The sequence below is a fragment of the Equus caballus genome, chromosome 6 (genome assembly GCF_041296265.1).
Source record: "Equus caballus isolate H_3958 breed thoroughbred chromosome 6, TB-T2T, whole genome shotgun sequence".
NCBI lineage: Eukaryota > Metazoa > Chordata > Mammalia > Perissodactyla > Equidae > Equus > Equus caballus.
Genome location: NC_091689.1, coordinates 44,955,157 through 45,099,335, shown reverse-complemented (window position 1 = coordinate 45,099,335; position 144,179 = coordinate 44,955,157). Strand labels below are relative to the sequence as shown.

Here is a 144,179-nt window from a genome sequence, read left to right as displayed (position 1 = left end):
AGTTACATCCTTGGCATAAACAAATGAATTTTTAATGTTTATATCTAAGAAGGCCATTGGAGAAAGTGTACAGCTTCAGCAACCGCGGGTTCAGAAGTGTGGGGATTGCCTTAGGGATTAAAAGATCATGGCTCTTTTTGGCCAAGATTAGGGTTTCTCTGGCGATATAGTTCCCTTAACATTTAGCAGACTTCCATCAACTTGCTTCTCATCAGTTCCACGGCTTATTAACCATGAGTCAAAGACCCCATCTCAATGTAGTCTTTGAGTCTCCTGATCAACGGCTTTTGTGCTCTGCCCATCCCTCTGATCCCAGTTTAAAGACCTCTGACCAGAGGCAATCCAAATAATATTCACAGGCAGGGAGTTCTCACCACAAAGCTGATCCTGCCCACAGCCTGTCCAGAGTGTCAGGTGGAGAAGCTCAAAGGAAGGTGTTTGGGAGAGGTCTGCCCGGTAAGGCTTTTCTGGGCCTCAGTATCTCCTGGAGATGAGACTCCTGCCTCCTCTGCTTTCGGATGGGTATAAACTTATCTCTTTCTTGTGAGATTTTACTAAAGGTCACAAAAAATAGCCAATACACCAATATTCTGAATTTTCCATCATTTCCCCTAATAACATGCCCTCAATGGCACTTACTTAGTTCTATCCCAAGGTTCTACTAAAAATAGTCGGATTGGTTAATCACAGCCACACAGCAGTGTCTCCAGCTTTCCAGCCGAGAACAGCAGGAATCCTGGTTGTCACTGCCTGCTGCCACAGCTCCTCAGCTCACCCATTCCTCCTTTGAGGACACCTCCACTGCCTCAGCCCGAATTCTGTGAACATGCCTTCTCCAACTCAGCGTTGATCTCCCACAAGGAGGGCAGACTCCGCACGTGGCCCATGAGACACCAGCTTTGCCTGCATGCCATCCCTTGGCTGTGCCCTCCTACATGTGCTGGCTTCATCCTCAGGCTAGTAGAAAAATAGTTGTAGCATTTCCTAACGCCATGTGCAGACATGATCACATTTTTCCTATGTTTTTCTTCGGGAGTAAGAATTTTCCCTGAAACCCACCGGCAGCCTCTCCTAACACCTCATGGGTCAAACTGGGCAATGCCCCCACTCCTGGACCAGTCACTCGCAAGGCAATGTGATCACCATGGCAGTTTGAGGCCAAAACCATTTTCATAACAGTATTGCCTTTTTCCCTCTCATTTGCTCACAGTGGAGATTTACAGAGACCACCTGTTGTGTGATGACACAGCAGACCAATGCAGAAGCAGATATGAAAATCCAGCTGTCCTCTGTTAAGCCAGACAGTAAAAAGAGAGTTGCAAAAATGTAAAACAATGGTGCTCTACTTATGAAATTTTTTTTGGTTTTGGAAAATATACCTGTTTTCATAAAGATAAGCTAATTAAGTTAACATATAGTGGACTTGTCTTTAAATTAATTCAAAATGGTTTTTAAATTTCTCAGTTTGGGTGTCAAATTACTAGTTTTGTTAGTATAGTAGTTAACAGTTATTTGGTCAGTATATTACTATACTAACATCGATAGTTATGACCTATTTAAACAAAAGCTTTTCGGATTCCTCAATAATTTTTGAGAGTGTAAAGGGGTCCTAAGACCAAAAAGTTTGAAGACCACTGCTTAGATTAATCAGCATCCACCCACCGAGGCTGGGACAGGGTCCACGCCCCCTGAAGCTCCAGGCTACACAGAGTAGGGGTGCTGTCTGAACAAATCAGGATTCTGTTAGAAAGGAGGAAAAGGGAAATAATTACTGGGCAGGTAATCAACAGTGTCCACGACAGTAGACAATATATTTTAACTCAACTGAGAAGTGCAGTGACTTGCCCAAGGTTACACACAAGTGCTGGTGGAGTCAGGACTTCTGACTACTAGTCAGAACTAGTTGGACCTCTGATTGCTGAGCTTTCTGCTAAGCCACATTGCTTTCTCACAAAAGGGCTGAAAGAGGTTCAGAAACCCTGTAGAGGCTGGAGTCCGCTGAGCATGCTCATAAAATGCTGGTCAGAGTATAAAAGGTACAGTCTTTCCAGGAAGCAACTTGGCAATATGCATTAGGAGCTTTGAAAATGTTCATACCCTTTAACCCAGTTATTCCACTTCTAGGAATCTACACAAAGGAAATAATCAGAAATGTGAATAGAATTTATGTACAAGGATATTCATCAGAATGTTATCTTTAATAATGGAAACAACCTAAATGTCCAGCAACATGGGAAAAGTTAAATAAATTCTGATAAAGCTGCTGGCTGCTGACAGTGATCTTCTGTCGAGGTGAGAATATAGGGAATATTCATAAATATGAATGTTTTACAAGGAGCATGTGTTACTTTGGTGATCAGAAAAATAATAAAGATAAAAAATAATTATGATTATGACTGAAAAAATTCAATGGCGTGGGGAAATACAATATACTACTCAGTAAAAAAGCATAGCATAATACTAAATATATACTATGATATCATTTATACATTTGTGGAAAATTTTGGAAGGAATGTTCACATTTGTCGTTAACTCTGGGGTATGAGATTATTGATGATTTTGCTCTTTATTTTTTCCTGAATTTTCCAAGGCTCTAGAATGAGCATTTTCTTCTTTTGTAATCATGGCAGAAATTAAGTTTAATATACAAATGGATTGGTGTAGAAAGAGGAAATATGAAGGCAGCAAAGCTAAATATCACTGCTTAGCAGACAAGGGCAATGGAAGGAGCAGACGGTGGCCCATCTATGGCAGACACTGCTGGTTGGCTTGCTAATGGAACCCAGTTTTGCTTGGGCCAGCAATAAAAATCGCATAAAGAAAGTGACTTTTCCAAAAGAAGTGCCTGGATTCCTGAATCTCTGGGAAAACGGGGAGGAACTCAACTGTCCAAAGCCCGTGGTCCTGAGGTGATTTCTGCCCTGTGGTGCCCCGCGCCCTGAAGTAACTGGGCTCAGCGTCACTCCCCTCCCAGCTTCTTGGCCCGCGCACAACACTTTTAAAGGGACTTCTGTTTGGTTCTCAGAACCCGGTGACCCTTTCCTCTCAGATGGCCTGGATGCTGAGAGGAAAGGCCTTCAAGCTCCCAGTTTCACTTCACCGCCCAGCAGCTGATCGCAAGGCAGCGGAGATTGACACCAGCAAGACCAATGAGCGACTGAGCCCAGCTGCTCAGCCCCGCCCACCTCTAAAGGGTCTGGGGTGTGGCAACCGAGCCTGCTTTTGGGGCAGGTGATGGCGTTCCAAAGTGAGCTTCTGTGGAACACGTCGCAGAGTCAAAGTGGCCCTTCAAAATCCCTGCGGAAGGTACCATGTTGGAGATCAACGTCTCTCACGAAGTCCACTTCTGCCAGTTCTTCTGGAAGTTTCTTGAAGGATTGGGTGTCAGATGAAGTTTGACTGGTGTTCAGGGGTCGTGTTACCTGTCAAGAATGCATTTTTAATAACAGAAGGTGAACTAAGACTGATGGAGTGTTCTGCACATTCTTATTTTCTATCTTTTGCTGACTCAGGATTATTCATTGTAGAAAAAAGTGAATAATTCTGTTCTGCTAAGTTGAGTATCCTCTCCTGATGTACACAGTAGGGGCCTTAATGATCTAGTGACCAAAACATAAGCACAAAGAATTACAATAGGGACATTATTTAACAGAAACTTTCGAAAGAAAGCTGCCAGATAAACTCAAGGCGTTAGGAGTTATGTACTTTATTACTTCAGGCATCTGCTTCATACATTGATAGCCAGCTCTCCTACGTTCCATCACCAAGATTGTCACTGCCCTGGTTACTGCTAGGAAAGGTCCTGGTGCGGCGTGAAATCCAGACATATCTATGCTTGAATCCCTGCTCTGCATTTCCTAGCTGGATTTGACCTTGAGATACTCATCTTCCTCTCTGAGCCTCAGTTTTCTCATCTGGAAGGTGGGTATAACAATTAGAATGATTAAATGAGGTGATGCAGTTAAGAATATAAAACTCTTGCCTGCTTACTAGCCCAGAGTACAAAACTCTCTCCCTCTCACAAAAAGATGTTAGTTCTCTTCTCTTCCCTTCGGACAGTACTTGCAAATTGTGATCACGCATCAGAATCCCTTGGATGCTTATTTAAAATGCAGATTTGTAGACACCTTCCCAGAAGCAGACTCTCTGGTGGTAGAGCTTGAGAATTTGCATTTGTAAGAAGTTCGCCCGTTGAGTCTTCTGCCCACTAAAGACTGAGAACAACATAGAATGCCGCAAAATCCAATAAGATTGTTCTTCTGTATCATGCACCATCTCAACATAATAGCAATCTGAAACACCTTTGTTTTCACCAGTTTTTTTAACTAGAGACCTGTGCTAACAAAGTCAAGGTCACATGTTAGACATCCTTGTGAACACATTTTCCTTCCTCTTGTTTCAAGGCAACTGGCTGCAGCCTTAAATATGCCACCAAAATTACTGCCTCAGCGCAAGCCCATCCCCGCTGCCGAGTGAATCCAGATTTGAACTCTATGCAACGTGTTTCAGGACCTTTAAGAATGATCACAAAACTCCATTTCCAAAGAATTACATGCAAAGATATTCATCAAAACCTTATTTATAATCCAAAAAATGAAACATTGTGCAGCCATCAAAAAATTACATTTTCATGAATATTTACTCACTTGGAAGAAGTGGTCAGGATTTATCATTAAGTAGTTAAAAAAAACAGAATGCAAAACTATTTATAGAGTTGTTTTGGTTGTCTATTTATATTAAAAACCACTCTAAAAGTTAGTAGTTTAAAACAACAATCATTTATTATTCTCACAATCCAGTATATCAAGGATTTGAGTAGGAATTAACTGCGTGGTTCTTCTGTTCCACGTGACATCAAATGGGGTCATTTACTTAGTTGCCTTTAGCAGGTGGCTGTGCTGGACTAGAAGGTCCAAGAAGGTTTTACTCACATGTCTGACACCGTGGTGTTCCTCCAAATTGTTTCTCTCTCTTTCTCTCTTGCCATGTGGCTATCTTAGACTTCCTAACAGCATGGTGGTCTCATGGCATTCAGACCCTTTATATGACAGCTGGCTTCCAAGAGGGAGCATCCCAAACATGTAAAAGCATAGGCTAATATCTTTTGAGGCTAAGCTTGGAAGTTATACAATGTCACTTCAGCCATAACCTGTCGATCAGAACAAGTTATAGGTCCGACCCAGATTCAAGGGGAGAGGATATAGGCTTTATCTCTCAGTAGGAGGAATGGTAAAGAATTTGAGCCATATTTAATCCACCACAACAGTGTTATCTCAATTTTTAAAATATGTTTATGTGCATTGAGAAAAGACCAGAAGATAGAATAACCCTGGTACAAAACATTTAACCAAATCTCACAAGAGAAAGGAGAGTTAAATAATCCAACAAAAATCTATATAGACTTTTCAGAGCTATCCTCAGCCTCATCCCCAAACCAACAGCAAACAGAAGGTCTAAATAGAGTTGCCCAGTGTGAGCAAGATCAAAAGAAATGGCATGGGGGCTGGCCCCGTGGCCGAGTGGTTGAGTTCGCATGCTCCGCTGCAGGCAGCCCAGTGTTTCGTTGGTTCAGATCTTGGGCGCTGACATGGCACTGCTCATCAAACCATGCTGGGGTGGCGTCCCACATGCCACAACTGGAAGGACCCACAACGAAGACTATACAACTGTGTACCGGGGGGCTTTGGGGAGAAAAAGGAAAAAATAAAATCTTTGAAAAAAAAAAGAAAAAAGAAATGGCATGGAAATTATGCAAACATACTACAGAAGTACAGTTAGGAAGAAAATATAACCCAAGGAAAAGAAGGAAATTCTTCACGTGTTTCACACTAAAAAACAACCTAAACAGAACATGAATTCAATAAAAACAAGAACTCAAAGATGAGATGATAAAATAATAGAATAAGACAAAAAAAGGAGAGGGAGCTTGTAGAGCTAAGGAAACAATGAAGGGAGAAGCAAAGCAAGATCATGAGAGGTAATAACTAGATACGAAGCAGAGTGGATATGCTGCATGTGAGAATATGTGTCAGTGGAAAGGCTGAGCCAGCGCCCATGAACAGAAGCCATTAGAGAGAAAATAACAGAAATGAAGGAAGGTGAAAGACAACTCAACAAAAGATATTTTGTTTCCCTGAAGTCGAGAAGCCGAAAATGGAACAGAAGTATTAAAGATATAATACAAGAATTTTCCCTGAAAGGCAGGAAGGATCAACTCTGCAGGTTAGAAGAGCACGCTGGTTCCACGAGACACTGACACAGAACCTTCAACAGCAAGATCTGTCCTGTTAACTTGTGGAGCTGGAAGCACTCTACAGGCATCCTGAAGATGTATGAAGTGCTAATTAATATAACTCAAATATTAAAAATAGTTAAACAGTGCCTGACACTTAGGAAGTCCTTCCAAATAAAAAATCTAGCCATAAAAAGCAATTCACCCACCAAGGGGAAAGTCAAGCTGATCTCAGACTTCCAAGAGTAATATTTAATGCCAGAAAATAATGGAGCAATATTTACAAAGCTTTGAGGAAAGAAAATGGCACCCAAAATTATAAGCTCCAAGAATTTTTTCAACATAAAGTCCAAAGAGCAGAATTTCTCAAACCTGGAAGAACTTAGGAGGACAGCACCCAGGAGCCCTGGTTAGGGGAGGAGAGAACTATTTGAATAAAATTTTACATATCAAAATATGAATCCAAATGAAAATTCAGGAAAGGAGAAACAGTTGAAAAAGTACTGGTGGTAAGCACTGAAACCATTAGATACTGAATAAAGACTAGACATTTGTAGAAATTATAATTACAGAACAAATTTTGACAATGTAAAATTAATAATATAATTAACAAAATTAGTGAGTTGTGAGGATAGAGAGAGGACACATGAGAGGTGCTAGTTACCTAATTTTTCATAGCATTTACCCAATCTGAACTGCCTCATTTAAATCAGCAGCCTATATATATATACACACATATGTGCATATGTATATATATGCAATGATTCTAACTTCTTAATATTTTTCATTACATTTTCATAATCCATTTTCTTAAATGTGAAAGTATTTTATAGAAACATCTCTTGTGCAAATGTCACATTTAACTGAAGTTCACAAATTCCTTCACCAGTTTCACTTCCATTTCCTTTTCTTCTGTTAAACCTGAGTAATATCTAAGCAAAATATTTTTGCTTAAAAAATAGAATATGTGGTATGACTCCATTTTTATAAAAGTACTTCTGTTAATGTTTCTGTCTGTTCTTCTAGCTATAAAAATACACATAGTTATGTCTACAATAATGTTTATTCAAAGGTGGATATTTATGGGTGGTGGGTTTTGTTTTTACTTTGTTCTTTTTACTTTATTTTCTTAAACTATTTATGAGCAGCTTATTTTCACAAAACAAAAAAATATTATTCAAGAAAGAAAGATCAGAAGAAAACACACTAAGTTGTTATCACATAATTATTGATGTTCAGAGAGATTATGGATATTTTTCACCTCTCTACTTTTCTGCAGTTTCCAAACTTGCCCATCTTTCAGATCTCAGTTTAGCCATCACCATTTCCTCCTGGTTATTCACTGACCTCTGTGCCTTGATGGGACCCATTATCACACCTTCCCATGGAAGGCTTCCTCTGTGTTCTACCTCCATTGTAACATTCATCACATTTTAATGTTACTTATAAAATTGTCTCTCTTCCTCACTAGACACTAACCACGTTGAGAACCGAGGCCATGTCTATCATTTTTCACTGCTGAAGTATCACATAAGAACTCTACTCGATAAATATTTATTAGATAAATACATGTGCTGAAGTTGTATTGCAGAGCAAATGTTACAGCAGCACACAGAAACTGCTTTTCATTTTCCAAATTGAATCCTCTGGTTTTGCCAAACTTATAAAGCTATAAGATCACACGGACATTTTAAGGAGGAAATCATTTTTTAAGACTTTATGTTTCTTAGAGCAGTTTTAGGTTCACAACAAAATGAGAGGAAAGTATAGAGATTCCCCGTATACTCCCTGCCCCTACACATGCACAGCCTCCCCCATGATCAACCTCCCCCACCAGAGTGGTACATCTGTTCCAACTGATGAACCTGTATCGACACATCATTATCACCCAAAGCCCATCGTTTACATCAGGGTTCATTCTTGGTGTTGCTGTAGATTCTATGGGTTTGGACAAATGTATCAAGTTATAGTACCATACAGAGGATTTTCACTGCCCTAAAAATCCGCTATACTCTGCCAGTTCACCCCTTTCTGTCCCTCAGTCCTTGGCAACCACTTATCTTTGTACTGTCTCCATAGTTTTGCCTTTTCCAGAATGTTGTGTAGTTGGAATCACACAGTATATAGCCTTTTCAGACTGGATTCTTACACTTAGTAGTGTACATTTAAGGTAACTCCAGGTCTTTTCATGGCTCAATAGCTCATTTATTTTCAGTGCTGGATGTCTCGTTGTCTAGGTATACCACAGTGTGTTTATGTACTCACCTACCAAAGGACATCTTTGTTGCTTCCATGTTTTGGCAATTATGAATAAAGCTGCTATAAACGTCAACGTGCAGGTTTTTGTGTGGACATAAGTTTTCCCCTCCTTTGGATAAATATTAAGGAGCACGACTGCTGGATCAAATGGTAAGAGTATGCTTAGTTTTGTAAGAAACTGCCAAACTGTCTTCCAAAGTGGCTGTACCATTTTGCATTCCCACCAGCAGTGAATGAGAATTCCTCTTGCACCATATCCTCACCAGCATTTGGTGTTGTCTGTTCTGAATGTTGGCCATTCTAATAGGTGTGTAGTGATATCTCATTGTTGTTTTAATTTGCATTTCCCTGATGACAAATGATGTGGAGCATCTTTTTTTTAATTGAGGTATAATTGACGTATAACATTATATAAGTTTCAAGTGTACAACGTAATGATTTGATATTTCTATGTATTGTGAAATGATCACCACAATAAGTCTAGTTAATATCCCCCACCATACATAGCTACAAATTTTTTTTCTTGTGAACAGAATTTTTATGGAGCATCTTTTTGAATGCTTATTTGCCATCTGGATATCATCTTTGGTGATGTGTCTATTCAGGTCTTGTGCCCATATTTTAATCAAGTTTTTTGTTTTCTTATTGATAAGTTTTAAGAGTTCTTTGGATGTTTTGGATGGCAGTCCTTTATCAGATGTGTCTTTTGCAAATATTTTCTCCTAGTTTATGACTTGTCTTCTCATTCTCTTGACTTTGTCTTTCTCAGAGCAGAAGTTTTAATGCTAATGAAGTCCAGCTTATCAATTATTTCTTTCATGGATCATGCCTCTGGTGCTGTATCTAAAATGTCATTGTCATACCCACCGTCATCTAGGTTTTCTCCTATATTATCTTCCAGGAATTTTCTAGTTTTCCAGAGGAAATAATTTTTAAATGCAAAATGCAGTCCCTGATTTCCCATTTCCGTGATTGGAGAAGACAGTCGGTCACGCATTAGCCCTGTAAGCCCTCCCAAAGCTGAAAGCTTTATGATCGAAACAAATGAGACAAATGAGGATTGGCAGTAATATTTCTTGAAAAATTTTCCTTTTGTGATCTGATAAACACATCATTTTCCTTTTGAGTTTCTTAGCTAATTAGCTTGTAACATCACCATACATCCCTTCCTATTATCGTCTCTCCGTACTTTATAAGAGTGTCCATCTTCTCTATTTGCATTTCGTAATTCCTCATTCTGTCCTCACTCACACAAGCCGGTCTCCAATTCTGCCCTGTTAAAATGGCTGCTCGCAAAATCATGAATGAAAACTTGCACATTCTGGTTCGTCAGCTTATGTCTCCTCCTGCAGCATTTGACATGGTTAATCATGTCCTCTTTCAGGAAATCTTGCTTCCTTTGGCTTCCCTGAAACCCCACTCTCCCATTTTTCTTTCCCCATTGCTGGTAATTAAGAAGCCACTCTGATCTTGACAGGGACTTTAAGACTTCCTCCTTACTCCACCCCTGGGAAGGGAATCTCAGATGTGAGTCAATAACAAAATAGGCTTCCTCCTCAGAGGGATATACACTGGGGTCCTGATACTAGCAGCTGGAGCTTTTCAGTACAAGGAATCAGTAGACTATGCGTGGAAGTGGCATGGGGTAAATTGCACCATGCCCTCTTCTCAGCCACTAAGATCCCTTTTAATACTTCCCTTCTCTCTCTGCCTCCCTAGAAGAGGCATCAGGGCAGGGTTGGAGGGAAAAGAGACTAGATCAGCTCTGCTCCAGCCTTTTGGAAAGAAACCTTCAATTCTTCCCTTTATTTAAATGTTTTTGTTCATTTCCTCCTTTGCGAATTGGAGAGGTAAGACCCCAAGGATCAAGAGCAGGATGGAAGCTTAGAGGAAAGAGGCCAAGAAGAAGCTGCCTTTGCCTTTAGTCAAGATCACAAGTTAAAGTTACAGATGCCCTCAGGACTCACACACTGCTTCGCACAGCTCAGCAGGGTAGAAGTTTCAGCTCGTAATAAAGAAGGTGCATTTGCACGTAGTATCTTCTGTACATCTTCTGTCAGGAATCCACTGTGACCAAAGGTAGTTAATACAGAATCAGGTCCGCAGGTTTCTCAGCCAAAACTCTGTGGGAAACATTTCTCCATCTCCTTTGTGGGCTCCCCTTCCTCCACTTTTTTCTTAACTGTCAATATTCCCCCAGAAATCTAGGGCCCTCCTTTGTTAGTCCATAAACTCTCCCTGGATGATCTATCCTTGAGGTTTCTTCAACTATCACCTGTGTAAAATCAACTCCCTTTTCTCTATCACCTGGCCTCATCTCTCTCCTAATGACCCCAAACCCAACAAAACTGAACTCATCTCCCCTACCAAACCTATTCCTTTCTGGTGTTTCTAGCCTGAGGATGGTCCCATCGGCCCCTGGCAGCTCTCAACTCAGAAACCCGGGCATCAGCCTTGACTTCTCCTTCTCTCTGACACTCGTGTACAATCAATCATTTTTTCCTGTGAGTTCTTCAGTCTAAAGATGTCTCATAACCCTACTTTTTTCTAGCGCAAACGGCCCCTGCTTTAGCTCAGCCTATTACCATCTCTCATCTAGAAAATTTTGAAAATTTTCTGACTGGTATTCCTACATATAGTCTTGTTCCCTCTCAGATTTATTCACCACACTGCCACCAGAGTGATCATCCTGAAACACAAGTTTAATCATGTTGATTCCGTGCTCAATATGTCCATGGTGTCACCAGAGGCTGAAGTTATAATCTAAATTCCTTAATATGTCATACAAGTCCATTGGTACCAGGAAAGTGCAACTCTGCCCACTTTTCCCCTCATTTCCCAGGACTTCATGCCTCTTTTAATACTGTGGTTATATTGAAATTCTTAGAGCTCTCCAAAAATGTCGTGTTCTTTTGTGTCCCTGCATTTCTACATGTGATCTCCCATTTTAAAATAACCTCCGCTATATCACACCTTATCCGCTTGGATATCTCTGACTCCAAAACTCCGCTCAGCTGTCAACTCTTCTGTGAAGCCCAGCTTGACTTCCCCTGGCCAGTTAGAGGCTCTTGCTGCTGGTCCAGAGCCCTGTGAACACGCCTCCTTCAGGGCACAAAGCACAGCCAGAGTAGCTTTCTCTTCAGCGGGTGCTTTTCCTCACACCGCTGTAAGCTTCCTGAAGACAAGGATAATGTCTTTTCACACGTTTATCTCTGAGTCTAGCACAATGTCTGGTATATATTAGGCACTCAATATATATTCACTGAATGATTAAATCAATATTCATTCATCCCACCTTGGAAGACCTTTATGGGTGTAGGAATGGAAATATAATATAATGTGCACACACTTATGCAAGGCCGTTGGGCACTTTGAGGAAACACAGGAATGGAAGGGAATGCTGGGTTGCAGATGAGATAGATATTATATCCCCATTTTACACACATGTTAACTAAGCACAGAGAGACCACATAACTTGTCCAAGATGACAGCCAATAAGAGGCAAGCAGAGATTGGGAACCCCAGATCTATCAGACAGAAGCTGGAGCTTCCAAGCCATGCAACCCATCAGAAGAACCCTGGTATCCACCGCCTCACCTTCAGGATTCCCAGCTGTAATGCAGAGAAGACTGGGTACAAGTCATTGGCTATGAGACCTTGAGTCAGTCAACAACCTTTTTTAGGTCTCAGTTTTCTTATCTATAAAATGAGGGTAATAATCCATCTCACCTCCCTCACAGAGCTGAAAGCTGAGGTGAAGTTCAAGTGAGGCCATGAGGTCTTGCTTTGAAAGGCACGGAGGGCGTGAGAGGTGCCTACGCAGTCGCCATGAAACCATGGTGATGGATGAATTCCTCAACAACATGAGGACAAGCCCAAAGAGGAAGACAGTGTTCTTTCGGGGTACAGGGAGTGTTGGAGTGGTGGGTCGACTGGAGCCCTCGGGTCCGGGTGAGGCTGGTGGCGATGGCTTCCTTCACGAGGTGAGTTTGCTCAGCTCTGAAGGAAAGGAGCCCCGTATTTTGAGGGAGAGGAGAGAAAAGGAAGGAAGAGGCTGTGGAGAGCTCAGGCTGACCTCAGCGCGGGTTGAGAACATGGGAATGTGAAGTGGGCTAAATAGAATAGATCTACCTTCCTGGGGTGGGAAATCGGAAATCGTTGGACGTAAAGAATAATCTGCATAGAAATGCACAGCCCCTCACAGCTTCCAAAGCAGTGTCACACCCCTTGGCCATCTGTCCCCAGATGAAGAAACTGAGGCTCAAAGAGGTGAAGTAGTTTGACAAAGATGGCACACCTGCTGTGGAGCATAGCTCAGTTTCCGGCCCAGACTGTCTAACTCAGGGCCTGAATTCACCCACAGGACCATGTTAACTCTAAGCTACACTAAAGAAAAATGATTCATGCCAGGGAGAGGGCAGCAGTGGGTGAGAGTACAGGGAGCTGCTGGAGGTGTGAGCAGGCTGAGTGCTTGCCTCTCCCCGTGGACACCCAGCTCCCCCCAGTCATGCTGCAGGAGCATCCTGTCTGCCCCCACCCCCATGTCTCACGTCTCAGCAACCATGACCTCCAGCAGGCTGAGGGGATGCCTGCCTCCGGAAGCCCCAACATCCTGCACTCTGCTGAACCCACACGTGTCAGGCGGCCCGTTCCAGCTGCGGCGCTCAGACGACCTGACCTGACAGGCTGGGGCTGAATTACCGGCCCCTCAGCCAGAAATAACCCTCCGAGAAGTGTGTGGTGGCTACGTGTCCACAGGAAGGGGAGGAGGCAGGGCAGGGGAGCCAAGGAGTCCCAGGATCCCGAGATAACCCGGGTCCGGATGTGCATAGTCCCAAACATGGTGGGCTGGCCTGGGTCAGAGGCTGCAAGGAGGTGAGTGGGAACCAGGATGTCTGCTCCCTGACGTGGGCTGCGTGACAAGCCCCAAGCATCCTGAGAGGGTGGGCTGGGTTCCCACAGGCAGCCTTTGAGCACCAATCAGATCAGGTGGACTGTGTGTGCGTACACGTACAAACACACACACACACACACGGCTCCTCTGCAGTCCTGAGTTTCTATTGTTCCTTCCCTGGGCAGAATCCAGCTTTCGAAGCATTACTGTCTTCCCTCGTTCTGGGCAAAGGCATGAGTCGCCGCAGAGTCGGGTAATAGAAGACAGCAGCCTGGCAAAGGCCTGCAGGCAGAGTCGCTGAGGGCTCTCGACATTGCTCCTTCTCCCCTCACCTAGAAAGGAACAAACATCTTCTAGCTGAATCCCTTTCTTCAACAAAAAACAGACTGAGAATCATAAAGATGAAGATGAGCTTGCCAAAGGCAGACTCCTGCCTCTAAGATCTGCTCTTCCCATTATAGGACATGAGTTGGTAAGGGCAAGATCAGAGACAGAGACAAAATAATCATGCAAGGAGTGATTCCAATGAAGAATTCCTTCTTCATACTGTAGGCATGAAGAGGAGTCACTGGCCCTGAGGTGGGGGAAAGTGAAACTATGGGAAGTCAACCTTCCCAGCCCTGGGCCAGCGCTGGGACTAGGGAGGCAAGGATGGATCTGTTTGCGAAGGCCTCATTCAATGCCCAAATGCAGTTTCCTTTATCTCCATAGCATCCCCTTTCCAAGGGTACACGGAGCCACCACGCTTTCTCCGTAGTGCCCTGTATTCCAAGTGGCACAAGAGAGTCCTGAGCTACTTGTGCAAAGCAGATCGAAAGAATCACCCACTAGTCACAAAGTAGGCTCAGAATCCAGGCGGCCTGATTCCTCCCAATGAATTCGTTCCAGTGAATAAATGTAAGTGTGGTGTGATGGAAGGGACTCTTGCCGAGGGTCAGAAGGCCGATTCTAATCCTAGGCTCTGCCACTAATGTGGCTGTGTGACCTTGGGCAAGTCACCCCTGGGCCTCAGTTTTCCTCATTGTAAAAACAGGCTGTAATGAGGATCCCCAAGGTTCCCAACCTCCAACTATGAGATTCTATGCTTTTATGACCATATCCAGAGGAAAATGGGGGGAAGAAGAGACCCCTTGATCGCCCTGGTTGGGAGGAATTAGCAGAGGGAGTAAAAGGAAAGAAAATGATGGGGAAAGGGAATGGATTCCGAATTCGCAAATCCCCCAGGCTCAGAAAGCTCCAGGTGGGGTTCCGATTCAGAAAGGCACAAAGAGGAGACGTGCGCACGGGGCGAGAAGGCTGGGGAACTCCCACCTCAGCAAGGACTTCGCTCCACGAAGGCTGGCAGCCAAGGGAGCCTGGTCCATGCTGGCTTGTAGCAGTAACGGCCTCTCCAGGTAGACCACTTCCGTGAGGCACAAGTGAGATAACCGTTACAACAGGATTTTGAAAAGTTAAAAAGCCCTATGTAAGTATAACATAAAAATATATTTTTTTCTTGGAGGGTAGAGAGTGAACAGAAAGAAAGAGGAGTCAAGGGGCCCCCTGGAAGTGACCCTGGAATATGTGTAGGGTTTGGGGGAGGGAGCACAAATTGACCAACTTTACACTGCGAATTCTTAATTCCAAAGCTGCGTCGCCCATGCTCCCCGACCCCAAGTCTGACCTAACTCTGGCTTGGCTCTGCGTGGAACAAACACAACCCTGCTCTTGTCACCCAAAGTGAAGCTTCTGGGGAATCACGCCACAGGCCTGGCCTCCCCAACCTGGGCCACATGTCTGTAGAGGCAGAGGCCAGGAGAGGGCTTCCGGGAAGAAGACGGTGTCAGCGGGAAAGAGGAGGGGTGAGGAATTAAGAGGGAAGGAAGGGAACTCATGGCAGCAGCCATTGACCGGTCACTTGGACTTCTGCGTCCTCTGCTCTCAGGCTCCTCGAGGACCTTCAGTTTACCAGGGTCCCCAGAGCAGCATCCGCAGGGCTTGAACCCCTCTGTCCTGCAAAGTAAGCTTCTAGTAACGGCAGCAAAGGTGAAGCAGACGCGGCACGGATTCTGCAGTATGAAGAGGGTATTTGTATTCGTTTTGGAATGTATAACGAGGGCTCTATTTATATATTTAGATTTACCTTTGAGCAAATCTGTTGGGCTGAGACTGATATTGGAGTGGCCTATAATATTACACTATAAAATATACATCATCATATATACGACAGTAAGTACTCGAGGAAAGGACTCTGCCTTCCTTGAGTTTGTCTCTAATCCAGTGTGGATGTTATAAGCCACGCAGGAGGAGAGAAGCAAGTCCACCAGCAGAGAACTGAAACCCTTCCACTCCCCATCCACAGGTGGGTACCTCCCAGGCTACCAGGTCTAGTGTAGCAGACGATAAAGCAGACAACCTGAGGGGGTTGGAAGACAGGACAGTGTCCTACCCCCCGAGAAACTCCCAGACAGGGATGTCTGGAAGACACTTTAGGGGGTATTTCCTCCACACATCTCCCCTCCCCAATTTACAGCTGGGACACTTAGGTGCAGAGAGTAGAAGTGACGTGTCTAAGGTTACACACATAGATTTTCTACAAAATGACTTCCACTTTTGACAGGGAAGCGGATTCATGTGATGGGGGTCGGTGAGAGATGTGCTCATGTCTTATTTTAAAGGAATGAAAGGTGACTAGCTGTACACAGGGAAATATATGCTGGTTTCGTGCATTTCACTTTTCTGATCCTGGAATGAGCTGTTCCAGGTAGTGATTAAATTTTGACACGTTGAGGCAGACACTGTTGCTGAGTTTTGCTTTTTTTTTAATAGATTTTATTCTTTAGAGCAGTTATAAGTTAACAAAAGAGTTAAACAGAAATTACAGAGAGTTCCCATACACCCGCTCTCCCCGCCATGCACACAACTTCCCCATCATCAACATTTTGCATTAGGGTGGAATATTTGTTACAACTGATGCGCCGATGTTGACACGTGATTATTAACTGAAGTCCGCAGTTTACATTAGGGTTTGCCCTTTGTGTGTATAGTTCTGTGGGGTTTGACAAATGCTTGACGGCATGTATCCACCTTTACAGTATCGTACAGAATCGTTTCACTGCCCTAAAGACCCCCTGCGCCCCAGTTCTTTGCTTTGTGCCCCCCCAGCACCCAGCTCTCCTCACTGTGCGGCGTCTCGCCTACCCACAATGCACCAGTGACACCTACCCACGAAGGCCAGCACAGAGTGACACAGCCCATCAACTGTGCGTGTTCAGCTCTGGCCTGACAGCTGGCCGAGCCGTGCTCAACGTGCAAAGCATTTGCTCCTGAGCGATGCTCTGGGTCATAACAAGTCCTGAGGCTCTCCTGCTTCTTCTCATTTCCAGCCAGTTTTTGTTCACTGTTCTGGCATCAGCTCCTTTTCAGTCACTGTCTCTCAGATCTCCCTTCTGATGTCACTCAGAATTCTTATACTCAGTGTGGCTGTTTTATACTCTGGAAAAACTTTAAACCTCTAAGCAAATGAACATTTGGACATGTATAGTTTTAATAACTAAGTACTCTCAAACATTTGCTACCCTTATAAAAAAAACCTTTTATGCTCTGTATTAAGTTCAAAATAGGTGGCAAAGTTTAATGTTACACATTTGAAAATGGAAGCTTATATTCAAAAGGGCTAGGTAAACAGCTCTTGGATGCCTAGCCTTCTCATCAAGTCGTGAGCGACCCATCCGTGTCAACATTTACAAACTTGCCAGATCGCTGGAAGCTGGGGTTTCACCAGAAGGAGGGGTGGGGGGAACTTGGAGAAGCACCTCGACATTTCACGTGGGTTTGAACTCCTCTCCAGGCCTTGATGTCCACTCCACCTGAGCTCCAGGTGCCCTCGCCCAGAGTGTTGCAGAAGCGCCTCCCCTGGAGACTAGCCCTTCCATGAGCTTCTATTTTGGAGAGGCTACCACACTAGAACAAGCTGGAAACTTTGTCTTGGGGAGGAGAAATGGAAGCATCTCAATTGGAGGGAAAGAGGGAAAAGGAGGAGATTGCCCTGTGGGGGGTCGGTTCTAGACTTCCTAGCCCACCCCCCAGGACTGTTGGGAGCACCAAACGAGACAGCAGGTGTGAATGTGCCCTGTGGGCTGTGAGGGGCTGGACAAATCCACAGTACGCTCTGTGCTTGTGCTGCCTTGTTGAAGAGCAAAACTGTACTTTTTCATTCCTAGGCTTCTCTCAGGATTTTCTACAGAGCGCTAGCCATAAAAATAGGCTTTCTCTAAATAGTTATATGTTGGTTGAGTGGATATATCAGAACAAGCAAGAATCTGATTACATGTAAGGAAGCACATTTTAACTGTCAGGAGAACCAGATATGGCAACGGCATTTTCAGGAAGACAACTCTGGGAAGAGAGAAACCACCATTTGTCCCTGGATGGCTTAGACACCCAGCTGCCCAAACCTAGGGATTGGATGAGCCGGATGACAGTGAAACCGTTACTGAAACAATGGAGACAAATCGTGAAGTGGTAGGAATAGGGAGCAGAGGCCTACCAGGTCCTACCATGGGCAGCTGGAGCCTTTCGACAGAGTCTCAAAAAGAAAGGAAAACTGCGAGCCGCCCAAGACTGCCTCCCTGTCTCCAGCTTTTCCTTTCACCTCGATGCCTCCAGCATTTTTTCATCATAGCCTAATAACAGTCAAGACAATCTTATCTCCCAAAATTGTTGAAAAGTCTTCACATTGAGAGAACACGATGTGGGGAACATAGTCCTCCTTAGCACCTTCTTCGAGAGGACTGAGAAAAAGAAGTCAGGGGATGAGGGAAAGGAATGGGATTGTGGGAATATAGATTCCTGTAGCCCCTAGTCCATATTTAGAGCCTTGATTCCCCGTTTGTAAATGCAGGGACTGGACCAGAGGCCTCCACGCAGCCCCCAGGGCAAATTCTCCTAAAGCCGGAGCAGGGGCTGGGGGGCAGGCTGGAGAAGAGTGGGTGCCCCCACCTGCCGCCTACCAAGCAGCCACCAGGGCACTAGGGACAGTGATATTTGAAAACCACAAACCACTGGGCTCCTCCCTGGGCTTCCTGCTCCCATCAGTGTTTCACATTTGGCTCCAAGGTCACACTAGCTCCCAGATCCTCCGCCCTGAACTATGACAGATGAGTGCCCCCTACACACAAAGAATAGAAACCGACTTGCCCTGGGCCCTCCCTTCCTTCACCCTCTGAAGCTTCTGAGAGACGCCACACCCACCAGGCTCAAGGAAAAGGCTGCTCAAAGGCACAGTGTACTGATTTGGTGTTCATCACTAAATTTCCTAGAAAGGCCCATTGACACCTTCACTGCCCAATTAGTCTGGAAATCCAGGATTGGAATGGCAGGTGGAGAAGGGGCCTTGGTCTCCACATACTAGTTCCAGGACATGGTTGGGATGCAAACTCAGTTTCTTGATAAGTACTTTAGTGTCATTAACATCTAGTGTGGGAGATTAGACTCTCCAAGGTAGCTTTGGAAAAAGTGCAAATAGCTGGGCTTTTCCCCTACGTGTTCAGCAGGTCTCAGATTAGACCTGGGGTCCTTATAGTGATTCCAATGGGCAGCCGGCGTTGGAGCCCACTGGTAGGGATTTCAACCACGAGCTGGAAGTTCTGCTGTCTGTGTGCTAACGGGCAAATCCTCGTCTCCACTCTGTTTTTCGATATCTCAGGTGGGAAGAATTATTCTGAGAGTGTTGTACCTTCCTTTGTTCTTGTCAAGCGCGGAATGCTTCTCTCCTCATTCCCTTCAGAAATAAACCTACTCGCCTGGCTGTCCTCTGGCTTCAGATCCAGCTGCTAGGCTTTCCGGGCTTCTTCTTGGAGGGAAGTCTTTGGAAGCGAGTAAGCTGGCACATCAATTCTCCTTCCTAATAAGACAAGCTGAAGTGGCCAGAGAGGGACCCCCTCAGTCACTCCAGGAATGGAGCAATGACCGTGTCCTCCTCCGCACCGTGCCGCGGTGGGTACTGGGAAACGCTCTCCCCCATCTGACAAGGCTCCCTCAAGCCTCTCTTCCCTCCCAGTCCTCCTTGACCACAGCGTCCACCCTCTGAGATCGCCCCCTTTTCTGAACACCCTTAGCATTTCTCACACATCTAGTAATTTAGCTCCTCTCAGACACGCCTTGTATTGAACAAAGTTTTTCTCTGCTCAGTTGTGTTACAAGCCCCTTGAGGGTAAGTTTCTTCTGCTTTTTATTCCTCTAAGTCCCTCCTCCCTTCTCTCCTGCCCAGAGAAGTTTCTCAATACCTGCTGATTGTTTCCCAAGTACTTCCCACCCCTACCACTCGAAACCAAAGAGGAAATGTAGGGGCATCAATTGGCAAATTTTCCTGAATAATTCGCATTTCAATTCTGAAAGCTAGCTATTTCTTCATTAGCTAAGATGTGGTACTACATTTATGAACCATCCTGTGATCATTATTAAAGAAGATTGTCTTATACGTAAGCATTTAAACGTCCTAAATCTTCTGTCTAACCAGGGGAGACAATACTGTACCTTAGAGACACATCCCGGATTTACTAGAGAAAAGGCAAAGAGCGGTATCGGTTTGTAACCGCCTCACTGCTCCCTGCACTTTCTTACCAAGCTCCCCGCTCTCACGGCGTCAGCCCTGACGCTTCGTGGGGTTTGTACGCCTAGCAGTGCTGAGGAGGTCTGCAGGCAGACTACTCAGGCTCAGATGCAACCTCTTCCACGTGCTAGCTGCACATCCTGGGGCACGTTACCTAAACCATGGGCATCAGTTTCCTCACCTCTTAACGGAAACAGAAGCACCTCCTCACAGGGTCATTGTGAAGACAAAATGGGTTACTGCGAGGAAAGCACTTAGTAGGCTCTCAATAAGCATTAGCTGTCACCATGATCATTATGCAGAAGCAGCCTCAGGAGCCAGAGACCTTGTCCTAGCTCTCTCATTTATTTGCTTTGTGACTTTGGACATACAAACCCCAAGGTCTCCATTTCTTCAGGTATAACGTTAAAATATTGATAATGCCTGGTGTACCTGCCTCACAGAGCTGCAGTGAGATTCAAATGAGCTAATACATGGGAAAATGCAGGAGAGCAAATGGCCCCTCTTTTCACCTGCACCTGTATGATCGCACAGCCCAGCGCGCTTTGTAGGATGGTTACTTATTTTTATCCGCCTCCTCAATCAGCTTGTGGGCTCCTTGAAGCAAGGATCCCATCTTACTCTCTCTTCTGTCAACCATGATGCCTGATTATGCACGTGATATGTACTCAGGAAATGGGGAACTGGAAGGGCAGCAGTCTCCTTGTGTGTATATTTTCCCAGGATGTGTTCCAGTAGCGTGCTTCCCATTGGACTGCATGTGCTAGGGCTAGCCCCTCACATCAGATGTAGCTCCCAGAAGGCACATCTGTGAGCAGCATCTGTAAGAAGGCATCTAGTCCCAGGAGCCAGGCACCCAGTAGGCATAATGTGGGGACACCCTGGCCTGCTGCTCTGCCCCTGGGACCTTCCTGGGCTCTGATCCCCTGCGCTCAGCCAGCAGTCTTTCAATCTTCATGAGGGTCTCTGAATTCATCTCCATACTATTGGAGAGACCATAAAAGCAGTTTAGTTGCCATAGACAGTCCAAATGAGGGACACTGAGAAATCCAATCTCAGCATTTTATACAGCAGCAGTGACTTGAAGACCTTGTTTTCTTTCTTCCCATTTTGAAGTCTTCCCAAGGAGGCAACTTTGGTTTTTGTGCCTCTGCTCACAGCTCCCATATCTTTATTAAGAGGTAGTCTTGGGGCATGCCATTTGCCTGATGGTGTCCTGTATTATTTCAGTATCCTTCAAAACACTCACCTAGTGCTGTGTACAGAGAAAGCACTGGATACACAGTTCCCAATTGGAATGAAAAGGACTGAGAAAACCAAAATGAGTGGACTCAATGGGAGATTAATTGCATAGGAGTCTGCTGACGGCGTGGCTGAAGCCAGATTTTTTTCGGAACCGCTGACTGCCTTCACATTTCCTGGTGGAAGTGGGACAGGTCAACAGACAACACAGAGTCCTAGATAACTTTTGCCCACACATCATTCACTTTGTGGAGCGTTGGCTTGAAATTGAGGGGTGTGTGTGTGTCTGGAACCGACGTGCCTTCCGTGAGACTCAGAGGTCTCTGCACTCTCTTCAAATGGGCTGATTACAACACAGAGGATGTGGACAGTGGAGTTTTTCCTGTTTGATGTCACACTGCTACCCTTTAAAAGTCCAAGGGAAAAAAGGAGGGAATTCAGCCTAGGATCCTCAGGCCAGATAGCCACAAGGAAGAAGAGGAGAAAAAGGCCAGTGAGGCACAGCTGCGGAGTCCAGGAGGCAGTGTCAGGTTTCAAACTCCGTGCCAGCCATTCAGAGAGCAGCGATGTCAGGGCCCTGCCTTGGGCTCCTGGTCTACGTCCTGTGCTCCGCAGTGAAAGCCTATCCCAACGCCTCCCCGCTGCTAGACTCCAGCTGGGGCAGCCTGACCCACCTGTACACGGCCACAGCCAGGAACAGCTACCACCTGCAGATCCACAAGGATGGCCACGTGGATGGCACACCCCATCAGACCATCTACAGTGAGTAGGGGCTTCATTCAGGCTGGGAATAAGGGGGAGCTCCTCTGTCCATTCATCTGCAATGGACGTGGAGAGGCCTGGGGCTGGACCAGAAGGCTAACCCAGCCTCCTAGTTTCTTGCCCAGGATCCACTTATTTGTGTGTGCGTGTGTGTGGTGTTCAAACCTTGGGAGAAGACTCTGCCACCTCCCTAATTAGTGTTTACTGGTTTCTCCCAGAATGAATAATTTCTAACTTAACAAAAATCCCTCTTCCCACAATACAGCCACTTTCTCTTGATCCTGTCCAAAGAGTCAAAAAATGTGCTGAAAGAAAGGCAAGGAGGCTGAGAGGCGAAGAAACCAGGTAGCTCATTAGACACTGGGTTTTACCTCATGAACTTTGGACTGGGTTAACAATGGAGGTTGTAAAGAAGATTCCGGTATCAGACCAAGGACTGAAACAGACGAACTCAGGGGCTCTTTCCAACTCTGAGCTTCTAGTATTCTAGCCTTATAAAAATTCTCGGGAAAAATGTGCTAAAGACAGACTGTTCAGGTATGTTGTCTTGGTGAGTCTGACCAACTGCATGAACCATCCATGCATTCACCTGTCCATGCATCCACGCATCCTTCCATCCAACAGGTTTACTGGGGGCTTCAGAAGTACCCAGTTTGGTATGAGTTGGTGATTCATCTCTGCGGAGCTGAAAGTTCCACTCAGCAGCAAATTGAGGTTGTTGGGAACTCCTTGGCAACATGAGACAACTGGAATGTTTTAAAGACTAGATTTTTGGCAAGTTGGATCACAATCCACAATAGTCAATCAATTAGCTATGATTCAAATGAGGGCTCCTTGGTGTGCACCTATATAAGGGATAATGACGTAGGAGGCAGGATAGATACTGAAAAAGACAAGGTCTTCTATTTTAGAAGAACATCTAAAAATTACTCTAAGTATACGGAAAAATGCAAACTGATTCAATATAGATCAAATTAAAGGAATGAAAGAGTAATCATAGTCTTTGTTTAACTAAACAAAATTTCTTATAGGAATAATGATTTGCCCTATATTGTTGTACTAAATTAATCAGTAATTTTGCTGTGGCCTTTCTGTGTAAGACATTCAGTATGCTAAGACTCAAAGGTCCTTAAACCTGGGAGCAAGATATATGCAACTGCAAAGCCGACAGTTCACCCCCTCCAGGTGCTCAATGGATGGTGAGAGGAAATGAGAGGAGGGAGAGAGGGTCTCTCCAAATACCAAACGGGTTCTAGAGCTCAAAGGGATACAGTAGGGATCTGGAGTCAATATCTTGGGAGCCAAGTCTGAGTCATTAGATATAAGTCTGGATACATGTGATGCATCCAAAGTGTTGCTCGTTTTTTTCAAAGGATATTTAACAGAATCTCCAATGCGTCCGCCATTGTTTGAAGCTCTGTGACTGCAAAAGAAGACATGGCCTTTCAGGCACCTCACGTCTTTCACTCCTTCTTGTCGCCCAGCTCACTGTCAGACTTTAGGGAATATAATTTGGGACCTCTCATTGGGGGGCACCCTTACTTCCTCTGCAACATGATAGGAGATTTAAAATGTGTGATAGTGGGTTCTGGTAAATTATTGTGATTCGCATAGATGGAAGGGGCTTCATACAACTAAAGAATGCTCATAAAACTTGTCTAGAATCATGGAATCCCTTCACCGAATGAACCCGGCAAAGACGCATCCCTCCGGACAAGACATAGAGCACAGCAGTGCGGCAGTGCGACCTGCTGCGTGGGCTGTGAGTAGCACCAAATTGTAGAACTTTTCCCTCAAATATCCACCGGCATCAGGCCCAGAGGAGGCAGGCGCTCAGTCCTAGCTGGAATGAATTAAAGTGACTGGGAAGAAGCAGGTCTGAAGATTTTTTTTTTTTTTTATAGAAATGTGATTTTGTTTTGTCAGTTACAGACACTAGCTAAGCATCGTGTGCCTGTGGAAATCAACACAAACCTGGGAAGGGGAACCAGGGTCAGCATGGTGGGAGGGAGACACTTTTCCTAGTTTATATCACCTTTTGTATGATTCAAATCAGCTATCGTGTGTATTACCAGAGAAAATGTATACACTAAGAGAAAAAGTTACCAGAAAAGGACAGAGGAAACATTGATGCACGTAGATGGGTGGCGCAACTAGTTAACAGATTGGTGAAGGATCTGTAATCCCCTCCTCAGGGAACATAAAGCAACGCTTTCACGCTGGTGGAGAGGTGTGGGGTGTTTTTTTCCCTCTTAATTAATTATACATTTCTAGTGAAATCTGGTTCATTGATTATTGTGCTTTAGGAAATTCTTGATTAGTACTGGAGTGCCCAAACCCTCTTTGGGTTTTGTGACGTTATCTGCCTACCAGATTCTAGGGCCACCCTTGGGACTGACAGCGCCGAGGTGAGGGAGCCTCTCCAGTGTCTGCGTCTCCTGCCCACTATGAACGAGGCCACCCCCACGCCCCGTTATCCTCACTTTGTGCAAACAGCAGAAAGGCGATGCTCGTGACTCCTGGTTAATACACTTCCTAGATCCTGATATCTTGACTTCCTCCACCTTCCCCACTGGCGCTTTCTTTACTTGAAGCTGAATTATCCTCTGGCTCTTCAACCCTTCAAAATATTATCTTTCTTTTGGGGAGCTTGAATCACTTTATATCTACTGCCTTATTTGTCATTGACCGGCCATGAGAATAGAATGGGTCAGGTAATTTTCTACTTTCATAGCAGAGGTTGAGGTGAAGTGGCAATAGCAAAAATTATTAGTACTTAGAAAGTGCGTTTATAGTGGATAAAAATATTACCTCATTACATCCTCAAGACGACCAAATGAGATAAGTGATGGTACTACATAGAGAAAACAAAGGTGGAAGAATGTAAATAACTGGCTCAAGGTCACATAGTTAGTAAATGACCTAAAGGACACCTTGACCCCAATCCGTTGCTTCTTCCAGAGTCACATGCACGGACACTGGCCGTCACTGAAGGAAATGTCTCTTAAGTCTGCCTCGCTCTAACAGGTTGTGGCTCCGGCAGCCAGCGATTTGTGCTTTCCTTCTGTCAAATTCCGCCCTTGATTCTGTGACACTGGAAACCTGCCTTCTGAAACTGCAAAGGGAACAAAATCTGTCTCTTATTTTCTGAACTTCCACACTGGCTCATGCTGGTTTGATACATCCGTTCATCCTCTGTAGCAGCTGCTCGCTCTTCTTCTGCAGGCTGTTTTCTGTTGGGACTGGGCCTGGCAACCGGGAGCACGTGTACCATGCACACTGCCCACACTGACCCCAGCATCTGGCTGGCATGACTGCGAGGTCTGGGCTTGTCACAGACGAGAGGTCAGCACATACTATACGTATCCCACGCGCTTCACACTTTCGAGTCACTTTTACAACCATCACTCCATTCGATTCTAACTGTAATCCTGTGAAGTAGGCAGGACGGCTTCTATTATTCTCTCTTTACAGCTGACGAAACTGAGCGATGACTTGCCCATGGCCACAAAGTTAGTGAGCAGCAAAACTGGGACCAGAATCCAAGTGCCCTGGTTCCTGGTCCAGTGCCCCTTCTGTGACCCACTCGGGGGCACTGCAACTTGGGGTTCTTGTGCCTGCGGGCATGAATTCTGGCACTTGGTTTTGTCTTCTCATACTTGTAATGACTTCTGTGGGAGGCAAACTGTAGGGTCATGGCAAGAGGATTCAGGAAACTGACCTGACTTTGAATCCTGCCTTAGTTTCCTTGTCACTTAAATTGGGATACTGAGACCACCAATATTAATACTAATGATAGTAACGATATAACCATTGCCTTGAAAATTTAAATATGTACTCAGAACCCAATCACTCAAAACCAGTTACTAAGTGTAATGTTTTCCCCAATTAGACTGAAAAATTCATCAGGACAGAAACTATTTCTTACATGTTCCTTATGTTTCTCTCAGGGCTTACCATAAAATTAGCCACATATGTGAGACATGCAGGGAGACCCCATTTGGGGATAATTTAAATATCCTCTACACCTCCCATGCTCTACTCCACTTCCAGAAGCTTCCCTCAAGGCTAACCCTCAGCCAAACTTTGAAACAAATTAACTTTTCTCTTGGGCCCTCTCCCCTTCTCTTCTTTCTGGGCCTGCTCCCATCCTCACTCTCTCTGTCCCACATCATTCCAGTTTCAGTCCATATCAGGCTCTATACTCAGCTAGCGGGCCTGCTCCTCTCCTTGGAGGTCTTCGTATTGAGCGTACGTGGGGCAGGGGAGGAGACTCAGGCTGTAAACCAGGCCATGAGGATGATGGGCATTTACAACCTCTCCACACTTCATCTCTAGAAGAGGGATCTGAACCCCTGCCTGGGCTACCTCCCTGGGGGCTATGAGGCCAAGTGAGACGCATGTGGAAATGCTCTGGTAGGCAAATGAGAGTGGCCCCAAAGACTTAAAGAAATGATTTTCAACAGAAAATGTCAGATAATTAAACAGCATTTGGAGCAAAAAAGTCTTGCTGAATTGGACCCTTGCCACAAAACAGAAAGCTTTAGATTTTATTTAACAAGACATTGGTACTTGTTAAAATTGCAAGTCCCCACGGGGAGCGGGAGGGAGCCACAGTTAAAGCCGTTATCAATTATTTAAGGCGTGGCTAGTATGATTGGGCTTCAGGCTCTTGTTGGAGACTAGTTTTGAGTGGGGCGATTGAAAGACCATAAAAGACTGCACCTGGAGGGGACACCACCAAGTGAGAAAAGGACAGAGAACAGCGATAAAAACCCAAGAAAATTCCATGCATCCCTGGTATCTATCCAACATGGAAAGATCAACCCTCTGCTCCTAAGTAGCTCACTTTAGGGGAGGCACAAGATACATAAACTTGGCTAAAGCAAGGTGAATGATAGCCATGCTGTAAGAGAGGTGTAGGCACTGTGCTGAGGGAGCCGAGAAGAAAGAACACTTAATTCTGATTAGGGAGATCAGGAAAGTCTTCATAGAAATGGTGACTGGCCTGGCCTTGGAGGATGGGTGACTTCAGTAAACAGAGAAGGGAGAGGAAGATCAATTCGAATACATACGATTCCAATATGGCAGACTATTACACAGCTACGTGGGTGGACATCAGACTCCACATGCAAGCTGGATCTTTGAAAGACACCTTGGCATAGACTTAAAAATCGCAAAAGCAGAAGGCTTGGAAGAATGTGACCACCACCAGAAACATTAAGAGGGATTAGCCAGGCAAAGGGGAAAATAAAGGCAGTCCAGGCAGAGAGATAAAGGTGTACAGCACAGGAGAGAGATGCCAGAGTTCAGAGTGCTCCCTGCAGGCAGGAGGATGCAGCAGGAGGCAAACGTGGGTGGTGGGGATTGGAGAGGAAGGGGAGCCAGAAGAATCAGGCTGAATAAGTAAGTATAAGGGGAGGGTTAAGTGGAATCATCACTGCCCTAAAACTCAATCACGGGAGGTTTCATGAATGTGGGTTTTCAGGAAGTGCTGGAACGTGGAAACTGGATGCGCAGCAAGCCTTGACCTGAGTAATTTTCTCCGTAGGTGCCCTGATGATCAGATCAGAGGATGCTGGCTTTGTGGTGATAACAGGTGTGATGAGCAGGAGATACCTCTGCATGGACTTCAGAGGAAACATTTTTGGATCAGTGAGTTTCTTTTTGTGCTGGTCACCATTGGCAAATAATTAATTTCTTTGACAGAACATATAGTGTTATAACCTAAAGATTCCATTTGCAGTTTTCACTATGCACTTTATTCAGCCTAGGGACTAAATGTTCAGGTTTATACAGCTGGGGTGTGAGCCCGGGGCTCTCAGCCTCTAGTCTGAACCGCCTGTTGGTACCCACGTTTGTGTCTAGCACAGCTCCAGGTCATCTAGTCACGCCAATTCATGTTGTAAAGTACAACAGAAAGCGTGGGAAGCCATTGGGGTCTTCCTGATTCTGTTGCTAGACCTCCGTGACCTTGGGCAAGTCCCCTCACTTCTATAAACTTCAGCTTCCTCACCTGGAAAAAGTGAAGTGGGATGGACCACGTGCCCTGGGGGGCTCCCTCCAGTTAAAGACGTCTAATTAACCATTTCTGCCCCAGCTGTGACGGCTGCTCCTTCAGATTGGTAAGCAAAGGATTTCCCAAGCTACAGGTTGCAGGCTTACTCCAAAGGATTTTGAGATAGTAAAATAGTTGGACTGCTTATCCCCGGAGCCTCCTGCCACCCAACAGGCCACTAGAAATTCCACAAGGGCAACGGCTTTCCGTTTGGCTTACTGCTGTGTCCCAGCACGTGTAACAGTAGATAAATATTTATTGAACAAATATAGACAATCAATCAATCAATCAGTGTCTGTTCACCACATAGAGGCACACGGATAGTGCTCATCTGTAACATACTTCGGAGTTTGAGCAGCAGGCGCTCACTAAAACCTGGTACTGGTGAGCAGCAGAGTGAGGGCTCAGACCTAGGCCATCTGTGGCGGAAGTCCATTCCCTAATTCCCAAACCATACTCTCTTTCTGATGGGAGTAACCTCATTTGTGTTTGAGCCTACAAACCCCATCCCATCTCCTCTCTCCAGGTAAGGAGACAGACTCAAGCCCCCTTTCAGCCAAAACAGGGTTCCAAAAGGCAGAGCGGGAAGGACGAGGTCGCGTGTAAGGGAGCCCTCCCTCCGGAGCCGCACTCACCTGGGCCCGGCAAGCCCCGGAGGCCGGCGGGGTCTCCAGGCAGGCCTGCGAGGCCCTCGTGGTCGCCGCTCCTGGGAGAGGCATCTGTGCTCGGTGTGGGGCGATTTGGGAAGCACTCGTCAGAAGCACTCTTCCCCGCAGGGCACGACGGGGTGAAAGACACCTACCTGTAGGGTTGTTGCTGGGGGAGGGGGGGGGGAGCCGGGCACAGCGCCAGCCGACCTCAGGGCCGCAGGCTGGCTGGCAGGAGCGCACGGCCCGGTCGGCCGCCCTCACCGGGCCCGCTTGTCCTTCCAGCATCACTTCAGCCCCGAGAGCTGCAGCTTCCGACAGCGGACGCTGGAGAACGGCTACGACGTGTACCACTCGCCGCAGCATCGCTTCCTCGTCAGCCTGGGCCGCGCCAAGAGGGCCTTCCTGCCCGGCACGAACCCCCCGCCCTACTCGCAGTTCCTGTCCCGGAGGAACGAGATCCCCCTGGTCCACTTCAACACCCCGCGGCCGCGGCGGCACACGCGCAGCGCCGAGGACAACTCGGAGCGCGACCCGCTGAACGTGCTGAAGCCCCGGCCCCGCATGACCCCCGCGCCGGCCTCCTGCTCCCAGGAGCTCCCGAGCGCCGAGGACAACAGCGTGCTGGCCAGCGACCCCTTAGGGGTGGTCCGTGGCAACAGGGTGAACACGCACGCGGGGGGCGCGGGCGTGGAGCGCTGCCGCCCCTTCCCCAAGTTCTTCTAGGGGAACCAGAAAGGAATCCTTTCCAACCCATCTTTCAGAAAACTGCCTCTAAAGGGACCAGCTCCCTTTGCACTGCAAGGAAGGGGGAGGGAGCCTGGGGGAGGGGGAACATGTGGAATTAGCTTCTCCTCCCCATTCGCTTCCCCTGAGGGTCTGCTTTGAGCCCTGAGAAACGGGAGTTTAACGGCCTTCCCCACCCGGCCTGTACCACCCTCCTGAATTAAGCCCCAATAGGTAAATTAGAAATTTCCCCTTCATTAAGGAGAAGGGATTCTGACCCCCGGTATTTCTCTTCCTAATGCCCCTTTTCTTTATCAGTTTAACACTAAAACCAAAGCAATGGCTTAGTGAGTTCACCACTTTGAAGGTGAAGGAAGAGCCAATGCCAGCAGCTTCTCCCCTGCTCCGTGCATTTATTTATATTATCTGCCTGGGCCCTGCCAGCATTCGAGTTTGCAACCTTGACCTAGGGCGTTACAGCTGAACTGAGCAAACTGATGAAAATCCTAATCTCAAACCTTTGTTCTTCCTTGAGCATCTCTGGAGAAGAGCTGTCAAAAAGACTGCTGGCAGGCTGTCAGAACTTAACTAGAATGCTTGGAGAACTGAGGCCAAAATCAAGCTAGAAAACTCAACCTCCCTGTAGGGTGGGCACCCCTTGCCGCGCTCTCTCCCTCTGTGCAGCCAGTCAGAGGGCCGAGAATGGGAACAAAGGGCTCTGTTCCCAAGCGGCCCATGACCCAGCCTTGCCTCTTGGCGCCATCTTTGGCACTAGTGAATTTGGCCTGAGGAGGAGCTTTGGTACTGGCTCAGGAAACTACCCTGCTGGGAAGAGGAAGTACATTCAAACTCTCCCAGGAGACATTTAATTAAGCCTCTACTTCCAGGTTGAGTAGTAATCCATTCTGGATGAATTACACAAATGTTACGGGGGGGGGGGGGGGGATCTTGAGACAATGGGACTGTTTCGAGTTAGAGTTTCTGTGGACTGGCAAATTGCGTGCTTTTGTCTAGTGAAGTGGCATCAAGGACTCAGGGGGAGAAGTCCAATAACCAGGGACCACAATGCAGGAGGTACGAAAGGACAACTCGGTCACAGCTCTTATCTCTTGACCATCCTGCAGCAGTGGCTAGAGGATTAGGTAAAACTCTCCTAGGCTGACACATGTGGGTCTTAATCCCCTTGGGAATACTCGGAGCATTAAATGAAGACAGCTTTCAGTCCCAGGAGCGCCAGTGCTACTCTGAGGAAAACAAAACCTCACTTAGCAGCTGAGCAGCACACGACAGGCAGGACTGTTGCTCAGCCCTCACCCCAGCCTGCCCCGTGACTTAGGTCTTCCTATAAGGGGGCCTCATTTCCTACCTCTATTTAAAAGGCCAACTAGTGAGCAGAACATTAACAAGCAAGCTAGATCAAAACAACAGCTTCTCTCCAGGTACCTTTTCTTTTCCACTGCCAGCATGCACCCAGCCTTAGAAATCGATCCATTCGTTTTACTTAGGAATCATTACACAACTGTTTTCACCTGATGGTTTGAAGCTGAACTTGAAGGACTAGTTCCTATTCTGAAACACTAAAACTATGCATACTACTATATAGCAGTGCATGGCAAGTATTTTCTTTATATGGTTTTCATTTCCCACTGGAGACATTATACGTATAACAGCTATTAGAAGCCCCCAGTACTGACAACTAGATGGAAAATCCCAAAAGGGCTTTGGCAGAAAACTGGTTGTAATCTCACAAACTCAATACTATTTATCAGAACTTTCTCTTTGGCAAAGCCAAGGTAGCCCCCACAATCTCCTATGTCCCTTAGCATGTGGCAATATTTATTTATTTATTTGGAAGATTTTGCCTATCGCTCTATATTTATAGATATTTATAAAAATGTAACCTCACCTTTTTCCTTCTTCTGTTTAAAAGAAAAATAAAATTATCCCAGCTTCTGTTAGCTTTTAATCTCTGTATTCTTTCATCCAGCATATGAAAATAAAAGGGATTATGGAAGGGGAGCATTGGGGCCATCCAGAGAAAGTGAAATTGAAAAAACAATCAGAATTTTTAAATATTCGAAGTTTTTTCCCTTCATAAGTGGACTCAGCAAATTTGGCTAATCCAGGCTGTATTACTGAAAACAAAGAAATTTTTTAAATCAATATTGGATTTCTGATCACTCTAGCTCTAAAGTGTTTCAAGAAAGTAATCTTTCTATTTGAAAAATATTCAGACATAACCACATCAATATTCCAGTGAACCAGATGCTACACACTTACACACAGTGTCACTGCCCAGTGAGACTTGATAGCAGGACACTAAGATAATGAATCCACGTCTTCCACTTCTGAATTTGGTACCCCCAGAATTCCTTCGTTAATGTCTACCTGATCAGCTACCAAAATACAGGAAGCAAAGATGCTTTCTATACATCTACAGCTTTCTGGATTCAAATTTGCATCAGTTCAAGCCTATAGTTAGTTTTTCATTACGTGACTATAGAACTTAGTGTGGGCTTCACTATTTTGACTGGTGTTCAAGTGACCGTCTGACGAAGTCTCCTGAGGGGACTGTCTTCTGATTCGGTCCCTCTGAGTGCCAAGGTCCTCTGAGCAATAGAGAAGGGCGACGGGTAGCATGAGGACAGGTACAGAAGTACAGGTCAAATGCTCTGTTTCTTTGATTACATAAAACAGAATTATCAAAGGCAGATTATTGTTTTTAAAGTTCTCTCCAGTTTCTTTTCTTTCCCTTTTTTTTTTTTAAATAGATAACTTGGCCTCTGCTTATAAGGTTCATCCCTCCACAGTATTTCAGAAATAAAGGGCAGAAGGAGCAAGGGAATCTGAAGTTTTATTTCTGGTCCGAAGGATTTTAACATGTGATAAGCCATAGGAATGGAGCAGTACCAAAATAACCATTTGGAAATAAACAGGCCTTCATTCCATTATAGAAGGAGAGTTAAATACTGTAGGGAAAAAGATGTCGTGTGGACATTTCCCTTCCACACACTTAGAAGAGTTCCTTTCTCTGTCCGTGAACGTTCTCCCTGAGGAAAGGAAAATTTAAAGCTTTTTAATACAACACAATTAGTGGGGTGGGGATGGAAGAAGGGAAATAAAGAAAAAAATATACATCCATAGTGAATTTCATGATACATTATATACAGCTGGCTACTAGAAGCTTAGGAGATCCAACCAGAGGCAAGGTTTCCAGTATTTAAAGTCCAATCTTTGTCTTGTCTACAGAATTAGAAATGCTTGTAGGATAAAGAAACCACAACCTTTACACATATATGACGGGTACTTAACGTTTCTATAAAACTTTCGTACATCTTAACTACCTTAACACTTAAAGCCACATAGCTTCCACTGCTAGCCATGACACAGCAACTGGTACCAGACTCGCTCTCCTACCAAAAACCAGTATATAATAAAGCAAAATATATGAGGCAATTGTTTTCAGGCAGGGAGTAGCAAAGACTATGATCTTTGAGAGAAGAGAAGTTTACAAGTCCCATGATCATCCCACTTTCTGCCTCTGGAGCACCTGACAGGGAGAGGGAAGCCGGGCAGAGTAGCAGGCTCGCTGAGCTGAGAAAACAGCTGGACTTTGCAGGGCAGAGTAGCTAGAAGAAGGAGCCATGCAAAGAGGGGATTTCACCAGTTTGCAGGAGTGTTCACTGCAGGCCTTTGGCCAAGGACTGGGCTGCACACGCTCAGAGAAAGATTCAGCAGGCCTAACAAAGATCATCTGCTACAGAACTGGGAGAAAACAGTGAGTGATACCAGAGGCCACAAAATCCTGAGAAACTAGAAATCCAACTAAGCCAGGGTAAAGAGACTCCCTGAGTGCATCAACATTTAACTGAGGCCAAAGAAAGGCCACATTTTAGGACTAAGCCCCAGAGAAAGGAGTACACACTAAAACTGAATTCAAAACTGAAATATACCTGCTCTACTAGAGATTATACCCGGCCAGACAAAACCACAATGATCTGCCACTAATTTAACCGTCTGCCAGAACGGTTGAACACATTTCAAGGAAGATGATACAATGCAGACTCAATACATGGCATCATCCACACTCCATGAGAAGGAATGAGGCAAAGGGGCCCACAGTCAAGAGAAGATGCAATCACTAGAAACCAACCATAAGATGACCCAAATGTTGGAATTAGCAGGCTAGAACTTTAAAGCAGCTAATATAAATATGTTTAAGGGTTTTAAAGAAAAGTATGATTATAATGAACAAACAGATCAGGAACAAACAGATCAGGAGAAAAAAGGACCAAATAGAAATCTGGAATCAAAAAATACAATATCTGAAATGAAAAATGTATTAAATGGGCTTAATAGCAGACTGGAGATAAAAGAAGAAATCGCCATTTAATATAAGTTAATATATGTTATCTAATCTAAAGAATAGAGAAAAACTATATTTAAAAAATAACGACCAGACTCAGTGATCTGTGGGACAGCATCAAACCATCCAAAATATGTGTAAGTGGAGTCCCAGAAGGATAGGACGGGAAAGTTTACATGTAAGAAATATTTGAAGACATATGGCTGAAATTTTCCCCAAACTGGTGAAAAACTGATGTACTGATACAAGCAGTTCAGTAAACCTCAGGCAAGATACACACAAAGAAAACCACATGTAGGTATATCCCAGTCAAACTGCTGGAAACCAAAGATAAAACCTTGAAAAGCTGCTGCAGAAAAATGACACTTTACAGACAACTAGAAGAATTAAGGCTGATTTCTCATCACAAAATAATGGAAGCCATAAGACAAAGGGATGGCACGTTGAAAAGGTTGAAAGAAAATAACAGCTACCTAGCCAGAATTAAATCCAACAAAAAGATCCTTCAAAAATGAATATGGAAAAAAATGAAGGTGAAATAAAAACAGAGAACTTGTTGCCAGGCTGAAAAGAAATAACACCATATGGAAAAAGCATAGGAAACAAAAAAGAGCACCAAGAATACTACAAATGCGGGTCCATTTAAAGCCACTATGTGGGATGGGGAAATGAAACAACAGGGCTGCAAGATTATAACACTGTACGTGAAAGTCATACTACAATAACTCTAAGCAGACTGTGAAAAGTTAAGGATACTGCATATGTAACTCCTAAAGTAACTACCAAAATAATAATAATAACGCAAAGAGGTACGGTCAAAAATCCAACAGAAGTATTACAAGAGAATACTAAAAACTATTCAATGGTCCCAAAAGAAGAGAGAAAAGGCAGAACAGTAGAACAAAAATCAGATGTGACAAACAGAAAAATGACAGAGTGAATCCAACCATACCAATAATTACATTATATAGAAATGAAACACTACAACTAAAGGCGGGAATGGTCAGACCGGATTCAACAAAAATACCCAACTATATGCTGTCTATAATAGATGCACTTGAAAGAAAAGGATGGAAAGACATTGTTTTGCTAGGGCCGCCATAACGAAATACCACCGACTGCGGGGCTTAAACAACAGAAATTTATTTTCTCAGAGTTCTGGAGGCCAGAAGTCCAAAATCAAGATACCGGTAGGCTTCTCTCCTTCTGTGGCCTCTTTCCCTGGCCTGCAGATGGCCACCCTCCTGCTGTGTCCTCACAGGGTCTCTTCTCTGTGTACACGCATCCCTGGTGTCTCTCAGCGTGTCTAAATTTCCTCTTCTAAGGACACAGTCAGATTAGATTAGGGCCCACCCTACTGGCTTGGCCTCATTTTAACTTCACTGCCTCTCAAAAGGCCCTGTCTCCAAATCCAGTCAGAGGCTGAGGTACTTGGGGCTCAGCTTTCAACACAGGAATTTGCAGGGGACACAATTCAGTTCATACAGATACATACAGTGAAAACAGTAAGCACAAAAATATGAGCTCACTGGGGCCAGCCAGGTGGCACAGTGGTTAAGTTCGTGTGCTCTGCTTCAGCAGCCCAGGGTTCATGGGTTGAGATCCTGAGTGTGGACCTATACACCGCTCATCAAGACATGCTGTGGCGGTGTCCCATATACAAAGTAGAGGAAGACTACCACAGATGTGAGCTCAGTGACAATTTTCCTCAAGCAAATAGAGGAAGATTGACAATGGATGTTAGCTCAGGGCCAATCTTCCTCACAAAAAAAAGAAAAAAGAAGTATGACCTTACTATATAAACTAATATCATACAAAATAGGCTTCAAATTAAGGAACGCTGCCATAAATAAATGAGGAACATTTTATAATGATAATGGGGCCAATTCATGAAGAAGACATAAAAATCATAAATGTTTATGTCTCTAAAAACAGAGCAACAAAACACATGACATGAAACTGAAGAGAGAAACAGACAAGTACCAATCTTAGATGGAGATGGAGATGTGAAAACCCCTCTCTCAGCAAGTGATCAAGCAAGTAGGCAAAAAACTCAGTAAGGATGGAGATACTAATGAACTTCATATAATTTATATTTATAGAACACTAAACTAAAAAACTACAGAATATACTCTCTTTCCCAGTACAAATGGAACATCCATCAAGATTGACCATAAACTGCGCCAACAAACAAGTCTCTCTTAACTCAAAAGTTCAAAATCTTGGTGAAAAATAAATAAATGGGGAAGAAGAGTCCAATGTCTTAGGCAGAATTCCAAATAACTTATGTGGATGCTCTGTCCTCAGGGAGGGGAGCACAAAGCCCCACTGTGCACAGTGACTTCCTTCCGAAGGGGACAACATGGAAAGTGGAAAAGGAATAACTTTGCGGCGGAGAAACCTCACAAACACTACCCTAGCCAGGCAATCAAGGTCAACATCAACACCAACATCAACAGTCAAATGAAATGTCATGTTCACAGTATGTGCCCTTGATCTGATGTAAGAAAAATGATACTTTGCCTCTGCGACCTTCCTTTCAGAAAACACAATGCCACTCTAATGACAAGAAAAACGTCAGACAAATTCCAATAGACAGGCGTCCTAGAAAACAGCTGACCAGCACTCCTCCAAACTGCCAAGGCCATCCAAACGGGACATCAGAGAAACTGTCACAACCAAGAGGAGCCTAAGGAGACAGAGAACCAAATGTAATGTGGGGTGGGATGCGGTGGGGTGGGGTGAGGTGGGATTGGAAATTCTGGAACAGAATAAGGACATTAGGTAAAAACTAAGGAAATCTGAATAAACTACAGACTTTAGTTAATAATAATGTATCAACATTGATTCATTAATTTTAACAAGTGTACCATACTAATGTAAGATGTCAATAATAGAGGAAACTGAGTGCTGGGTATATGGGAACTCTTGTTACTATCTTTTCTGTAAATCTAAGAACTATTCTAAAAAATAAAGTTTATTAAAAAAATACAAAAGACCTGCAATAGCAAAAGAAAACCAAAATAAGGCATCCAGAGATAGACCCACACTTACATAGTCAATTGATTTTTGACAAAGGAACCAAAGCAACTCAGGAAGAAAAGAAAGTCTTTTCAGCAAATGCTGCTGGAACAACTGGGTACCCAGGTGAAAACCATGAAGCTCAACACCTTACCTCACACAAACGTTAATTCCAGATGCATCACAGACCTAAACATAAAAGGTAAAATTATAAAGCTTCTAGAAGAAAACGGAATACTTCCATAACCAAGGGGTAGGCAAAGACTTCTAGAACCATAGCAATAACCACAAAACAAACACAAGGATAAATCAATCTTCTGAATATTAACAACTTCTCATTAAAAAACACTAGTAAGAATGAAATTACATTTTGTAACAAACATATACACTGGAATAAAATTATAAATATATAAAAGTACATATTTTAAAAATATGTAAAAGTATATATACACAATTACATATATATACATACACTTATAGCTGACAAAGGACTTGCATCTCCAAAATATATAAAAGGAATGCTAACTCAAAAATAAAAAGACAAACACAATTCTAAAAAAATAGACATTTCACAAAGGAAGCTACATGAATAGCCAATAAGTACATGAAAAAGTGCTCCACGTGATCAATTAACAGGGATATTAAAAATTAAAACCACTGTGAGATACTACTACATACCTGTCAGAATGGCTAAAATTAAAGACCGATAACATAAAACGTCAGTGAGGAAGTGGAGCACCCAGAACTCTCCTACTTTCTTGGTGAGCATGAAATGGTACAACCATCCTGGAGAAAGATCTGGCAAATTTCTTGTATTCTAAGCATACACCCTGCCCTACCCTATGACCCAGCAATTGCACTCCCAGATGGCTATCCAAGGGAAATGAAAATATGTCCACAAAAACACATGTTAAAAAAAAAAGGATTTGCAGCAGCTTTCTCAAAACAGCCCCAAACTGGAAATGGTCCATGTGTTCATCAACAGAATAAACTGTGATATATTCATACACTGGAATTCAATGCAGTGGTAACAAGGAAGACCTAGATTAGTAACGAGCACACCTGGCACCCAGATCTTGGGTCCTTTATGCCATTTCCACTGAAAGGAACCAGGGCTCTTTGGAGAAAAAGCTGATTCCTGGGACTGGGGCTCAGAAGGAATAAGGTGAGTCTGGAGCATCTTGTTATGTCAGAAAGCAAAGAAGTGCTTAAAGAATGAGGAGGATGTGTCCACTGAACACAAGCAGCAGCTTGAAAGGGTTCCTACAGGACAAATTTGGGACAATTTGAACATAAAATAATAACACTGGGTTTTAAGTCACTGAATAAGAACCCCTGAGTTCATACTGATGTAAATAAATAAGGGAGAAGGAAAAGTTCTTCCTGACTGTATGATGCCAACCAACAAATACAGAACCAAAAACACTTAGAAAATAATCAATGGAGGCTAAAAGAGTGAGTGAAAACTGAATGAGGAACCAGATAAATAGTAATTTTTTGGTGGACAGACTCAATACAACATCACATAGCTCCTGACAACACTCAGCATTTCTGGGTGCTTCAGACAAAATGCATAACCTGAGTCTAATAAGGAAAAATATCAGAAAATCCCAGTAACTGACTTGGGTTTTTTTTTTGCTTTTTTTTTTTTTTTTTTTGCTAAGGAAGATTCACCCTGAGCTAACATCTGTGCCAGTCTTCCTCTGTTTTGTATGTGGGTCACTGCCACAGCATGGCCACCAACGAATAGTGTAGGTCTGCACCTAGGAATCAAACCCAGGCTGCCAAAGTGGAGGGCACCAAACTTGAGCCCTAGGCCTTGGGGCCGGCCCCTAATAACTGTCCTGTATTTTTTTTTTTTTAATAACAATGTCAAGAAAGACAAAAAGAGGATGAGGAACAGTTCTAGACGAAAGGAGAATAAAAAGACATGACAACTAAATGCAGGACACAGCCCTGGATTGGATGCTGGACTGGAAAAAAATAGCCATAAAGAACATCAATGAAATAATCACAATATTTCAATACGGTCTGTGGATTAGAGAACAGATTGCATCAATGTCAAATTTCCTGATTTTGATATTTATCCTGTGGCTATACACGAGAACATCCTTGATCTCAGGAAACTCACATTGAGATTTTGTTGGGGGAAAGGGCACCAAGTCTCCCAGCTTACTCTCAACTGTTCAAGGGGAAATCACGCAGAGAGAGAGAATGACAAAGCGACTGGGGCAAAACGTAGGCAAGTGGTGAATCCAGGGAAAGGATATACTGGAGTTTCTTGGATTATTCTGGCAACTTTTCTGTAGGTTTAACATATCAAAACCAAAAGGTTATCAAAACACACACACACCCATACATACATCACTATAATTATTCTCCATTTAACAAGAGGACACAGCAGCTCAGGGACAGGAAGAGACGTGCTCAGCCAAGAAACTACTAAGGCTTAGAACTTGAATGCAGGTCTTCTGACAACAAACCTTTCCCGTGTCACTGCCCAGTCGGGTCAGACTTAAATCAATCAACAACGACCCCCTAGTCCTTAGCATAGGCCACAAGGCCGCGCCACTCTCCCATGCCCTTAGCTCCCTGCCCTCCTTTCCTGTCACTCTCCCAACTCCCCTGGCCCGGGCCGAATATCAGAGCCTCATCTCTCTTCAGGCCTCGCTCGCCCTGCTCCCTGTCTGGGGAGCTCTTCCCCAGTCACGCCCTCAGTACTCCAGCGTCGCTTTAGAAAATCCATCCCTGCTCACCCTGGATAAGCAGCCTTCCTCCCTCCAGTCTCGATTCCTCCTGCCCCACTTCATTTCTCTCAACAGCACAGACCACACTCTCACAGGTTATATATTTACGTGTCTTCCCTGACAGAATATAGGCTCCACAAGGATGGGGACATGACATCGTCTATTTTTTGCTTACTGCTATATATTTGCAGTTCTTATAATAGCTCTCATAGTTCTTATAATAGTCTGGCATGTGTGTGCCATGCTCAAAAAATATATCTTGAATGACTAGATAAATAAACAAAGGCAGGTGATACCAATTAAATTTGCAACAGAATTTTTCTGGAAATTGACTGATTGAGTCTAAAATGTATACGGAAGAAAAAAGACGCACAGACAGCTAATACAACTAGAAAAATGAACAAGAGAAGGTACTCACCCGACAAGGTACTCAGCAGCAAAGCTACAGTATCTAAGATGACATTGTCATGGGTATACACAGCTCACTGAAACAGAATCAAGTCCACAGACAGACTCCCGCGAACATGGGCGCGTGGGGGTATGAACAGAGAACTGCAAGTTATCGAGGAAAGGAGAGACTCCCAATAATGGCGTTGGGGTAACTGTTTCACCACATGGACAAAAACATAAAACTCAGTTCTGACCTCATGCCACACAAAAATAAATTCCAGATAATCTGAAGATTTAGCATTCAAAAAATCCTCTAAAACTTTAAGAAAAAAGGAGATTATATATGACCTTATGGTAGAGGAGGCTTCTTAAAGACACCAAAACAAACCCCAGAAACCATAAAGGGCAATATATATGGGTTTGACTTAAAATGAAAAACACTTATGTGAAAACAATGCATGATGAACATATGTAAAAGGCAAGTAAGCTGGAAGGTATTTGCAATGTTACCCCTGCAACTCACTAAGAAAAAGCCACACAGTCCAACAGAAAGCCAGGCAAGGAATCTACACTGGTGGTTCACCGTGAGAAAATACTAATTGTCAATACACACAGGAAAAAATGCCCAGACTCATCAGCAATTACAGAAAAAAGCTTACTAAAACAACAGTATAATGTTTCTCACCTATCAGATTAACCAGATTTCATCAGACAGTATCAAAGATGTGGAAAATGGGAACTTTCGAATACTGCTAGTGAGGCTGAAAAACAGGACGGCCATTTTGAAGAACCATTCGGCTTTTGTCAAACTGGAGATGCACATTTTTTATGACACAGCATGAGGAGAGGTGCCAAAGGCTGTTCCCTGAAGCACTGTTTCTATAGGAAAACAGTGAATACACCTAAACATCCACTAATAGGAGAATAAACAAAATGTGGTATATTTATTCAATAGAATACACTGGTTATAAGTAACTAGTTCTATACACACCAACACAGAGCTCCAAGATACAACAGGTGAAAACGAAGAACACAGACAGCTTGATGATGTTTATGTACATTTTGAAAACACCAAAACAATATCATTTCCTTAAGACACTAGGTGAAAATGTAAAGAACGGGTGAACACACACACAGACTCAGTGCCGTGGTCCCCTCTGCAGGGCACAAGAGGGCAACAGGACCGCGAGGACTAGTCAAAGGAACTTCACCTGTATCTCAATGTGCTATTTCTTAAAAAAAAAAAAAAAGGTGGGGAGTTATTACTTTTGGATGGTGGGAATGCGGACATTTATCATTATTTGTCCTTTTTGGTAATTTTTCAAGTTTTCTTTTGCAGCATGCTTCCCCTGGGGCTCCACATGCGCTCTGCTCCAACACTGGAGGAAACTGGTGGCAGTGGACACTGAGAACAGCATAACACTGAATTTTATATATGATTTAAATGATGTTCAAAGTAAATTTTGCCTATACGTGATTTGAGCCTTAGCTGACCCACTTCAGAGATTCACAGCGTCATCAACATGATAACTTAAAACAAAATGCACCTAAAACACTTCCTGCATTTAGGGGAGGATTTTTGAGACCAATCGAACTACAAAATTAAGTGAACCAAAATCTCTTCTCTCCAGTGCCATCTGGTGGAAAAAAGAGGCAACCTCATCTGCACCTCCCACGGGGACCCACAGTCGCGGTCCTCAGGCCGCCATTCTTCTCAAGGAAGCGCCCTCTCTCACGCTGGGGTGACCATGAGGTACCCTAGCAACTGCTCGCTTTCTTTAGAGCCTTCCTCAAACTAAATTCTTCAGCCTGCAGGTTAGATCAGAAAGATCTGCTCTTTCATCTTCCCCTGCTCAGACTCCTTCTTTAATGTTTTTTAATCAGATATGCTTTAACTTCTCCCTCACAAGACCACTCTGTGATCACAATCTGCATTCATCCACATTTCAAACCCTCCAGAGTAAAAAATTGCAAAAGCTGATATCTATATTAAACATTTTAGTGTCATTTTGCTTTTACATAAACTTATGATGGCAAGCATTTTTCATTTAAAGGACTTTTTAAATATAACATACTGTCACTATACATATGCAGTGGGAATTATAAATACTTCCTTCTTGCCAGCACTGGACGGGATCGTAAAAAACATACAGTATTTTACCAAGAGCCAATAAAATAGGCTAGATTTTTCAGACATTAAAGAAAAATATCAATTAAAAAAAGGAAAAAAAACAGTAACAAGGTTATGAAACTCCCAATTTGCAATACTGAGTTCCTCCATCCGTTTACAAGCCAGAGACACAACCATGCGGGGTGTAAAATTATTCTGGAAAATGCCAACTGTACTCAGACACAATAAGTCAATCCTAAATGATTCTCCCTTAGTGTTTTTTTGTGGCTATGATTCCATTCGAGCTTTATGACCTGCTATGACAGACAGCTTTTCAAGTGTTTCCAAACCAGCACCAGCAGAGGATGGAAACAGAGTCAAAGGCACTCCCTCAGAGGCTCCACACCGTTAGCCTTTGATGTACGTTTACATTTAGCAAGTTTCAGTGACTCCATTCAGATGCTCCTGCAGGTTCATACAGACACACTGAACTGTTGGTTGGACTTCTCTTCCTTCCTCAAAGTTTACGATAAAGAGACTAATCCCCGTATTGGGGCTGACTGACACGAGTTCAGATCTGCTCACACTCGCTGGTAAGGAACACTTGAGGTCAGTCACAAGATAATCAAACAGGTTTCTCATGTAGGCGCCATGACTCACAACTAAGACACTGGCCGCTAACCCTGGAGCACTGCTGTCTGAATTACATGTGGAGGCACAGGTTTTTCCTAAAGGAAATGTCTTTGTCAAAGAAGTTTCCAGAGAGTTGCTTGGAGCTCCTTGGGAAAACTGTCCTTTCTCATCTGCTTCTTTCAGGATCAGTTGACAAAGAAATTCAAAAAAGTCTTTTCCACGCATTTTCACCTTCAAGAAAAGAAACAAAAGCTTAAATAAAGCGACACTAATGACCGTCTTAAACATGAACATAGAACATAACTGACTGAATTTTTTCTGTCATCGTCAGCACTACACAAGCAGAGGAAACCGTTTCTCTTCATTCAGTCAGTGGTTCCACAGACCTTTGTGAGCGAGTGCCCACCACATTTCTGGAACGACAGAGGCACTTCGGAGACAAAGATGAGTAAGACACAATTCCCCGCTCCTGACTGCAAAGCACTGAGTCTAGTTAGGGAACCCACAGACAATGGAAGCCCATCAAATAAGAGTGTCAGTCATGAAACTACATTTGGCACCCCGGTTTAGTTAGAACCACAACAAGGACAAAACAGTCTTTCCCTTATTAAATTACAAGAAAGTCTTTACAAGAAAATTGTGAAAATAAAGAATAGGGGGGAAACAACCACCAACAGTACAACTGGAAAGCAGAACACTCCAAAGAGATGCAAGCACGTGACGACGTCCCTCACCAAGCTGCAGAGGCTGTGACTGCTGAATTACTGGGCCTCTTGCTTTGCTCAGTCTCGCCTGCCGCTCCCCTTGAACAGCACCACACCTGCTCTACGGCCCACCACCACCACTGCTGAAGCTATTGCTTCATATTCAAGTTTTCCTAAGAGTCCCATCCAATAACACATTTCCTTAAACCCGTTATCCGTAATGACTGCCAACTTAATAATACACAAGAAAGACAGGATAGCTTAAAAAGGTGGAAAAGAATGACATGCTACCGAGTTGTTTCATGAACCAAACAACTTTCAAACTGCTTAGCTAAAATTTAGAAACATCCCATTTACACACTAAGTCAGATTTCAGCTCCTCCGACGCTGGGCAGTGTATCAGCGTGCACCCTGCCCCAGGGCTCCGTACCTGGGCTAAGGTCTCTCCTCCGGGTGGTGTGAACATGAGGCATTCTTCTCCGGCTGCTTTGGCCATTGCTCTCAGCTCACTCAGCGCCCTGCCTTCTGCAACTCCGTATTTCTGCAACGGTCCAAGAGACACAAGGGCGTCAAGTGAATTTTCAGTACAACAGGTCCAGGTTTATGGAAAATTTAAGATAATCATCATCCGGGAATCAGCTTAGTTTCCTTCCGTTTACTTGATTTTATCTCCTCTGAACTGATAATGGGAACATACCCAACAGCGGGCCACGTTCCCCTGGAAAACACAGTTGACATCTTGCATTGTACACTGTGTCCAGGTGGGATGTACCGAACATCTCACTCAGGTTCACTTACATAGACCGTGGGGCTTTACTGGACAAACACAGGGATTTGCACAGATTCCAGGGCAAGAGACTGACAAGTGCAAGGCACCAGACGGCCCCCTGACACCCACACATGCTGTCTCATTTGATCTAATCACAGCACTATGAGATGGTATCTTCATCTCCGTATTTATAGGTGGGAAAGCTGAGCTTCAGAGAGGCTGAGCAACTAGCCTATCTTCTCACAGGCGATAACCAGCAGAGTGAAAGTTCAAACCCAGACCTACGTGACTTCAAAGTTTACCACCTTTTTAGATTCATAAAGATTGAGCCTTAGCAAAGGACACAGAAGTCACAAAGTAAATACAAATGGCCAAGAAACATGGGAAATCGACCTCATTAGGAATCCATAACATGAAAATTAAAATGGCACTTTTCATAAGTTATTAAATTGGAAGACCAAAGAGACCGCTAATAGCTAGTGTTGATGTGAGAAAAAATTCCTCGTAGATCACTCAAGGAAGCGTAAATTGGCAAAGCTTTTCTGGAACCAAATTTAGCCATATTGATAAAAAGGCTTTAAAAAAGTACACCTTCAGCAATTCCAATTCTAGGAAATGTATTAGATATTTATACAAAGAATTAAGTACAAAGATGTTTATTTTAACATTATTTACATCAGTGGAAAATCTAGTCATGACCTAAATATCCATTAGTAGTAGGTTGGTGAAATAAAATTATGCAATATCCATATATTAGAATAATAGAGTCTTAACTAGGTGACCATACTGATGTGCATTTATGGGCACTGGAAAACAGAGTAAGTGAGAAAAGGTGGTTAAAACACAATACGTGTAGTAGGATCACATTTAGAAAAACACAAACATAATCAGACAGACAGACAGATAAATAGGCTTACAGACAAACGTGAACAAAAGTCAGGAGTACACATGACCAAAATGTTCACTGTGTTTGTACGGGGTAGCAATTTTAACTGTATTTTTTTCCAAGCTGTTCTGACCTTTAATTACCTACGATAATGGATTACTTGCATAATAAAATATTTCAAGAGACAAATCATTATTTATGATTTGCACTGATGGTGTCAAAAGACTGTAACACCACCATATGACAGAAATCCAACAGTAAAACATTACGTTTTATAGAATACATGCACATTTTGCCAGCTGCCCATGCAGTCCTCAGGTCCAAACTCTTACACCGTCAACTATATCTGGAGCAACCTCTACTACAAAGAGGGACATTAAAAACCATCACTTGCTTCGTTTTCACAAGAATGGAAACATCCATTTGTTAAATATCCCAATGCTACACTGAGACAGGTCAGGCAGCACGGCCAGAGCGAGGAGGAGCCCGGGACCCACTGCTCCCCGGCCGTGCTGAGAGCGCAGTGCAGTGGGGATACCGACCACGAACGGCGGTGAAAAGTGCCGCAATGGAGGGAGGTCCCGGACACAGACACACAGCAGAGACGTCCAGTGTGGACTTGGGGAATCACAGAGGGCGAAAGCCTCTGGGCGAGTGCATGTCGGCCAGGTTCGGGGAGCAAAGACTCCAGGCAGAGTGGAGGACAGAATCAGCAGCTCGGTGAGGGAAGGGCACAGGGAGCCTGGGTCACTGAGAAGAGCCCTGAGAGGCAGATGACCAGCGGTCCAGAGCATGGACTCCACGGCCAGCGGGCCCTGATCTGAATTGGAGCTCTGCCACAAACCAGCTCTGTGGCCCTGGGTGTGGATTGACCTGTGGGTGCCTCAGTTTCTACTTCCGTAAAACAGGGGTTAAAAAAGGAGGTTTTAAATCTTCACAACATCACGCTGCTGTGAAGATTAATAAACCGGAAGCACCTGGAAGAGTGCCAGAACACGGTGAGCAGCATGTGAGTGCTCGCTAATGGTATCCACCAGGCTGGGCACCAAGCACAAGGCGAGGGGAAGGAGGCAGGTGGAGACAACAGATGAGATCCCACAGCATGCTGAGAGCCAGGCTGGAGTTAGGACAACTTCTCGAAGGTAAAAGAGAAGGACTGAACTATTTTATCCAGGGCACAGCAACCAAACTTTCCAAAGATTACTCTAGCCGCAGAGTGGAGATTAGATTGGAAAAGCGGGAGCAAGAGAGAAAACAGGAGCATCACTGTTGCAGAGATCTGGACGACAGACGGCACACTGAACTGCAGCAGGATGGCGGCAGTGGGCTCACAGAGAAACGAAGGAGTCCAGGAACTCTTTAGAGGTAGACCTGACAAGATGATGATAGGGTGTGCAGTGTGCGAGACAGGGAAGAGTCAAGGATGAATGGTGTGAGAAACTGGGTAACGCAGGAGCGGGCGGAGAGAAGAGAGTGCTTTCCAGTGAGCTGGAGGCAGCGGCTACACAAACAGAATCAACAGTAGGCAGTCTGTTGTGTGGGTGTGCGGCTCAGATAAGAGATCTAAGCGACAAATACTTATTTGGAAACCATGAGCCCACGAAGTGAAATCATAGGAGAGGGTGAAAATACTCAGGGAGAGAGCACAGAGTGAGAAGAGATGGCCCCGCCCAACGACCACGTTTTCTTCTACTGGGCCTGTTCAGGGCTCCGCTGAACTCACATTTTTGCTTAACAGGTGAGCATGGGCTCTCAGGCACAGAGTGCGCCTTTGCAAGCAGCATTCATGCTGAAGCTCTCGTACCTTTGTTGAATTATAACAGAGAACACAAGCGAGTTATGGAAAGCAGTTCTTTAAAGGTGCCCTAGCCATTCTGTCACATTCCTATCCAGGTAGAGAAGGAATCACAGGGCTGGCAGGGACATTAACCAGCTTACAGGTCAGTATTACAGAGCATGCTCAAGATGCTGCTCTACGAGGAGACAGGGTCAAATCTCAAGTCTGAAATTGCTGGCTGGCTCCAGCTAAATCACAGTTTCAGAAAGACTTCTTTCTGTTGTACAAAATGGGCATAAGAAAGTCTATTCATGCTTAAAACAGCAGAGTAGCACTGGGAGGCTGAGGAGAGGACTTCTCACTTTGAAACGCTTCTGTACCGTGTGAAGTTCTTATGAGGACACCTTGCTTGTATAATTTAAGAGGCTTATCTCATAGGATTATATAATCAAGTAAGACCCTATCTACGAGAGTATGTAACAGATTCTTCACACACGTTAGCTGATTCTGCATCCCTAGCAGGAATGCATGTCATTTTCAGCCACGTGATAAACTGAGGTGGTTTATTGATAGTTCATGGAAAGAACACTACGTAAGTTACCTACCCTTTCTCGAAGTCTTGAATCATACTTTACTGCCATATCTTTGCAAAATTTGCTCTTCTCCAAAATCCCACACGTGGTCTGAAAATCAAAAGATAACTGTTTCTTTTCTCATAAAAATAACCATTCTGGCCAAAACAGCAATATAATACATGCCATTTTAGTGAATGAAAAGGAACTAGAAATAATCTTCCTTTGCAAAGCTTGCCTCTCCTCTCTACTGCTCATCCTTTGTCTCTTCACTCTGGATTTTCCTATTTCCTTCTAATCTGTCCTCTAGTTCAGAGGTCAGCAAACTCCAGCCCACAGGCCAAATCCAGAGGGCCACTTGTTTTTACAAATAAAGTTTTATTAGAACACAGCCATCCACGTGTTATTTATGGCAGTTTCACGGTCCAACAGCTGTGACAGAGACCATACAGCCCACAAAACTTAATATTTGCTCACTATCTGGCCCTTTACAGTGAAAGTTCTAGTTCACTAATTCTCCATTCAGGTGTGTCTAAACTGCTGTTAAACCTATCCCTTGAGTCTTCATTTCAGTTACAACTTCAGTTCTAGAATTTGCATTTGGTTCTCGTTTACAGTTTCCAGTTCTCTGCTGAGACTCTCAATGTTGTCTTTTATCTGTGCATTGAACGGTTATTTTAAAGCCTACGTCTGGTAATTCCCATGATTGGATAATGCCCGCAGCCATTCCTGCTGCCTTTTGTCTTTGCTCATTTTTGTTCACACTCCCTTCCCTCATTGGGTGCCTGGCTTTTTTCATTGACTAGCGACACTGTATTTGCAAAACTGCAGAAATCATTTCAGTCCACATTTGTTTTGTTTTTTAACCCTCTCCCCACAAATTGGACATTTTCAACATTACTGTTTCATATTGTCAATACCTTTACCCATGTCTTTGCTCACTATTCTCTTTTGAAACTCAGACCTTCCTTCTGGAATTATTTTTCTTCTTCAGTTATCCTTTGAAAATTTATTTACAGCCTGTTTGTCTGAAACGTCTTCATTTCACCTATACTCTAGAAAATGTCTTGCTGAGTATAAAACTCAAGGCTAACCCTTATTATCTCTCAACACATTAAAGAAATTATCAATATTGACAAATTTGTTGGTCACCTAATATTGGCCTTTGGTAGATGGTGTTTTTCCTTCTTATTTCTTCGGAGTTTTGCAATTTTAAGTGTAGATGTGGGTTTCTTTTTATTTATCTTGACTGGAATTTGTCATACTTCTTGCATCTGAGAATTTGTTATCTTTCAACTTCTATAAAATTAACTGTGACCTCTTTGAACGTCATGTCTTTCCCATTCTGAGACCTCATTTTGAAAGACACTAGACCGTCTCATCATGTCCTTCATGTCTTTTAAACACGTGCTTTTAGATCTATCATACTGTGCTACATTTCATTTACTATCTTATATTTACCTATAAGCTAATAATTATTTCAGTTGTGTCTAATCTATAATTTAGTATATTCACTGAGGTTTTTGGCTTTTTAACTTTTTCCAGATTTTTAAATCTTTATCGAAGTATAATTTACAATAAAATACACCCTATTTTAAGTACACAGCTCATCAAGTTTTGACAAATGTATACAACCATCTACATACCATCGAAATCAACATATACAAGAATTCCATCACCCCAAAAGATTCCTTTGTACCTTGCCAGCCGATCCCTCACAGCCTGGGCCCCGGGCAACCACTGATCTGCTTTCTGTAACTACAGATTAGATCTGTCTTTTCTAGAGTCTCACAGATGGAATCACACAGGAGGTGCTCTTCTGTGTCTAGCTTCCTCTGCACAGCATGTTTTAGAGACTCATCCACGTGGCTGCTGAGGTGTTTCCATCACATGACTACACCATCGTTCATTTACCCATCCACCTACTGATGAACACATGCGTTGCTTCAACTCTTGCCTATTACAAATAAGGCTGCTATTATCAAACAGTCGTGTATAGTCTTTGTGTGGACATATGTTCTTATTTCTCTTGGATAAACTCCTGGGACTGAAATTGCTGGATCAGATACTCAGTTTTGTTAAACTGTCAAACTGTTTTCCAGAGCATTTATTGTGTTTTACATTCTAACTAGCAATGTATGAGTTCTAGCTGCCATGCATCCTTTTACCTTTTCAATTTTAGCCATTCAAATGTGTGCATAATGGTATCTCATTGTGGTTTTAATTTGCATTTCTGTCGTGATCAATAGTGCTAAGCATCTTTTCATCTGTTTATTGGTCTTCCATACATCTTCCTTTGTGAAGTACCTGGTCAAATTTAAATCATTTGCCCATTTTAAAGTGGGATGTTTGTCTAATTACAGAGTTGAAAGAATTTTAGATATATATACACATCTATCAATATACAGAGAGGTGTATGTATATATATATGTATGTCTTTGTCAGATGTATACATATACACATTTTACATATATAATATACACATTTATAATTTTCTCAATCTGTTTCTTGTTCATGCTTTGTCCTAAGAAACCTGTGGACAAACCAAGGTCATAAAGACTTTTCTCTTGTGTTTTCTTATAGAATTTTTATAGATTTAACTTTTAGATTTGTTCTATATCAACTACAAGTTAATTTTCTGTATGGTGTGAGGTAAGGGTCAAAGTCCATGTTTCTCCACATGGAGAGCCCACTGTCTCAGCCTTTATTGAAAAGACTACTCTTTTCCCATTGAATTACCTTGGCACACTGTCAAAACCCAACTGACCAAAAAAACACAAACAATCAACTATATAAGTTTGAATCTATTTCTGGTCCCTCAACTTTTGCTTGAGAGAAAAAGTCTTTATTTCACCTTAATTTTTGAAGTATTTTCACTGGGTACAAACTTGGAAATTTTTCAGTCATTATTTCTTCAAAATATATTTTTTTATCCTCCATACTCCCTCCCACCCCACTTCCGTCTTGACACTTCAACTACATGTGTAGTATATTGCTTGATATTGTCCTATACTTCACTGAGACTCTTCATTTTTTTTTCAGTCTTTTTTCTTTTCATAGACAATTTTAGTATGTTCTATTTCTGTGTCTTCATATACACTGACCTCTTCTTCTACAGTGTCTAATCTACGGTTAATCCCATCTTGTGAAATTTTCATTTCAGAATATTGTTTTTCATCTCTAGAAGATCAATTTAGTCCTTTTTTAAATATATATTCGATTTCTCTCTTCATTATGTTCCTCTGAGCACAGTTCAGCCTCACTATTAAAGGTGTGATCCTTCTGAAGTCTACATTTTATACTCTGTGTATTCAACAAAATGTCTCCGCTTTGGTTGGTGGGAACCCAAATGGTTCCCAACCATGTGTGAGCTCTAGAAGTGTCTGCTTAGGGCTCCCCAGTAATTGCTCTCCCCGCTGAAGCTGTGCTGCTGGCCTCATCCAGTCTCATTCTCCGCACGTGCAGATTAACAGTCCCCGAAAGATTGGAGGGGATCCCTAGACATGTCTAGAGTTCTTTCTCTGTGCAGCTCTCTCTTCCAGTACTCCGCCCCACGAATTTCAGTTATTTTAACCTCCCCAAATTCCAAGCTTTGTCTCCTCAACTCACTGAGTCCCCTGGACTTTATCTGGCTTGTCCTACCAGAGCCTGGAAATTGTTTCGGCCAGAAAATCAGGACAATCCAAGGGCTGCCTCATTTGTCTCACTTCATTGGGGATCACAGGCCTATGCTGCCTGAAGTCCAATGTCTGAAAACTGCTGCTTCACACATTCTGTCCTGTTTCCTTGTTGTTTATGGGGGTAGGCTACATTCCAGCCCTGTTACTCCCCAACGATTGTCACAAAAGTCTCCTTCCATTGAGCTTTTAGATGTTGATTTGGTTCCTGTTTAAATCTCTGGGGTCATTTGTATAGTAATCTGTTCCCTAAAGATATTTCAAAAATGTCTTTTATTTCCTTATAGTAACAGTTTTTTGGTTTTTTTTAATTTTAATTAAGATTATGATAGATTACAACCTTGTGAGATTTCAGTTGTACATTATTGTTAGTAATGTTGTGGGTACTCCACTTCACCCCTTGTGCCCTCCCCCCACCCCCCCTTTTCCCTGGCAACCACCAATCGGTTCTCCATGTCTATATGTGTAACAGTTTTTTTAAAATTGTATGTGGTAATTCTAATATCTGATGTCTTTATGGGTTAAAGTCTCCTGTCTGTTGCTTCTGCTGGCTCTCTCCCCCATGACATCTTCTCTGTCTTTTTTCAGACATTTCCCCCCAAGCTACTCTAATTTAAAAATTACCAAAATAAAGTAGGAAAATAAAATGAAAAGAAAAGAAGTTCTGTCAGAGGGAGGCGAGGATTGGAGGTGATGTCTGCGTGCGATTTAACTCCCTACAGAATCTGGTGGCAGATTCTTTTTCAAGGTTACAACTGTCGAGACTTTTGACTCATCAGCCTAAACCTTGACTCTAAACTTACCTGCTTTGTCCTCGTGAGGTCACTGGAGAAAACATGGGTAAACTTCACATTCTTAAGAAATATACCAGCAGCAGCTGCTTGTTTAAACCCAGTTTCTGAAAGAGGCTCATCCACTCCTTGTCCTGTGGTGTTAAGAGAAGCAATAATAACATTCAAATACAAATATAAGGGATGAAAATAAAATCACATGGAAGAGAACATAAATAGCACTTATCTATATTTTACTAAAATATTTTCTTGATTAAAAAAAGAAGGAGGGGCCGGCCCCGTGGCTGAGTGGTTAAGTTTGCGTGCTCTGCTTTGGCGGCCCAGGGTTTACCAGTTCGAATCCTGGGCAGGGACATGGCACCACTCATCAAGCCATGCTGAGGCAGCATCCCACACAGCACAACCAGAGGGACCCACAAGTAAGAATACACAACTATGTACCAGGGGGTTTGGGGGAGAAAAAGGAAAAATTAAAAAAAAACAGATTTTCTTGGGTACTTTTCCACATAACTTTTCAGAGAACTGACAGCAAGTAAAATTAAGCAATAATCCTATAAAGGCTCAGGTATTCAAATTTTCCTAAAAGAATGTTTGCCTCATGAAAATAAATGACGAGAATTCCCGTCTCAAGCTTTCCCCTCCTTCACAGTCACCCATCTCTCGATCAGCTGTGCTTTATTAATGCCGGCTCTGAGCTTACATTCTCAACACATGTGTTATGGTTGATGGAAGGACCAGCACCGAAAGACTTTCCTTCTTTATCTCCGTTACCCAAGGGTTCCATATTGTATTACTTTCCCTCCCTTCCTTCTTCCTTCCTTTCCTTTTTTCATTTAAAAAAAAACTCTGAAACCTTGATGTCCAGGAGACAGGCTGATTAGACACTCTGACAGGCCCTCCTACTACAAAAGGACTAAATGTGTGTATGTGGGTGTGTGTGCGTTGTGTGTGCTGTTCACAGGTTATAAGGAAAATCCCTAAAAGGCAAAACAAAGAGGCCAAAATACCCTGATCTGAAACTTGAATATTAACACGAGAAAATGGAGCTGCCATGATGCCAGAGAGAGCAGGCGGTGGCGGGGGAGGAGGCGGCCGCGCGGGACAGCAAGGGGGGAGAAGGGAACTCAGCCTCCCTGGCGGCCAGGGACCCTGTAAGGAGCCTCACGCAGTCTCAGTCAGTGGTAAAATCAAACACACATCATCTTCAGAGCGAGTCGTTCTCAATAAAGGCTAACAAGTTTTCTACTGATCTACAGCAAATAATAGTTCAGTCACTAAGTTAACGCACAAGAAAACAACCCATCACGAATGAAAGTCAGCAGAAACAACACAAAACAGATTTAGAACTACTGATACAATTCAGACATTGAAATCAGCAGATAAAGACTATAAACTGTGAATCAAACCGAAAAACAAGGGGCCGGCCTAGCGGCACAGTGGTTAAGTTTGGGCACTCCGCTTCAGCGGCCCAAGGTTCACGGGTTTGAATCCTGGGCGCAGACCTACGTATCACTCATCAAGCCCTGCTGAGGCAGCATCCTACATACAAAATAGAGAAAGACTGGCACAGATGTTAGCTCAGGGCAAATCTTCCTCAAGCAAAAAGAGGAAGACTGGAAACAGATGTTAGCTCAGGGCCAATCTTCCTCATGAAAAAAAACCCCAAAAAAACATAAAGATAGAATCACAAAAATAAGCAAGTAACAAGAAGCCATCAAAAACAACCAGACAGCTTTCTAAAAGAACCAAACCAATCTTTTAATAATAAAAAACAGAATTGCTGTGGGGGAGGGAGATCCCTCAGTGGATAAAGGAGACTCAGGTACACAGAGGCTTAATGAACCCCATGAATGGGCTGAAGGTATTGCTCAGAATGCAGCACAGATACAAGGAGATGGAACAAATCTCCAATATATCAGAGACACAAAGAAAAAAGTGAGAATTCCTAACACACATCGATTGGAACTCCAGAAAGAAAAGAGAAAATGGAGCAGAGGGAATAGGAGATAATGGCTGAGAACTGTCCAGAAATAAGACATAAATCTACAGATAAAGGACACACAATGTACACCAAGTAGGATAAATTTAAACAAAAAAGATCCCTCCTAGACATATTAAGGGAAACTATAGGATACCAAATCAAGCAAAAGGTTTTAAAAGCAGGTATGCAGAAAGACAGATTACCCACCATGGAACACCACTTTGCTGGGGAAGACTTCTTAACAGGAAAATGGAAGCCAAAAAAGCAAAATACTATATTCCAAGTGCTAAGAGAACTGTCAGTCTAGAATTGTCTAGACTAAAAAAGACTGAGTAGAATAAAGACAGAATACAGAATTGTCTGGAACAGAAACAATGGAGACTATCTTTACTATCAACTGATCTACACTAGGGGAGCTTTCAAAGAAGATACTTCAGGAATGAAGGTTTGAGATGCAAAAGAAACGAGGAGAGAAACTGGGTAATGTATACGTAAAGCTAAACAAATACTGGCTAAATAAATTAAATAATAATGCCTATGTTGTGCAGTTAAAAAATGATAGGACCAAGATATTAAACAACAGTAATGTAAGTTCCTTGTTATTTTTCAGGACAGGGGCTATTAATCTTATGCTTTACTAGCTATGAATGGTAAACATTTAAAGGTAACCATTAAAAGAATGGAAATGGTTTATCATTTCAAAGACAGTAGGTAAGAGAAGAGGGAGTTGGATAAGAAAAAGAAAAAGAAGCACTTACGAAGTAAAAGCAAGTAAGAACGAAAAGGAAGACTAGAAAAAGGGAGAAAAGAACACCAAAGAAAAACAGTCCAAACAGTAACCAGGAAAAAAGTAAATAGACTACTCTTGCCAATTAAAAGACATATCATTAAAAAAAAAGAGCCAAAATCAGCCACCTACTACTTATGAGGTAACACCTAAGACATCACTAGACAGAAAGGTAGAAAGAAAAGGAACGGAAATAAATACCAGGCAAATTCCAGCCCCAAACAGCTGGGGTAGCTATATCACCATCAGAACAGCAGGACTTTACAACAAAAGTCTTAGTCAGGACTGTCAGGATCACTAGAAATAATCAATGATCCAATTCACTAGGAAGATACAACTATTTTTAGACTTGTATGTGCCTAATAAAATAGGCTCTAACTATATAAAGGCAGAATATATAAAGCAGAAACTGATAGAATTTGAGGTATTACAAGACAAATTGGCCATCACAGTGGGAAATTCAACATATTCATAAATCAGTATTTAGGTCATGCAGGCCAATCAGTAAATTTACAAAATTGGTAAAGTATAGAAGATGTGAACAAAATCGAGGTTGATTATTTGAAATATAACTCCAAATCCGAAAATTAAGAGAACACAGATTTTTCTCTAGCATACAATGGTAGATTTATAAAAACTGACCATGTTAACAACTTTAAAAGAAGTCTTATCAAATAAACCATATTGTCAGAACGCAAACAATTACACTGGAAGCCAGTCACCAAAGATGAAGAACAAGAACAAAACGCCCAGTCATTTGGAAATTTCAAAAGCAGCTGGAAATAACTCACAGATTAAAGAAGAAATCATAATGGAAGTTTAAGACACTTGGTGCTGAATACTCATGAAACTGCTACATATCAAAACTGCAGGTATGCAACCAAAATGGTACTTAGAAATATCTAAGCCTTGAATGCTTAAAAAAAGAAAAAAAGAGGCTATAACTTAAAGAACTAAACATCTAACTTACAAAGTTTGGAAAAGAACACAAAACAAACCTAAAAGACAAGTGTGAACACAAAAACTTTTATTCGTGTTCCACTGTCAGCTTCTAACAAAATGCGACAAACAGGCAGTACTGAAGGACGAAGCAGTAGGGAACACAAGCCCAAAGGGTGATTTGGGCAAGGCACATGTCAACAGAAAACAAAGGTTCACTTAATTATCAGACGAGCTTCCAGAAGAGGGAGTCAGGCTCAGTGGGTAGGAAAATCAGTTTCTGCAAACTGCAGATGTCCCTAACCAAAAAAATAAACCTAAATGCTTTTCGAATCACAGCACAGAAATAGCACGTCTAGCTGAAAGCTGATCCAAGATATTCTTTAAAAGCCAGACTAGCTGGATCATAGGGAGATTAAAAGATCTGAGTCCAAATTAACAGGACAAGGGAGGGAGAATCTGTTTAAAATAAAGCATCAATCTCATGTGAGAATAGCAATTCTCTTTTTAAACCTCCTCTTTGTTACTCCTAAAAATAAAATAACTGTCTTAGCAGAAAAATACCATTAACACCAGCCAGTAAACTTTATACATCCAAATACAAAATCATTTTAAAACCCAGCAGTTATATTTTAAGACAACTAGACCCAGTATAACTCTTTAATCAGCTGACTGGGCCACTTTGAAGCTCCCCATAAACAATCCGGAGCCCCGTCCTTTACAGCCAACTCACTTAAGAGACTTGTTCCTCGTGCTTACCAACTGCTCTGATCATACGTCTGCGACTGTGACGCTTTAATTCTGTAATCCCAATTCGCAATGCGGAGCCCAGCCCAGTCCACCTGCCCCACCAAACCTGATCAACTCACAGATCACGTTAACGCTAAAGGAGAGAGCCAAAATAACAGTCAGAGTATACCAACCTTGAAGTATTTTCTCCTTGTTAAATCTTGTTTCTCCACTAAAATAGAGAGAGGGGAAAAAACTTTTAATATCAAATTAGGTTATTTTGGGGACGAGAAAAAAAAATCAGCAATGAAAGGTAATGATACTCAAAAAGACGGCATATCAATTTTGTAACATACTTCATAATCTAACCTATAAAATTATAATTTATTCTAAACTAATATTTGCAATTATCTACTCTAATGTACTTAACGAGCTAAGAATTTCAAACTGCCTCAAATTAAAATGAATAGATCATAAATCAATCTTAAGTGAACTGCAGGTAGAAAATTCTATTAAAATATATATATAATTTTTGTTAAATAATCTTGTTATAATAATGTTGACCAAAACTACCTTCCCAGGCAGCAGGACCAAAACATGAAAGTCAGTCCGTTCACTGTGAAGGAACAAGTACGGGGAATCTGCATGGATGGGAAAGCAGCTCGCAACCCTTCAAATCCCCTGCCTTCTCTAGTTCCTAGATCTTCTCCAGCTGTTCCATTTTGTAGTGCCGAGAACTAGCTTGACGATCGCAATGAAGAATGGAGGTTTGGGTACCACACTTTTAAGAATTAGAAAACCAAACCAAAGCAAAACAATTGTGAAGCAACCAGAAGAGTGAAAGGACTGGAAACTGTCACAAAATAATAGGCAACCAAAGCTGGAAGAGAAGACAGTGGAGGGGGGTGGGTACCTGGCCAAGACTGGAACAGGGGGGACCTACAATGAAAGCAGGCGTCAAATGCACGGAAAGCTATCAAGGACAATTCAGGTGACACTCCCTGAGCTCCGTTTACGTGCTAAGTACAGTGCCGTGCAGGGGAGACACAGAGATGCAAAAGCCGTGTGGCTGCCCTGGAGAAAGGAGCCGCCTTGTTCTGTGTGGACACTGGACCTAGAATTGGAAATAGTGGGTAAAAACAGTAAACAAGTTTCCTCAGAGCAAGTTATTTTCTCACTTGGAATCAAATGTCTACAGCCCATATTTATATCCTTCTATGTCAATGAGAGGTGAAAATCCTTTAAAGTAAACTTCGTTGCCCTATATCAGGCTTGAGAAAAAAACTGCTTTGGCTCTACACTTACCAGCTGGGTTAATCTCAAGCGCCTCAGTGTCCTCGTCTGTAAATGGGGATAATAATCACAGGACTCGTGATACTCGAGTGAATATAGACAGGTAAAGCGTTTAGAGCACTGCTTAGCTTTTAGTAAGCACCCAATAATTATAGTTGTCAGTCATTTTTGGACAGAGCTACAGAGAAATCAAAGATTTAGCTTAATGCATTTTTAATCTTTTAAAAATGCTGAAATAAACAATATAAACAAATAACATAACTATAAAGCCAACACCCACATAAAACCACCCAAGCTAACAGATCACTGCCAGCCTCCTACGCCCTTTCCCACCACAATGCCCTCCCAGCCCAGTGGAACCACCACCTGGACGTCTGGACGCTCTGTGCTTTCCTTTCCAGCCCGTGAAGAGCGTAGATTAGTTTGCCTGTTGCTGAACTTTATAATGAATTGCGTCTTACTACAGTCGTTCTCCGTCATCTGCAGGGGATACATTCCAAGACCCCCAGTGGATGCCTGAAACGGCAGAGAGTACTGAACCCCATAAATACTATAGGCTCTCCTATATTAAGTACTTATCACACACTGTGGCCGTAACTTTTGCAGCCTGGGGTGCAACACAAAAACTAGCACGAATTACTTTTTCCTTGTTCACAATTTCACAGTTAGAAGATTGGTTCTTACTGTAGATCTGAGCAACCTCAGCATACGATTTTTTTCTTTGACCTTTTCACTTAAAGGAAGCACTTTATGGCTTCTCTTTGGCATCTCCGAATTGCCAGCATCTCTACTCTTGCACTTTGGAGCCATTATTAAGTAAAATTAAGGGTGTCAGAATACAAGCACTGCGATACCACAACAGTTGATCTGAGAACTAAGACAGCACTAAGCGACTAATGGGCAGGGAGCACATACAGCATAGATCCACTGGACAAAGGGATGAGTCACGTCCCGCCGGGATGGAACGAGATTTCATCATGCTACTCAGAATGGCGCACAATTTAAAACTTATGGATCGTCTATTTCTGGAATTTTCCATTTCATATTTTTAGACTGCAGTTGACCACAGGTCACCGAAACTGCAGAAAGCGAAGCCCTATATGAGGGAGGGCTACTGTATATGTAGCCTTCTGTGTGTTGCTTTTTTGGTTCAACATGTTTGTGAGATACTTCAAGACTGCTAAGTGGGGCTGTACTCCCTACATTCTCATTACGGTGTAACACGCCACTGTAAGAATTTACAACAAAGCATTCATGTGTTCTATTGTTGATAAGATATTTAGATTGTTTGCAGTTTGGGGCTATGCTGCCGTGAATGTGTTTGTACAGCGTGCATCAGACTCTCGAGGGCAGTGGTTCTTAAAGTATGGTCCCGTCCCAGCGTCACTGGCATTGCCTGGGAACTTGTAAAAACAAAAGTTCTCAGGCCCCATCCCAGACAAGAATCAGAAACTCAGAGGCTGGGGCCCAGCGATCTGTGTTTTAATAAACCCACCAGGTGGTTCTGATGCACGCTCATGTTTGAGAACCACTCAAGGATTGGTAAACAACTCTTTTTGTACACAGTTTTACTGGTATACAGTCACACCCATTTGTTTATATACTGTTTAAGGCTACTTTCACACCATACCAGCAGATTTGAGCAGTTCAGACAGACTGGCCTGCAGAGCCTAAACTATTTACTATCTGGCCTTTTAATTAAGAGTGTGCTGACCCAAGCACTAGAATTGCTGGGCCACAGGGTATGCAAACATTCAGCTTTACCAGACACTGAGAATGTGATTATACCAATTTATACCACACTGCCGTGCTCCACATCCTCACCAACACTTAGTCATGTAAGAGTTTTCAATTTGTGCCGATCTGGCACCAGAACAGTTTATTGCGCCTTGATTTTAATTTGTATCCCTGATTACTATGAAGGCTGATCCTGCTCTGTTTTCAAGGGAAGCATCAGTTTAAAAAGTAAAAAGTCTCACATGGGATTGATTTACTCAGATCCAGAAGGGAACTCCATCAGATCTTAAAGCCAGAATCACAAACTCAGGTCTCTGCCTGGAACATTGTCCCTTATTTACAAAAGACAGTTGCCGACCCCTGCCTAGAGCAGTGGTTCTTAAACTTGAGCATGTATCAGAATTCCGTGGTGGGCTTAATACAACCAAGACTGCCGGACCCGGCTACCATGTGCTCATTCTCCAAGACCCAACACAGGCAGCCAGCTCTTTTAGGTAGCCTTCCCTCCTCAGTACCATTCTCCACCTACCTATCCTATTTTTAAATACCCCACCTCTCTGCTCTCATTTTACCAGGGCACTACTACCATAAGGTATCATCTGTATGCTAATTAACTTTTCAGTTGTGTGTCTACTCTGGCTCCAGTTCCTTAAAGGCAGAGCCAGAGGTTGCACCACCCTAACATGCCACCACCTGGAGAAAGTTCTGGAAAATAACAGAAGCTCAGTGTACGTACTCTGCAATGGAAGGTCATCTGGAAATACCAAAGTGACAAATCTGTTTACCCTTTGCTCCAGCAACCCTATCACTGGAAATACCTGCATTCATCCCCATTTAAAAGAATATTTGCTACAGTATTATTTCTAATAGCAAAAGATGGTAAATAACCTACAAGTCCATTCACGGGGAACTGGTTACAGTAACAAACAGTGGGATATCTACTTAATGGAATACTATGTAACTGTGGCCCCTGAAAAGAGAGAGATTGTATCTAAAAATATGGAGAAATCACCAAGATACTTTATTAAGTAGAAAAAGCAAGATGCAAAATAATATAAAGAGACTATCTTTTTAGAAAGAAGAGAAATAAGAATAAACATTTGGATACGCACAAAGAAACACTGGAAAGATACAGAAGAAACTAATAAACATGGTCACCTACGGGGTGAGAGAAGGAGAACAGGAAGACTGGCAGAATTGATTTGATTACCAAATATGTGGAATTATTAGCTTTAAAAACTATATGACAAGTAACTGAAATTACACAGAACTAGTTACCAAGGATTTGCCATTACTATCGTTGTTGTCGTTAATATTAATGAAAGATTTCTTATACTGCAAAATTCACTCAGAATCATATAAAATGGTTGTGAAAGAGGATATTAACCTCTACCATTCAGACAGACAAAGCCTCCAGGGCAATGATGGGAAACTACCATTTCTGATACAGAAAATGGTTCCCAAACACTAAATTCACTTCCGATCCCAGCCTCATGGTCTTGCTGACACCAAGAATGAAAAAACTGCTGTTTAAATACAGGTGACATCCTCTTTAGATAGTGGCTTTGTGGCCAAGTTCAATTTCCAGCAAAATTCAAAGAACCACCCCCCTCAATCCCACATTTACTTTTATGCAGGAACCTCAAAAGGTTTTGCCTACTTTCTGTGGATCACAAGCTCTCTTGCTCATTTCATGAATTTAAAATCAAGGGTGAGGGGAAACTTAATAATTTTGCCAGTCCAGGTCTCTACAAATCACAGAAAATCAGCAGAGATGATAATTTTTTGTATGCCTGGTAAAAAGCTCAAGATCTTAATTTAATCCCAAGAGCTGATTTGATAAAAAAGATTCAGAATAAAAGATTATATCATCAAAATTGTCATCTTATAAAAAATGGAATCTCACCACTTTGATAGCTTTGTAATGGCACTGCCCCACCATCTAACCATTTTTGGTGAAAGGAGAAAAAATAGCTATAATATAACAAAAGGTTTCCTTTAGCTTGAGGTCAGTAGAGACTGCTGCAAACATTATTCTATTATTAACCTTCACTGGCATTCTAATGGGCATTTTGCCTTCAAATCACTTTATAAATATTACAGAGTAGGACTCTAGAAATAGAATTTATTTCCAAAAACATTCATAAATATTTAGCTTTACAGCTTTTATCAGCCTATCAAGAAGTTTGTATAAATCCTTGAAGCAACCATTTAAAGTAAGTGTTCTGGGGGAGTGGGAGAGAAAAGCGGGTGACTAAAATAGTTTTACTGTTAATCTACTTCCCAATTAACCAAAGTTTGGCTTGTGACAGTGGCAGAGAAGGTGGAGGGAAGCTGAAAAGTCAGAGGAATATATTTTGAAGGAGTTAGGAATAACACCACTCATTTTCAAAATCTACAGTGTGACCCACTTCCAAAACAGAACACTCGACTCTGCAAGAATCCAAATGCTTATGCCAAGAAGTTGTCTTATGACCAGCCATTTATAGGCCTACAAATATGCATCATCCGTTTTGTAGATTATCACACTGTTCTTCACTTAAAAAGATATTTTATTTTGTTAGTTCTGGTCTATATTCTATGGCATTTCTTTAGAAATCAGATAGAAATCTTAATTTCCCAATCATATCATTTTAAAAGTTCAATTCAATAGACAAGTACTCAGTTTGCCACGAGAGAGACAAATCATGAGAAATTAGTATGCATTTGGGACAAGTTTTCAAAATATCCATGCTTTAGCGTACACGGAAATGTAAAGCCTCACCTACCGCTTGATCATGAATCCAGCTTTATCCTAATTGCTCTACAACAATTAATTCACTTTAAAATATAGAAGATTTCAAGGATGGGTAACACAGAGTCTTTCCCTAGATGGTTGAGGGGAAAAAGAATATAAGATACCCAACCCATGATATATTTTTGTTTACATAGAGATTAGCCTTGGTGGCAAAGGATCTCCCAACCGATCAACTCCATTCCCAGAAAACAAACATCACAGTAACACAACAATTACATACGTCTCTGAAAGTTTACAGACAATCTAATATTTATTTTTCTCGCTTTGTTAATGACCAGAACAATGATTAACATTCAACAAAACGTAAGTTAACTGATGCTAGAGGTAGAGTAAGAAAAACAAATCAGTTTTGCTAGCAATAATTTCACTAAGTTATCAACTTTAAGTTATTAAAAGTAAATTAAATTCAGTTTGTAAAACTTTAAGAGTTAAAAATAGAAGTGAAATTTGGATGATTTTTCAGGCAACTGATTGCAAACACCTACAAACACCATTTCAAGGGAACTAGGGCCTTCACCGTGTTGTGTAGGTGATGGAAATGCCAACCTACCTACTGGAGTTGTCAACACTGCTGTGCCACATAAGATCATGAGAACTTGCAGTTTAACAATATCAGTAAACTTCAAGTTCGAAATGTTGGGCATTCTACCCCAAAAATGATACATACTGGTACTTTCACTTCCAAATATGATGAAGAAAGATAAACACACATACAGTAACAGCACAAGATTCATAAAGAATTCAGCTGACTTAAAGAAAGCGCTTTTTGAAAAAGTTTTCTTGCATTGTCTGAAGAGGCACTGTTCAAGAAAATCATCCAACTCTTAAAAAACATTGATCGTGCCTTCAGCTCCAAAGTATCTGACTATCTCAAAGAGTTATCCAGAATCAGGTAATAGAAAACTCAAGCGCAGATTCTCAATATTACGCTAAATGATCCAATCTCGCTGATTCCAATAAGTCATTATATTTAACTATGGTGATTATCAATCAAGATACAAATCGCTTCTTCTCCTGAAAGAACCACCAATTTTTAGCTTTGAGAACTCTGAAAGAGAAAAGAGAGATGATCTAAACAAGAAAGCAGCTAACCCTAACTCTAGCAATTATTTCAACAGCTTCATTCCACTTTCTCACGAATAAAACAGAACAAAGCAAACTATTCTTATCACTCTTCACCATTATATTAGGAGAAATAAAAAGTAGCCTCTAAAATGGCTGGTGATATTCAAAAAATCTACAAACACTTTGCTTTAACCCAATAAACTAGGAGGCGGAAGGGTAGGTACAGTGGTTAAAAGGATGGGCTGTAGAGTCAAGTTGCGTTGGTTCAGATCCTGCCTCCCCAGCTTGCCATGTACTTTAAGTAAGTTACGCACGCTGTGTGTTCCCTCACTTGCTAATTCAGGAGCAATCCTTACCTAACTGGATTGTTATCAGAAGTTAATTACAACAGGGCCTAGCACATAATAATTTATTAAGACTTTTTTTATTTTTATTTTTTGCTGAGGAAGATCGGCCCTGAGCAAACATCTCTGCCAATCTTCCTCTAGTTTTGTATGTGGGACACCACCACAGCATGGCTTGATGAGCAATGTGTAGGTCTGTGCCCAGGATCTGAACCCACGAACCCCAGGCCACTAAAGTGGTGCACACGAACTTAACCACTATACCACTGGGCCAGCCCCAAGACTTATTTTTTAATTGGTTTCTACAGAAACCGTATGAGGAATCAATTAAAAAATCAAGCCCTTCTGAAGAAGCAGAGAAGGGATAAAATCCACACTCATATAACTATTGTCTATTAAGAATCTAGATAGGGATCACCTGATTTTTCAAGAGGGCGGTTTAACTCAGATGTTCCACAACTTCTGAGCTTCAATTACATGCCAGACACTGTGCTGACTGCGTCAAGATATCAGAAACTGCTCTAACATTGGAAGAAAGGACAATCAGGACTCTGGTCCCTGTTCTGCTACTGACTGGCTGTATGACCTTAAGTAGGTCATAAAATGGTCATAAAGCATTCTAGAAAATGGAGAGAGGTGGTGGAGAAGAGATAGAGAGGAACTCGATTTCTAGTTTAGTTATTAAAATCCTGTGTATGGTAAAGGGACAACTTCAGATGGTTCCCAAGATTGCGGTCTTATAAAAGAAGAAGACAGAAAAGATGGCAGGTAAAGTCAGCTTGACAAGGTTAAATCATATTAGTGTCCCTTGTGAGCTCCATGAAGTCAAAAATGGTATCTTATTTGTCTGTGTAACCCAGTCCACTGGCACATAGCACCTACGCAAAATGCTGGCTTAGTAAACTACACAGACATATTGGAGGACTAACCACATTTTTATTAGAGCTGTCCTTATAGAAACAGAAGTTATTTCATTCTCAGATATACTTCTTCCCCTCCATTGTGCTACACACTTTACCTTTCTCCCATTTAATTCTCAAACTAACGCAGTGAGGTAGGTACTATCATTATCCCCATTTTATATATAGCGAAACCGAGATCGGAAAGATTAAGTCAGTTAACAAAAGGCCAGGTTAGGAGGCTCCTAAGTGGAGCCTGAATCCTAACCTAGGTCTATCTTGCTTGAAAAATCTGTGCTCTCTTAACCACCTTGAATTTCACTTCCTATTAACAGTCGGCAAAGGAGTGTTGAGAAGGAAAAAGATAAGAAACATAAAAACCTATCAGCATTTAGCTCCCAGTAATGTTAAGATAAAAATATTTGTTCGGGGTGATGCGGTAGGCTGAGATGAGGGCGGAGGCCCCTTTTTCTCTCTCAGAAATGTAATCTCTTGGGGGAAGAAATAAATCTCAAATATATGTCTGTGGGGCTGTCTGTCCTGGCAAACAAGGGGGAACAGCAGAGACGGGGAGAGCGGAAGGCAGGCAGCCAGCTTTAGAACTCTCAGCCTTGGACGAGCTATCCTGCAAACTCTTTAGGATCCGCTGGGGACCAAAACGGTGCACTGAGAAGTCCAGAGACAAGGCTGTCTTTCTTGAGCTTTAGCTCTGCCACCAAGTGGCCGGGAGCCTTGATCATTTTACACTCATCCAGCCCTCAGTCTCCCCCTCTGTAACACAGGACTGACGTTATCTAACACCTGCCTTCTGGCTCAGCGTTGCTGGGGGGAGGGGAAATCGAAATGGAACAGCACGTACGAAAACACCTGGAAAATAGCCCGGTGCAGGCTACCCCTCTGAGGAGTGAGCAAGCAGGGAAGAGAGGGGATGACAATCAACGGTCCCTTCACCCACTCCAAAACACACTCAATAAAAGGCACCCCGCGACAGCAATACTCACTGCCGGACAACGGTCAGAGCGAAGCGCGTCATCATGCTGGCCCCGGACGGAGAGGAGCACAGGCCACGGCTCGGTCCCCCGCCCAGCGCCGCCGGCCGCTCTGCACTGCGGGCTCAGGGCGCCCACACCACTTCCGCCAACCCCCGCCGGCCTGCCGGCTCCGCGGCCATAGGCCGAGGCGGCCGCCTACGTCATCTCCCGAAGGCCAATCAGGGCGGTGGGAAGCCGACAGGTCGGAGGAGACTGGTGGGAGGCGAGGCCCCGCCCAGGGCCGCGGCGCTTGCGCCCCTGCGCGCGGGCCCGTGATTGGTGCGCGCAGGTGCGGGCGGGCCCGCCCCGGAGAGCGCGGTGGAAGCCGTTCTTGCCCGGGCAAGCTCGAAAGCTGGAGGCTGCGGATAGATAAGGCAGCCGACGCCCGGATTTGGGGTTGATCTGATTTCAGGCTGGACTGCAGCCAGGAGTCTTACCTCGGTGGTGTACAGCCTAGTACAGTGGGCCCAAGGGGCTTAGCTGTTCACGCCTGCTGAACACCTTGGCTGTAGGGTCCGCAAGGTCTGCGGACTTAGACCGACCCACGTTCAGTCCCCAACTGCGCCTTGACAGACGCCCTCCTGGAGCAAGCTTTAGTCAGGCTCTTTTGAACCCACTTCTAGACTAGGCCTCACGCCCCTGTGTTACCAAAGAATCCTGCTCAGCCAGGATATCAGAATCTCTTCGCCCTTGGTATCTAATCAAGTTCCTCTTCCTGTGCTCTTGATTTCTAATCAAGTTCCTCTTCCCTCTCACCCCTGATAGCTAAGTAAGTTCCTCTTAGTAATTTTCCGTTCTCTCCCTCACCCTGAGCTCTGGCTATAAATCTCCACTGGTCCCGGTCGTATTTGGAGTTGAATTCAATCTCCCCCCATTGCGACAGTCTTGATCCCTATTGCAATGGTCTTGAGTAAAGTACCCGCCCTCCCACATGCCGCCCCTGTTTGTTAAAGAGAGTCCGATGAAAAATTTCTCTTTAACACCCTTCAGGGCCTTGATAACTGAGTTGCTTAACCTCTCTAATGCTCAACTGCATAATAGGGAAAATGGGTAACTGTACCTAGCCATGACACAGGTAAAGCTTACAACATTACATTGGTAAAGCTTAATAATGTTACCCTTACAATGTTTTCCATGCATTTTTACCTAAATTCTCGTATTTGATATGCATTTTCCCCCCTGAATCCCCAATTATATACAAGAAGATGGGTTTAGAGAACTTAAGTGATGCATGGGACCCTTAGCACTACAGCCACACATTTCAAAACAGTGCCACATGTATAATCCCATTTGGCCCCCAGAATAACTCTGAGGTACACAGGGTAGGCTGTATTTTTTTCACTTAAGAGATGAGATAGCTGGCCTACAGAGAAAGTAAGCAATTTGTCTAGGCTCACAGCTTGCCGGTGGTTACACAGGACTAGGTCAGAGATTCTCAAACCGGCTTGCACACTGGAATCATCTAGGACTTTCTGAATGTCAGGCTGCACCCGAGAAAAATACAGTCCGAACTTCTGTGGGAGGGACCCAGGCATCGGTAATTTTTTAAATTCCCAGCTGTTTCCAACGGGTAGCCAGTTTTGAGAGCTCGAAGTTTAAAGCAGTGCTTCTCAAACCTCAGTTTGCATACACATCACCTGGCGGTCCTGTTAAAATGCTGATTCTGATTTAGTAGGTCTGGAGTGGGGGCCAAATTCAGCACCTCTAACAAGCTCCCAGGGAAACGTGAGGCATTTTCAGAATGAGATTTTCCAGAGGGATCATCCAGAGGGCACTAATAGTGGGCCCAGATTACCAGGAGGGTACACTGCCTGTACATAGTAGATACTCTATATTTATGTTCTGATGCCTGAATGAACAAATCAGTCCAAAAGAGTCTCCTGGAAATTTGAACTAGAAAAATGAAATTAATTAGGTAGTTATCTGTAATGGCTAAAGCACAAAGAAAACAGAGTGAGAAACCATGAGCTAGAGTTAGAGATATGAAGGCGCATGTAGGCTGAAGCTGTGAAGAAACAGAACCACAAATAATACGAGCTTGAGAACAGATCCACAGAGCAGAGGATAAGAACAAGCAAAGGTAATGGAAGAAGGAACGACACACAGAGAGAAGCAGACACAAGTGAGTGATGCAGAGACCGCCTGGTCCCCAGTCCCTCAAGCCGCCATAGTACCACAGACCTTGTAGGTTCTAGTTTTTTCGATAAAACCCCTTTCTCTTTAAGGTGGTCTGAGTGCATTTCTGAAGCCTAATTAAAAAGAGCTTCCCACTTTGTCTCATTTAATGCTCACAATGACTCTGCAAGGAATGAGTTATTATTTCCAGTTTACAGATAAAGAAACTAAGGCACATAGAGATTAGTCAATTTCCTATGTCTCAAGATCTCAGAACTGGGTTTGACCCCGAGTAAGTGTGCTCCAGGTGGTATCAAAATTATAACGATGAGAGTCAGAGTTGGCTCTGTTCCGTTAGTTCCCTGACTCCCAGCAAAATGTTTGGAACATGGTAGGGACTCAACTAAAATGTGTTAAATGAATAAATGAAGAATATCTTTTATGATCAATTTGTCAAATGAATCATACATCTAAAAAGTTAGCTGATACAATGGAAGAGAATTGTATTAGGAGAAATTTAGAAATTAAAAAGCAATATTAATTTTAAAATTATCTAAGAAATATATATAAAACAGTGTTTTCATAAACTTTAAGAATCAGGGGAAAAAGCCAGTTGAGAAATGAGGATCTTTGAAAGAACACACATTATCCTACATTCTTCATTCAGTGGTTCAAGGATTGCCCTTCAGCTTATAAAATGAACAGGGAGTTCACTTAAACTTTGTTTAGATAGATGCTAGAAATAACCACTGATATACTTTTGTTGGCAACTTATCAAATCACACATACCTTTTTTTTTTTTAAATGAAAAAGAGTGCTTTTTTGTGTGGCACATTGTATGATGGAATTCTGAATTAGTGAGGATAGGCCAAGTTATTCTGAGGTACCAAGTTAACACTGAAATTTCTGTGGCTTACCACATAAAAGTTTATTTCTTCCTCATGCTAAGTGTCTGACATGGATCAGAAAGGGGCTTTGCTCTGCATAGTCAGTCAGGGACTAGGACTGACAGACACGTTGACTTTAACACATGGACTCATGATTACTGGGGCAGGAGAGGTGTGCTTGTGAAGAATGTGGATTCACTCATTATTTGGTGCACAGTTCCATATATGTCTGAATCAAGCTTATTTATAGTGTTGTTCAAATCTTCAATAAGAAAGAAATGAAAGAAAGGAAGGCAGGGAGAAAGAAAGGAAGGAAGAAAAAAAAGAAAAATCTAAAACCTTAAAAAAAAAAGTTTCCGTAGGCTCTGTCACCAGATCACGTCTTGAGTCCAGCAATTCTTGTGGCCCCACTACATCCAATGTTAAGGCTCCATCGCCTCTTGTCTGAATGACTGTCAGGGCCTCTTTGGCTATAGCTCTGCTGCTTATACTCTTGTCCCCTATAAAACATCCCCTCCTCAGCCATCAAAGTGATGTCCTTATAATCGTATCATGTCACTCCCTTGCTGGAAAAGTTCTCTAATGGATTCTCATTGCAACTAAACTCTTAAAAGGCCTGTGTGATTTTGCCCCTCTCCAGGTCTCCAGTCCCATTTCCCTCTGCACTCTCCTCTTCACCAAGCTCCATTCGGAACGGCTTCTCTCTGTTCCTAGACCACGTCATGCTCATTCCTGTCTCAGAGCCTTTAGATTTTCTGTTCCTTCTGCTTACAAAACTCTTTCACAAGATATTTGGATGGCCACCTCCTTCTCGGCCTTCAGATCTTAACTCAAAATTCACCTCCTCAAAAGGGCTTCCTGCAAGCACAAAGGCCTGCCCAGTTGATATGTATCGTCCTACGGTAGAGCACTTCCATCTGAAATTACATCATTTATGTACTGTTTTTACAGGTTCATAGCCTGTCTCTCTCTGCTTGAACGTAGGTTCCCTGAGGGTGGGGACTATCTTGTTCTCTTCTGTCTTCAGTGCCTAGAAGAGTGCCAGACACATTGTTGGAGCCCAACCAATATTTGTCATCATTAGAAATCATGTTCCTAAAGAATATTTAATAATATGGTAACATTCACCTGATATGTGATTAAACGAAAAAAAAGGATAGAAAACTTTTCACTATAAGCCTGATTTTATAAGAAAAAATACATTAAAAAAAAGAGAAGAATAAACATGTCATTTGTATCAAGGGTTTCTCTATTTATAATGTTATAATACTATGACATACTATAATGTTATAATATTTATAATGTTAAAAATGCTTGTGCTATCCTATTATTAAAGGGTTTTTTCCATAGATATATGCATATAATTAAGCAAAATATCTTTCATAAGGAAAATTATCCAGAGGGTGGATACGACAGAATGTATATATTGTTCTATGTATGTGGCCACTCATACATGCTAAGGCAAGCCGACTTACTATTACTACCATTTAATAGAGTACAACTCTGAATATTCCACAAGAAATCTTAGTGGATGGGTATGTGTGTCCTTGGTATTTGTTCTGTTTACTTCTGATAGTGTCACTTTATGATTCTAAGAAAATGCAATTTAAGACTCACCAGAATAGAGACAAGAAGATTTTAAGTTTAAGACTGAAAATGGACAGACAACGCTGACATCAGATATTAGTATAAACTGAGAGTCTTCAGGACCAACTGAGAATTGTGGTTTTGCAATTACCCAAGTTACACCCCTACTTTGCTTGTTCCTTCTATTGCTTTTAAGTTGGAAATTAAAGTGGTTTATGCAAATTTAATAAGAGAAAGTCTTGGACTTTGACTGGCAGGGATTTTCCTGCACCTCCCACTGTCATAATTGATTACATGCTGTACCCTGATGGAGGAACAGAAATTCTAGGCCAACAGAAAATCACAAATACATGGTAAACCATCTGCTTTGTCCAGCGACTGAGAAATAATAATGTGACCAATGATCCAAGCAAGACAGGGCTGCCAGTCCAACTGTGCCCATTCCTCCATCAGCTTGATGTCTGCAGGCAGAGGGAGATTTATTTTGGCAGCCACTCTGCCAACATCTGACGTCTGTCACCCATAGTTCCCCATTATTGCTGTTTCCAAAAAATCATATCTGCCAGTCAAACAGCTTTTCTACTGATGGACAGTCGAAGGATGCCTTCTCAGGCTGACCTGCTTCCGAGGAACTCCCCTTTATTTGAACACATATATCCACTAATCCCTTTTCACGCCTTGCCTTTTAGCCTGTCACTTAGTGGGGAAAAGAACTCTCCCAAGCCCGAGTTCACTGCTGTTTGGAAGCATGGCAGTCACACAAGGAAAGATCATGAAAGTTGTAAATGCTATGGTTTTACTGCCATGGTATCAAGAGTAGCCCCCTCCATCAGGATCCACAGAAAAACGATACTCCCCTCCACCCCTGCCTTTCTGGGAAATTAACATTGCTTATATGACACCTTTAAAAATATTAACACGGTACTTGATGTATTTGCATCTATTCGGATTGGCTGATTCTTGATGAAGCTTCCTATGTATTAAGCACTTTACACTGGCTACCTCATTCAGTCCTCTTAAGAATGCAGCAAGGTTTCCTATTTTATAAGAGAACAAGCAGAGGCTCAGAGCTCATACAGCTAATAAAGGGCAGCCCTGGATCCAAACCCAGATCTTCTGTTTAAGTGAAACTCTCTTTCCACTACAGCATCCTGACCCTCCCTGTCACCGTATTTGTGACACTTTGTACGTAATGACTCAACGTTTGATCCAGTCAGTGATACTCTGGGCAGACAGCAAGCACTGGGGGGAGTGATTGGGAAGGCCAAAGCACTTGCGTTTGCCAGAGCCCTGACATAACGCTGAGGAAAGAGAAGACCACTAGAGCCCTCAAATCCTGGTCTCCTGGCCCGAGTATCTGGAAAGACTTAGAGAATAAAGCAAGGAAGGCAGTAGGAAGTGCCACATAGAAGCACGTCCTCCAAAGTCTCTTGATTTTGATTTTACAGAGACATATGGAAGATGTGAGTGAGTGACTGCTGTTAGAACATTGGAGGCATCAAGGCTTTCTAGAAAAGTATTGACCAAGATGTCCAGAGGCTCATTGAACCGAGCCGTGAATGGACCCCTGCAGAAGCCAAGAGTTCTCTACTCACTTCCAAGCCTCCCTACCGGGCAATCCTGAACTAAGGATGGCATGAACCCTTACAGATCCTCAGCTTGTTGCATCCGTGGCAGGATAAGATTTTTGGAAATAATAATCACTGTTTTTTCTCCAGTATTTTTCCCCTGCACTTTTTGACCCTTTATCCTTTGTCCCCTCTTTCAGGGAAAGGAAAGTAACAACAAAAGAGCTAAGGGAAAGAATGTGTCTCCCTGGAGGGTACTAAAGTCATCTCAACATAAGCAAAGGCTTGAGAGACTGTGATGAGAAAGCTCGGCTGCCCCCTGGACTAGAAGGACTCTCTGGGCTGGGGGGTTGGGGGGGGGGGCATGTGGGAGGAGAAATGATGAGACCATGGACGTTGGTGGGTCCCTGAGGAATAGGGACAAACTAGAAAGAGATGTGATTCTTTTAAATGACAAAAGTTTCAGAGTTTGAGAGGAAAGCAGAACCCATGCCCCTTTCCCAGGCGGAGCTCCCCTGGAGGCGGCGACACCCCGGAGAAGTCGTGGCGGTGCAGCGCCCTGGACAGAGTCATGGATGACCTTTTGGCTCCGAACCCCAGCACATGTGGGAGCAGCACATTTTTTTTTTACATCCAAGAGTAGCAAAAAAGTCACTGAGAAAGCCACAGTTCAATGTTTGCAATTTTCTTTAAAATATTTCAGGATATTCAGTCTGTGTGGGTGGGTGATTTAGGGAAGCTGTCCCCCAGATGCCACCAGCACTGTGTCTCAGTCTCCCGGGCGGCTCTAACAGAATACCACAGGCTTACACAACAAACACTTGTTTCCCACAGTTCTGGAGGCTGGCAGTCTGAGCTCCTGGTGCCAGCACGGGCGGGTGCTGGGGACAGCACTCTTCCGGGTTGCACACTGCTGACTTCTCTTTGTGTCCTCACGTGGCAGCGAGAGAGCTCGCTCGCCCTTGTCTTCGCTGAAGGTGACAGCTGCCTCCCAATGATTTGAACAGCGATAGCATCATCCAACCCACCACGCTCCCCCAGCGGAAAGTCTCAGGCTTCAGCTCAATTCTCAGTGAGCCAAACACAAATAAATACAGCAGCCAGTGTGGTGGGAGAGGCGTGATGTTTGAAGTCAGCCACATCTGGGTTCCAGTCCTAGCGTGACTCCCACTGCAAGCTGTGTGGACAAGCTGTGTGTGCAACCCGCAGTTCACTCAAGCACCACACACGGTATCAAATTCTCTGGGAGGTTGTGAGAATTCCCTGAGATGCTCGTGAAAAGCTCTTTTAAAACTACAAAATCCACTTGGCTGCCAATTACCTAAAAAGTCCCCCTCACGTCAGTGCTTAAGCTGGCAGTACTGAGTAGCTGAAAGGTTGGTACCTGTCTGTAAAATTAATTTTTGAGAAGATGGAATTAGTGCCTCTCTGACACGCTGCCGCAGCCTTGACGGCAGCTGACACTTACAAGCTCTGGCTGTGTGCTAACATGAATCATCTCAGGAGGTCCTGCTATTACTTAACCCTGTTTCACAGACGAAGAACTCAGTCACTGAGGGGCTAAGTAATGTGCCCAAGGTTACAGGCTAGCAGGTGGACTGGTGGGGACTCCAGAGCAGCAGTCCACCGGGGCACTGAGTTCCTCACCACCCCACCAAGTGGCAGGCATCCTGTGACTTCTCATCTGTTCCTGCCACTGGCCATTGAGATCAAGGAGGGCAGGGACGGCACGTGGGACCTGGAAAAGCAGGGGCCGAGGAAACATTTGCTGAACGAGGTGCTTGGCACAGAATGCCTGGGGTGTAACCAGCCCCCCCCCCCCCCCCGTCTGTTGGATGCATGAGCAGTGCCCAGGGCCACCCCCACCCCCCCCCCCCACGTGAAAGTGAACGATGAAAAGTACTCATTTTTAGTGGTTGGGATGACTGAAACACAGCCATGGCACTTGTACTTTTTCAACATACCTAAACATTTCAGACGTTTGTCTTCTCATGGGGTAATTATGGTGCCATGACAACTAAAAGTGACTACAAAAACCGACAGCAGAGAAAAAGCTGATCTCTAACCAGTCCACCTGGCCCACCTGCAGAATTCACTGTGGGCTGAGGGGTCTCCAAGGAATTTCAAAAATCTGGCCCAGTCCCCGGTTATCTGATAACTAAAAACCCATAAAGAGATGAGGGAGGTGACAAAGGCTAATGAGGAGTGGAGGTCGTTTCTATTTGGGGTAGAAAAGCGAAGGGAGGGTCCCAGACCTGTTCCGCTCCACCTGGGGCTTACAGCCGGCGAGGTGCGCCAGGCACGTTTCAGGCTGCAGAGACGGGGACGCGTTAGGAGACAGGCAGGGGACATCAACGCGTGAAGCAGGTCCGGCGGGCGCTGGGGGCAGATATGGGAGTCAGGCGGTCCTCAGCTGCAGCCCCTACGACTCTGCGGGCCCGTCGCTGCCGGAACCGGAACGTAGATTTACCAAGGCTAGTTAAAACTCTGATTTTCACGTGAAAGCTCTCCTCCTACCCTGGCGAGTGAGTCCAAGGCAATTTAAGTCGTGGTGGGAGTCAAACTAAATACATCGGCAGGCTGGCTTTGGTCTGCAGGCTGCCACTTGGCCATGTCCGAGCTGGGCCCTGGGAAGAGGCGGAAGAAGTCGTTCATCACCTCCGCCGCGCCCAGGCGGAGTCAGATGCGACCGGACAGAGAGAAGCAGGTGCGCGGTGCTGGCCCCGCGCGCGCCCCCGGGCGGCCGGCAGACGCCGGGCTGCGCGGCTCGCGTCTGTGGCACTCGCGCCACCTAGTGGACTTCCTAGGAAGCGCCTATTTTTCAACCTCCCTGTTGACCCCTACAAAGGCCCGAGGGTGGTGGACCAGGGGGGCCAGTCAGAGCCAAAGCAAATGACCACAAACGAAACGGAAGCCGTGTTCTGGATAAGCATTAACCCACAGCTCCAGGGGGATACTGGGATAGGGGCCGAGGGAGACGAGCGGCCTTCGCATCGCTTCTTTCCCAGGCTGCCCAGTGAGCTGGATCCAGGCTGTGGTCAGAGCTGGCAGAAGCGGCCCCCCTCCTGCGGGGAGGCCCTGAGCCCGGGCGGGGAAGCCACTCACCCTCTTAAACTGCCAGCCGTAGTCCTTAAGCCTCAGGAGGAATTAGGTCCGTGGGAATCCCAAACTCAGGTTTGTGGCTGAGTTTATCCTCAGGATAACATCTGTGCACATAGTGTTTACAATCCACTCCACTGTGTGCTCTTCAAGCGACTGGAATATTTCCCCTTCACTTTTAAGATCGCTTCCCATCTCTTTATTTTTGGAAAAGGTCAAATTTTGTTTCTACTGTTTCCAACTATGCTGCCTTTCACCGAAAGTGTTTGCCTAAACGGGTTCGTTTGAGGAAGCTGTCCTGTCTCCTCAAAAGGTGCCCGCCCCCACAGCAGGGCGCCCGTTCAGGCCATAGGCTTGGGCACAGCTGTGACGGCTCTGCACAGCCTCATGGCCGTGTGTGTTGTTTCCCTGTGGAAAGCTTAAACCACAGGACACGGGTTTTGTTTTCTCTGTGTTTCCCTGAAGGCCCAGTGTAGGCCCTGCACACACGTCTTGGCTACGGATGCTCAGCTTTTCTTGACGTGCTGAACCTCCATGCCTAGTCGCCAGCATCTTTGAGGTGGTTGTCGCAGGGGAGAAGAAATCGGTGTAGTATTCAGCTTGGAATACTTGCTTCAAGACAGTACGTTGAGAAGATTGCTAAGCCAACTGGAACGTTTTACTTTGATAGTACCTCTATGCACTGAATAAAAGTTCCAGATCTCTGGAAAGTCTTTAGAAACACAAAAAGACTAAAGCACAAACAAAAGACCTGGGATTTCTAGGTCTTCACTCCATCACCAAATTCCACTTTCCGAAGGGCACTTTTTTCTCAACTTTGAGATTTTCCAATTGTAAGATGAAATGGGTCTGAAAGAGCGTGTAAGGGGCCGGTAGATTTATCCCTGGCCAGCTGTGTGGAATGCAGCGCCTGCTTTGTCTGCTTTTTTCCCATCCTTCAGCATCCACAGCTCTGAATGGGAGAAGCCCTGGTGTTACTGGATGGCATTTGAAGGAGTGGTGGTGTCGTGTTATTAACAGCTCCGGCACCGATCCTGCAGGGAGACCAGAGCAGGAGGGGAGGGAGGGGGGCTGGCTGGACAGCAGGGTGCGCACAAGAGAATTCCAAGGATGGTTCAGAGTGGTAACTAGAGACCTTGGAAACTCCCAGAGGCCCAGCAGAGTCCACTAGGCAGAAACCCAAGAAAAAGTTATCCCTGTTTGTCTCCAAGAACGGTGGCTACCAACAGGGGACGGAGACAAAGGGGAATTTCTAGAGTCCTTGTAAGATCAAAAGTCCTATTCAGTGGACTTACTTGAGAATAACAGGGAATGTCTTCATCTGGACTTTCCCAATGACTGGTGTTAATCTTACTGCTGGCAACTCAGGACAGAATTAAACTGGAAAACAGCCTGCAGCGTCTTTGAAAGACACAGAAAACTACAGAGAAAATGGATTTTTATGATAACGTCCAAACGGCTATTAAGCCATTGCCTTTAGCATACCCACCTCTCTGGGGAACGAAGCTGGTCTGAGGAGCTGAGGTCCAGGAGCAGCTGGGACCAGGGCCTGCCAATTCGTTTAAATGCTGACTTCCTCTCCCCTTTCCCGGGCTCTGCCTCGCCACCCCTCCACCAAGGGCAGCTGTGGCCTGGTCCTCACAGGCGGGATACAGAGCGGATCAGGAGTTAGATGGGAGCCATGAAGAGCAGCAGGCAGGAGGCAGGAAAGCTGCAGGGGTAGGGTTCTCCAGACACCCCCTCCAGAATCTGGAGATGGCACTAGGGGCTTCTGGCACCTCCCAAGCCAGGAGATGCTCACTCACAACCAAGAGTGAGTGGCTGGCTATAATCAGGAGACTAGCATCTGAGGCCCAGTGATGATAGCAGTGACTTCCCCACCTCATGAAGGTGGGCTGAGGCTTCTGGTCCCTCAGATGGTTGCAGGGGTCACCCAGAACGAAAAAAAAAAATGTCGTCAATTACTTGTATTGCAATAACAGAGATGCACAGGTGGATTACCCTCCAGATTAGGATTTGTATTTTATGCCGCTACCCACTGTTGCCAACACAGTTCTGACGTGACAAAGATGTCTTCCATTCTGAGGACTGCTGGTATATAAATAATTCAAAATGGCCAGGGAATTTAGGTCAAGGTGAGTTTATTGTCCAAATAGCATAACCTAATTGCATCCAAAACCATTTTCAAATCCATCTTTAAGCTAGTCAGAATAACAGGTTATTATTTTTTTTAAATCACTTAACACTGAACAGATAGGACCTCTTAAAAGGTAGCTGACTATACCATGTCACCATCATAGCCAATAAAACATTTTTTCCATACTTCCTAAAAACCTTTTGTTTATACTGATCATGCTACTTTAGCACTTGCTAGCATCCCGACCAAATAAACACCCACACCTCTTATAGAGTACATTGTGAGAGAATAACATTGACTCGATATGGCATCACACTTGTTTTAAAGCAAAAAAAAAAAAAATTATAATAATAATAAAAGAAGTCCAAGATGAGAAACTGTAACTGAGAGAGAGAGATCTGAGGTACATGGTACAAGGGTAATGAACATAATGGAAAAAATCCAATGGCCCAGTGATTTGCTGGGGATTTAAGAGTTGGCCAGTAAGAACTAAAACCAATTAAAAATAAGAAACAAAAAAATTTTTTTAAGGACAGGCACCTGTCAAAATACATTGGATACTGTAATGGCTACAGTCAGTAAGGCACTTTTTTCCCCAAAGTGGGCTGCAGGCAAAGGAGTAAATGCCGCAGCTCCAGCATGCATGTGTCCATTTGCTGATGGCTTCTTGAAACCTGAGCCAAGAATCGGGTCTGACTGCCCAGCCAAGTCTAAAAGCAGAGACACACAAATGTAGGAGAACAGTTCTGGCTGAAATGACCGTTCTGGGTTGTTCAGAATCCAGAATCGTGAAAAGCCACATGGTATGAGGAAGTCATAAACATCCTCTTGAATCTTCCTGCCCTATTTTGTACAAACTGACGACAGCCTGAGCAGCTCTTGACAGCTGCCCGGAGCCCGCACCGACAGAAGCCTGCACCCACCACAGCTCCGGAGTACGCTGGCTTAGGGGACTTCACCGTCTCAGCACTAATTTCCCTTTTAAAGCTATGCTCAGGGTTGGACTGTCTCAAAGATAAACAAAGAGGACTCCTTTTGGCTTAGAAGCCAACTGGCTTACTCAGCCCTCCTCCCATTCCTACGTCCCATTCCCACACTACCAATATTATCTTCTTGAACTAGAAAATCATTATTTACAGGATATAAGGTGCAAGTCTATTTCTTCTCCCATCCCTGCCCCCTGTGACCCAAGGAGAGAAAATTCCTCTGCCCTCTTTGAGAAAGTCACTCAATCCTGCCTAACATGCTTAACCTGTGGGTTCCAGAGCTCCCAGGGTGGGCTGGAAGGGCCCCACAGGCGCCGGGCCACGGGAAAGCTACGGCTGCCTCTGAAGAGCAGCCCGCTCTGCTCGCAGAGCATCGCGGTGTGCCGCGGTTGGGGCTGCCTCTCCGGGCCGCGTGGGCCCCTGACCTGGGGGCTAAAAGAGGCAGGAGAGAGCCTCTTGCACAGCAATCACAGGGGTCTGGCTGTAAGAGATGGTGAGCTCTTCAGTGGGGTCCTGGGGCAGTTCCAGAATAAAGCGTCCTCTAAGAGAAGCCCCTTCTCAGAGGAGCTCTCCTCTCAGCACAGGGGAGACATTCTGCCGAGGGATCTGTCCCCTGCGTCCACCTGCAGGCTGCATGACTGTTAGGAACCCGCACGGACTGAATTATGCTTAGCATATATTTTTGGCATACTAGGATTTTCCCCCCTAGGATTTGGCCAAAATAGGGGAACAAACAAAATTTGGCAGGCTAGGGGAACAACTTAGCCCCCACTGATGGAGAAATAAAAGAAGAAAAAAAAAACCACAGAGAGGAGGAAGTAAAGAAGAAACAGAAAGACAACAAGGTAAAAAAAAAAAGACCAGAATAGGTTTGGAACCCCCTTTAGATGGAGATGAGAAAGAGAAAAAAAAAATCCATGGGGAGAATTGAACTCCCCTGGGACAGAAATTCCTACAAGGAAACCAAGAACCAAGATCAAGAGGGTATTAGCCACTTTAACAAATCCAGGGTTCCTTCTTTTGTTTAAGGAGGGAGCAAGAAGAAAAGCCAATCTAGCACCTTCCCCATCATCAACCCCACACCTTCTATCACTCTAAGCCCCGGGAAGGAGAAGCAGCTAGAAGGCCCCAGTGGTACCCGGGGCTCCAGGAAAAGTGGAAAGTTACAGATGCAGGGAGAGTCTGTAGGCCTGTTCCCTTCCTTATTTGTCAGGTTCTCTCATTTGCTGCTTCAGTTTGAGCTTAGAGGCTCACTGTTAAATGAATCTGCACCATGTTTTCTCTTTAGGCTCCAAGACTCCCAAGAACTCTGGAGACCATGCCTTTTTCCATTCTGTGGGACTCCTCAGGGCCCAGAAGAGAGTCCTGTGCAAAGTGGGCTCTTGAGAAAACACTGGCTGCTCAGCTTTCCTCTCCAAAACTTCGGAATTCACCACCCACTGCCCCACCAGAAACTCCCTAGAATTTTAGGGTCATGCTAACTCACCAAATCCTGAACCCTTCTAAACACACTCCAAGAGAGACTGACTCATCTAGAATTGCATCTCTGTAGAGAAGCAGCCTTTCCACCTCCCTTCCACGACCAACCCAATACTCATCTGGCCTATTTTTTCCAATCATGCCAAATCAATGCGATTTAAAACCCGAAAACCACTGAGTGACCCTCAGCAGAGGACCTGGCCTCGCATAGTGCTTGCCTGTTGGCAGTCCGAGACTGGTGGGAGAAGGAACCTCCGCAACACTGCCTGCCACAGATTCACGTACCCAGATTCAGACTTAGAAAACCTCTGAGATGATCCTAACCTGGGGATGCCCATGTCAGGGAAGGGAAAAGAGAATGGGGAAACTTTCAAGATGAAAGGACCCTAAGCAGATGAAAGGCCTGCTTTAGAAAGGGCCTTCAGGTGAGGATTTCCAAATAGCCTGCTGGAATTCTTTTTCGTCTGTCTCCTGATACCTGGGACCTAAGTGCAAATTGTGACTTCCTAGTCCTGCGTCAGTGTTTGTGCTGAAGGGTCTGCCTTGGGGGGGGGGGAGGGGAAATCCCTTGGTTCAATTGTATTTTTTCCATCATGATGAGGATACCGGAGTCAAAACGGAAGCCCGATGACCTTCATGACTGACCAGGTCCCTGGGTGTGAGACCCTGGGGACACTCACCCCTCCTTCCACCTGAGAGGGGCACGCAGCCCCCTCCCGCCCCTTTCTCCACACTAATGGGCTCCCAAGCAGAAACTGTACGGTTGTGAGGTATTATGAAAACAAAACTGTGAATCATTGTCTTTTGTAGCTATTGATTTTGTCCAGTAAACCTGAGGTAAAGAATACTCTGTCTTTGAAGAATGTGATCAGAGAGGAAAAAAAAAAAAAAAAAAAAACCCATGAATATGCTACCAGAAGAAAACAAACTACGGAAGGGCTTTTCCAGTACGAAGAACTCATATCTCAACCATCTACTTCAGGACTTGGAATTTAAGCAGTAAAATAATATATTATAAAAATGTTTATAAAATAGCAGCACACTCTGTGAAACCTTACAGCTAGGTTCTGTTAACGTGAATAAGGATGAATGATCTTAGCTTCTTAGCAGCGCAAAAAAAAAAAAAAATAATAAAAACTGAACACAATAAAATGAAAAATAAGAGACCCTTAGATTTTTCTCCATCCTCAACCCTCATACTACGAAACAAGGCAGAATCTGTGTATAAAATAATTCTTCAAGGTAGCCCTGTTCTGATTTTTCTTTTTTACTTAAAAAAGGCAAATATTTTAATAGCTTCATTACCTGTCAATTAATAATTGTGCAAAAAAAAAAAATTGTTGCTCCAACCTCTTTGCTAACTGAATGCATCTAAGAAGTGGAAAGGAAAAAATTCAAGTACGCTGAATACAACTTTGCAATGAAATTAACAAAAAACGGAAAAGGGAACAAAAGCGGCACTGTGATGCTCAGCTGTCCGTCTTTGCCCAGCAATAACTTTTCTTTCCATGTCCAGAGAAGAAGTATATGGGTGGGAATTAAGATCCTTCTGTGCCATCAAATTGGTAACAGATCTTTGTTTTTAGGCTTTTCTGAGGAATGTTGTGATGGGAATGTCAGCGGAAAGGGGTGTCTCTCGAGTCCCGGCAGGGATACCAGAACTATGTACCAAAGAACGTCAGATACCAGAAGTGAACAGTTACCCGACCAGGGTCAGGAGGGAAAGGGGCAGAGGAGAAAAAGGGGAGGAGTCTCTTCAGCACGATTTGCATAAACCATCCCATCTATCCCTCGGGAACAATGTTTCAAAGTGCTTTTCGAATGGAATGGTTTATAACAATGCTACTCTGTGGACCAGACATGCCAATCAGCACCAAAAATTAGTTTTTTCCTAATAAGGGATGCCAAGGTCACATTACTGTCTTTAATACATCAAGAGAAAAGATTCCACTCCACATCCCACCCTTGATCTCCATCTGCCTCCATTTCGTCTGAGTTTTGGTTATGGCCCATAGCTAGATTGCCCGTTTAGATAAGAATACAGTGGTGTCTGCAATGAACCATGTTTGGAAGAAGAAGCAAGATGTCAAAACCGCGAAGCCCAGGATCCAATCACCTGTGTCCAACTGGCAAAATTAAACATCCTTTCTAGGTAGCAGCTACTGTAGACAGCAAGAGTTTCTAACGAGAGACCCAGCAATGCTCCTGACTTAGCAACAAACAGGTGTCCGAGAGCAAAGGTGTTTCTACATCCAAAATGGTTCGGTCACGCTGAGAGATTGGACTCCCTCCCCATCACGTCCCTCCTTATTTCTAATTCCTTCTTGAGTTCATTGCTTTGCAATCTAATCATGCCATAAGTGGCATATGCACTTCTTTGAAATTATACTAAAAGGGGTGTATATGTGCTAGTTCATAACATGAAAAAAAAAGCCTCCTCTAATTTGTTCCCATGTTGCAGGCGTACATTTTCTCTAGCTACTCTGCAGGTTTTCCTGTAAGCGTTTTACTATTACTTTTAACATAATCAAACAATAACTGTTCGCATATACAAGGGATTCCCTTCTGTTGTACTTGAAATAGGCACCAAATGCTTTTAATTATTCCATTTTTATAGGACCGTTTTCTCTCACTTCTAAAAGATCTTTCAATACGATCTAGGCGGGGGCAGAATTTTTTTTTTTTTTTTTTAAGTTTCATCCTAAAACATAAAGAACAAAACACAATCAGAGAGAAGGAGAGAGAAGATTTGAACATGTCTCTCCCGTTCGGCCCGACTGACATCCTCACAGGTCAATATCCCGCACGTCTGTAGGGGTGCTGGCTTGGTCCAGTTCATCCTCCGACTTGGATCCATCCCCCTGGTCCTGACGGAACTGCTGCAGACTGTTGAGCAGCACCACCTCAATCTGCTCCTGGCAGGCTTTGAGGCAATCCTACAAGGAGAATGGTCCAGACCAGAGCTGTTAGCGAGATCAACAGTGCACAGAGCATTTCATGAAGAAAACATACACAATTCAAGCCTTGCATAATTCCGTGCTAGTTTTCCAGCAGAAATAACTATGAAGTGAAGGAGATGTGTTCGTGCAGTGCCATGGAACCTCACTCCTCCAGGTGGGGTCCGTGGGCTGGCAGCATCAGCATCACCTGGGAGCTTGTTAGAACCGCAGACTCTCAGCCCACTCCAGATCAATCTAATCAGAACCTGCATGTTAGCAGAAGCCCGGGTGATTGGGATGCACGTGAGACTCTGAGAAGCGCTGGCCTAGATGAGGAGCCATTTATGGACATGGAGCACCTGGTGAACAAAGGGCCAACCAGATGCTTTCTGCTTGGGGAAGTTGGGAGGAGACAGAGAAAAGAGGACAGCCAGGACTACAGACAGTGCTCCAGGACCAGACAAATGTAGGATGTGAGGAATAGATAAGAAGGAAGAGGATGGATTGAACGGTACTAACCTTCACAGAAACTGCATTAAGCGCTTAAAACGAAAAAAAATCTGTTTTTCTGCTTATTTGCCACTCCCTCAACTCTGATAAAAATACAACACAGAATGTTTACAAAATTCTGGACACTTGAGCTGTCCAGTTTGGGAATACGCAAGAATTTGCAGCATTGCTTTGATATTAGTCTATATTTGGTAGGGAAAATTTGGAGCGTGTTTGCCCCAGGCAGAAGCTTCTGTTAGTTGGATGCCATGGCAATTCGTGGTGTCACGAGAAAGGGATGATGGTTCAGACTAGCAAGTGGTGTGTGAGCTCAAGAAACTGCTCCTAGTAGATACTTCCCAGCCTCTCTCCTCTGCAAGGCCGCCTTTCTGCACTCCCTTACCGGCATATACATATGGGAAATCTGTTAGATGGATCCTGCCTGGGTCTTCCCACAGTTTAATATATGCTTCCCTCTTGTCTGTTCCACTGTGCAATTTTCACTGCCCAGAAGTTAATGTTTGCCAAGCACAAAAGCATTATCTTTATTTTCCGAAGATCTAAAATAAAGGTGGAGTTAACGACTGAGGAACCAAGTTTCCATTGCCCCAAATTTTCCCTTCCTATCTGTCGACCGTTTCAAACTTCCAACTACAGCTTTTTGTGAAAATTAAAATTAGGGACAAGAGCAGCCTGAGTGCTAAGGGCAGAGATGAAATCTCACCTGGAGTGTCAGAAGGAAGAGAGGGAAGGTGGCACTTGCTAGTCACCCGCCACACTTGCGGGCAGCAGCTACGTTACTGAACTTCTCTGTCACTTTCCTCACTTGTGAAATGAGGATAACAAAGTGGTCACAGAGTGACGATCCACTGAGGCCACATATACAAAGTGCTAAGTTCAATAAATGATAACCATTTATCGTGAACAGCAATAAATCAGTCCTGGAATCTGAAAGAATTCTTTAGATTTCTTTAAAATGGGGTACAGATTAGCATTTGGTCCAGATTGGTGAAGGGGCCACTGTGTGTCTGGCACCAGGGATTGAGTGTCGAACAAGACAGACCCTGCCACAGAGGCCTGTGTGCCACCCTAAACAAGCTGAGGAGTCGGGGACTGGCAAACCACGGACATCTCTCAACCTTTTCCGTGGCATCTACTGCTCACGGCCTCCACCCTGTCTGACCCCCTGAACCTGTGATTAGAAACCTATGGCCTTGCCTGGCCCCTTGCCCTGGTCTTTCCCATGCTCCTCCTCTGGGGCCCAGCCTGCAGCAGCTGTGCTCCTAGCTCACTCACCACTTCCCGAAGGCGCTTAGGTGGTGAAGGATGAAGGCATATGCTTCTAAGGGCACTTGCATTTCAGCAGAAGATATCTAAAAACTTTAAAGCCTTATAATCTACAAAAGTCAATCTTAAAAAGCCAAAGCTACTGGCAAAAAATGCCTATCGTCCAAACTACTCTTGAGAAGGTCCTCCATTAAGAGACCGACAGTGAGTCCAACTCTGTCAGTTTTCCTTTCAAAGCTGAAATAGACAGCTCGTTCTCCATTGGAGCACCATCTGAAGGAGCCGACTTGTTCTTAGGGGCCATGTTGGCAGCATAAAACCATCTTCAAACTCTGGAATCTTCCTAAGATGCCCCCACCCCCAGAAGTGAGCAGGAGCGGAGACGCAGGAGCACAGCAACGGGTCTCACGTCTCAAGCACCTTCCTTTCCTCCCGTGCACCCCTTACTGAGGAATGCTGAGCCACAGAGTTTACGTGAATATTATTTTCCTCTTTCTTTTTTTTCTTGCAGGTACTAATGAGCTGAATCCAGGCAGCTCCTGTGTGAGGTCCCCCACTACAGAGGTCCTTGAGGAGCTCTTGAAGATATGTTTAAAATTTTTTTCTAGGAGGCAGGGGGAATGAATCAGAGCCCCTCCGTAGCATAGAGATAGTAACTGTATGCTTGTCTCCGTGGAAGGCAAATCCTACCAGAGCATACAGCACGAAAGAGCTTCTGCTATCTAAAGAGGATGGCAGGATTCTCAGCTGACTGAGGGACGATAGATATGTGTTTTGTGTACAGACAGATGATAGCCCTGAACCATTAAATTAAATTAAAAAACAAATGCCTCTTAGGTGCCAGCAATGAGGGCTTTTTAAAGAAAGCTTCACGTGGCACAGCAACTTGGTGAAGACTTGCTGATACGAAGTTCGTGTGGAAGCCAATGCCCCCCAATAAGAAACCCAGAGCCTCCTGGCCAATCCTGTCTGGCTCTCCTTCAGAGGCTCTAATTTGGCCCCACAGAGAGGTAATCTGGGTCAGCACACTTTCCACCTCAGTAACAGGAGCAGCTCAGGACGCCATGATCATCGCTACGTTAGCTCACCAGCATCCCTGAGATGGATAGTCCTTCAAATGAGGAGACAGGGGCTCCAGATAGCTAAAGAACTTGCTTTCAGGCCATGCAGGGTCTTCCCTTTGGAGTCGTCAATGTTCCTACTGTTGCTGGTATTCGGCCTCCCCTTCTAGCAGCCTGAGCTCTTAACGGGACAGTTCTGAGGGCTGGGACATTTGCCAGTCACTTCTACTGGACTTTCAGAGCCATGGGACTTCAAGATATCACATGTATCAAGTGTCACATTTATGTAATTTCCAGCCAAGAACACATGTATAGGCTTTTCTGAATAAAATGAAGGAAGATTTCATATAAAACATATACTCTCTTTCCTTTCTTCAGCCCCATTTTAACTTCAATCTAAATTATTACTATGGCCAGCTCTTGATCTTTGATACCTCTTACTTGAAGGGAAAAATGATGACTACAGCAGTTACCCCAGAAATGAAGGACCCTGAACCCCATTCCCTGCTCTCTTCTAGATTCATCTGTGACACAGCAGGAAGCTAAACCTCTCTGTGGTAAACCATGTCCCCCATTCCTGGAAAGCTCTCTGCCTAACCCTCCTTCACGTTCCACTTGTTCACAACTTGGCTATTACCAGCTCAATTTTCAACTGTGTAGATCTCTCGTTCTTAGCTGGATGAAAAACTCCTTAAGGGGAAGACCCTGTCTTGTATTCACAATGTTGAACATTCTACTCTGAGATGGTGGCGAGAAAGAAATCAGCATCCCCCTTCCTTGAGAGAGAGCTCACTATCTGCATTTTGATACCCTCATTTAGCACCGTAGGAACCCTTCTTGGACTTGCAACGAGCATGCGAATTTCCTGTGAGCTGGTGGAAAGTGAAGGAAGAGAAGAACGTGTGGTGGTGCCATTACCTTCAATCAGACACGCCAACTCCACACGGCCCCATTCTTGCCCAAGGAGCTCCCAGTCTCCCAAGGAGCAGGGCAGCAGGGTGCCTGGGACTGGGGTGGGGAGGCGGTGACCTGCGGGAAAGAAGAGCCCTGCCTCAAATCCGCAAGGCTGCTTGTGCCAGGAGGCCAGGAGAGAAGGAAATGGAAGGGAGGCACGTTGAAGAGCCTGAAGCGAAAAGGAGGCAAGGCTGGAGAAGAGTGGAGTTACAGTATTCCCAAAGGGCAGAATTATAAGACGACACACACGGATAATTACAGAATGTGAGAATTTGGGGGTCCAAAGGGCTTTTGGAGATCAATCAAACAGCCAGATGCTCTCATTTTACAGCTAGAGGACTGAACTGAAGCCTGGCTCGTCCCCCAGCTACATCTAGTTAGAAGCTAAGCCTGCCCTTAGAAGGGCAAGCCTTCAATTTCAGAACTCTTTTCCCTATGAACTTCTGCTTCTTCCCAGCTCTAAGTAAAGACATACAGGGCAGAGAATCTCCAAGAAAGGGAGACACAGCCCAAGTGGCCGGAAAAAACCCGACAGAGCCTCCAATGAAAAGATGCTACGTGCATGTAAAGTGCAGCGGCTCTGGGACCTCTGCTTTCCGGCAGCCTCCCAAAGCACCAGCCATTGTGTTAAGATGCCCCAAATTAAGCTGATTAAAAGGAGAGCCATAATGCTCGTCTGTCAGCCTGGACAGGTGGCACTCCACAGCGCTGGAGGTCGGGCAAGCCTCCAACTTCGATGATGATAGGCCCCTCCTCTGCGCGCCCCCAGCCTCGGAGCCCTGACAGCAGTGTTTGTGATCTCCGGCTTGTTACACGGGCCTCCGACTTCCTCTGCTCGCTGGCTCGAGCTCTGCGCCCTGCACCCTCCTCGGCCCCCATGAATGGGCTGACGGAACTCCTCCCATTAGCCCCCAGTGTATCTGCATCACTCCATTGTCACCACACACGCACTGCACTCAACACGGGGACAAAGGGCTGAATGAGCCCCGGACCCCGGCCAACTCAGGCAGAGACAACTTAGGAAACTATCTCATTCTGCCTTTCTTCACAGGCTGTTTGGCCGATTTCCTTGCATACCAAATGAGGCCCGCAGGAAAAATAAGGCAGGAGAGGGAAGCACCAGCTCCAATTCTATCCCCTCCACCGCCCCACCCCCAGCTCCCCTCCCGGCAACTCTTCACAAGGTTCTCGACCACAGGCCCTGAAAAGTTCACCAAGGATGGTCTCAGTGATACAGGGGGCTCTAGAACAAGGTGTGTGTGAGAGGACTGGTGTTTCTAGCTAAGAAGGACCAAGACACACGGCTGGGGAACAGCATCTCCCACAGAGAACAGGTGGTCAACATCCAGGCTTCTTCCACGGCACCACTAAATGTTTGATAATAGCTCAGACAACCAGGATCATAGCATGCCAGGACAACCCTAAGCAAGAAGATCCTGGCATCTTCTCTGGGCAATATTTTAGAATATGAGAGACTTTAGACGTAACCTAGGTAGAAAAGGATAAATATAATGGCCATGTGACTAGAGCTTCTGTCTGTTCTGTTCAACAGCTTCCAGAAACTTCACAACATCTTCATGGCTTGTGAGCCTCAATTCTACTTTTTCCTTAGTGAATTATTTAGCAAAACTGTGTCACGTGAAAATGAAGCGACTTGTTCTAAGATAAAATCAGGTAAAACTCAGAAGACCCTGACATATAATTTATGTGAAGAAATACCTTTCCAACAGACACGGGGAGAGCAGAGAATGAGAAAAACACTCGAACCCCATCTGCCACCCTTTGTCCTCCGTTCTGTCCTTCTCCCTCCCTCCCTCTTCAGCATCATTCCCCAGTGGCTCTGCCAGGGGCTCGGGATAAAGAGCTGAGTAAAACTTGGGTGTTGTTCAAGAGGTTCTATAGACAAGTGAACAGTGAGATAAACGCTGGCACACAGCGTGAGCAGAGTGCCCGGGGACGGAAGAGGAACCCCGATTCAGCAGGGAGAGGTTCACTGGGGAACCGGGACAGTCGATCCCCCTCTCAAACTTACCCTTGGCAACGGAAGCCCCGGTAGAAGTTCCCCTAAAAGCCAGAACTGCTTCTCTGGCTGGTGTCTGTTTTTAGCAACACTTACGAGTGGAAGGAAAAAGTACTTAAAATATACCACCCTCTGAGACTTTCATTCCCTGTAAAACTGTCAGGCTTCTCACTCAGCTTTCTCTTTGGAATGAAGCGTTCCGGTTTATTTTGGCAACGAGAGGAAGCAACAAAGACCAGCTTTCTTAGAGCTGCATGGGTCCCTCCTATCAAAGCTATCTGCCGCTGGCCAACGAGCCCAAGAGACTCGTCTGGCGTTTCAAAGGAATCAGGGTGAAACCCTCCTTCAACAATCTGATCCTTGCCAATCCATGGGCAGAGAACACTGTAAGCTTGCAGAGGTCACAAACAACAAGGTGCCCGGGCAAGCACAGAACGGCAGGGATCCTAGGGTGAAACGTCAGCTCTTCCTGATTCCTATGTGTTAGTGCATTAGAGCCAGGGGGACAAAATGCGGTCCGTGTCTGTGTGTGTGTGTGTGTGTGTGTACATATGTACTTTTTTTATTGTGGCAAAATATACATAACATAAAATTTACCATCTTAATCATTTTTAAGCATACAGCAACATTAAGTACATTCACATTGTTGTGCAACCATCACTACTCTTCATCTCCAGAACTTTTTCATCCTCCCAAACTGAAACTGCATCCCCACTAAACACTAACTCCCCCATTTCCCTCACAGCCTGGGCCCTGGTAACCTCTATTCCACTTTCTTTCTCCACGAATTTGATTATTCTAGGTACCTTGTCTACGTGGAATTATATAATATTTGTCTTTTTGTGCCTGGCTTATTTCACTGAGCATGTTTCCATGGCTCACCCACGTTGTAGCGTGTATCAGCCAGGTTGAACAGTGTTTCCTTGCATGTACATACCACATTTTGTTTCTCCATTCCAAGGATATTTTCTATCACCAAGTTTACTCTGCCGGGAGGCCTGTGTTTTTACATCAGGCCTGGTGAGCTCCTCCCTCTGAGGTGATTTCCTACTGCATTTATAGATCTAACACATTTTCTGGTACCTGTTCATTTACGATCTTCATTTGCTAGGGTGTTACACGCTTTACTCTTGATACTCCCTAGCATTGCTAGGTTCCTTGAAGGCAGGAGCCTCATCTTTCACTTCCCACGCACCAGCCACCCACCCCAACTTCTGCCATGCCTTGGCTCCATGACTGGCTCATCTATTATGGCTTGCTCATCATGCAATAGTCTGCAACAAGTGGGCCTTTAATAAATACTTGCAGAAACGAATGGAGAGGGAGTGCTTGCAATACACCACTTCTTGACTCACGAAATGGTAAACAGAGCTCAGGAAGCAAAACTCACCTCCCTCCAAATGCTAACGCCTTCCAAATTCTAGTCCTTTCATATGCCTTCACTCTGGGCTTCAGCTCTTCAGCACACACAGGCTGGTGGATGGGGGCAGGCTCAGCACTTGGAAGTTAGGCACACACAGAAAGCCCAGCCCGCTGCTGCGCAAGCCTTTCCACTAAGAACGCTCCCAGGGAGAGAGTGAACCAGCCTCTGGGGAGCAGAGGTAAGCTTGGAATTTACTGAGGTCTCAAGATGTTATCTGAAACAGTGGTATGAATTTTATATTCTACTATGTTCATGCGTGGGTTTTAATATTAAAATGTTTAACCCTGGGTCCACTGGTGAGAATGAGGCACATGCCTGCATCTCCAGGTTAATAGCTGGGATTTATTTATTGGAGGAGACCTCTAAGCTGGTTTTGTATCCATTCAACTCAGTCTGACAGCTGACTTGAACAGACTGGCTACATAGTATCTGGAAAGGGCCAGCAGTTTCTCCGGGATGAAATGAGAGACTGGATTGCAGTCCTGAAAAGCAAAGCATAGCCCAAGAGCCTCAGTGGCACCCCAGGAGTGAGCTCTGTCCATCTGAAACCAATAAAGGGAGACAAAGAGATAAGGAAGAAGGCTGGAGACCGGGTGGGGCAATCAGCCAATCAGAGCAGGTCTATAAATATCTGAAAGAGGTTACAATGCCTGGGGGTCAAACTCTTGTCACTGACATTTTTGTCTCTGGGGGTCGAGGAAGGGCTTGTCTGAAGCTGGTTGGGAGTCCTTTTTGCAAGGCAGCCTTAATAGGAGATATTCAGAAAAGGAAGGAAGCGTAACATTTCTATAAATGTTAAGTTCTGTCCAAGATTTGTCTCTAGAGGATTCAGAAGGCATTCTTCACGTGAAGCTGCACGGGAGGGGTCTTTTCAATCCGGATTTTGGAAACCACATTTAAAAAGCCTATGTGTTGGAGCCAGCATTTTAAAAGCATATCTGAGAACTGTTTCAGAGGAGGACCCACGTTTGTTTCCTCACGCCCTTCAACACCTCCCTGAGCCATTTCCCTGAGATGGTAATAAATGCCAAGGCAAGACAGAGGCGGGTGGATGAGAAAGCCAGCAAACTGCAGCCTCAGGCTCTCGACGTTTGACCTTCTGCTCAGTGTCCCTGGTGGAGGCATCAGCCAGGCCTGTGAACCACATCATCCCTTAACTCAATATATTCCCACCGCGGGGTGTTCCGAATCCCCCAGGCACGTCCCAAGGGAGTCATCACGAAGTTCCCCTGCATTCTTGGGCCCTTCCATGGTGACTCGCGGGAAGGCCTCCGAGCTGTCACCCCTCTCTCAGTCGCCTTTAAACCGAAGGCCTTTTTCAGACAAAAAGATTCCAGGAGCTGCTGCAAGGGTGGAGTGCAAAGTTCCCAGGGCAGGCGTCAGAGCTTCCAGGTTCTAGCCCCAGCTCCGCTGCTGCCCTCCCCTCCCCCAGGCCTGTGACCTCTGCCCTCTGCACTCCAGCAGAAACTAAAGGAACTGCTTCTGACCTCTCAGAACCACCCTGGCTCTAACCTTCCGAGGTTTGCAACTTCCAACCAGCTGACTCAGAGCCTCACTTAACCCTGGTCTGTCTCAAAACCTTTCTTCTTCTAAGGAGCTTCAGATTCTGCCAACCAGAATTACAGCCTGTGGGCTGTCCACAGGGCACACACAGGGGAAAAATCTATAGCTAATAATAGTTCCTTGAATTCATTGGGCACTGTATTCTTTTAAGAGCGCTTTTGAATCCATTACCACACTGAACAAAAGGGAAGTGAGAGACGGGCGGGGCTGAGAGGTTCGTCAAGGGTGGGCACCACTCTCGTGGTGGGGCGCTTCTTGCATCTCCACTCCGTTCAGTGCAGCTGATCCTGGCTCTAGCTGTCCCTTCTCTCTGTGCTTTCCAGCCTCAGCGTGTGTGAGCAGACACAAAAGCTCCACACTGTGGAGGAGAGGCAGCCTGACAACGTGGACATAAATGGAAATTAAGCAACACTTCAGACCCATTGGGAAGCCCAGGCCATAAAGGAAAACTAGGAAAGAGCCCTCCCTTCCCTCTGTATCTACTCGCTAAGTTCTTTGCTCTATGAGATGGTGCACAGGTTTTTGAAACCTTACAAGAAGGCCACACCTGAGTTTTGTACTCCCTTGGATGTTGATCTTAGAAAACGGAAACCAACCACAAAAAAAATATACCTCTGACACATCATCGTCAAACCAACTGTCTCTTTCCCTGAGCTGACAAAAGAGACGTCTGGTCCTAACCAAGATGATGGCTGCCACCTACCACGTCTGTGTTGGTGATCTTGGCCAGCAGGTCTACCAGGGCATCACCAGTCAGCGAGCTCACATCCTCATCCTGCTGGAGCCCACAGATGGCAGCTCCCACACTTCCAGTTGCGATCATCGATGGCGGGTACATGGCGAACTTAAAGTCTGTGAGAACAAGAGGCAGAAGGTCAGGGCACAGCAAGAATCTGGCTCCAGGAGCTCCCCAGCCTGAAGACACTCAGAAATAGGATGGTGGCAGGTCAGCTGTACAAGTGACCCCTTACCCTACAGACGCATCCTCTCTTGACTCTTTCCTTCCCAAGACACCATTTATTTATTTGCCACCTCACTGAGGTGGTTCGATTTGAAAGGAGGAGACTGCGGCAGGGAAGGCAGAGTTTATCTGAGTGCGCACAGTGAATTCACAGAGGACTCAGGGTCCCCAACTCTCAGCCCCACAATCCTGTGAGGGGCGAGTGTGTGCAAGGGACTATTCTCGGCCCTGGTTGGGAGGAAGGTGAGTGAGACACGGTCTCCTCTGGGGGTGACGGCAGGAGCAGAGCAAGGAGGCCTGAGACCAATACAGATGAGACAGCCCACGTGCCACATAAGTGGGACAAACCAAGGGTTCTAGATGTGGGAAGGAGGAGGTAAAATTTTATGAAGAACAGTAATCCTGATGTAATTTTGCCACATTCTCTGGACAGGAATCAAGGACTAATGTAGCCCCAAACAAGACGATTTTATTTAAAAAAGGAAATGAAGTGAGAGAAGCAGCAACAGAGGGAACGAGATGGTGGGAGCCGAGCTTCACACAATTCCCAACTTCTAGCCCAATGCCAAGGACCTCAGGACATTAGGAGAGAGAAGGGGAATTTAATCACGCACCCAAGATTAACCATTGCACCATAACCAGATGGATAAGCTGGTTTAGATTTTATGACTCTTGGACCTAAAAATTCCATTTTCTTGCTGGGAAAAAAAAAAGTGGTTTGCTAGAGAGAAGTGCAAAATGAGAAGAAATTTGAGGGGCTCAAACCCCCTCCACTTCCATTTCTCCAAGAGGATGCTCCTAGCACTAGAGAGCTCAGCTTGGGAGACCAAACCCTCAATTTCCTCTGAGCGCTCCCCAAAAGGGGCTGGTGACCAAGATCAGCCACTGCTCCATCCATCAACACAAGAGAAGGAAACCTACACCTTACTCCTGTTAGTGCCGCTGACAGCTACCACCAAGCAACACACAGTACCTTACACGTTATGTCCCGTTTCAGCTGCACGTCAACCATGTAAGGTACACACAATTATTACCCTCACGTTGTGGGTGAGAAACCTGAGACTTCTGAGGGTCTGAACTGCCCTCTCCCCTGCCCTGTGCTGTACGTTAAAGAGGCTGTCGTTTCATCACTCATCCTATTAACGGTCTTGGAGGGGAGCCCATCTTCCACAGCACGCTCTCTCTAGTTTTAGCATACTCCATTGAGTTTGCTGTACGTAGAGTGGGAGGGGGTCAGAAGGGAGGGTTCAGAGGGAAGACATGGGTCATGTTCCACATTTCAGCATAAATATTAGGCTGAATCTAGAAAAACAGTCAACTTAATATTTCTCCTTCTTCCTCTTGTAACAATGCACCCATGCAAGCACCCATATTAGTGATGTCACCATCCAGCATCAAGTTGGTGGTGGTCTTAGAAACACTGCGGGACCCCAGACCATGCACACGCCCTCCCTCCCGCCTCCGCCAAGACCCACGAACAGAGCGGGCCTGGCCGTCTGGCCAGCTTTCTCCTGGACTTCCTTCCCTTAGCTCACTCACATTTCTACCTCTTGAGGGACATATATTGTGGCGTTCCACCCAAAACCTGCTCTCCACTGACTCCTCCAGTGCCTTATCTATCCCCTTGGCTGGTGACAAAGCCAGCCTCTCTGCCTCCTGCTCTGCTGGAGGTCTCTTCCACATGGGGTCACAGGAGACTGTTTCTCTGCCCAATAACCTCGTTAGCTTTCCCCTGTGACACTCATAATGCAGATGAGGCAGCCAGCCCATGGCCCTGGGCCCAGAGGCACTGGGTGGGAGCATCTGGCAGGGAAGGGCATCTCTGCCCAAGGCCTTGGACCAGGAAGCACACCTCACACATGCCTATCTTTGTTGTTCTGCTGCATGCAAAACCAACTCCTATTTTTAGCAAATTAATTAACTTCTGGAAGCCAGAGAGTTTATATGGGCAGTCCTGGGGTACAGCAGGTGCTAGAGTTGCCCAGAAGGACTCCACCTCCCTTCTTGCTTTGCTAGGAAACTGCTGTGGGGAGTTCCCCTGGAGACACTGTCCCCTGCCCCCAGAATTGGGGAGCACGGTGTGCATGAACATGGCTGCTTCTCGGCAGCTCAGAGTGGCACAGACCAGGCAGAGTGCTCCGGTGGCAAGAGAGAGAGCTGCTGGAAGCTGGGCCAGCCACTGTGCCGTTCCTCTGCCGCCCATACAGCAGCAAACCAGTGTCTTCTCTAGCTCCCTGAGCAACTGCCCAGCTCCTCTGGGTTAGTCAGACAGGAGACAACATTAGCACTAAAGCCGGGTCCACACTGTGGGACCGTGGGCAAGTCACTTCCGCCCTCTGAGCCCCAGAATCCCATTTATCTAATAAGGGGTCAAGTTAGATCAGTGTTTTTCAAACTTCCAGCTGCAACTCATTAATGGGTCATGAAGTTCATTTGTGGGTCATGACCACCATATTTGTTGTTTAACTGAACAGAATAGGATAGAAAGTATCAGTAAGTAATGCATGTAGTAAGGGTAAACACTGTTTTGAGAAACTTTTGTATCAGTTTGACATGTATCGTGAGTTTGTGTTATAAAATGTATTTCTTCCTTCATGGTTGAAGTCAAAAAGTCAGAAGACAGCAGAGTGGCTAATCTCCCAGATGCCTTCCAGGTCTAATTTGCTTTTACTCAAGGTTCTGTACTAAGAATGAATCCCAAGGAAAAGAACAAGAACGAGACAACAGAACACAGCACAGCTTCCCCCCGCCAGCAAAGTCACAAGGCATCTACCCCCCTCAGAGCAGTGCTAGTTCTGCATGGCATCAGGGGCTGCCCCAGGCCCACTCGCAGGGACACCCCCTCTCTGTGGGTAGGGGAAACAGCAGAGACAAAAACACCAGAACGAAACATCTGAAGGGTCGTGTCCTTGTACTAGTTCTATTTAGTCAACTTCTACAGTCACCCGTGGAAATTTCCACCCAACCCATTCAGCCATTCCTGGAAACCTTAAACTTTGGCTGTGTAACCATACTGAGAACCACTCACGATATCCACTTGAGAGGAGGCGGCAGAAGAATCAAAACTTCATGCACATGTGCTATGATCAAGGTTATGATCTTCCAGAAATATATGAATACAAACACACATGCGTACGGATGAACTGAGAGGATACAAAGCAAATGTTTGTAAAATTTTCTACCACTGGGGGGGAAATATGAACGTTTGTAAAATTCTCTTGTAATATTTTATTTTAGCAAATAAAAACCAAGTAAAAACCTCTTAAATCTCTACATCTCTTGGTCAAAAAGGCCAACAAGCCATATCTTGGTGCAGAAGGCACACCCTGGGGTGGGGATCTATCTCCACCCTCAGTTGCCCACCTGGAAGGATGAGACATTTGTGACTTCCTGAGATCCCTCCTTCTCCTGCAGCAAGGTGACAGGCAGTTAACTGACCAGTGACCCGTTCTGACCCAGTTCTCACAACATGTTCCTCCCTGTTCTGGGCAGCATGGATGACTCCCCCCAAGATACACAAACACAGTAATACAGCACGGTGCATTCTAAATGGCTAGGTACATACAACATGGATAACTTCCAAAGAAACCTCTCAAAGAAAGGAGGTGCTCAAGTGGACAGGAGCATTGGAGACCGCGGAGGACTCTCCAAGGAGACAGGAAGGATTTAGACAGCAGAGTTAAGAAGCTCCAAGAATCAGAATGTGGAGGACACAGGCTGATGTCCCTCTACCAGCTGTGTGAAGATGGGCAAGTTACCTGAGCTCTCTGAGCTTCCATTTTCTCACCTGCAAATAAGGATAATGATACCCACCTCATAGGGTTGTTCTGAGGATGACTAAAATAATCCATGTAAAAGTACAGTGCCTGGCTCATGCTAAGCAATAAATGTCAGCCGCCGCCACCACCGTCATCGTCATCACCACCCGTTCTCACCACTGGAACTTCCTGTGGGATGGGGATGGGCAATTCTGACTGTGGGAGATTCTGTTCAGCATCTGCAGGGGCGAGGAGAAAGGTGCCCAGCATCCGCAGACTGCAGGCAGATGCTGAGAGCAGGCCAAGCACACCAAGGCCAGGAAGAATGAGGGCTCTGATGCCTGGAGAATTCTGCACTATCAGTCATGTAGGTGTCCCAGAAACGACCTCATCAAGTCCCCAAAGCCTTCTGCTGGTTTGTCAGGAGCAGAAGCCAGGGGCCACAGGAGAATGAAAGAGCTCACAAACATGCAATGAAGGAAAGACAGAAGTTGGCACCCGTCTTCCCAGTGCACCCCACAGTCATCAGCTGTCTCTCACCCAAAGGCAAGGACAACGCCCACATGCTGGAAGCCTCTGCATGGCCTCCTCCTCCTCCTGGTGAGGATGTGGAGACAAGGGGCAGATGCTAGGGTGATCCCAGCTCTGCAGACAAGCACGGGCGGCTCAAATGCTGTGGGCCCATCCATGGGGTAGTGATGGCAAGGTATTAATCCAAACAACTCCGAATTCATCTATTTCAAAACCCTTTCTTTGACAGGTGAATCAATGAACTCTTGAGAGGTTAAGTAACTTGTCTAGTGTCTAATGCTGGGCCTGGAGTTAAGATCGAGGCTTTTGGACTCTGGATCCAATGTTCTGTATAACTTACCAGAAGGTGACTAGCTCCTCCAGGTCACCTCCCACACCCCACCAAGGAAGACAAGGTCGCCTTTCCAATCAGAAGTGCAAGAAAGAGCCCTGGCTCAGGAGTCAGAGACAGTCCCGGTCCCAGCCATGGCCCCCAGCACGTACAAGCTGCTAACCTCCCAGGATGCCAGAGGAGCTCCTCGGGGCCCCGCTGGACCCCTTAATTTGGGAAAGGGCAGTGAGAAGTGCTCCCAACTTGGCACCTTGGTAAGATTTCTCTGAAGAGTTCTGATCTAAATGGGTTGAAAAACCATGGATTACCGGGTGGGGCAGGCAGCTCAGCCCTGCTTGTTTTGGCTGCAGCGGCGGGGCCTTGAGTGCAAGAGCGGCTGCTGTGCTTCTGCTCACCACTAGGGGGCGAGAGGCACTTGTTCCGAGGCTGAAGAGACCCAGGGAAGCCCCAGCCAGGCATTTCCCCTCTCCTCCCACCAACCTGCAGTCAGGTGGAAGTTTAAAAGGCCAGAACCCTGGGCGCTCATTGGCCAGCAAATGACGTGAGCAGCACACATGTCATCTGCCACCCCCAGAATAGGTCCAGCACGCCCTGTCCTTGTGGGGCAGGACTGCCACAACAAGCTGATGCCAACTTCACTCCAAAGGCCGAGGGGGAAGGGGAGGGGAGGGAGACGGCTGGAGAATGGAAACAGCCTGCTCCTCATTCATCTATAGCTAGACAGGAAGTGAGACAGCCCTCCTCTCACTGCCTGTCCCCACAGGGCGCACTCACAGAAGAACTGAGACTCCCGGTTCAACATACCACTTCCCCTCAGCCCCATGACCTCTCAGCTGTTGAGGCAGCTCAGGGGCTCACAGATGGAAAGGCAGTTTCAATTCTTCCTTCCTGACAACCACCAAGGCCAACCTCCCTTTCTGGATCAAGGGCCAAGTCATCCACCCTCTCTGGGCCACCACCGTCTTGCTATAGCCTGGGGATGAAAAGTCAGGAGACATCTTAAGGCAAAGCCAGGAGGACTCAGAGAGCACGTGGGTTGTCATCAGCACTGGGACCCAGGCCCCGGGGTGGTGAGCCTGGTCCTCATGCGCGTGGCACAAGAGCTAAGCATGGCATCTTGAAGTGGGGCTCCTGGGCAAACAGAGGGAGATGTGGGGTGCCCTGGGTAGGGAGGATGAGCACCTCCTCCCCCACCCCCGCACCGAGTTCAAACTCAATGCCACCGGCTCTTCTAGACTAACTGGAATCATCTGTTGAGCATGATATCATGCGTCAAGAATCTCCCAAGGCCAGAGCGCGATCCTGAGTCATCTCCAATGGTCTTCTTCCCTCATCAGAGACCTGGAGGCTCCACCATCAGGGCTACAACCAGGGGACGCTAAGACTCAGTTCTGCTTCCTGGGCATCAAAACCTCTAGGAAAGGGTGTACCAGGGGCTGGCAGTTATAAAGGTCTCGACCTCACCCAAAGGCCTCCAGTGACCAGGACCGGCCCGGAGAAGGACGCCAGGCAGATGGAGGCAGTCTCGCTCCCAGAAGCCATTTTGGACTGAGCCAGGAAGGGAAGGAGGGCACCTCTGCGTCTCAACACCATCTCACCCTCGGGCCCCTTACGGGAAGACTGACACTCCACTCCCCTTCCTGCAGCCCCTCTGTGCTCTCCTGCACTCTCTTCCCCTTTCACACACACATACACTCTCCATGCAGACGGCAGAACGACTGCCAGCTCTTTCACAACCAGCTTTCCCCATAAACTAGCCACACAGCCTGAGGGCTGGCTACTTTCTCCTCTGGACCCACCGTGGGCCTCCAAGACCCCAGCTGCAGGTGCTTCTTCAGCTCCAGGACAGAATATCCAGAATTGGGGGGAAAGGAGAGAGGCATGAGGCTTTAAGGAACAGGCTGGAGTGTCTCCGGATCACCTACCTCTGGTCCTCCAGTTACCTTGCCCCTGCTACCTGCCAGACAGCCCTCACCCATGCGTCACACTCTGGCCCCAGAGTGTGGAATCTCATCTAACTGGAAGGCATTTCCTCCAAGAAAAACAGCCCTTGGCCTTCACGCTGTCAGGCTGACTGCCATAACCGCCACACAGTGGGGATGCTATGCGACTCAGTCACCCACCCAAACTCAAGGGCAGATCAGGAAAGAAATGCCTTGCAAGACAGGCCCGTCCTTTCTAGACCGAGGAAGCTTCTGAGAGCCTTGCTCTGCTCTGACTGGTCCCCGGCTGAGCTCAGCACTTGGTGCGTGGTTTTCCTTTGGTTGGAGATGCTCTTCCTCCCATCTTTCCCCACCCCCTGCCCAAAGCTAGTTCAAGGCTCCCAAAGGCAGTATCCGCGACTTCCTCTGCCTCCCCTCAGACCTCTGTCGTCAGTCCTCGAATCCCAGGCTCCCTATTCTGGCCCCAAAGTTGGCTGCCACCCCAAGGATCTAGGCAAGGAGGCCAGGAGTGGGGGATGGGATTCTCAATTTTAGAAAATGGACCTTTACCGAATCTGGGGACCTGCCTGTGCCTGGTATGTTCACCCACCATCTCTACCCCGCTCAGAGATCAGAGAGGAGGAACGGGCAGACAGACCCCAAAAGATCTGTCAGTCAAGAGACAAGGTTGAAGCAGAACTCTGGCCATCAACAGCTGGGCAATGGCGGAGCTGCAGGTCAGGGGGTCAGCTGTCCTAGGGCCAGAGAAAAAAGACTGGTTGACCCCTCCCCCAGAGTGAATCATGACAACAGGGAGGAAAGGGACAGCCGGGCCTGGGAGATAAAATGACGAGTCAATGAGGGACTGACCTCTAAGGCCCAGGCCAGACAGCAGAAGAAGGGAGGAAGCAGAAGAATGGCTACTGTCTAAAAGGCAGCAAGCAAGGATCTATGCAGGCTCTGAAGAATGGTCCCAGGGCTGCAGGACAGGCAGCTAACTCTCCCACAAAGGGGCACAGGGCACAGACGCAAGCCGCAAGCCGTGAAGTCCTGGCTGGATCTGGAAGGGCGGGACTAAAGAAAACAGCGAGAGGAAACCTGTGCCCTGGAATCAACCGTAGGTGGCTTGGAATCCGACATTCGAGCCAGCGAAGGCAAAGTGAGAGGTCCTGCCGGAATCGGATGAGGGCAGCTGGAAAGGTCATCATATCCATCTTAGTTGGAACAGTTAACATCGGAAATGGCAGCATTTTCACAGTCAGTACCCAGGCACGTCGTCCTGCACAGTCCTTAGTCTACAAAGTACTTCCTGGCACATCAACTCTTTCTAATTTTCATTTGCCAATCACCCTCAAAAGGCTGTAGGATCATGGGGCTGGCCCCGTGGCCGAGTGGTTAAGTTCGCGCGCTCCGCTGCAGGCGGCCCAGTGTTTCGTCAGTTCGAATCCTGGGCGCGGACATGGCACTGCTCATCAGACCACGCTGAGGCAGCGTCCCACATGCCACAACTAGAAGAACCCACAACGAAGAATACACAACTATGTACCGGGGGGCTTTGGGGAGAAAAAGGAAAAAATAAAATAAAAAAAAAAAAAAAAAAAAAAAAAGGCTGTAGGATCATGTATCAACAGGCATGTTTTGCAGATAAAGCAGCTGAGGTTCAGAGAGGTTAAGCAGCCTGTCCAAGGTCACCCAGTGATAAGGAGGAAAGCCTGACCTTTTGACTGTGAACACAGAGCATATACAGTATTGCATATTATATGATCATCTGTACATACTCCTGAATAACATGTAACAAGGTACTGAAAACAGTTAACCCCTGAGCCCACCTACGCAACTCAAGCACTCCTGGCAAACTTGAGCTGAACTCCTCCCCACGCCCCCCGGGGGGCAAAAGGTCTGCCCAGAGGGTGGGTTCGTTACTTAATTCTGATTGTGAAAATACGAACTCCTGACCTCTCTCCCCTGAACGATTAAGGTTCCAGGGTCTCTACCACAGCCACTACCAAGAAAACAACGGTAGAAACTGTCCAAGTTCAATTTAACGAGACAGCATCAACCACTGTCTTTAGTTTATTAGGAAAATGCAAAGCAAACGGGGCCAATAAAAACTATGTATCAATTGTGGGATCAACATGACGGGTGGAAAGCTTTTAACATGAAAAAGCCACTTGAGACTGCTATGTACGTTAAAGGCTACAACCCAAGTCTAAACTCCCCACGTGAAGGGAAGGCGTCAGAACCCAGGGCTTAGAAAGCCAGTCCTTGCTGCCAGCCAGCCAGGTTCACTCCCCCGGCCTGCGGAAGGAACAGCTAGAAGGCTATAAATGCCCCACAGTAAAAAGAATTCCTTCGGCCTCCCTTACCACTTATCAGGGCAGGCAGCACATTTATCTCGACGGTGTGCCTTTAACCTATATTTGCTCCCACCCCCCCACCCCCCAAATTTCCTCTTGGGCTTATCTCCAAGCCATCCTTTTCCTCAAAAGATTAAAGATTCAAACACAACCAGAGAGCAGTATATATAATTTTCAAAGAGTACTTTAGACATCATAAAGAATATTTTAACAGGTACAATTTTTTTTCCCTTACCACACCTGTCCTCGTAAACCATTTATGAGTTCAGCAGAGAAAGAGGATATACCAGCCCAGATAAAGTAAAAAGAAAACAGCCCAAGAATGAAACCTTGGACTCTAGATTAGTGGGGACCACCCCCTTCCCTAAACCCTCAAACCCAAGGAAGTTAGCACCCCGCTCAGCCTCCCCTTGAACACTCCCCAAAGGGCGCTCCAGCCTCCCCCGGCTCCAGGCGGCTCCTACCAGTGGCACACAGAGCAATGAAGGTCTGTGCGTGCTTGCGGATCAAAGGCAACTTGTCATTCGGCTGGGGCAGCTTGCGGAGGATGTGCTCGATGAAGTCGTGAGGGGTGACGGCTGCCAGGTTCCACTTCAACTTCCCCAGCACCACCAGCTCCCACTCCTGGTAAGGAAGGGAGGAAGAGAACAGTATAAAACCCGACGGCTGCCCTGGTGTCAGGGCCTGGGGGTTGGGATACAGACCAGTTTTAACGATGCTCATTAGGACGCTGCTAGATCGTAAGGTGGACCCATTTGTCAAAGTGTCCCTAAAGCTTTGAAGTTGCTGTTGACAGCTCTTCTTATGCTTCAAATGTCAGGCTCCATGGAAAAAAATGAGTGCCCAGGTGGCAATTGCCAAGATTCTGCTTTCTTCTATTTCTTTTCCTCTCCAGCTCTCCCACCCCCACCCAACCCTGACTTCCATGCAATGCTTTTGCCCGCCCATCCAGAAGGTTAAACCCACAATAAGAAACTGCCAAGGTCATTATGGCCCTTTGGTAGTAATTTATTGTCTATGTCCCTATCACTGGATTAATAGGCTTTTTAATCCTCATGGAGAAATGATGCACACAGATGAAGCTCAAAATAAGGTTCCTTGGCCCAAATCCTTGGCAACCAATTAGCTTGCTTGTAGTTGGTGCCAAAAAGTGCCATTTTCCTCTCTACTATTAAAACGTCCCCCTCGACATATAATGCAGTAATCTTGGGGAAACGATACTCAGCCAGAGAGCACCCTTCCACCTAGATGTTGCACAGGCCTGTCATCACGATTGAAGGATCGAGATCATCATTAGTAACCTCACTTTGCAGCTGGAGGTGATTCAGGGCAAGGTGAAGGTGCTTGTCCCAGGTCATGAAATCCCTCAGTCCAAATGCTGGGACAATACAACCCTGTCCTCTGGGGGCCTCTCCCCACAGCCCACCTAGTGAAAAACCTGTTTCTCTCCCTCATGGAGGTATTTTTGGGGAGTTGTGTTCACAGGAAAACAAGCCAAAAAGAAAACCTTAAAAATGTGTGCAATCAGAGGGGAAATAGGTCTATCGATCAACCATCATCAAAAGAAGGAGAGGCAGAGACCCGCCTGTCAGTGTACCCCGCTCTCCCATGCACCCCAAGATGCCTGACTCTCTTTCGTTTGCTGAGCCAGCAACCAGAGTCCCAGCCTCCTCCTGCAGCACGAACCAGCTGTGTGGTCTGGGGTGGCCTCAGCTTTCTCGTCTGTAAAATAGGACTCCTCCAGACCCCACCCTCTGGGATAGAGAGACAGGTAATGGAAAAAGGCACGTTTATTTGGAGCAAGAGAAATGAGCTTGGGGGGGGGTCCCAGAGAAACTGGAGTGTTCTGAAGTATACCTCAGTCCACCATCACCTTGAAATAAATGAACCAAAAGAAAAATAAACTAGTCCCAGTGCTAACGATTTTTTCTTTACAAGCTTTAAAGGCTGCTTTGCCTTTTCACAGAGGGTGAGTAAAAAACCCGACAGACTCCGAACAACCAGGGTCTTCAAAGATGGCTTAGAATTCCAGCCCTCCCTCACGGGGGCATGTGAGCATAAACCACTCCGCTTGTCCCATTATTAAAGGAAGCAGATCTCCCAGAAGAAAGCACCTTTCGGGGCCTCTCAGACCAAACCAGAAGCAGCTGAAATCTGGCAGCGGTTCAAAGGTGAAGTCATTCATGCCCCTCTCTACATTCTGGGCAATTCTATCCTTGCACATGTCTGCCACTAGATGGCAGCACAGCCCCAGAAAGGATGGCCTCTCTCACAAAGGGCTCAGTTCTAGCAGCCAGGCTCAGCCCTGTGGACTTCGTGCAGGCCTTGCCAGTAAGCAGGGGGCGGGGGGCGGGAAGAGGGGGCCCCTTTTTCAAACAGTGCAGAGAAAGGTGTGCAGACCACTGAAGGTGGGCCTCGGAGCCGCTCTACCATTCCAGGGCTGTTGCAACATGGACATCTTAAGTGTGAAGCTGCAGGGAAAAAAAGTTAGATGGGACGGGGGAAAGGTTTGTTGGCAGAAACCCAGAGTCAAGACAGGACCCCCGTGGTTGTATAGCGGTCACAGCCCCACTGGAGCTAGGAACCGAGGCCTCAGATCCCTCCAAAAAATGCCAAACTTTGACTCTGCTCAGAAGTCTAGGAGCTGATATTTAGTGAACAACTACTATGTGCAGGTTCTTTTGAGATGTTCTAGATACGGAAGACGCCACCTTTGAACTCAGGTACTTAGGAGACACACCATGACCTTCTTACCATGTGAGAAGTCAGACTATTTTCTCAGAATTCAGTGATCGAAAAATTGGAATTTAATTAAAATATTGTCATTATGTTCCAAGCCTCCCTTACACACACTCACACATGCGGGCACACGTGCACACGCACGCGCACAACTGCAAATGAATCCCAACACCACAAATCTCCGTGGGGATCTTAGTCCCGGATGTAGCCTCAGTGCTTGGCACAGCAGCTAGCACACAGTAGGGACACACACAGTCTAATGTTAAATGAGATACGTCCCCTAAGTGTGAAAATTCCAGTGTGGGGTAATTTTGCATCCTGAGAATCTGTTTTGGGAGCAGTGGGTAAGAGCACATTAGGCCAGGAGGCAGCGAAGAGCAGGAATGGAGGGAGAAAGGAGACAGTCATTACCAGCAGCTCCTGAGGCTTGATGGAGTTGTCGGTGTAAATGCACAACTTTTCTGCCGTCAGGGGAATGGTCTCCTTGAGCTTGGAGGCTAGGAACATGCAGACAGCACCCAGAAGCTGCAGATGGGTCTTAGGAGTCGGGACCCCTGCCAAGAAGCGGTCCAGGTAATTCATGGCCAAAGGGAAGACTTCCTCTTCACACTTCTGCTCCTCACAGACCTACAATGGGAGAGTGGGGGGGGGGGGGGGGGGGGGGGGAGGGGGAGGGAGAGAATAGTATAAGGAAAAGAGAAAAAAAGAGAGAAAAAGCATAATCTATGGAAACAACAAAAAATATTTAATTTTGGGGGGGAGGGGTGTAGACTATGTGATAAGAATAAAGACGAGGAAATTGGGGTGACTCTAAACAGCCCATCCGTGCTCGGGTCTTCCCCGGGAGCCTGAATGAAGAGAGAGGCGGCTTCAGGACCCGAAACCAGGAGTCAAAGAACCGCGCGGCGGCCGCCCAGCGCGACGCTGCCTTTGGCTCCTCACTTCTCCGCTCAGTCTCACTCACTCACTCTCTTTTTTGGATTTCGTCATCTTTTCAAAAAATCAATAAAAATATTCTGGAAGCTCCGGGGGTCCCCTTCTTGGTCCCATCCGGATCCCCAGACCCTGCTCTATCATTCCCGACAATTGGAAAAAATCTCCCGAGGGGTCCCTGCGGCCCAGGCGCCGCTATTGGGGGGGTGGGTGGGGAGAGGTGGGGAAGAGAGGGGGAGGGCGCAGAGGAGGAAGGGCGCCGCAGCCTCGGCGGCTGGAGTCTGAGCATGGGGAGACGGTTTCAAAAAATAATTAAAAATCGAGGAAATACCCTAGAAAAGCCCTTTTGGCGTGAAAACCCCAAAGAGGATGCAGGCTTCCCGAAACGGAGGTTTCGGGTGCCGGCAAGGTCTGTATCTGGACCCCTGGGGCTTCGGATCCCGAGGGGGAACTTGGAGGGGTGAGCGCCGCGGCGGGAGTGTCCGGCGGCGGCCCACAAGGGCAGAAACTGGGGGACGTGGTGACGAGCTGGGGGAAGACGAGGATCGGGGGGCCGCCGGAGAGAGGCCGGGGGACGCTGACCTCTCCTTTAGGGGTGCCCCGATATCCCCCCTACACACACCTCCTCCCCCCTTCCTACCCCACCCAAATCGCCGCACCGAGGAAACTGGAAAGCCAAACCGTAAGTAACCTTTGTGAGGTGGGGGTGGGGGGAGAGGGCACTATTAGAAGTGCGGTGGCCAGGATAATGGGGTGCGAGGGCGAGAGGGCGACGTTTTCCAGTCTTTCCAACCGGAGTTTGCAAAGCAACATGGCGAAACCACGGCAGGTCCAGAGCTGTGCATACGTGGGCACACGGCTTGCTCGGCAAAGATTTGGAGCAAGGGTAAAGAAGTGGTTCTTTTGGGTTCCCCTAAAACACACGTTTCTTCAATATGACTTCCGGGGCTCCTGAATTCCCCATTTCTCTCCTCCTCCCTCCTCCCTCCCCCTCCCCCCTTAAGTGCCAACGCGGAGTCGCGACCACATGCGGGGACCTGAGGCTAGGACGAATCTGCTCTGGCCTTTTGGGGGGCTTGCTTTTTTACTCTTGGGTCCCGATTTCACGCTTCTAGTCCCTTCTTCACTGCACCGAAAGCAGCCGCGGCTTCGCAAAAGACAGGTCGGGATGGGGGTGGGAAGAAGAGGCAGCCACATGCAGGCACACGCGCGCGGGATGCTCCCCCACCCCCGCCCCAGGACAGCCTTGTTTCTCCCAGATTTTCCTCCTCCCTCCTCGCCCCCTCCCCCAGTTAATCTTGCATCCTGCAAGGATCAGAAATGAAGCCACGCGTCTCGCCAAAGGGCGCGGGATAACCTCGCGCAGAGGAGCGGGGCGGCGGGCGCGGAGGCTGCCCTCTTCCAGTTTTAGGGTCCCTGCGTGGGAGGGGGCGAGAATCCGGGTGGGGACAGACAGAGCGTCTGTCTGCGGACCTACCTCCAGCATCCAGGTGGCCACCATCCTGCGCATATAGGGCTGGATGTCCTTCTGCACGCATTTGAAGTAGGAGCACTGGGGAAGGTAGCGCTCCTCGATGGTGAGCAAATTCTGCAAAACGCGGTCGTCGTAGAGCAGGTTGGCGTCCGGCACAGCCCTGCGGACCGGGTCCACCTCGCAGCACAGCAGCTCCATGGCCAGCCCGGTGCCCACTCGTTCCCCTGCTTTCTCCGGACTGGAAAAGTTTTGTTTTATTTTTTTGGAGGGGGAGGGGAGAGTGTTCCCCTTACCTCCTTCCTTTGGCTAAATAGGGAGTTTTCGGGGAAGAGTTAAGAGCAGAGAGAGAAGCAGGAGGAGAAGAGAGGAAAGGGATGGGCAGTGGGAGAGAGCGCCTCGGGGGCTGCTAACTCTGCCTGCCCTCCCCTTCAAACTGGTCTCGCTCTCCCCAGCTCGCTCTTCTCTGCTCTGCGAGGCAGTGACGCAAACTGGCTGGGCAGTTAGCTCTCCTCCCTCTCGCCTCGCTCCCCTCTCTGGTTCCTCCTCCCCTTCCCTCCCCTCTCGTCCCTCCCCTCCTCCTTTCAATCTCTCCCTCCCTCCCTCCTTTCCCCTCTTGTTATTAAGGAGAACAGCAGCTGGCCCGACCTAACTTCAAACGCGGTCCCCCGCCTCCCCCCACCCGTCTCCTCAGCTCTCCGAGGCCCTCTCCCTCTATCCAGCCCCGCATGCCAGGGGCCCCGGCTAGGGGAACCCACCAAAAAAACACCGATTCTTACTTATTCCTTCTAATTTCTCACATTCTGTAGGTGTATCAGGCCAAATTACGACCCTCCAACTTCGGCTTCTTCAAACCTGGTCCTAACACTCCTGCCCATGTATTTAAGATCCAGGAATGACGGGTAGATTACTTGAAGACGGGGTGGGCTCAGACGATTTAGAAATAGACTCCTTGAGTGAAAAATAAGGAGGGTGATTTTTAGAAATTAGCTACTTCGCATCCCCAGAGAGAAAGGTTACGTCCCTGAAATTCATATGTTCCTCATCCTTTCGAAGTTTTTTCAAAAGCCCGATTTAAGGGACCAGAACAGCGTCCCCCCCTGTTCGCCCCCCCCACCCCCCGCAGATGTATGTGGAGAGGAAGAAGAGGAAGGGGTGGGTGTTAGGAGGGAGGCGGCGGCTTCTCCGACGTGATAGAATGTGACCCTGGAGCAGAAGCCATCCTGTTCTTGGGGGCGCTACGGGCGCCATTGGGAGACGCGGCCAGGCTGCTGCAGGCAGGGGGCAGGGCTCCCAGCGGTTCCTCCGCGGCCAGAGGCCACGCAGGAAAAACCCGCTTCCTCGCCCCTGCATCTGCTGACAAGCCGCCCGAGGTGTCAGCACGGAGCGTGGCCACACTGATACAGCTTTCTAGGAAATAGTCCGGGAGGGGGAGGGGGGAGGGGAGGGGAGGGGAGGGGGGCGAGGGAGGGATTAGGTTTGGCTCCCCCTGTCTCCCCCTGCGCATGCAACACCACCCCTTCCTTTCCTCGGAGGCCCAAGGCTTCCACCCTTGGTCCTTCGCCTGCATCCTCGCCGACCCCTCTGGGTTCACGCCTCACTCGCCAGCCCAGACTTTCTCCCTTGGAGCGGGATTGCGGTGGAGACGCTGCCTGCGCAGGCGGCTCTGACATGGCTCAAATGCATCCTCGGGTCAAGGCTGCTCTTACAGGGGATATGGTGGCGTTTCCTCACCTCCTTCCTCCCGCCACCCCCTACCCTGCCTTCCAGTGTTATTTCCCTTTGGGAGGTAGGCGAGTGAGCCCAGCGCCCCCAGCGTGTTGGCCGAGCTGGCACGTGCAGCGAGCATGGTGTGGGTCGGGGCTCTCTGGACACACCGAGGGCGACCGAAGGAGGGTGGCCTCCTTCACCGAGAAAGGGGGCCCGAACCGGGGCGTGCAGAGCAAGGGGCGGGGGGGTGGGGGGGGGGCTGGGTGAGCTGTGCACGCCGTTCCCTGAAAGGAGGGGGGAGGTGGAATAGAGAAGGCGGAGAGTGAATAAACCAGAGGCGCTAGCGATTAACTCTGGCCCCGGGGCCAGCCCCTTTAAACGAGGGTGGGGCGGAAGGGGTGGGTGGGTGGGGGGGAAAGGGGGGGGATATCGCTTTAAAAGGGTGAGTAAGAGTTTGGGGCGCCGTCTCCCCTCCCTCTATTTGCATAGCCAATAGCTCTGGGGCTCCTGCTACTGCGCGCTGATTGTTACCGGGCAGATTACTTTTTTTTTTTTTTTTTTTTTTTTTTTTTTTTTTTTTTTTTTAGTAGGACGCCTTCCCCGCTACATCAAAAGGAAGCCAAGGGAGGGCGGAGGGAGCGCGGGCACTGGGGCGGGCGAGGGCTGGGGAGAGGCCCGGGCGCCTCCGACCTTATCAATAGCCGCAGGAATTAGTATCCAATCTACAGTAGGTAAAGAAAGGGGAGGGAAGGGGGCGGGCGAGGAAAATGTCTAATTGCTGTGGAAGCCATTAGCTTTCGGGAAGGAAAAAAGCTCACTGAAAAACCCAAGTTGCAAACTCAAAATGAAACAGTCCTGCGCAGCGGATGACACTCGGCCGTGCACAGTGTTCCTCGGAATAGAGTCGGTCCATAACAATCGCCTATTGGTTTTAGTCAACTTGGACTTCCCGACTTAAGCTTTTTGAGTCACTCTGGATAAATACATTAACTTACATTTTAAGACCCCATAAAGGAATTACTGAAACTTCACGTCAGGTACCTTGGAGCGGATCAAAGAAAGCTGCTCGGGAGGGGGGGCAGTAAGGGTGAGAGGTATTTTAGAGTATAAATCTAACCCGACAGGCAAGGACAGAAGCCGGCGAGGGCTTCCAGCCTCTTGACATCACTTGATAACTAGCCGAGCGCAGTCTTTTCTCCACCTCGCTGCGGGGAAAGCATCCGAGCCCTGGGTCTCCTCAAGGCGGGTGGGGGAGAGGCGGGTGGTCGTCCTCGGGGTCTCGCCCACCCTGGGGAGAAAGCCTGGGTGGCGAGTCCTCAAGTGTCCTCAAGCCCAGGGCCCTCTCGCCCCTTCCTTCCCCCCCTACCCTGACCCTCGTCCGGCTTTCTAGAGAAATTCCGGCGAGGAGCGGGGAGGGGGGAGAGGCAGCTGCGAAGGGGAGGGGCGCCGAGGGTCGCGGGCGGATGCCCCCTCTCCCCGCGGCCCGCTGCATTCTCCGAGACCCGCGAGTTCGGACGCTTCCCGCGTGGCAGGCTCGCCTCTTCAAGTTCCCCATGCACTTCCCCTTCCTATTACGGGCTGTTCCGAACCTTAACCTCGCCTCGAATCCGTCTCCCGGGAGAGCTTCGGTCTCCGGCCCCTGGGGTGGGGCGTGGCAGGGTGCGGAGGTTGGCAGGAAAGTCTCCCGGACGCTTGGACTGGAAACTGAGTTTTCCCTTTTGGTCGCCACTCGGACCGTGTGTTAAAACTTTAATTTTGCTGTTCAGAAGCACTCCGCCTAGCACGCGGGAAAAGGCACGTTGCTTTCTGGGCAAACGTGCGCATTTTCTTTGAGTGTAGACTTAGGTTTAGAGAAGCCCAAGTGCCGAGGCTCTGGCTTGGAAGTCAAAACTGGTCACTGTGGCGGGGAAAAAAAAAAAAAGAAGTTGGTTCTTCTATATCCCTTTTTCATCCCTCAAAGAAAAAAATATATATATTGTGTCCTTTGTAGCATCAGTGATAAACTTGAGAGAACGCAAGTTTTCCGGGACTTTCATTCCCTCCTTGCCGGCTCCCCACCCCCTGCTCCTCGCGTTTTGCAGTTTCGGTTGGAAAGTGTACAAAACCCTGTAGGTGTAGGTGCAGCCCGGTGTTGGGTGTTCATAGGCACATTTCTGCAGGAACCTGCAACGCTAGGCACACGGACTCCCAAGCTCACCTGGCGGACGCCGGCCAGCCAGGTGATCCCGCCGACGGCTCAAAGCTTCAGAGCCGCGCGAGTTCGGGCCCCGCCGCCTCCGCGTCCGGGCGCTCAGGCCGGGTGGGGGCAGGGCTGTGAGTTCAGGCTCAGGAATGGGGGCCGTCGCCCTCCGCCCAATTCTCCCAGAGACTAGAGCTGTGTTTGTGTTTTTCCACTGAGGGATGGATGGTCAGACAATCAAAGCCGAAAACCCGACGGTTACTTAAAAGTAGATGGGAAGTGTCCCAATGCCGGCTCCGGGCTCAGGGAGTACCGGGAAGGACCTAGAAGAGGTATAGAAAGGAATTGGGAGGCCATAGGAAGGGAATAAAAGCAAATTAGAAAAACGTGCGAAAGGAAAAGAGGGACAGGTCGGCCACTGGACAACAGAGGGGAGGGTGGGTGGGGACGAGGCGCCGGGAGGCTCCAGGACGCCGGGGCACTGCGATTCCAGGTGTGGCTGCGCTTGCGGGACCCTCGCACCCCCGCCTGTGCGTCCCCGGGCGCTCGGGACCCTGCGGGGCAGAGTCGCCGGCCTGCGCATTCACACTGCCCTCCCGGCGCTGGGCTTGGAGCGGGGCTGTGTGCCGGAGGCAGCAGACGCGATAGGCGTGGGTTCGGAAGGCGCGCGTCTGCCGTCTCTTCACCCACCTAGCATCTTACTCCCCTCTCTTGGAAATAAAATAAAAAATAAAAGACCCGCTTCCCCCCTCTTCCTGTCTGATTCAGCTGCAGGGCACGCCTCACACGGCCGAAAATAGCTCTGGAAATGCATTCGCTTTATGAAAGTGAATTTTCCAATAAGATTTGGGGCGGGGGGCGTCTGGCTTGAGGCGTTGGCGGGGCCCTGCCTCCCGGAGGAAAAGGAACAGGCCGACTCGGTCCTTCGCCCTCCCCAAGGCGCCCCGGGAGGGGGCCGCTGGGCGGCGGAATCGCGCCTCCGCTGGGGGAGCCACCACGCGGCTTTTTCGCGGAATTTTGACGTCACCCACACGTGGGGGAAGGGGCTGGGAGAGCGAGAGGAAGCGGCGGGGGAGGGGGCCGGGCGGCGGCGGCGGCGCGCCGTGTCCGGACCTCGCGGTGGGCGCTCGGCGCGGGCGGTCGCGCGGCCCGCCGACTCGCGGGCTGCGAGAGGCTGAGCTCGTCTGCCCGGGAGCCCGAGCGGCGACCCTCCTCCCAGGCCCTCCCCGCCCCGCCCCGCCATCTTCCACCCCCGAGGAGTTTGTTTTTTAACTTTGAAATCGGGAGCAGCTCTGGGCTCCCGAAAAAGCTTATTTCTTGGATGGTGGTCCCGTTCTGCTCGCTAGCGACGTCAGGCTGAGTATCGCGATTGCCGGTCGCGACGGCCCGCCGCGTAGCGGTGTCCCCTTCCTCCAGGGAGGGAGGCTGGAACGTGTTTATCTGTTCCTCGGGTAGTGAGTTCTGCATTGATTTTTACACCAGAAGTTTTTCACGCGCGACTTATTCCTCCCTGCCCCACGCCCCATTCACTATTTAAATACCAGCTGGGTCGATGGATGCTGTGATAATTACATGTAAGATCTATCTCCCGAAGATGGAGATGAGCAATATTGGACGAATTTTACTCTATTAGGAGCAAATCTCTCTAGAAACGTGCTTGTCAATAGTTCCACAAATAGATGGGCAGAAGTGCAGGGGGACTCCCCTCCCAGCCGCTGGACGCCCAGGGGGAACCCGCCCTCGTGGAGAACCTTCTGGTCTGCAAGGGCTTGAGCTGCGACTGCGGGGTCAGCCCACGTGCCCTGATTGCCCCTACATTTGGGCAGAGTCTTTTAATCTTTCCATCTGGGGGGTGATAGCTGAAGTGTGTCCTTTTCTAAACCCACGGTGACAATGCAGAGTTTGTGCTGAAATTTACAGGAAGCTTCAGTGGAAGTGTTTGGGAGAAAAACAGTAAATGTGAACCGGCTTCTACCTCAATGAGGTGAAGAGGCTGTTGCAGGAATCAGATGCAGAAAGCTAGGGGCTTCTTTGAAAATATGGATTTGAGGGGGAATTACTTGTTTCAGATGTTAAGGAGAAGCTTTCTGTTTGAATCAGGAAGTGTGGAAATGTTTCTTTTTTTAAGATGACAGAATTTGGTTATGAGCAGTACTTTCTTCCTTCGTTTTAACACGTTCCCTCTATTTTCAGCTTATTATTTATTTCTTTTTCGTTTAATAGTTGCTGATTTGACCCAGGAGACTTTGTTTTGTTTCTTCTGAAAAGAAAAAAAAGAGTTAAAATTAATAAAAATGTCCATACTTGCTGTTGAAGCTCAGCCTGAGTGAATTGTATTTAAGAGTGCTTGGTTTTTGGTGTCTGATTTGATGGACGCTTGGTTTGTGTGTGCAAAGGTGGAAAAATAGAATAAGTTATTGGAAAAAAAAAGGAAGGAACCAAAGGAAGTGTTTAAAAAACCAAAAAGACAAATGTCCTTTACAGTTTGCTCCTGCTGAATTTCAGACATTTAAGTTGTGGAAGGTCAAGTTAAGCACTTTGTAGATCCAAATTTTTAGTAAAATGTCAAGACTACCCCCACCAGAATATTTTTTTGAGCACTAGTCATTTTTATTTGTTTTATGAGCACTTCAATTTTGTCCAAGTTCAGACACTCATTCTCCTTTAAAAAGTCCACTTTCCCAGTGTGATTGAACATTCTTTCGATTTCATACGTTTATTCAGCTCTGTATCAGTTGCAACCAAATTGAAGCAATATAAAATATTTCTAATAAATATTCCTTATTTCGTATTTTATTTTTCAACCTTTAAACACAAGAATTGATAGCATCTGTTAGTACAATTTATAACATAATTCTACAATATGTTCAATTCATCTTCTCCGAACTTTTAAAAACTAATTAATAAAAACCAGAGAAATAGTTTTCTTGTTAAGACTTTTTTTTTCCTAGTGGCAAATTTCAGGAGGCAAATTGAAAATTTTTCTAAAATTACTTTCTTGGTGGTCTTTTGTTGGCATTTAAGAGGAATGAGTTTTGAAATGTGAAACAGGTTGTTTTTTAAAGCTTTATAATCTTCAAAGTGTGCACCTCTGGAGAGAGATGTTCTGTCTATTTTAGGATTGACCTGAAAGCAGGCAATCTGTGTAAGTATGCTGGACAATCGCAGCTAGGTTGCATTTAGACTATTAGGAGGAATGCATTTCCTCTTTGCTCAGCCCTAAGTAAGGGCATCTGCTCTTACATGAACTTGAAACAAAGTTTGCGCCTATTCATTATGTAAACAACTTAGAAAAGCACAAATCCAGAGCAGAGGGGTTTATGTGGAAGGTGAAATTAGAGCAGAAAAATCCTAATTTATTTCTGTGGTTAGCCATCTCAAATCACACTTTCCTTGTGGTCCCATCAGCTATAAGACAAATAATTCCTTCTTTGTGTTGTATAGAGGTGAGCTCCTTCAGCCCTATTTAATGATGATGATGATAATCATTCCTCTGTCTCCTTCTTCTTTCAATGAATGTGTGTGTGAACCTTTATTTTTCTTTAAAAACTGTTATCAAATTGTAAAGAAATATGGTTACTACAGTTAGATTTTTGTCCTGGGAAATAACACCAAAAGCACTCAATTTTGTGCTTTTGAAAACAAAAAAAATCACCAAAATTTAGTATACCTGTTGCTTAGGAGAAGAAAAAAACACACAGGATTAAAAAGGAACCAGAAAATTCCTTTGCCTGACTTCCAAATCCTTTCCTTCATCGTGCCCACATATGTTTCCGTTTTTTGAGAGCAATCAGTCAGTCCATCCAGCAAATGGAAACCCCCGTCCAAAAGTCTTTCCTGGTGGCAGGGAAGATATTCTGAAGCAAATGGTTTGGGTTAGTTTATAAAAGGTTTCAGATGAAAGGTCTTACATCTGGCATCCCATGGCCACCAATTATTTCAGGATCATGAAACATTATTTTAAAAAAGTATTTTGAGAGAGGGGAGTCTAGATTCTGGATTAGATCTGTGCAGGCCGTTTTGTGCGTGGGTCTTCCGGAAATCGTTCAAACTCAGGACAGGTAGTTGTGTCAGGTAGCAGCACACGAGATCTCTATTGTGTCATTCCAATAAACTGGTGAATAGCAAGTTTTTCTGCCCCTTACTTCGGAATATTTTTCTTCTATTGTTTCTCTTTTTAAATAGAATGGTATATCTAATTAAAAATTTCCCTAACAGAATAGTGAATAAGGCTCACATTTACTTGCCTTTGTACAAGAAAAATTCATATACTCTTTGTAGTGTAATTACCAGCCATTTTGTGTCATCTAGCCAATGATTTAAGAAAGTCGGTAATGAAACTCCAGTAAAATTTGCCACACTTGGGATGAAAACCATACTTACCTAAAGAAATCAAGGTCTGACCTAGGCTGCCTGCATGTGTCGTTCAGTGGAAATCTTTCCGATTTAGGAAAGCCTTGTTCTCTACCGTAGATTAGATACAGTCCTGCTTGGAAACAGAGAAATGGACTGTAGAAACTTGTGACATTTTGGCCAGTCATAGAATACGCCTCCTGTGTCTGGGAGTCTGTGATGGAAATTCTATATAGTATTCATCAAGGTTATTCATGCTGAGCGATCACATGTGTTAAACTGATAACATCACAGGTCTGTGCACAGATACATCAGAGCGTGTGGGGGGCACGCTTCAGATTTGTAAGGTAGAATTTAAGTGGTTTTAATGGAGGAGTCAAATATGCTGAGATTTCTGTGCTTTGGAGAATGCCTTTGGCTTTTGCGATTTATTCATTCGTTTATTTGACAAAAACTGAGTTCTTGCCATGTGCCCAAGAGTGGGCTAGGCATTGGGGGTGTAGTGAACGTATGGTTAGACGCTCAGTGAATGTTTTGGAAGGCAGGCAGGAAGGAAAAAGAGTGGAATAGCACAGTGCCTGTCCCCGAGAAGCACATTGTCTAGTGATTAAACATGGGAAAGTATTAACATCCCATACGTGAAGGCTTTTAAAAAATAATAAAACTTTAGAACAAAAGGCATAGAACGAGATGCCATGTTTTACCCATCTCCCATGACCTAAACCAGGGATGTGGAAATTGATCTTCTCTTTAAAATTCAGTCTAGTCAAGTAATTATTACTTGAATGGCGTAATGTGTTTTATTATGTTCTTAATTTGTTTGTAATCCATTGGAACTAGTTGGTTGGCTGCCTGGGTCACGTGTTTAGGGTTTGGTTAGTCCTTTTCAAGTAGCCATAGCTAGAGCTGCTTTTTTGGTCCGTCAGTCTGAGAACATTCCTTTCTTTGAGTAGCTATATTTCCTGGAGCATCTGTTTCTCGTCTGAGTGAACCCTCCCTCAATCTGACAGGGTATTGATTAGTCTTTCCCTCCTTTGGTTAGCAAGCTGATGTTAGAGGAATTCATTTACTTGTCCTGAGTCATCCAGAGCAGAATGTAGACCCCTGATTATTAGCTTGGGAGTCTCCTAAAATTGATGCAGCAAAGATTGTCCTTGTCATTAGCATCACGTTGGTGAAATGGCTGTAGGCTAGAAGTCAGAGCACTGGCATTCTGGTTCCTACTCTGCCACCGGTCAGCCCTATGATCTGGGGATAGCTTAAATGTTTCCATTTCTGATGGTCCTCAGCTCCAAAATTAGCAAGCTGTAGTAAAGGCTCTTTAAGTTCCCATGGCTGTATCATCACATCATCATCATCAAAAGAGGCATCAAATCTTATAGCATCTTTTATATATTTTATGTTTTATGTAACAATTCTTAAATTGTGGATTTAGATGTGTTCTCGCTCTCTAGGTATCTGGGACGTATTAGCTCATAGTGGATTGGAACCTTTTAAACTCAGTTCCCTAGATAGGTGGGCACTTGATGCATGTTTTCAGCTGAGGGAGAATGCTGTTTTCCTTACCCTAAGTCAACAGAATAGGATGTCAGTCTTCGAAAATACGTGGAATGTAAAAATAGATGGAATATAGCACTGTTTCAGGGTGCTTACGGAAATCCCAGCACATAGATTAAACTAACCTAATGCTTATTCCTGCAACTCGAGCACAGCCCTCAGTAGAGCACATGTGGAATACGGTTTGAATGGGCCCTCACTTGCAGTTCCTTCAGTGACAGCTCGAGCCTCGTGGGCCTCTCTAAACGAGGCTCCTTCTGAGCCATGTGGAATTCATGGCGTATCAGGTGGCTCTTTAGGTGAAGAGAATAAAGCAAATTTCCCAGAGTTGAAGTCTTTAGATGAGACAGCCCTCTTGCTTTCTGGCATATTCTAATAACTAGAAATAAGCAAGTAGAGCTCTCTGCTGTTTCCCACATTTTCTCCCTCGTGTTTTATTGCTTTGAACATGTGAGAAACTTCATTTATTGGGGTTCTTTGTATTCTAGTAAAACCCACTTAGATGTAATTATTTGCTTTACAAAATTATGTTTGTAGACACATTTCCTCTTAAAGTGTGGCTACTGAGAAAGAGAAACTTGTAGTAATTAGTAAACAATTACATTTGGAATAGTTTCTGGGCAGCGTTCTAAATACTTTTTAAAATATGTGGCATACAGTGTCAAGGAGAGAGCGCTGGACTAGGGTGGAGAGGGGTGGGTTCTAGTCCCCACTGTGCCACAAGCTGTACAGCTGGAGGCAGGACTTGTCTGGTATTACAACATTTTAGGGTAGTAAGGGAACTCCGTGCGTCTCCCAGTCCATACCCCCGTCAATCATGGAGGAACCCCTTCAGAGCATCCCTGACAGATAAAGATAATACCTTACCTCAGACATTTCTACTGAGGAGGAACTCATGTCCTCTAAGGCATCCCCATTGTCTATTCTAAGTTTATACATTGCTTTCTTACGTTGAACAATATGCTTCATCAGCATCTAAACTTAGCAACAATGGTGAGTGTCTGCTTACTATTGGTGGGCCTTGAGCTAGGGCCTTTGCTCTATAGGATCTGCCTGGGAACCATGTGCCATTTGGATCCTGAAGAACAGATAGGCTAAATGACTTACCGAAGGTCACACAGCTAGTTAGGGGCCCAAAACTTCCTGCTTCCTGGCGATTTCTGCCCACAAATGCTATCTCTGACCACTGAAACAAGGTAGAATTAACCATCTCCCTCATTTATGCTGACAGTTGGTCAGATATTTGAAGATGCCGTCCCTCCATCCATTCTCCCCCAGGCTAGACTACCCTTTCTCTTCAGCTATTCAGTTGGATGGTAGCCTCTCGCTAGCAGGCTAGCCTCCTCTAGATCCTGACTGGTTCACAGATATCCATCTTAAAGTATAATGTCTTTCTTGATGTGTGTCTAATGAGAAAGAGCAACTTGGAGCAACTCCAGAAACCTACAGACCATCAAGATGGTTACAGCAAAACATACTAGGCCATGGACCACCATTTGCCTCCCCTCCCTCCACTTTCCTGGTACCATTGAGAATATACTCAGTGAGTACCACTGAGAGTATACTAGTCTAGACAGGAAAGAGAAAATACTTGTCCCATCTCTGGAGGCTGGTTTTATTAATGAAACCCAAAACTGCAGTCCATTTTCTCCTCTATAAATTGAGTGAATTAAACTATGGATAATTTTGCCTTGTCTATATTCTGTGGCCCCAGGGAACAAAACTAAGATCTCTAGTAAAATGTTAGAAGGAAGCAGATTTCTGCTCATATAATGAGCTTGCTCTGTGATCTGTCCCAACAAGGCAAGGGTTACCTTGAGTGATCAAATAAAAGACCTATAGTAACTTATTAGGGATGATACAAAGGAATTGGTGAGTCATTTATTTGCTCTGAGCCTAGATTTCCTCATCTATAAGATGGGAATAATAATATCCACCTAGCAGAGTGGTTGTAAGGAGTAAACATGGTGTGCTTAGCACTGTGCCCTGACATAAAATAAGTACTGAGATAAAACCAAGTGGGGTTTATTATTATTGTTAAACTCTGTTGTGATTGTGTTCTCTCAGAATCAGTTCAGTGCTAGGAGTCCATGGAATTGTTACTGTATTTCATACACTCTATGAAAGTAGGGACATTTCTGTACCACATCTCAGCTCTGGGGTATCCCTACATACTGTTTACCACTACCATGGGTCAGTTACTCAGTGGCTGCTGCCAACATGGTTTTATCGCAAACTAGTCCATTCTAAACTCCGGAGTACCTGGTCCTCAGAGGGACATGTCCTAGGAGGTAATATTCCAACCTGAGTAGAAGGGACAGGGGAAACCCAATCTACACAATCACAGAAGTGGAAAGAACCTTCCATATTGAATCCATTGTTTACCAAAGTGAGATGGTGGTCCATGGAGGGGCATTTTGTGTTTTACTGGTTTGAGGTTTATTTTAATGAGTATTAGAAAAACATGCAACATATCAAACCCATAATTTCACAAATGTTATAATGGTATTTAAGTTTTAAAAAGAATCAATTTTTTAAAAATTAAGTTGAAGAAGGGGTATATAGATATTGTTTTTAAAAATCAGGGAGGTTGTACGCAAATAGTCAAAATTTGGGAAACAAACTCCAATACTTCCTTAGAAAACTAAGGGACAGCAGCACACTTACACCCACAATCACACAGCCTGTCAGTGGCAGTGCTGGGACTAAAGTAGCTTTCCTCACTTCCGAAACTAAAGTTAAGACTTTGCACAGATTCCTATCATCTAAACAATAGCATTACAATTTCCCCTTTCTTTTTGTTTCTTCTGTCAGTATTTTATTGTGTTCTGCACAGCGTTCTTTTCACTGACTGGCCTTAGATGCTTCTTGTTATGTATTTCTGTTTTAATGATTTTCCCCACTTTGAACTTTTGGACTGAGTCCTTTGCTTTTTCCAGGCCACCACTGCCTATGATTTTTGCCTCTCCAAGTAGGTTTTCCTTTTATCCTGTCACCTTTCCAAACTTCTCTGCCTTTTTAAAGGCAGAGAAATGTCACTATTTGATTTATCTGGCAGTTCTCTGGAAAAACTCCATTTTAAGGGCTTTCTCTCTGTGAACAGCCCTATCACCACATGTTTGTCCAAAACAATCAGCAACAATTGTTTAACATTTCTACTACCTGAGTTTGCTGTACCCATTGGGGCAAACAAGAGGCCAGCTGAAAAAATTAAAAGGAAACACTGGGAAATGTGCCATCCATAGAGGCTTTGAAAAGCACTGACATATCCTTGGGAATCTGGAAGGCCACATGCATGTACATGGCTTTACATGTACCCAGGAAAGACCTGAGAAAGCCCTAATTACTCACCACGAGCTGACCCTGAGACTCTGTGCAAACAGAAAGTGATAGTTAAGGCAGAGTTTTAAACTGCCTGCCAGATTGCTGAAGGCATGGCCCCCCACACACACAGAGAGTCCCTTGACAAAGGCTAGGAGACATATTGGTTCAAGACATTTAAGGAAATCTCTGTCTAATCATTAGCTGACCATAAAGCAAACTAAACAGAGACTTCAGTGGTTGCACATGACCAAGAATACAGACTTTATAGAATTAGTCTAGGAGAGTCATTAAGTAAACAAACAGCAACAGCAACAAGAACAGAAACAATAAACCTGGCAGCAAGTGTGTGTGGCTGATCTGATTGGGGGAGTTGCAACTTTCTATTATCTGAAACATCTAGTTTTCAATAAAAAATCTTAAGACACACAAATAAACAGGAAAGTATGGCCTGTACACAGGGAAAAATGCAATCAATAGAAACCAACCCTGAGGCAGCCCATATATTGCATTTACAAGACAAAGACTTTAAATCAATTACTTAAAATATAAATATGTTTGAAACACTAAAGGGAACCATCCTAAAGAATTAAAGCATAAGAAATAGAGAATATCAATAAGAGACAAGTTCCTAAAAAGGACCAAGTATAAATTCTGGGGTTGAAAACTACAATAACTAAAATGAAAAATTCACTAGGGGGCCTCAGCAGGAGATTTGAACTAGCAGAAGAAAGAATCAGCTAGCTGGAAGATAGGTCAATTGAGATTATACAGTCTGAGGAACAGAAAGAAAAAAGGATGAAGAAAAATGAACAGTCTCAGAGACCTGTGAGACCCCATCAAACATACCAACATACACATAATGGGAGTCCCAGACAGACAGGAGAGAAAAAACGAGGCAGAAAGAATATTTGAAGAAATAATGGCTGAAAACTTCCCCGTTATTTTAAAACATTAATCTTTCTTTTTAAACATTAATCTGCACATCCAACAGGCTCAACAAACTCTAAGTAGAATAAACAAGGATAGTCACACCTGCACCCATCATAGTCAAACTTTCAAAAGACAGAGAAAATCTTGAAAACAGCAAGAAAAAAGCAACCCATCACATACGAGAGAGCCTCAATAAGTTTAACAGCTGACTTCTCCTCAGAAGCCATGGAGGCCAGAAGGCAGTGGGATGACATGTTCCAAGTGCTAAAAGCAAAAGACTGTCAACGAAGAATTCTCTATCTGGCAAAATTACCCTTCGAAAGTGAAGGAGCAATTGAGACGTTTTCAGATGAACAAAATCTGAGAGAGTTTGTTGCTGGCAGACCTTCTGTACAAGAAATGCTAAAGGAGGTTCTTGTGGGTCAAATGAAAGGACAGTAGACAGTAACAAATCCACACAAATAAAAGCACTGGTAAGTGTAACTACATAGGTAAATATGAGATACAATACAGATGTAGTTTTTTTCTTTTTTGGTAACAGTTTTCTTCTCTTATCTAATTTAAAAGCCAATTGCATAAACTGTTAATAGGCTTATAAGGTATAAAGATGTAATTTGTATGACAATAATAGCACAAAGGGGTGAAAGGAACAGTGCTGTATTAGAGTGAAACTTTTACATACTATTGAAATTAAGTTGGTATTAATCCAAACTTCATTGTTTTAAATTAAGATGTTAATTGTAATCCCTGGGACACCCACTAAGAAAATAATTTGGGGAGAAAAAAGGAAACAACAAGAGAATTTAAATGGAACACTAGGTAAAACTATTTAACACAAAAGGAGACATTAAAAAAATAGAAGAAAATAGAAGAACAAAAAACACATAATACATATAAAAAACAAATAGCAAAATGCAGACATAAATCCTACCTTATCAGTAATTACATTAAATGTAAAACGGACTAAACACTTCAATCAAAAGGAAGTGATTGGCAGAATAGATAAAGAAAATATGATCCAGCTATGTGCTCCCTACGAGGACCAATTTGAGATTCAAAGACACAAATAAGTTTAAAGTCAAAAGATGGAAAAATAGATATCATGCAGTACTAACCAAAGGGAGCTGAAGCGGCTATACTAACACCAGACAAAAATTGTTGCTAGAGGCAAAAAGAATAATTTCTCATGATAAAAGGGTCAATTCACCAAGAAGATATAACAATTATAAACATATATGCACCTGATAAAAGAGCCTCTTTTGAAATGAAAGCCCCAAATGAAAAATATTTGTTTTGTATTGAACAGAAGCCTGCCTCTGTTGCTTGTATTCCGTGGTCTTATTTCTGCCCTCCAGAGCGTCATGCAAAGAAAGTCTGACTCCTGTGTGACTAGAGAGTTGTTCAAATGTTGGAAGCCGATGCTCATGTCTCTTCTGACTTTCAATCTTTTAATGTGACCTTTGTCTTATAAAATTTTTCCTAGAATTCAGTTATGTTCTCTCGTAAAGAAAGCAACTTCAGTGTTCAGAGTGGAACCAACTTTCATAGAATTTCACAATTGGAAGGAAACTGAGATTATTTTTTCCAAATCTCCAATTTTATAAATAAGCAAGCTGGGGCCCAAGCTGGTTAGATCATTGAGCTGGTTAATGGCAGACCAACATCCCAACTCCTTGTCTGGTGCTTATTCCAACACTTTCCTTCTATGATAGTTTCCCCCACTTTGGGTGCTGGAGAAGGTCACTGGCTTTGGGTGAGAGAGAGACTAAATAACTCTTCCCCCTTCTTTCAATTGTATCTAGCATCCTTCATCTCAAATTTACCATGGAAGATAAAAGCTAAGAGTAATGGAAGGAACTACACTGGGCATTGAAAGACATAGAGTCTCATCTTTTTTGGTCACTAACCAACTTCTGAGACCTTGGATAAGTCACTTCAAAAAATAATGATAACTACCATCTGTTGAGCACCTGCTGTTTACCAGGCACCGTGCTAGGCACTTCACCCTCAAGCCTCTCTATGTAAGTGTTCAAATGGGTCTCTTTTCTCATCTATAAAACAAACAGGTTGGACTATGTGTTGTCCATGGTCCCATCCACTTCCAGACTTGGGTGACTGCACGGAGCTATCTTTATCAGGATATTGTTACAGTCCCTGAGGCTTCATCTTCTTCCCCCTCTTTCCTGTTTCCCAGCTGGCAGTGGTAAGGCCGCTGGAGAATAATGGCTCTAGACTTGTCACTAGATGAATCCTCTTCTCTACCCGCCCAAAGGGCTTTCCCTTCTCCGTAGGATTTAGCTTGACTCTCACTGGCCCATTTTGGGTTCCCAGGATTATATTCTCTGCCCTCCTCTCCCTTTAGATTCTCCCCATGGGCCTTTGATTCGCTCTGATGGCTTCTTATTTCACCTACGGTTTCTGAGAAGTCAAGTTGGAAGCGGTCGCTCAGCTTGTACATAAGCGGCAGACTTGGCAGCCGTATGATCCCATTGCCTTTGTTATTTCTGCTATAACATGACTCCTGCTTCTGAAACTTCGCTTGATCTAAATTTCCCACCCTTGCTTGAGACGTGGCCAAAGCCCTGCCTTTTCTATCATCACCTCAGCCTGGCCAAGTGCTCTTCGCTCTCAATCTACCCAGCAAGTGCTGTCTGCACTACACATCAGGCACCGCCTTGGGACTTATGCCTTGGGGTTTAGTGATCATACTACTATGAATCCTGGCTCTATTACTTATTAGCTGTGCAACCTTGGGAAAATTACTTAACCTTTCTGGGCCTCAGTTTCCTCAACTACAAACTAGAGATGCTAGTACCTCACAAGGTTTTTGTGAGGATAAATAGGTAAAGGCAAATAGCATAGTGCCTGACACATGAAGGAGCGCTCGATAAATTGACTCGTCACAAGATGTAGGGGTGAGCCTTGGCTAGCCCAAGCTGATCAACATAATCCCATCCATCTTGCTAGAGAGACTGGGTTAGAGATGGGTACATGAACTTGACTAGCCCAGAGTGACTTTTGGGACCACAGTTGGATGATGTGGCCTCAGATGTGAGACCTGGCATTGCTAGAACCGTTTCTTTTACTAGCAGGAAGCCAGCCTGAGAGCAAAGCTGACACTTGTAGTAAGGCAGAGCTGAGAAATCAATGAGAATTAGAACTAGAGGCCTGATCAAGTATCTCCTGAAGTGCCTCCGACCTCTAGAATTTTCCATTGCTTGAGCCAATTTAAAAATTTAGTATTTAAACTCACGTGCTAGGTTTTATTTTTAATCATTTGCAACTGGAAATATCCTGACTGACACTCTATATTATTATTATTACCTTCCCATGTATGCGCAACCCTCTGTCATTAGACTGGAATGTCCTTTGGAACATAGCTAACTCACTAAGCTCTATGCTGCCATGCCACCTAGTACAGTTTTGTCACATAGCAGGTTTTCATTCACCTACACTTCATGCCACCATACTCATTTCCCCCTGGGATTATGGCCTTTGAGCGTCTTTAAGGCGGAAAGAGAAGGTGGCTAGAGTCCCAGGGAGAGGGGTCCCCTCTTGCTTCTTCAGCTTCTTACTGAGGCATAATGACGGGAAAGTAAAATACTTCCTGGATTAGCTAAGCTTTACTGAGCACTAGGCATTGTACACACAGAACCATCCTTTTCCTCTTGGTTACCTATGGCTACTGCTATTGTGCCCTGTGTTACAGATAAGAAACTGATGCTTAGAGAGGTTACTCAACTTGTGTAGGTCACACAGCTTCTACATATCATAACTTAGAATCCTGAACTCAAATTACCGTATCCCTGTCTTTAAGTTCTCATTCCACTTAAAGAAAATGAAGCTAGGAGTCTTAGCCAGTGCATTACGGGTGTGGCTTATACATGAAAGATGATATAGAAGTCTAATCATCAGACCCATGCTGAAAAATAGGCTTTGGACTGGCATCAAGAGATTGGTAAGTAAATGTACATTAACTTCAAAGAAAATGTTTAAGATATGCATGATTCATTTTGTATGATTTCTCACTTTCCCGACATTTTCAGATAACCCACTACCTTCCCAATCACATCAGAGAGATCCTGACTTTTTGGTTCTCTTTTTTGAACGTAAGAGTTGAAAACCTACATGTGATCATGCAAACATAGCGCTCTGCAACTTGATTTTTTTCAGTTAACAATAACCTCTGTGCCAATACACAGAGACACACTTCATTCATTGTAAGTGCAGAATGCGTCTCCACAGTAAGACTGTATCATGATTTAACCAGTTTCTACAGTTAATGGGCGTTTGAGTGCCCTTCTTCACCAATTTTTGGCTTTTATTAACAATGTTCCCTCAAGCATTGTTGGTACTTTTCTTCTTTGTGCACTTGGGTGTCCATAGGAGGGGGAGAATTGTGGGCTCTTGATTCTCTAAATTAAAAGATCCAAGATAGAAAATGAATATCTTGAGGTCCCTATCTTCAACGACCTTACAGTCTATAGGGAAGCAGACACATACACACATAGCTTTTAAGAGAGAGGGAGATAGGGGTTACCTCAATGTTCTGGGAGTACAGGAAGACAGAGACTAAGGGGCTCAAGTGAGTGGATGACTGAGAAGGCTGCATGGAGGAGGTGGCATTTGAGCCTGGGCTTGGAGGATGGAAAGGTTCTGATGCTTGGTCTCCTCATCTTCCTGTCATTGCTTGGCAGTGAGCCTGTTGTTTGGCTGGACTCTTCGTTAACCGTTTGATTGGACGAACAGCAACAGAGATGAAAGGGAAGGATGCTCTGGACAAAGGAGACAAAGGCCAGGAACAGAAGTGGGAAAGTGCACAGTGTGCTCAGAGGGCCAAGAACTGGCTGGTGGAGCTGTAGCATATGGAGCCCCAGTCACCTTGGGGTAGCGTGGGAATGAAGAGATATCAGGGGCGTGGTCTAAAAAGCACCCGGGAGGGATTAGGTTTGCCTGGAAAAGAATTTTTCTTTGATGAAGGTTGGGTAGAGAGTTTAAGGAGGGAGCAGACAGCTCTCTGATTGGGATGATCTGAGCCAGCTGGACGGATCCACGCTCTTTATAGGTGACCTGACAGCCCCCAGCTTTACCGAATTTGTTACTCTGGCAGTCTTTATGCTTCACTTTTGGGGGTTGTTTCTGCTTTGATTTCAAGGAAAATCACCATGTGGAAGAAAAACTACAAAGTTTTAGCGGGGGAAAAACAACCTTTTAGCTGCCACTATGTCTACATCCATAAAAATCCTCTACATGCCCCATGAATTTGAACATGCGGTTTATCTCATTTGTTCCATAAAACATCAGATGCGACTTTAATGGCCTAACCCCAAAAAGATAACTTGACAGCCCTCAAACATTCAGCAGCATTCCAAATAACCTTTTACTGGAGCTGGCCTTCTACGGGGCCATGTGGATGTCAGACGCACACAACTTGAGTCACGCTGACATAGCTGGGATGCCTGGATTGCAATGGAATCTCGGGGGTACCAATCACAGGCCAGAGAGAAGCCATTGGCTGCAAGAAACAATGCCAGAGTGTTCACGTCTCTGCAGAAGGAGGGGTGTTGATGGCGATGGGAATGACAATTGCAGGCAGAGGAGGACGATGACCCCAAAACAGGATGGGCACTTGTCAGTGATGCTGGGCCACTGGGCAGAAGCATTCCAGGGGCTCGGGCTGTGGCCACATCCTTCTTCTCCTGAGTCCCAACCAGAAAAGTTAAGAAAGTATACATTTTCCCTGAAACTGCTTCCTGAACGGAATGCCCTGCTGTCTTCTGGGGTTTGAGAAATCCAGAGTTTTTAATAATGGCCAAAATGTATTAAGCGTTTATGTCCACCAGACACCGTGCAAGGCATCTTACAGAGAATTCATTTCATCCTCATGACTCCATGGTGAGGTAATTTTCACAATTCCCATTTTATGAAGGAGGAAACTGAGGCTAGGAAGAATGAAGAAATTTACCTGAATCCCACAGCCAGGAACTGGCAGAGTCAAGACTTGAACCAGAGTCTTTCAAAAGTCAAGGCCTGGGCTCCTGACCACAGCACTCAAAGCCACGTGGCTGGTCCATGTGATCTGTGCCACCCACAGCAGCCCCCGCCCCGGAGGCTGGAACTCTTGAGTGTTGAGCAAGTGGAGAAAATTCTAAAAGGGATTCTTTTTACTCTCCTGGTTTCCTGGGGTCAGGTAAGCATGTTTAAGCATCCTGTTCAGTCAGCACTGGTTTACTTCAGTGATTGTGCTGTTCAAGACCCAAGGCTAGGCACAGTGAGGGGATGCGAGGAAGACCCAGACGCCGCGATGCTCTGGAAGGGGGCTGCAGACTGCAGGCAACGTGCGGGCACCCGTCTTTGGGAGGCTGAGTTGAGGTAGTATTCCTGTGTCGCTAATGAGTTTGCTCATTACTTTTCTAGCTAGGATCTGTCTTTCTTTCTTCCAAGCTTCTTTACCTTTTTCTTTTTCTTTTTTTTTCTTTTTTAACAGTGTAAACCTTTTTCTGACTTACTCTATGCCAAGTTAGGTGCTAAATCATTAACACAAAACCATTAGCATGCAGCATCTCAGTTGGTCCTCCCACAGTAGAATGAAGTTGGTACTGTTAGTGTCCCTGTTTTAGGAAGATCAAGAAACTGAAGCCCAAGGAGGTTAAGTGATGTGTTCAAAGTCTGCCTAATTCAGTGCCTTGCCCTCTTCACCATGATAACAACATGTGCTAACAGTGCCCTCACTCTGTACTTCTTTTATGGCAACCCATTCGGTCCTCACAACACCTATGATAGGAACTACTATTGTTTCTGTTTAATAGATGGGGAAACTGAGGCACAGAAAAGTTATGCAGTCACGCGCTGCATAACGATGTTTTGGTCAACAATGGAGTGTATACACTACGGTGGTCCCATACGATTGGTCCCACAGAGCCTAGGTGTGTAGCAGGCTAGACCATCTAGGTTTGTGTCAGTGCACTCTGTGATGTTCGCACACAATGAAACCGCCTGGCCATGCATTTCTCAGAACGTATCCCCATCGTTAAGTGACGCACGACTGCAAATTTGGCCAAGCTCACCCAGCTGATAAGTGGCACAGCTGGGATTATGTTTGACTGCTTATATTTTGTAATAAAATAGGAAGACATTCCTCACTTTTTGTTTTGTTTTGTCTTCCACTTGAATCCTCCTGTGATGACCCAGAGTGGGATGCCAGGGCACTGAGAACAGAGTCTCTGAGCTGACCTGGGGAGGGTGCCAGTGACAGCCACGTCCCTGCCGCTCTGGAGGTGGAGGGCAGTAGAGAGAGCAATGAGATGGCAGCCGCAAGCCTGGGGCCCTGCCAGGGAAGGCCTCAAAGCCCACCTGTGGGTCGGCACCCCTGTGCTGGGCAGTGCACAAAGACGAGCCGTGGCTTTTAGGAGACCAACTGAACACGGTCCTTGGGAGAGGAGAAAACCCAGGGGCAGGGCGGGCACGACCTCAGCCTTCGGGCCTGAGAAGGGCTGTTCTGTGGAATAGGGGATGTAGGGAGCAGCTGTCCCAAGAACGGGGCAAGAAAACACAGGTTCCTGTTTGGGGAGCAGCAGGGGCATTTCAGGGAGAAAGCGGGATCCATACCCCACACTGTACAATGTCCAACCCTGAAAGAGGAGGCTGCGGAGTCTGGACCCAGAGGAGGGGTCTCTAGAGAGAGGAGAGGGGCCTCCCTTAAGGTGACCTCTTCCTGACCTCTGCCCCCTAACCTTCTGAAGCCCTATCCATCCTTGAAGCTGTGGCTCCAATGCCACCTCCTCCATGCAGCCCTCCCTGAGCAAGCATCCCACACACACCCTTAGAACTCACAGTTCCATTCAGGGGACGGAAAGCCTAGGTACTCTGAGGTCCTGGGCAGCCCGCATTCGCTCAGGGCAGGGCTCCCCAGTGGGCTGAGGCTCAGACGAGTTATTCGGGTGATCGAAGCCTCAGACACTCTGGAAGTCAGCCCAGTCAGTCACAGGCACTCTCTCCCCAGTCACCCCCTTCTGCTGTTCATTTGGCCTTGGGTGTGGGATGTCCTGTCACCTCTCTGGTCCAGTGTCTCCTGGTGTTAGCAGCTCCTTGCATGAACACGTGTCTCAGATGGTCAGACAGCACTCACTGAGCACTTACCGTGTGCCAAGCACTGCTGTGACTGCTTCCCAGAGCTTATCTCATCTAACCCTCCCAACAGCCCTATGAGGTGATGTCATTATTGTCACCATATTACAGAGAAGGAAACAGAGGCTGAGGTCCTCAGCAGCTAAGGAGCAAGCTAGGACTTGAACACAATGTGGAAACAAATCTGGGATTTGTCACTGACTTGTCCTCGATGGAAAGAAGTCAGGGAGCTTCTCCCTCCTTTCCAGCTCCTGTAGCTCCCAGCAAGTCCTATACATAAGAATTGTTCAATAAGTGTCAGGGTATTGACTGTTCAAAGACATTTCTAATCTGCTTTTTCAATAATCAGTGAGTTAGGCTGCTTTGGAGAGGACAAGATAGTGTTGAATCCTTGCTAGGGAAAGTCAGCTAGCTCTTGGAGGAAGTGAGAGGTTTGCCGGCAGTGTCCTAGAAAACTTTATTCCAAGTCTTTAGGCTAACTGTGAGATAATAAAAACATATATATTTGGCCTTCTTCCCCAATTCCTGACACAGAGCTCCTAAGTCCCTTGGAATTTCCTGGGTGATAGGAATAACAGGAATGTCTTCTGTTCTGATAAGGCCGCTCTTGGTGGGCCCCCAGATCGCTTCAGGACGGGGACTGGTCACCAAAAAGAGCAAGGCATGATTAGAGAGTTTGAACTCTGAGCCCCATCCCCCAACCTATGGGGAGGGGAGAGAGGCTGGAGAATGAGTTAATCACCAATGGCCAATGATCTGATCAGTCATGCCTAGGAGGGTGCACTCCAACTGCGTGGGGACAGAAGGTCCTGTGCTCAGATCCTTCCAGATCTCACCCTATGGACCTCTTCGTCTGGCTGTTTATTTGCATCCTTCATAATAAATTGGTAATAGTAAGTAAATGTTCCTGAGTTCTATGAGCCGTTCTAGCAAAGTCTTGCACCTGAGGAGGTTGTGGTGGGAACCCTCGAAGTTATAGCTGGTCAGTCAGGAGTGCAGGAGGCAACGTGGCCCTTGTGACTGGCATCTGAAATGGAGGCAGTCTTATGCCCTTACGCAGTCTATGCCCTTAACCTGTGGGGTCTGTGCCAACTCCAGGTAGTTAGTGTCAGAATTAAATTGAATCGTAGGGCACCAGTTGGTGTCCGGAGAGTCGGAGAATTGGTTGGTGTGGGGACAAAGCTGACACATTTGGTGTCAGAAGTTTTGTGAGTAAAAACACTTCGTAGTAGCAAAGAGAAACGTGAGAAGAAGTTGGGAAGGAGGGGTGCAGGGGGACAGCCCATTTCAATTAATTAAGTGACTCAGCCAATCAAAAATGCTTTATTAACTGCTCTTTCTTCTGTCCTCCGCTTGCAGGAGATTGTACTATAAAGCTCATACAAGGACTGATGCTGAAAATGCACCTTCCAGAAGATGCCAAGGAATCACTGTATACTCAACTTGATCTCTGCCGCCTCTGTCTACATCTCCAGTCCTGGACACTGAAACCGGTGCTCAGGGGTAACCTCGTCAGAAGAATCCCTAACCACGGGCACCAGGAAAGTCGAGTCTGTTTCTCTGTGCTTGCTAAGATAGGGAAGCAGACTCCAGCGTTTAGAGATTTTTTTCTTGGAACAAGAATTGAAACAGGGGCCGGCCGGGTGGCATGGTGGTTAAGTTGACATGCTCCACTTTGGAGGCCTGGGGTTCCCCAGTTCGTATCCTGGGTGCAGACCCAGCAGCGCTCATGGAGCCATGCTGAGGTGGCGTCCCGTTTAGAAGAACTGGAAGAGCCTACAACTGGGATGTACAGCTATGTCCTGGGGGGCTTTGGGGAGAAACAAACAAAGTTTGGCAACAGATGTTAGCTTAGGGCCTATCTTCCTGACCAAAAAAAAAGCATAAAAAAATAATGTTAAAAAAAAAAAGAACTGAAATGTAAAGGATTTTTTTCAAGTTAACATTCAGTTCATACAAATGGAATTTGGAAGAACTTCTCCAAACGTTGCCTGTTTTGGTCAATTGACCTTTTACTGTAACAAGCTAATCGGAAGCCACAAATAAATTGGGGAAGAAGGTATTCATTTCACCAAAAGATTTGTTGCTTAGCTGGATACTCTCATGGTGCTTCTTTAAATTAGGAGCATTTCTAGTACCTATTAAATAGTTTCATTGACTTCAGAGTGAGATTTATATATTTCATTCAGAAAATAGTCAAAGTGTACTTGATTTTGAAATTCTTAAAGAATTTAAGAATTAAATTAAAGCTGAAAGGGGCATTTGCGCCCCCCCTCCTCACTTTAGAGATGAGGAAGCAGTAGCCTGGAGAAATTAAGTGTCTCGGTCACATCACAAGGCCCCGTGGCAGGCTACTCGATTTCCAGCTTTCTCCCATTACTGTGCATCTTCCTTGCATCCAAAATGTCTGACTCTCTACCTGGTCCTCAGCTGTTGTCACAGATGCTTAATCACTCACCCCTCTTTTGGATTTCTTCCCTTTTATTATGGAAAATTTTCAAACATAAAGGTAAAGAATATAATAGAAATAACTCCCATGTGCCCCTCACTCAGCTTCTACAATTATTCACATATGACCAATCCCCTTTTATCTGTACCTATCCCCAGTTCCCGTTCCTGCACAGATGATTTCAAAGCAAATGCAAACATCATGGAATTTCATCTGTAAATACTCGGGTGTCACAGTGTGTGCGCCCTCTCGCACATGTGTAAAACCCACACTACAGCTATCACGGCTAACAAAATTAACAATTAGTTCCTGAATAGCAAATTTCCCCGATTGTCTGTCTGTCTGTCTTTCTGTCTGTCTTTCTCTCTCTTTTGCAATTGTTTTGTTAGAGTCAGGATCCAGACAAAGCTGGAGATCGGGTCTCAGGTCTCAGGTTATCTGATCATTCGAAGTTCTGGCGCTAGAAGGTTTGCTGAGCAAGGGGAAATACGTTGCAAGACAAGGCTCCTCAGAATCGTCGTGGATCGCGTTTGTGTACATGCCTTGACCCTTCCTGAGCTTCTCTGACCCATGGCATTCGGGTCAGATCTGGCAAACAGGTATCAGCTGCCTCGCACAGAGCAAACTGAGGCCTGGAGGTGTTGTGGGATCCAATCGCTGGTCAGGCTGAGGCCACTGCAGTTTCCTGACTCAGCTCTTCGGACCCCACAGCATGTCGTCGTAACCCCATCTCGTTGCAATTAGCACGGCTCCTACTTTTGTAGGGGCTCAGTATGTTCCCACCCTCTTCTAAACACGTCTCTGTAGGAGCTCGTGTAACCTTCCAGCAACCCTAGGAAGTAGGTGCCTTTATTCTCATTCTGCTGATGAGGACTCCTAGGCACAGAGGGGCCGAAACATTTTCTCAGGGTCACCCAGCACCAGCAATTACAGTCAGGTCTCTCTGATCCCGGAGTCATGCCCATAACCTCTGTAATTTTCTAGCATCACACTACAAGGCAACTGTAATTTTCGGTGTGGAAAATTTACCTCGATTCACTTCATCTTTCTTCTCTTTTAGAATTTGGCTTTAAATAGGAAATAAAATTACAATTTCTACTCTTCAGACACCTCCTGCCCACGGACGTGATCTTCCTCCACCTGAATGCGTGAAGCTCTACACGATCCCTGACTGGATCATTGAGAGCTGAAAATACATCCCAGGCTGCGGACCTGTCTGCCCCAGCCTCACCCGGCCGACAGCTCGCGTCACGCAGTCCCCGCCTCGGCCTGGCCCTGCTCACTCTGTCTTGTGCTTTCAGGAGCAATCAAAGCCCTTTTTAGAAAATATTTCCTGGGCTTCTGTGGCCTTGGATGGACAGAGTTTTCCACTAGGCCTTTTTTTTTTTTTTTTCCAGCCACACTGGCCCTTAAGAAGATGTTACTCAAGTCTCCACACCTACTTCAAACATTTTTAGGGGCCCTGGCTGGGGCCTCGTGTGTGACTGCCAGGAACCCTACGGAGAGGAGGAGCCAGCTCCGGGGCCCTGCCTTGGTCGCAGTGTTTACTGAGAGCTTGGAGGCCGCCGGCAGGGTGGCCATTCTTTTTCTCACACTTCCCCAAACGGCATATTCTTGTGGGGCAGCTGCTGCTCCCGAGGCCGTCCTTCTGCCCCCGGTTACTTTTCCCATGTTTGTATCCCTGGTGGGATTCTCCCCCCTTCCTTTTTTTAAGGGCTTTCTCCTAAGTCTCTCTGTCGCGGAACAGCTGTGCTCTGATATTAGATAGAATGTGTTCTGTGCTCACCACGAGCTTAGGAACAAAAGGGTTTTAAGAACCCTGATAAATGAACAAGGTCTCTGGGAAGATGAAATGTTACCAACATTTCAAACAATCACAATCCTTGTGCATCTCGAAGGCTTTGCCCTTTCACAGCAGTGCCGGGCGGGCACTGATCGTGGAGCCTTGGAGACTGGCATTTTTTTTTCCCGTCTCCCTGTCGACCTCACATGGGAAAGTTGGTCAGAAGATGGCCCTTCGCTGGCATCACACCCCGAGCTCGCTTTCCCACCGGCTCTTTGCGCCGGGGTGAGGCCCCTTGGAGAGCTTCAGGGAGCTCAGTGAGCACAGAGAGGCCAAGGCTGGCTTTCCGGGGTCTCTTACCTTCCAGGTGGTGTGGAGGTTCTCACCTCCTCTGAAAACACTGGGCGCCACCCCTGATTCCGCGCCCCCTGTCTGCAGGTGCTATGCTGAGCGCTGCACGTTATCCTATTCCATTTGCAAAGCAATCCCGTGAAGTCAGTGTTACCGCCTTTAACTTCAAAGGAGGAAACTGAGGCTTTAGGAAGTTAAGCGACTAGCCTAAGGTCGTAGCAAGCAAGAGGTGCAGCCAGTATTTAAATCCAGATTTGGGGGACTCCAAAGCCTCTGCTTTCTTTGGTAAAAATGGCATCCCCGAGTGGCGGGCCATGGATGGCCAGCCAGGGGTTCCTTGGCTGTTCTGCCCTCTTCCTTCCATGGAGGACCTCCTTCTAACCCGGGGGACTCGAGTTTCTTTAAATGGTTCTCCTCACCCCGATTCCCACCTCGCATCCCCACCCCTGAAGTGTGCACTGTCGTCCGTAGTTCCCCATTTTAATGTCCTCCAGACCTTAGGCTACCTACTTTGGTTTACTCGCAGCCCAGTCCACACAACCCAGCCCAACAATCGCTCTGCAGCCCAAGTTTCCTCGTGGTCCTGCCTTACATGGGAACAGAAAGGTCAAGGCTTGAAGTAAAATGACAGATGGAAAGAAAAGCCTCTTGCAGCCTGTGGAGCTCCGTGAAATCCTTCCTTATGGGATTTCCCTTGTCAGGGCTGCGAGAAGAAGCCTAAAGGCTCACGGCGAAAATCTATAACACACAAAGGCACTGTACGCAGGGGCACGCACCACAGGGGAACATCTGACTAGCAGTCCCGGGGGGTATTGGGGGGGGGACACTAGGGTGATGGGGAAGGAGGGGGGAGGAGAGGGGAGGAAAGAAAAGAGGGAAATGACCAGCATCATGATTTCGTTTCCTGCCTGTTGGCACCATGCCTGCTCTCCTCCACAGAGATCTGGAGAAGAGGTCTTTTTAAAATGCAGCAAGAAAGACTGAGGCTAGACCCAAGGAAGAACAGCAAAACCACCTGAGCCTGGAGACCCAGGAAGTGATCGTCGAGGCCTCTCCTTCTCTGGCAGCCTCTAGGACTAGGATTCAAAGTCGTCATGAGGGGAGCTCAGGGGTGGCCTGGCACCGAGGTGGAAGCAGGAACTCAAGGATTTTGGCCCTGTGGATTCAGGAAGGAGTCGTCATGGGTTGCCTTAAGTGGCATTCCTTTCCCAAGCCAGAGTGGGGTCGAGTCAGTAAGTCCACATAAGAAACTGCCAAGATGTGGGCGCATGTGGAGCAAAGTCAGAATCTCCGTCTCCAGCCACACACGTGTCGCACACCTTTTCCTCTTCTGTCCTGAGTTTGCAATCTTTTCTAATTTCCTTCACCCTTTGAAGCCTCCCTTTACCCTTATGGAAAACACAGACGGAGCATCTTTCTTTCTGGGCTTTTCATGTTGATAAAGAAAAAGACTTGCCTGGGCCACAGAGGTGATCACAAAGCGCATGTTTCCAGCAAGTCTGGGGAAGAGGAAGAGGCAGCTTCTGGTGGCCAGGCATGGCAAGGCTGCACGGGAGTGAACTACTGTCCCTCCATTGCCCCTGTGCTCCCTAACCGGGCGCCTCCGGGTTCCTTCCTGCAAGGGCAGGCTATAAAATGTGCTAAGAGACCTCCTTGGAGAGGGTGTGGCGGTGGTGATGAGGCGTGGGGAAGGTTCTGTGGGTTCTGTGCCAGCTAACTGGCCGTGGGACCTTGGGCAAGTCATTTCACTCCCTCTGGTCTCTGTTTCTCCTTTGGCCAAAAGGGGTTAATCTTGATTACCCTGCTTGCCGCATGGGGAAATCATGAGGACCATGTGAAATAAAATTTAGAAAGTTCTTTGAAAGTGACGTTTAAGTGTGATTGTTACTCCGGATTTCAGGGAGTGCAGGAACAGGAGCCAACAGTGGGCTCCCCGGCCCCTCCTGCCAGAAGTTGCCAGGCCTCTATAGCGGCAGTGACCATAACCCGCCAGAAGCCGTGGGAGGAGAGGGGCCCCAGAAGCCAGCAGCAGTTGGAACCGTGGCTGGCCGAAACCCCCAACCTCCCTCCTTGCCTGGCCTGCTCCAAACCCCAGGAAAATCAGAGCTTCTGTGGAAACTTAAGCTGTGCCTGCTGGACCAGACTGGGATGGGGGTGGGAGCTCTACTCTGCCAAATGGTGGGCATGGAGGGCGAGCGACAGCTGGAGGGTAGAGAGCTGGAGGGGGCCAGAGCCCTTCTCCTGCCAGCCTGTGCTAGGCCTGGGGACTGCCGCCTGCACACAGCGTGGCCCAGTGTGGGGACCATGAGTGGGGGCAGGGTGAGTGGGGGAGCCTGTGTGGGATGCTGGAGAGGCCTGGGCCGGCAGGCAGGCGTAAGTTGCACACTGCCCATCGAGGATTCAGGATTGGGTCCAGCCTGGCAGTCCCCTGTTGTCTCTTCCTCCAGTGGAGGAGGCTCCTTGCTTGGCTAGAAGCACATGAAAGGCTGTGGACTCACCTGCCGCTCTTGGTGTCCAAAGACCCTCTATTCCCTCCCCCGCCACCACTCCTCCTCCCCAACACGCAGTGCCCTCCCACCCCACCCCCCACACACACATATGGGTCCACCTCCTGGAGGAAACCCAGATGCACAGGACCTTCCAGGCAGCTCCTGTGGGCCCATGTGTGAGCCTGCTCTCCCTCAGTTCTCCCATCTGCCTGGCCACCTAGCCAAGCAGGAGGACGCAGTGCAGGGACCGTGACATGGAGCCCACAGAAAAGTCCGCCTGAGGCGTGAGTGCTGCCACGCAGTGCTCTGGGCTTCCGAGGTCAGCTCTCCGGCCACAGTTTTACCCTCCTAGACACTGGGGAGCAGTTTCTATACCCTGGCCTGTGACGTCAGCTGGCCTCTCATAAAAGGGTCCATGTCCCCTTCTGTAGGACACAACATTTTAAGACTGATTTAATTAGCACATAACATAGTTTTAAAAACTAAAACGTATACTTATTTCTACTTGTGGCCATCAAACCAATGACATGAGCTTCACTGGCCTAACGAATCTCCAGTACTTGTTTCAATCCCTCTGCTGATTATTCCTACCCCCACCCCACCCCAGGCCCTGCCCGTGGCCTTGGGAGGGTGCCTTCGCCTCTCTGGGCCTCAGCGTCCCCACCCCACCCCGAAGGAGGGGGATGGGCCAGGTTTCCCTCCAGTAGGAAACTCACTAAAAGGCAGAGGAATGATGATGCTAACTTTACCATGTATTTACTGCATACCCTCTATTTTTTCATTTAATTCTCACCAAAAAAATGTATAATGCTAGTTGGTAAGTTCAGCCTCAACCCCTCTTCTATCACTGACCTCATTTAGGTTTCACCAAACTGCCCATTTTGCCTCCAAGCCCACCGGATCTCTTGACCCTCTCCTTTCATTGGTATCCTCACTGCCGCCCTTAGTGGTCATCCCCTCACCAGCATTTGGCTGAATAGCACAGCAGCCTCAAAGATGCCCTCTCCTTTGCTGCAATCCACTCACGATTCTTTTTGAGGCCTACAATTGCCCAGCCTGAAACCCCACCGTCTTCCAGACAAAGCCCAGGCTGCTTAGTGAAGCCCACGAGGCCCACCATGAGAAGTTGTACACCGGCTGCCATTTATGTGCCACTCACTAAGTGACAAGTGATTATCATTGGTTGTAGTTGACTGTTATCCTGCCCTTTTTACAGATGCGGAAACGGAGGCTCGGAGAGGTAAAGAAACTTGCTCATACAGCTGGTCAGTGATGGAGCCATGATTGGACGCCAAGTCTTGACTCCAAAGCTTGTGCCCTCTCCTCTGTTCCACGCTCTTTCTCCAGCCTCCCTGCCCACCATTTCTCACTTCCCTCACTTCACTATCATGCACCTTGAAGGTGCTGTGACGTTTAAAGCCTCTGGTTTTTATAGGGTGTTCCTTCTGACTCATGTGACACCCCCATGCCTGCCCAGGAAACTCCTATCATGCTCCAGGTTCTTGCTCAAGCATTTTATCCTCTGTGAAATCTTCCCAGACCTCCTTAAACAGCTTGAGATAGTTGTTCCCTCTTCTGGTTCACACTGTCTTTTTCATCCTGCTGTTACTCTATCAATCGTGTCATACAGTCTTCATTGAACGGCCTGACTGCCTCCTCTATGGATCTGTGAGCATTCAAGTGTAGGGACCAGGTTTTATTTGTCATTGATTCCCTAATCCCAGTCACAGGACCTGGGGTTAACATAGATTGAACTGTTTTTCAAATGTTAAGTGCTTTACACGGACTATCTTACTTAACTTTCCTAACAAGCCTGTAAGATATTGTTTCCCTGCTTTTCCAGGTGAGGAGATTGAGAGTAAGGGAGCAACATCAGCTCCAGAATTTTAATCAATTTAATTTATGAGTTCTAATCGGGTTGCAGGGGTACCAGGAGATTCGTCCTGACGCTGGGTTTCGATATGCATTGTTTTACTTTACACATTGTGTGTTTTGGAGGGTTGGCTATGACAATTATGCCGACCTCCCCCTAGTGCCACTCAGCCACTCCTTGGTGCCACTTCTAGCAGGAAGTGATTTGCCCACGATCACACAGCTGGAAAGTGGCAGAGTGAGCACTTGAACCGTGCCTAGTTCTGGAGAACACCTGAGGGGGCTGCCAGGAGGCGGGTAGTTAGAAGTCATTAGGTAATGAGTCATTAACATGGGCTTTACAAGAAGAAACCCGAAAGACTCAATTTTTTCTAGCTTCTAGGTTAATAGGGGAAATAAGTCATTAAAATGTACATAATGACACATACGAAAAGGACACACCTAGCAGGTGCATAAAAATAGCAACTGGGCAGAAATCTCTCCTGGAGCTGGGAGCCGTGGTGAGGGACACTGGGTGAGGAGGTTCTGGGCAAAGGAGCTCTGCCTCCCGTGTTGGTGACGAGGTGTGCCGTCGTGAAGCTGCAGCCTGCCTCCCATGGGGTTCCGGTTTCCTCATCTACAGAGAGGGGTTTACATTCGGTGTTCTCAAAGTCCCCTTCCAGCATTGATGCTTTACGGCTAGTTTTGTCTTCAAATATTTCAAAATACTCCAACTATTCCCAGAGAGAACGTACTGAACGCACAGAGCACTTCAACTCAACTCAACTCATTCGCTTCCTTTTGAAAACCTTCTCAGAGAGCAGCCTCTCAGACATTCCCATGAGGATGGTCTGTTTTGAGACTCATCTGTGGCTGGGTCTCCTGGGGAATCTGCTTCTCCCCTCCCTGTCCGGGAACGCACGGATCTTAATATTCAGTACTCAGGAAAGTCGGCTGCAAGAAAAGAAGAAAAATCATAAAGTTCTCCAAGGCCCAACAAAATTGGTCTGCAGTTCTTCATGATTTTGTGTTATCGGGGCCAGTTCTTCCTGTGATAGCGTAGATGGCCCAGTACTGTTACCTGGGGGTGTGGGTAATCTGGCAGATGACAGAGGAGAAGAAGCTGCTTGGGTTTCCCAGGCAGGTGAACTGGCCATCTCCAGGAAGGACGGAGAGCTTCCCCCCAGGCTGTTTCCCTGTTCTTGCCGGGAGTCAGAAGTGGAGTGGCCCACGGGGTGGTGGGGAGTCCAGCTGCCTCCCAGACGCCAGCCCTGCCCAGCCCCCTTTGGAGAGCAAGAGGGAGATGAATTTAATGGTTCTGGTTCCAAGCCCAAGGGTCATGGCTGCCTCGGGGCGAAGGTTACCAGCACTCCGAGTCTAGGGGAGCAGCAGCTGCCTGGGAACCCCATGGAGCTGCCAAGCGCCTTCCATCCAAGGATCCCAGCAGCCTTCGGAGTGAGAAGGCAGAGACGATGGGGGAGGCGGACACGGAGCATGTTGGGAAAAGGCCACTGAAAGGAGCTAGCTCTGCTGAAGCTCTGGCTCAGAGATGTTCTGGGGGCTCCTGGGTGTTTCTCTGAGACCTTCAGAGGGGGGAAGAGGTAGGCAGGTGGGAGGCAGTGACCACGGCCTGGGAGGACAGCTGACCTAACAGGAGTCCTCATGGCCTGCCACAAGGAGACCCTTCCACAGAGGAAACAGTTTTAAGCAATCATTTGGCAAGTCATTTGTTTTGTGCCAGGTGGAGATGGTTTACAAAGAAGACTAACTTTACCTGTTTTGTTCTGGACTAAAAATAAAATTTTTGGTGGTAAATTTGTAGCCCACCTTTACGGGGGTGTTGAAGAAGATTGCAAGAAGGGAAGATGTACATGCCCCTGGTCTCCTCCTCATGCTGTCCCTCTGCTGCTCTCTCTCCTGCCCAGTGGCAGGGAAAGCACAGCAGCTGGGATGCAGGAGGAGGGAGGCAGGCAGAGGGACCGGGCGGGTTCACTGTGATGTCTGGACATCTTCCTCTCCTCTTCTGGGTCCACTGAGCCCCCTGGGAAGCCATCACTCAGTCCTCCTGCCCATTTGGGGATCTGGGTGACCTTTCCCAAGGACTGGGCCAGCCAGTTTCTCCTAGTTGGAGCTCCAGAGAAGCTCCTCCTCCTGGATCTGGATGCTCCTGCTGTTGACAGGCTAATTCAGCGACCCCTGCTTGAGCTCATGGTTCCCAAGATCCAGCATCACTTCCTTGCACAGTAATGGGCTCACCTAGCTTAAGGAAAGCCAGGCCACTTGGGATATTCTGATTCCGAGTGTGAACAAATAAGGAACCTCTGCTCTTCCAACACAGAGAAAATGCTACTGACCACTCTCCCCCACCCTCAGTGCTGGATGAACAAGCAGTATCTTCTGGGTTCAGTGCTGGAGATGGGGTGAGAGAGACAGAACACAAGGCGCCAGCATCCGTGCTCCCCGCTCTCACAGTCTCTTGCTAGACATGGATGTATAGGAAACTCGCTGTAACACTGGGGGGGAATGTGGCTCTGGGAATGTAGAGGATGGGCAGATTCTCTTCACCTCCCAACAGGGGGCTGGGCAATCAGGAAAGCTTCGAGGAGGTGGGATTTGATTCAGAATTTGGAGGACTGTAGGATTTTGGTGGGGAGAGATGGGAGGTGACACTCCCAGGCATAGAAGATTTGAGCAAAGCCTTGGGAACAAGAAATGTGTGTAAGGAGTAGCAAATATTAAATTTGAGTGAATCATGCATGTTTGGGGGAAGTGGATGCTTAGAGCTGGGATTCGAGTGAGAGTGTGAAAGACCTTGTTGGAGATACAGGGGGTTCCAGCCAAAGTGTGGAGGACCTTAGTTCTACTCTAAAGATTTTGGGCTTTGTTCTCTAAGCACTACAGACCCTCTGAGTGTCAGGGGTTTGGAACAAACTACCTCTACTTGTTGGTACCTCCCCATCTGCAAGAAGACTGCCTAGAGCCAGGAGCTCAGCCTGGTCAAAGCTAACCAGCCCAGAGGAGCTCAGACCCAGTGCCCACAGCTGCCATCATTAGCTGTGTGCTCTCAGCAGCCCAGTAGGGGTGCACAAAGAACAGGAGGGCCCAAGGCTCAGGATGCTCAGGCTTGTATTTGTTCTGCTCTGAATGAGGTAAGTGTCTTTAGAAGGACAACTCATTCGACACACATTTCCTGAGCACATACTGCTTGCCAGGCACTGGGACAGACTTGGAAATCCCAAAGGAACAAGACCCAGTCCCCATGCTTGGGGGTGCTCACAGGCTACACAATTAAACAGGTTGTTTCAATACCACCAGGTGACAAGTGTCCTTACGTTCCTTCCACCCAGGACTCTCTGTGACCTCCTTCTTCTGTGCCTCTGTTTCTACAAACCAGATCTAGAGGTTGGACGGGGTACTGGGCCACCAGGCACAACTCCCTGGGCCCATTTCTTTCCAAATGGAAAGAATGCAGGAGGTCCCAGGAGCCCTGCTTCCTGAACTCCTCCCACCCGCAGGCCCCGTCCCTACAGAGCCGTGTAAAACCTGGGTCTTGCCCCTCGCTGGGAGGGGCTGTCTGGGAAGGTGAGTCTTGCTGTGAATGTTCTCCAAGATTGTGAATGCCCTCCAGACACATGGATTCCCAAGGGTCAATGAAAAGCCCACTGCTTTAACGAGGAGCCAGGGCCCAACACACCAGACAGTGCCTTGGGCTCGGAGAAATTGCACACAGGCCCTGCAAGAAGGGAAGTCCCTGAGACCCAGGGCGGGACTCTGCCGCCCACCACCCTGACCCAGCCTTGCTCTCTGCTGCTTCCCAGCCCACGTTCCTAATGCAAACCAGATTCCACCTCGCTGCCACTGCTTCCCCTTTGCTCTTGCCCACCCCGGGGGGTCTGCTCATAGGCTCATCTCCACCTTGGAAAGGCCAGACCCTTCTCTCCATCAGTCCCTATCTCTCCCGGCAAAATCTGACTTCCAAGAAGCTTTCTGGACTTGTCCTTGGTGATACTGACCACTCCCTTTCTCTGTACCTGCTCAGTGCTTACATTCTTTGATCTCCCTTCACTTGGTATGCCTCTCAGTGACTCATTTCTGTGCTATGAGACTTCTGAGAGGACTAATGGGACCAACCAAAGCCATGGTCTCCCCCCCGGGGTACACATACACAGTAGGTATGCAAGATGCATGGGGTTAGGAAGAAAATGGTAAACTTCTATTTATTTAAAAAATATCACTGTAAAGCAAGGGCTTTTTAATAATAATGTATCAGTATTTGTTAATTAATTGTGACAAATCTACCTTACTAAATTAAGATATTAATAATAGGGGACACTGAGTGTGGGATCTATGCAAATTCTCTGAACTATCTTTACAAATTCTCTGTAAACCTAAACTTTTCCTAAAATAAAAGGTTGATTTTAAAAATAGCATGCTTTTCACAGTCTGTATTTTCTATATGTCTTATGATGGACACAATGTTATTATAAAAGTACAGCATAGTTAAAATATAGACATAGTTATATGGACAATGTTATTATAAAAATACAACATAGTTAAAATGTCAGCTGCACGACAGTGGGACTCAAGTTAGACAGAAGTGTGTCGAGGCAGATGGCCCGGGCTGGCACCAAGTCTCTGCTCCGTCAGGCTGTCCAGAGGCCCAGGCGCCTCCTTTCCTGTCACCTCGCCATTGCTAGATCTGATCCTTCTCCATGGAGTCTGAGATGGCTGCCTACCAAGTCCATGCTCCAGGGGGCAGCATGGGGGAAATGAGGGAGAGGGGCAGCTTCCAGAATTTACACATCACTTCCCCTCAAATCCCATCCTCCAGAACTTAATCCAAACGGCTATACCTGGCTGCCAAGGCATGGAAAATGTAGTCTTCATTTTGGACGGCTATGCGTCCAGCTAAAACATAGGGGTTTTAATATTGCAGAAGGATGGAAAAAGGGTATTGGGAGATAACTAACATCCTTTGTCACAATTGACAATTTTACTTAATTGATGACTTAGAAATAGGTGGATATGCATATATTGAGGGTACTGCTCAATTTTTTAAAATGGTAGGGGCACACAATCAGAAAAGTTTAGGCTGCCAGTTTCAGACACTAGTGAGGGGACAGGTTGCATTTCTGGCGCAGGCTGTGTGGACCCTGACCAGAGATTCTACCCCGAGGTCCCATCAAGCCTGATGAACATGTGTACGTTTCCCTGTTGCTTGGTACCAGACGCCTCAAAGCCTCATCTCCTTTGGGTCTGTTTCCTGGTCCCCAGTTGGTCACCATCTCCTTGTATGCAGGAACCCTGTCTGTGTCCTTTGGAGGGTCTTCATTTCAGTCAGGGAGGACTGGCGAGTGAGGAAGGAGAAAGAGAGCCTGAGAGAGATGGGCAGACAGAGAAAGAAACAATGGCAGGTAAAACCAGAGAAAGAGAGAGAAGTACCGAGTGCCTAGACATTGGGCCTGGCGCCCAGGAGAGAAGGCTGCAGAGGTGGAGGGACGCCAGGCAGAGGGGAGGCCCATAGAGGCAGGCCAGCCCAAAGGGAAGAGGATGTTTATTTGCAGGCCTGTGAGGTCACTTGCCCTCTGAAGGTGGGGCAGCCGAGCGGTGGGCGGACTGGCCTGGGAGCGCTGCTCTGAGCTGCCGTCGGGGGACCTCCCAGCCTGCTTTGCCAAGGTTGTTCTGCCCTAGTGGTCATCTGAGAGGTGGGGAAGGGGCTACTTTGTGGGTGGGAGGAGAGTCCCGTCACATCTCTATTTCCTGTGTGCCCTCCCCCTGCACACACGTGGGACAGCCTTTGTGCAGGCCTTGTGTTTATTCGTATAGGTGAGTTTCCTTCTGGGTCTATGTTCCTGTCTTCCAGGAGACCACAGGTGCCCCAAACACTGTCCCCTTGGTGCTTAGGAGAACAGAGGTTCAAGCCAAGTAGAATGGGAACACTTAAGTGCCAGAGATGATTTCCACCCGGGAGGACTGGGGAGGGCTTCACGGAGGAGGTGCCAGTCTTGAAGGACAGGAAGAGAGACTTTAACAAGTAGAGATGGAAAGAGGAGGAAGGATGTTCATGGCAGAGGGAGCCCTGTGATCAACGGCAGGAAGCACAGAGTATACTAGACACCAAAGTGGGTAGAGGAGGAAGAAGGTGGGAGGAGAGTACCAGGAAGCTGGGGCCCTTCCCTGTACTGGTAACAAGAATGCAACAAAGTGACTTCCCTCAAGTTGCAACTGAGTATTTCATGTTCTGTCTGCAGAAGATAGGGGCAGGACCAGGTGTCTGCCCTGGCGTCTGACAATGGGCAGTATTCTATAAACCCCACTCTCCCAGAAGCCCTGGGCATGTAGCTTTTGTATGCAGAGGGAACTTCTTTCTCACCCAAGGGGTCGAAGTTTCCCAAGTCCTGGACACTGGGGTCATCTTCGCCATCGTGGAGTAACGGGTGGGGAGGACCAGAGCTGTCAAACAAGCAATCAATTATACAGGTAGTCAGTCAACCAGCAAATAATTGTTTCCTCCTCCTTCTTCCCGCTGGCTGCTGTACCACTCTATTGTTACGGAACCAATTCAGCTCCCCTTCTGTACATGATTTGATTCCACTTATCGTGCTTTTTTTGAACCTCCTCATTCCATGAACTTGCACAACATATGATATTCTAATTCCCTCCCTGCCCGTAATGGTGCTCTTCCTCTGTCTCCTTTGCGTCTCTCACCCCATATGATTGGCTTTCCCCATGGCTTTTTCCCTCCCCGAACACTCCATTGATTTTTACCAACACTCTCATGGTTTTGTGGTCACCTCACTCATGCAGATATTTATCTGCATGGATGGTGTGTTGGTTGAAATACTTTTGGCAGCAAGCAACAGAGACCTTGACTCAAATGGCTTAAATAAGGACGCTTATTATCACATAGCAAGGAGTCTTGAGGTTGTTTCTGGAGCTGGATAATTTGATGGCTCAATCTGATGAGACACCCAGTTTCTTTCCGTCTTTCTGCTCTGCCATCCTTAGCATGTTGATTTTTG

General features: G+C 45.9%; 3 protein-coding genes and 2 long non-coding RNA genes across 5 annotated transcripts; 2 read left to right on the top strand and 3 right to left on the bottom strand.

Moving 5' to 3' along the window:
- Window positions 1-21,650: 21,650 nt before the first annotated feature.
- Window positions 21,651-33,694, top strand: FGF23 (fibroblast growth factor 23). The gene is made up of 3 exons (XM_001491419.4): window positions 21,651-21,981; window positions 27,533-27,636; window positions 28,972-33,694. Exons 1-3 carry the CDS (start codon window positions 21,786-21,788, stop codon window positions 29,410-29,412), a joined length of 741 nt encoding a protein of 246 aa, XP_001491469.1. The 5' UTR covers window positions 21,651-21,785; the 3' UTR covers window positions 29,413-33,694.
- Window positions 33,695-38,679: 4,985 nt separating this feature from the next.
- Window positions 38,680-65,557, bottom strand: TIGAR (TP53 induced glycolysis regulatory phosphatase). Its single transcript, NM_001301264.1, is given in 6 exon segments — window positions 38,680-42,910; window positions 43,814-43,924; window positions 47,421-47,498; window positions 51,868-51,989; window positions 56,486-56,523; window positions 65,428-65,557. Coding segments are annotated over 6 exon segments (816 nt in total). The 5' UTR covers window positions 65,463-65,557; the 3' UTR covers window positions 38,680-42,478.
- A 4,133-nt stretch (window positions 65,558-69,690) lies between these two features.
- On the bottom strand, window positions 69,691-74,961 carry LOC138924759 (uncharacterized). The gene is made up of 2 exons (XR_011439950.1): window positions 73,870-74,961; window positions 69,691-73,352 (listed from the first exon to the last, which is right to left on the bottom strand). It is a non-coding gene; the product is annotated as an uncharacterized lncRNA (long non-coding RNA).
- A 6,944-nt stretch (window positions 74,962-81,905) lies between these two features.
- Window positions 81,906-106,546, bottom strand: CCND2 (cyclin D2). The gene is made up of 5 exons (NM_001309189.1): window positions 106,061-106,546; window positions 104,062-104,277; window positions 101,376-101,535; window positions 91,755-91,903; window positions 81,906-82,251 (listed from the first exon to the last, which is right to left on the bottom strand). Exons 1-5 carry the CDS (start codon window positions 106,253-106,255, stop codon window positions 82,102-82,104), a joined length of 870 nt encoding a protein of 289 aa, NP_001296118.1. The 5' UTR covers window positions 106,256-106,546; the 3' UTR covers window positions 81,906-82,101.
- Window positions 104,806-134,681, top strand: LOC111773899 (uncharacterized). The gene is made up of 2 exons (XR_002808604.2): window positions 104,806-105,265; window positions 129,594-134,681. It is a non-coding gene; the product is annotated as an uncharacterized lncRNA (long non-coding RNA).
- The last annotated feature ends 9,498 nt before the right edge of the window (window positions 134,682-144,179 follow it).

What these genes read in the sequence shown, in the direction of transcription:
- FGF23 (XM_001491419.4), top strand. Translation starts at nt 21,786, where the DNA reads ATGTCAGGGCCCTGCCTTGGGCTCCTGGTCTACGTCCTGTGCTCCGCA. An exon ending in ACCCCATCAGACCATCTACA is followed by an intron (nt 21,982 to 27,532) that starts GTGAGTAGGGGC and finishes TTTTCTCCGTAG; the next exon opens with GTGCCCTGATGATCAGATCA. An exon ending in GAGGAAACATTTTTGGATCA is followed by an intron (nt 27,637 to 28,971) that starts GTGAGTTTCTTT and finishes TTGTCCTTCCAG; the next exon opens with CATCACTTCAGCCCCGAGAG.
- CCND2 (NM_001309189.1), bottom strand. Translation starts at nt 106,255, where the DNA reads ATGGAGCTGCTGTGCTGCGAGGTGGACCCGGTCCGCAGGGCTGTGCCG. An exon ending in TGGCCACCTGGATGCTGGAG is followed by an intron (nt 104,278 to 106,060) that starts GTAGGTCCGCAG and finishes CTCCCATTGTAG; the next exon opens with GTCTGTGAGGAGCAGAAGTG. An exon ending in TCAAGCCTCAGGAGCTGCTG is followed by an intron (nt 101,536 to 104,061) that starts GTAATGACTGTC and finishes CTTCCTTACCAG; the next exon opens with GAGTGGGAGCTGGTGGTGCT.